The following is a 144111-nucleotide window of genomic DNA, read 5'->3' as shown; positions in this document are numbered from 1 at the left end:
AAAGTCTACACACCCTTTATATTTATCACTGGGGGGCGATATTGGGCATCAGGGACAGCAGTGATGTCTCAGCCCCACCATGAGGATATTTCATGTCGTGTCTCCCTCTGCCATTATATCTCATAGCTCCCTGTCCGTCCTCTGCTCCCTCTGCCATTATATCCCATAGTTACCTGTCTGTCCTCTGCTCCCTCTGCCATTATATCCCATAGCTCCCTGTCCGTCCTCTGCTCCCTCTTCCATTATATCCCATAGTTCCCTGTCTGTCCTCTGCTCCCTCTGCCATTATATCCCATAGCTCCCTGTCTGTCCTCTGCTCCCTCTACCATTATATCCCATAGCTCCCAGTCCGTCCTCTGCTCCCTCTGCCATTATATCCCATAGCTCCCTGTCCGTCCTCTGCTCCCTCTGCCATTATATCCCATAGCTCCCTGTCTGTCCTCTGCTCCCTCTGCCATTATATCCCATAGCTCCCTGTCCGTCCTCTGCTCCCTCTGCCATTATATCCCATAGCTCCCTGTCCGTCCTCTGCTCCCTCTTCCATTATATCCCATAGTTACCTGTCCGTCCTCTGCTCCCTCTGCCATTATATCCCATAGCTCCCTGTCTGTCCTCCGCTCCCTCTGCCATTATATCCCATAGCTCCCTGTCCGTCCTCTGCTCCCTCTGCCATTATATCCCATAGCTCCCTGTCCGTCCTCCGCTCCCTCTGCCATTATATCCCATAGCTCCCTGTCCGTCCTCTGCTCCCTCTGCCATTATATCCCATAGCTCCCTGTCCGTCCTCTGCTCCCTCTGCCATTATATCCCATAGTTTCCTGTCTGTCCTCTGCTCCCTCTGCCATTATATCCCATAGTTCCCTGTCCGTCCTCTGCTCCCTCTGCCATTATATCCCAAAGCTCCCTGTCCGTCCTCTGCTCCCTCTGCCATTATATCCCATAGCTCCCTGTCCGTCCTCTGCTCCCTCTGCCATTATATCCCATAGTTACCTGTCTGTCCTCTGCTCCCTCTTCCATTATATCCCATAGTTCCCTGTCCGTCCTCTGCTCCCTCTGCCATTATATCCCATAGCTCCCTGTCCGTCCTCTGCTCCCTCTGCCATTATATCCCATAGCTCCCTGTCCGTCCTCTGCTCCCTCTGCCATTATATCCCATAGCTCCCTGTCCGTCCTCTGCTCCCTCTGCCATTATATCCCATAGCTCCCTGTCCGTCCTCTGCTCCCTCTGCCATTATATCCCATAATTACCTGTCCGTCCTCTGCTCCCTCTTCCATTATATCCCATAGTTCCCTGTCCGTCCTCTGCTCCCTCTGCCATTATATCCCATAGCTCCCTGTCCGTCCTCTGCTCCCTCTGCCATTATATCCCATAGCTCCCTGTCCGTCCTCTGCTCCCTCTGCCATTATATCCCATAGTTACCTGTCTGTCCTCTGCTCCCTCTGCCATTATATCCCATAGTTCCCTGTCCGTCCTCTGCTCCCTCTGCCATTATATCCCATAGTTCCCTGTCCGTCCTCTGCTCCCTCTGCCATTATATCCCATAGTTCCCTGTCCGTCCTCTGCTCCCTCTGCCATTATATCCCATAGTTCCCTGTCTGTCCTCTGCTCCCTCTGCCATTATATCCCATAGCTCCCTGTCCGTCCTCTGCTCCCTCTGCCGTTATATCCCATAGCTCCCTGTCCGTCCTCTGCTCCCTCTGCCGTTATATCCCATAGCTCCCAGTCCGTCCTCTGCTCCCTCTGCCATTATATCCCATAGTTACCTGTCCGTCCTCTGCTCCCTCTGCCATTATATCCCATAGCTCCCTGTCTGTCCTCTGCTCCCTCTGCCGTTATATCCCATAGCTCCCAGTCCGTCCTCTGCTCCCTCTGCCATTATATCCCATAGTTACCTGTCCGTCCTCTGCTCCCTCTGCCATTATATCCCATAGCTCCCTGTCCGTCCTCTGCTCCCTCTGCCATTATATCCCATAGCTCCCTGTCCGTCCTCTGCTCCCTCTGCCATTATATCCCATAGCTCCCTGTCCGTCCTCTGCTCCCTCTGCCATTATATCCCATAGTTACCTGTCTGTCCTCTGCTCCCTCTTCCATTATATCCCATAGTTCCCTGTCCGTCCTCTGCTCCCTCTGCCATTATATCCCATAGCTCCCTGTCCGTCCTCTGCTCCCTCTGCCATTATATCCCATAGCTCCCTGTCCGTCCTCTGCTCCCTCTGCCATTATATCCCATAGCTCCCTGTCCGTCCTCTGCTCCCTCTGCCATTATATCCCATAGCTCCCTGTCCGTCCTCTGCTCCCTCTGCCATTATATCCCATAATTACCTGTCCGTCCTCTGCTCCCTCTTCCATTATATCCCATAGTTCCCTGTCCGTCCTCTGCTCCCTCTGCCATTATATCCCATAGCTCCCTGTCCGTCCTCTGCTCCCTCTGCCATTATATCCCATAGCTCCCTGTCCGTCCTCTGCTCCCTCTGCCATTATATCCCATAGTTACCTGTCTGTCCTCTGCTCCCTCTGCCATTATATCCCATAGTTCCCTGTCCGTCCTCTGCTCCCTCTGCCATTATATCCCATAGTTCCCTGTCCGTCCTCTGCTCCCTCTGCCATTATATCCCATAGTTCCCTGTCCGTCCTCTGCTCCCTCTGCCATTATATCCCATAGTTCCCTGTCTGTCCTCTGCTCCCTCTGCCGTTATATCCCATAGCTCCCTGTCCGTCCTCTGCTCCCTCTGCCGTTATATCCCATAGCTCCCTGTCCGTCCTCTGCTCCCTCTGCCGTTATATCCCATAGCTCCCAGTCCGTCCTCTGCTCCCTCTGCCATTATATCCCATAGTTACCTGTCCGTCCTCTGCTCCCTCTGCCATTATATCCCATAGCTCCCTGTCCGTCCTCTGCTCCCTCTGCCATTATATCCCATAGCTCCCTGTCCGTCCTCCGCTCCCTCTGCCATTATATCCCATAGCTCCCTGTCCATCCTCTGCTCCCTCTGCCATTATATCCCATAGCTCCCAGTCCGTCCTCTGCTCCCTCTGCCATTATATCCCATAGTTCCCTGTCCGTCCTCTGCTCCCTCTGCCATTATATCCCATAGCTCCCTGTCCGTCCTCTGCCATTATATCCCATAGCTCCCTGTCCGTCCTCTGCTCCCTCTGCCATTATATCCCATAGCTCCCAGTCTGTCCTCTGCTCCCTCTGCCATTATATCCCATAGCTCCCTGTCCGTCCTCTGCTCCCTCTGCCATTATATCCCATAGCTCCCAGTCTGTCCTCTGCTCCCTCTGCCATTATATCCCATAGCTCCCTGTCTGTCCTCCGCTCCCTCTGCCATTATATCCCATAGCTCCCTGTCTGTCCTCTGCTCCCTCTGCCATTATATCCCATAGCTCCCAGTCCGTCCTCTGCTCCCTCTACCATTATATCCCATAGTTACCTGTCCGTCCTCTGCTCCCTCTGCCATTATATCCCATAGCTCCCTGTCCGTCCTCTGCTCCCTCTGCCATTATATCCCATAGTTACCTGTCCGTCCTCTGCTCCCTCTTCCATTATATCCCATAGTTACCTGTCCGTCCTCTGCTCCCTTTGCCATTATATCCCATAGCTCCCTGTCTGTCCTCTGCTCCCTCTGCCATTTTATCCCATAGTTCCCTGTCTGTCCTCTGCTCCCTCTGCCATTATATCCCATAGCTCCCTGTCCGTCCTCTGCTCCCTCTGCCATTATATCCCATAGCTCCCTGTCTGTCCTCTGCTCCCTCTGCCATTATATCCCATAGCTCCCTGTCCGTCCTCTGCTCCCTCTGCCATTATATCCCATAGCTACCTGTCCGTCCTCTGCTCCCTCTGCCATTATATCCCATAGCTCCCTGTCCGTCCTCTGCTCCCTCTGCCATTATATCCCATAGCTCCCTGTCTGTCCTCTGCTCCCTCTGCCATTATATCCCATAGTTCCCTGTCCGTCCTCTGCTCCCTCTGCCATTATATCCCATAGCTCCCTGTCCGTCCTCCGCTCCCTCTACCATTATATCCCATAGCTCCCTGTCCGTCCTCTGCTCCCTCTGCCATTATATCCCATAGTTACCTGTCCGTCCTCTGCTCCCTCTTCCATTATATCCCATAGCTCCCTGTCCGTCCTCTGCTCCCTCTGCCATTATATCCCATAGTTACCTGTCCGTCCTCTGCTCCCTCTGCCATTATATCCCATAGCTCCCTGTCTGTCCTCTGCTCCCTCTGCCATTATATCCCATAGCTCCCTGTCCGTCCTCTGCTCCCTCTTCCATTATATCCCATAGTTACCTGTCCGTCCTCTGCTCCCTCTGCCATTATATCCCATAGCTCCCAGTCCGTCCTCTGCTCCCTCTGCCATTATATCCCAAAGCTCCCTGTCCGTCCTTTGCTCCCTCTGCCATTATATCCCGTAGCTCCCTGTCCGTCCTCTGCTCCCTCTGCCATTATATCCCATAGTTCCCTGTCCGTCCTCTGCTCCCTCTGCCATTATATCCCATAGCTCCATGTACGTCCTCTGCTCCCTCTTCCATTATATCCCATAGCTCCCTGTCCGTCCTCTGCTCCCTCTGCCATTATATCCCATAGTTACCTGTCCGTCCTCTGCTCCCTCTTCCATTATATCCCATAGTTACCTGTCCGTCCTCTGCTCCCTCTTCCATTATATCCCATAGTTCCCTGTCCGTCCTCTGCTCCCTCTGCCATTATATCCCATAGTTCCCTGTCTGTCCTCTGCTCCCTCTGCCATTATATCCCATAGCTCCCTGTCCGTCCTCTGCTCCCTCTGCCATTATATCCCATAGCTCCCTGTCTGTCCTCTGCTCCCTCTGCCATTATATCCCATAGTTCCCTGTCTGTCCTCTGCTCCCTCTTCCATTATATCCCATAGTTACCTGTCCATCCTCTGCTCCCTCTGCCATTATATCCCATAGCTCCCTGTCCGTCCTCTGCTCCCTCTGCCATTATATCCCATAGCTCCCTGTCCGTCCTCTGCTCCCTCTGCCATTATATCCCATAGTTCCCTGTCTGTCCTCTGCTCCCTCTGCCATTATATCCCATAGCTCCCTGTCCGTCCTCTGCTCCCTCTGCCATTATATCCCATAGCTCCCTGTCTGTCCTCTGCTCCCTCTGCCATTATATCCCATAGCTCCCTGTCCGTCCTCTGCTCCCTCTGCCATTATATCCCACAGCTCCCTGTCTGTCCTCTGCTCCCTCTGCCATTATATCCCATAGCTCCCAGATCACTGCCATGCAGGGTGATGTAGACTCAGCTCGTATCCAGTCTGCACTTTGCTTTATAGATTATTAATATTTTCCCAAGATTCAGGGTTTATGTGATTTGCTATTTGGTTTTGGCTTCCTGACAAGGCATTGGCTGACATGACGCTTCTTGGAATAAAACATCCTATACTGACCTGTCTCGGAGTGTCCTCAATGATCCGAATGCACTTGGCACAACAAGAACCTAGAGAGTTACACAGACTCCAGACTGATACATTGTAACAAACAGGACAGGGAGAGGTCTGTGCGGCCGATGTGATAAGAGGGATCGTCTAGACTGGATACAAGTGTAGCAAATCTAGGAAAAGTATCAAGTCTGTAAGGCGCGTACCGACCCCGGAACAGAATACCGAATGCATTGACAAGTGGTGAGCAATGAAAACACCGGATAGTCTATGGGGTCCGGGCGCTCTCACTGCTCACCGCGGACTCCCCGAATGGAATAACGAACACCAGTGTGAACCAGGAGTAAGGTTCTCAGCCTCTGGATGTAAAGAAAGGTGCACAGCTCAGTATACAGTAACACACAGGATAGGATTAGATACACAGCTCAGTATACAGTATCACACAGGATAGGATTAGATACACAGCTCAGTATACAGTATCACACAGGATAGGATTAGATACACAGCTCAGTATACAGTATCACACAGGATAGGATTAGATACACAGCTCAGTATACAGTATCACACAGGATAGGATTAGATACACCGCTCAGTATACAGTATCACACAGGATAGGATTAGATACACAGCTCAGTATACAGTATCACACAGGATAGGATTAGATACACCGCTCAGTATACAGTATCACACAGGATAGGATTAGATACACAGCTCAGTATACAGTATCACACAGGATAGGATTAGATACACAGCTCAGTATACAGTATCACACAGGACAGGATTAGATACACAGCTCAGTATACAGTATCACACAGGATAGGATTAGATACACAGCTCAGTATACAGTATCACACAGGATAGGATTAGATACACAGCTCAGTATACAGTATCACACAGGATAGGATTAGATACACAGCTCAGTATACAGTATCACACAGGATAGGATTAGATACACCGCTCAGTATACAGTAACACCCAGGATAGGATTAGAGACACAGCTCAGTATACAGTATCACACAGGATAGGATTAGATACACCGCTCAGTATACAGTAACACCCAGGATAGGATTAGAGACACAGCTCAGTATACAGTATCACACAGGATAGGATTAGATACACCGCTCAGTATACAGTATCACACAGGATAGGATTAGATACACAGCTCAGTATACAGTATCACACAGGATAGGATTAGATACACAGCTCAGTATACAGTATCACACAGGATAGGATTAGATACACAGCTCAGTATACAGTATCACACAGGATAGGATTAGATACACCGCTCAGTATACAGTATCACACAGGATAGGATTAGATACACAGCTCAGTATACAGTATCACACAGGATAGGATTAGATACACAGCTCAGTATACAGTATCACACAGGATAGGATTAGATACACAGCTCAGTATACAGTATCACACAGGATAGGATTAGATACACAGCTCAGTATACAGTATCACACAGGATAGGATTAGATACACCGCTCAGTATACAGTAACACCCAGGATAGGATTAGAGACACAGCTCAGTATACAGTATCACACAGGATAGGATTAGATACACCGCTCAGTATACAGTAACACCCAGGATAGGATTAGATACACAGCTCAGTATACAGTATCACACAGGATAGGATTAGATACACCGCTCAGTATACAGTAACACCCAGGATAGGATTAGAGACACAGCTCAGTATACAGTATCACACAGGATAGGATTAGATACACCGCTCAGTATACAGTAACACACAGGATAGGATTAGATACACAGCTCAGTATACAGTATCACACAGGATAGGATTAGATACACAGCTCAGTATACAGTATCACACAGGATAGGATTAGATACACAGCTCAGTATACAGTATCACACAGGATAGGATTAGATACACAGCTCAGTATACAGTATCACACAGGATAGGATTAGATACACCGCTCAGTATACAGTAACACCCAGGATAGGATTAGAGACACAGCTCAGTATACAGTATCACACAGGATAGGATTAGATACACCGCTCAGTATACAGTAACACCCAGGATAGGATTAGAGACACAGCTCAGTATACAGTATCACACAGGATAGGATTAGATACACCGCTCAGTATACAGTATCACACAGGATAGGATTAGATACACAGCTCAGTATACAGTATCACACAGGATAGGATTAGATACACAGCTCAGTATACAGTATCACACAGGATAGGATTAGATACACAGCTCAGTATACAGTATCACACAGGATAGGATTAGATACACCGCTCAGTATACAGTATCACACAGGATAGGATTAGATACACAGCTCAGTATACAGTATCACACAGGATAGGATTAGATACACAGCTCAGTATACAGTATCACACAGGATAGGATTAGATACACCGCTCAGTATACAGTAACACCCAGGATAGGATTAGATACACAGCTCAGTATACAGTATCACACAGGATAGGATTAGATACACAGCTCAGTATACAGTATCACACAGGATAGGATTAGATACACCGCTCAGTATACAGTATCACACAGGATAGGATTAGATACACAGCTCAGTATACAGTAACACACAGGATAGGATTAGATACAGCTCAGTATACAGTATCACACAGGATAGGATTAGATACACAGCTCAGTATACTGTATCACACAGGATAGGATTAGATACACAGCTCAGTATACAGTATCACACAGGATAGGATTAGATACACAGCTCAGTATACAGTAACACACAGGATAGGATTAGATACAGCTCAGTATACAGTATCACACAGGATAGGATTAGATACACAGCTCAGTATACAGTATCACACAGGACAGGATTAGATACACAGCTCAGTATACAGTATCACACAGGATAGGATTAGATACACAGCTCAGTATACAGTATCACACAGGATAGGATTAGATACACAGCTCAGTATACAGTATCACACAGGATAGGATTAGATACACAGCTCAGTATACAGTATCACACAGGATAGGATTAGATACAGCTCAGTATACAGTATCACACAGGATAGGATTAGATACACAGCTCAGTATACAGTATCACACAGGATAGGATTAGATACAGCTCAGTATACAGTATCACACAGGATAGGATTAGATACAGCTCAGTATACAGTATCACACAGGATAGGATTAGATACACAGCTCAGTATACTGTATCACACAGGATAGGATTAGATACACAGCTCAGTATACAGTATCACACAGGATAGGATTAGATACACAACTCAGTATACAGTATCACACAGGATAGGATTAGATACACAGCTCAGTATACAGTATCACACAGGATAGGATTAGATACACAGCTCAGTATACAGTATCACACGGGATAGGATTAGATACACATCTCAGTATACAGTATCACACGGGATAGGATTAGATACACGGCTCAGTATACAGTATCACACGGGATAGGATTAGATACACAGCTCAGTATACAGTATCACACAGGATAGGATTAGATACACAGCTCAGTATACAGTATCACACGGGATAGGATTAGATACACGGCTCAGTATACAGTATCACACGGGATAGGATGAGATACACAGCTCAGTATACAGTATCACACAGGATAGGATTAGATACACAGCTCACTATACAGTATCACACAGGATAGGATTAGATACACAGCTCAGTATACAGTATCACACAGGATAGGATTAGATACAGCTCAGTATATAGTATCACACAGGAGAGGATTAGATACACAGCTCAGTATACAGTATCACACAGGATAGGATTAGATACACAGCTCAGTATGCAGTATCACACAGGATAGGATTAGATACACAGCTCACTATACAGTATCACACAGGATAGGATTAGATACACAGCTCAGTATACAGTATCACACAGGATAGGATTAGATACACAGCTCAGTATACAGTATCACACAGGATGGGATTAGATACACAGCTCAGTATACAGTATCACACAGGATAGGATTAGATACAGCTCAGTATATAGTATCACACAGGATAGGATTAGATACACAGCTCAGTATACAGTATCACACAGGATAGGATTAGATACACAGCTCACTATACAGTATCACACAGGATGGGATTAGATACAACAACCTCCTGGATATTATTATAGTGTGGCCAGTTATGACAGATCTGTCACCAGTTAACCCCGTATTTGCTGTGTTCTCTGATGTTCCTGTGATCTCGCTCGCTCGCAGTCTCGCACCGCTTTCAGCCCCATCCTCCGGAGAATACATGTTTGCACACAATGAAACCAGATCAATTAATTTCTGCTACTAAGTAGGACAACAACTTCCCAGAATTTAAGGCTGGTGCTTATACCCAGTCCGTGGGCGAGCGGATGAAATGTAAAAACTGCAATCCGCCATGTTTATTTATTGCGCAATTCTATAACAGGTTCAATTACTGACTATTTCCTGCAGGATTTGTGAGCTGAGGCTCGGGTGGAACATTAAACACTTGTAGCCGGGTGTAAACCGGGAGAATAAATAAGACTCTTATTACATCCCGCCATACAGTGCGCTATACCTCCAGATACGGATAAAACCGCGCAGTCTCATAAACAATGCGAATGACTGCACAGACACACCATGAATCTCAGCTGGAGCTGGAGTGTTGTACTGCTCAACCCAAAACCTATGTTATGTATGATTCACCATTGTATGCAGTTTATTTTTCTCTGATATCGCCCATTGGGTGTGTAACATCAGACAGGGTCATTGTCTAACCGGGTGCCTTATTGTCTGACACATAGATCCAAACCCTCAACATATGAACCAAGATTTGAGGGGTACTATAATCCCTGCCCGATCCAGTGAATCCCCCCATTTGCACATTTACCCAGAATGAACCCCTTTGCGAGAGGTCACTCCACTAATAAACAGATAGCAGCAGCGATTTGGTCAAGTCTATGCTACCTAATACAAGGATGGAGTACAAGTAGCCGACTACAGTGGGCAGTGGTGACTGTATAATCTGTATGTAGTGAGCTCCCCCTAGTGGTGACTGTATAATCTGTATGTAGTGAGCTCCCCCTAGTGGTGACTGTATAATCTGTATGTAGTGAGCTCCTCCTAGTGGTGACTGTATAATCTGTATGTAGTGAGCTCCTCCTAGTGGTGACTGTATAATCTGTATGTAGTGAGCTCCCCCTAGTGGTGACTGAATAATCTGTATGTAGTGAGCTCCCCCTAGTGGTGGCTGTATAATCTGTATGTAGTGAGCTCCTCCTAGTGGTGACTGTATAATCTGTATATAGGGAGCTCCCCCTAGTGGTGACTGTATAATCTGTATGTAGTGAGCTCCTCCTAGTGGTGACTGTATAATCTGTATGTAGTGAGCTCCCCCTAGTGGTGACTGTATAATCTGTATGTAGTGAGCTCCCCCTAGTGGTGACTGTATAATCTGTATGTAGTGAGCTCCCCCTAGTGGTGGCTGTATAATTTGTATGTAGTGAGATCCTCCTAGTGGTGACTGTATAATCTGTATGTAGTGAGCTCCCCCTAGTGGTGACTGTATATTCTGTATGTAGTGAGCTCCCCCTAGTGGTGACTGTATAATCTGTATGTAGTGAGCTCCCCCTAGTGGTGACTGTATAATCTGTATGTAGTGAGCTCCTCCTAGTGGTGACTGTATAATTTGTATGTAGTGAGCTCCTCCTAGTGGTGACAGTATAATCTGTATGTAGTGAGCTCCCCCTAGTGGTGACTGTATAATCTGTATGTAGTGAGCTCCCCCTAGTGGTGACTGTATAATTTGTATGTAGTGAGCTCCCCCTAGTGGTGACTGTATAATTTGTATGTAGTGAGCTCCCCCTAGTAGTGACTGTATAATCTGTATGTAGTGAGCTCCTCCTAGTGGTGACTGTATAATCTGTATGTAGTGAGCTCCTCCTAGTGGTGACTGTATAATCTGTATGTAGTGAGCTCCCCCTAGTGGTGACTGTATAATCTGTATGTAGTGATCTCCCTCTAGTGGTGACTGTATAATCTGTATGTAGTGATCTCCCCCTAGTGGTGACTGTATAATCTGTATGTAGTGATCTCCCCCTAGTGGTGACTGTATAATCTGTATGTAGTGATCTCCCTCTAGTGGTGACTGTATAATTTGTATGTAGTGAGCTCCTCCTAGTGATGACAGTATAATCTGTATGTAGTGAGCTCCCCCTAGTGGTGACTGTATATTCTGTATGTAGTGATCTCCCCCTAGTGATGACAGTATAATCTGTATGTAGTGAGCTCCCCCTAGTGGTGACTGTATATTCTGTATGTAGTGAGTTCCCCCTAGTGGTGACTGTATAATCTGTATGTAGTGATCTCCCCCTAGTGGTGACTGTATAATCTGTATGTAGTGATCTCCCCCTAGTGGTGACTGTATAATCTGTGTCTGGGAGCAGAGAATTTATCAGACGATGTTATTTGATCTCCGAGCACTATGAAGATATATTACCCAGGATTTTTGGATATGACACTGATGTGATGTTTATAGTTGGAGAATCACTTTACATCAATCTGATGACTGACTGATCGGCTCTTCTGGTCTCACTACAAACAGATGGATTTTCTCCAGTCTTATTATCAAGCCGCCAAATCTTCTGACAATTCCTTCCATTTGTTTGTCTGTTTCTCATTTACTTGACAGAAAACTCGAAAGTGAGAAGGAAAACACAACACAGCTCGAAACGCAGCCAAGACCTGACCAATCAAACCAATCAAGACCAGACATGGAGACGCGAGCTGCTGAGTATAATAACACATGTGCTGGAGGAAAGCGATGTCTGCCCGGGGCTGCGGCTCATAGGACGGGGCTCCCGGGTAACAGAACCATCCCGTGCCCTCAGCGTCACCCTCATGTCCTCCATATAACTGTGACGCACCGCGGGGGATTTGTCAGCTTTCTAATAATTTTCTACATATGTTTTTTAATGGCATTAACATATTGTCTTGTCACTTCTAAAAGAGAATATAAAAAACTTGTGTAAAAACAACCCTAGAAAGACGCCATGCAACGTCTGACATGTGATCCTGATACTAAGGGAACGTGTCCTCTACTACATAACATGGACAACAGAAGTCTTCTGATTGTCACCGGAACATCTTCATAGTCAGAATGTTATTATATTCACATCAACAAAGATGTATGAGGCTTGATAATAAGTTACCATTCAGATTATATTACATTCTCATGTGGATCAGACCAATAGATAGAAAAAATGTATGCAGTATCTTGACAAGAAAAAAAAACGCAATTCACAACAGAGCAGCATAAATGACTTACATGTAATACCAAAACACCTATAGACAGCAGGGCAGCCTGTGACTATAGCGAAAACCGTCTTGCACATAGGAGCAGTATTATAGTAGTTATATTATTGTACATAGGAGCAGTATTATAGTAGTTATATTATTGTACATAGGAGCAGTATTATAGTAGTTATATTCTTGTACATAGGAGTAGTATTATAGTAGTTATATTCTTGTACATAGGAGTAGTATTATAGTAGTTATATTCTTGTACATAGGAGTAGTATTATAGTAGTTATATTCTTGTACATAGGAGCAGTATTATAGTAGTTATATTCTTGTACATAGGAGCAGTATTATAGTAGTTATATTCCTGTACATAGCAGTAGTATTATAGTAGTTATATTCTTGTACATAGGGGTAGTATTATAGTAGTTATATTCTTGTACATAGGGGTAGTATTATAGTAGTTATATTCTTGTACATAGGAGTAGTATTATAGTAGTTATATTATTGTACATAGGAGCAGTATTATAGTAGTTATATTCTTGTACATAGGAGCAGTATTATAGTAGTTATATTATTGTACATAGGAGCAGTATTATAGTAGTTATATTCTTGTACATAGGAGCAGTATTATAGTAGTTATATTATTGTACATAGGAGCAGTATTATAGTAGTTATATTCTTGTACATAGGGGTAGTATTATAGTAGTTATATTCTTGTACATAGGAGCAGTATTATAGTAGTTATATTATTGTACATAGGAGCAGTATTATAGTAGTTATATTCTTGTACATAGGAGTAGTATTATAGTAGTTATATTCTTGTATATAGGAGTAGTATTATAGTAGTTATATTCTTCTACATAGGAGCAGTATTATAGTAGTTATATTCTTGTACACAGGAGTAGTATTATAGTAGTTATATTCTTGTATATAGGAGTAGTATTATAGTAGTTATATTCTTGTACATAGAGGGTAGTATTATAGTAGTTATATTCTTGTACATAGAGGGTAGTATTATAGTAGTTATATTCTTGTACATAGGAGTAGTATTATAGTAGTTATATTCTTGTACATAGGAGTAGTATTATAGTAGTTATATTATTGTACATAGGAGCAGTATTATAGTAGTTATATTCTTGTACATAGGAGTAGTATTATAGTAGTTATATTCTTGTACATAGGAGTAGTATTATAGTAGTTATATTCTTGTACATAGGAGTAGTATTATAGTAGTTATATTCTTGTACATAGAGGGTAGTATTATAGTAGTTATATTCTTGTACATAGGAGTAGTATTATAGTAGTTATATTCTTGTACATAGGAGTAGTATTATAGTAGTTATATTCTTGTACATAGGAGTAGTATTATAGTAGTTATATTCTTGTACATAGGAGGTAGTATTATAGTAGTTATATTCTTGTACATAGGGCAGTATTATAGTAGTTATATTCTTGTACATAGGAGTAGTATTATAGTAGTTATATTATTGTACATAGGAGTAGTATTATAGTAGTTATATTCTTGTACATAGGAGGTAGTATTATAGTTGTTATATTCTTGTACATAGGAGTAGTATTATAGTAGTTATATTCTTGTATATAGGAGTAGTATTATAGTAGTTATATTCTTGTACATAGGAGTAGTATTATAGTAGTTATATTATTGTACATAGGAGTAGTATTATAGTAGTTATATTCTTGTACATAGGAGTAGTATTATAGTAGTTATATTCTTGTACATAGGAGTAGTATTATAGTAGTTATATTCTTGTACATAGGATGTAGTATTATAGTAGTTATATTCTTGTACATAGGAGGTAGTATTATAGTAGTTATATTCTTGTACATAGGATGTAGTATTATAGTAGTTATATTCTTGTACATAGGGGGCAGTATTATAGTAGTTATATTCTTGTACATAGGAGGTAGTATTATAGTAGTTATATTCTTGTACATAGGAGTAGTATTATAGTAGTTATATTCTTGTACATAGGATGTAGTATTATAGTAGTTATATTCTTGTACATAGGAGGTAGTATTATAGTAGTTATATTCTTGTACATAGGATGTAGTATTATAGTAGTTATATTCTTGTACATAGGGGGCAGTATTATAGTAGTTATATTCTTGTACATAGGAGGTAGTATTATAGTAGTTATATTCTTGTACATAGGAGTAGTATTATAGTAGTTATATTCTTTACATAGGAGTAGTATTATAGTAGTTATATTTTTGTACATAGGAGCAGTATTATAGTAGTTATATTCTTGTACATAGGAGTAGTATTATAGTAGTTATATTCTTGTACATAGGAGGTAGTATTATAGTAGTTATATTCTTGTACATAGGAGTAGTATTATAGTAGTTATATTCTTGTACATAGGAGGTAGTATTATAGTAGTTATATTCTTGTACATAGGAGTAGTATTATAGTAGTTATATTCTTGTACATAGGAGGTAGTATTATAGTAGTTATATTATTGTACATAGGAGCAGTATTATAGTAGTTATATTCTTGTACATAGGAGTAGTATTATAGTATATTCTTGTACATAGGAGGTAGTATTATAGTAGTTATATTCTTGTACATAGGAGTAGTATTATAGTAGTTATATTCTTGTACATAGGAGTAGTATTATAGTAGTTATATTCTTGTACATAGGAGTAGTATTATAGTAGTTATATTCTTGTACATAGGAGTAGTATTATAGTAGTTATATTCTTGTACATAGGGCAGTATTATAGTAGTTATATTCTTGTACATAGGAGTAGTATTATAGTAGTTATATTCTTGTACATAGGAGTAGTATTATAGTAGTTATATTCTTGTACATAGGAGTAGTATTATAGTAGTTATATTCTTGTACATAGGAGTAGTATTATAGTAGTTATATTCTTGTACATAGGAGGTAGTATTATAGTAGTTATATTCTTGTACATAGGAGTAGTAATATAGTAGTTATATTCTTGTACATAGGAGTAGTATTATAGTAGTTATATTCTTGTACATAGGAGTAGTATTATAGTAGTTATATTCTTGTACATAGGAGCAGTATTATAGTAGTTATATTCTTGTACATAGGAGTAGTATTATAGTAGTTATATTCTTGTACATAGGAGTAGTATTATAGTAGTTATATTCTTGTACATAGGAGCAGTATTATAGTAGTTATATTCTTGTACATAGGAGTAGTATTATAGTAGTTATATTTTTGTACATATGAGTAGTATTATAGTAGTTATATTCTTGTATATAGGAGCAGTATTATAGTAGTTATATTCTTGTACATAGGAGTAGTATTATAGTAGTTATATTCTTGTACATAGGAGTAGTATTATAGTAGTTATATTCTTGTACATAGGAGTAGTATTATAGTAGTTATATTCTTGTACATAGGAGTAGTATTATAGTAGTTATATTCTTGTACATAGGAGGTAGTATTATAGTAGTTATACTCTTGTACATAGGAGGTAGTATTATAGTAGTTATATTCTTGTACATAGGAGTAGTATTATAGTAGATATATTCTTGTACATAGGAGCAGTATTATAGTAGTTATATTCTTGTACATAGGAGTAGTATTATAGTAGTTATATTCTTGTACATAGGAGTAGTATTATAGTAGTTATATTCTTGTACATAGGGGTAGTATTATAGTAGTTATATTCTTGTACATAGGAGTAGTATTATAGTAGTTATATTCTTGTACATAGGAGCAGTATTATAGTAGTTATATTCTTGTACATAGGAGCAGTATTATAGTAGTTATATTCCTGTACATAGCAGTAGTATTATAGTAGTTATATTCTTGTACATAGGGGTAGTATTATAGTAGTTATATTCTTGTACATAGGGGTAGTATTATAGTAGTTATATTCTTGTACATAGGAGTAGTATTATAGTAGTTATATTATTGTACATAGGAGCAGTATTATAGTAGTTATATTCTTGTACATAGGAGCAGTATTATAGTAGTTATATTATTGTACATAGGAGCAGTATTATAGTAGTTATATTCTTGTACATAGGAGCAGTATTATAGTAGTTATATTATTGTACATAGGAGCAGTATTATAGTAGTTATATTCTTGTACATAGGGGTAGTATTATAGTAGTTATATTATTGTACATAGGAGTAGTATTATAGTAGTTATATTCTTGTACATAGGAGCAGTATTATAGTAGTTATATTATTGTACATAGGAGCAGTATTATAGTAGTTATATTCTTGTACATAGGAGTAGTATTATAGTAGTTATATTCTTGTATATAGGAGTAGTATTATAGTAGTTATATTCTTCTACATAGGAGCAGTATTATAGTAGTTATATTCTTGTACACAGGAGTAGTATTATAGTAGTTATATTCTTGTATATAGGAGTAGTATTATAGTAGTTATATTCTTGTACATAGAGGGTAGTATTATAGTAGTTATATTCTTGTACATAGAGGGTAGTATTATAGTAGTTATATTCTTGTACATAGGAGTAGTATTATAGTAGTTATATTCTTGTACATAGGAGTAGTATTATAGTAGTTATATTATTGTACATAGGAGCAGTATTATAGTAGTTATATTCTTGTACATAGGAGCAGTATTATAGTAGTTATATTCTTGTACATAGGAGTAGTATTATAGTAGTTATATTCTTGTACATAGAGGGTAGTATTATAGTAGTTATATTCTTGTACATAGGAGTAGTATTATAGTAGTTATATTCTTGTACATAGGAGTAGTATTATAGTAGTTATATTCTTGTACATAGGAGTAGTATTATAGTAGTTATATTCTTGTACATAGAGGGTAGTATTATAGTAGTTATAGTCTTGTACATAGGAGTAGTATTATAGTAGTTATATTCTTGTACATAGGAGTAGTATTATAGTAGTTATATTCTTGTACATAGGAGGTAGTATTATAGTAGTTATATTCTTGTACATAGGGCAGTATTATAGTAGTTATATTCTTGTACATAGGAGTAGTATTATAGTAGTTATATTATTGTACATAGGAGTAGTATTATAGTAGTTATATTCTTGTACATAGGAGGTAGTATTATAGTTGTTATATTCTTGTACATAGGAGTAGTATTATAGTAGTTATATTCTTGTATATAGGAGTAGTATTATAGTAGTTATATTCTTGTACATAGGAGTAGTATTATAGTAGTTATATTATTGTACATAGGAGTAGTATTATAGTAGTTATATTCTTGTACATAGGAGTAGTATTATAGTAGTTATATTCTTGTACATAGGAGTAGTATTATAGTAGTTATATTCTTGTACATAGGATGTAGTATTATAGTAGTTATATTCTTGTACATAGGAGGTAGTATTATAGTAGTTATATTCTTGTACATAGGATGTAGTATTATAGTAGTTATATTCTTGTACATAGGGGGCAGTATTATAGTAGTTATATTCTTGTACATAGGAGGTAGTATTATAGTAGTTATATTCTTGTACATAGGAGTAGTATTATAGTAGTTATATTCTTGTACATAGGATGTAGTATTATAGTAGTTATATTCTTGTACATAGGAGGTAGTATTATAGTAGTTATATTCTTGTACATAGGATGTAGTATTATAGTAGTTATATTCTTGTACATAGGGGGCAGTATTATAGTAGTTATATTCTTGTACATAGGAGGTAGTATTATAGTAGTTATATTCTTGTACATAGGAGTAGTATTATAGTAGTTATATTCTTTACATAGGAGTAGTATTATAGTAGTTATATTTTTGTACATAGGAGCAGTATTATAGTAGTTATATTCTTGTACATAGGAGTAGTATTATAGTAGTTATATTCTTGTACATAGGAGGTAGTATTATAGTAGTTATATTCTTGTACATAGGAGTAGTATTATAGTAGTTATATTCTTGTACATAGGAGGTAGTATTATAGTAGTTATATTCTTGTACATAGGAGTAGTATTATAGTAGTTATATTCTTGTACATAGGAGGTAGTATTATAGTAGTTATATTATTGTACATAGGAGCAGTATTATAGTAGTTATATTCTTGTACATAGGAGTAGTATTATAGTATATTCTTGTACATAGGAGGTAGTATTATAGTAGTTATATTCTTGTACATAGGAGTAGTATTATAGTAGTTATATTCTTGTACATAGGAGTAGTATTATAGTAGTTATATTCTTGTACATAGGAGTAGTATTATAGTAGTTATATTCTTGTACATAGGAGCAGTATTATAGTAGTTATATTCTTGTACATAGGAGCAGTATTATAGTAGTTATATTCTTGTACATAGGAGCAGTAATATAGTAGTTATATTCTTGTATATAGGAGTAGTATTATAGTAGTTATATTCTTGTACATAGAGGGTAGTATTATAGTAGTTATATTCTTGTACATAGGAGCAGTATTATAGTAGTTATATTCTTGTACATAGGAGTAGTATTATAGTAGTTATATTCTTGTACATAGGAGTAGTATTATAGTAGTTATATTCTTGTACATAGGAGTAGTATTATAGTAGTTATATTCTTGTACATAGGAGTAGTATTATAGTAGTTATATTCTTGTACATAGGAGGTAGTATTATAGTAGTTATATTCTTGTACATAGGAGTAGTATTATAGTAGTTATATTCTTGTACATAGGAGGTAGTATTATAGTAGTTATATTCTTGTACATAGGAGCAGTATTATAGTAGTTATATTCTTGTACATAGGAGTAGTATTATAGTAGTTATATTTTTGTACATATGAGTAGTATTATAGTAGTTATATTCTTGTATATAGGAGCAGTATTATAGTAGTTATATTCTTGTACATAGGAGTAGTATTATAGTAGTTATATTCTTGTACATAGGAGTAGTATTATAGTAGTTATATTCTTGTACATAGGAGTAGTATTATAGTAGTTATATTCTTGTACATAGGAGTAGTATTATAGTAGTTATATTCTTGTACATAGGAGTAGTATTATAGTAGTTATATTCTTGTACATAGGAGGTAGTATTATAGTAGTTATACTCTTGTACATAGGAGGTAGTATTATAGTAGTTATATTCTTGTACATAGGAGTAGTATTATAGTAGATATATTCTTGTACATAGGAGCAGTATTATAGTAGTTATATTCTTGTACATAGGAGTAGTATTATAGTAGTTATATTCTTGTACATAGGAGTAGTATTATAGTAGTTATATTCTTGTACATAGGAGTAGTATTATAGTAGTTATATTCTTGTATATAGGAGCAGTATTATAGTAGTTATATTCTTGTACATTGGAGTAGTATTATAGTAGTTATATTCTTGTACATAGGAGTAGTATTATAGTAGTTATATTCTTGTACATAGGAGTAGTATTATAGTAGATATATTCTTGTACATAGGAGCAGTATTATAGTAGTTATATTCTTGTACATAGGAGTAGTATTATAGTAGTTATATTCTTGTACATAGGAGTAGTATTATAGTAGTTATATTCTTGTACATAGGAGCAGTATTATAGTATTTATATTCTTGTACATTGGAGTAGTATTATAGTAGTTATATTCTTGTACATAGGAGTAGTATTATAGTAGTTATATTCTTGTACATAGGGGTAGTATTATAGTAGTTATATTCTTGTACATAGGAGCAGTATTATAGTAGTTATATTCTTGTATATAGGAGTAGTATTATAGTAGTTATATTCTTGTACATAGGAGTAGTATTATAGTAGTTATATTCTTGTACATAGGAGTAGTATTATAGTAGTTATATTCTTGTATATAGGAGCAGTATTATAGTAGTTATATTCTTGTACATTGGAGTAGTATTATAGTAGTTATATTCTTGTACATAGGAGTAGTATTATAGTAGTTATATTCTTGTACATAGGAGTAGTATTATAGTAGATATATTCTTGTACATAGGAGCAGTATTATAGTAGTTATATTCTTGTACATAGGAGTAGTATTATAGTAGTTATATTCTTGTACATAGGAGTAGTATTATAGTAGTTATATTCTTGTACATAGGAGCAGTATTATAGTATTTATATTCTTGTACATAGGAGTAGTATTATAGTAGTTATATTCTTGTACATAGGAGTAGTATTATAGTAGTTATATACTTGTACATAGGAGCAGTATTATAGTAGTTATATTCTTGTACATAGGAGGTAGTATTATAGTAGTTATATTCTTGTACATAGGAGTAGTATTATAGTAGTTATATTCTTGTACATAGGAGTAGTATTATAGTAGTTATATTTTTGTACATAGGAGTAGTATTATAGTAGTTATATTCTTGTATATAGGAGTAGTATTATAGTAGTTATATTCTTGTACATAGGAGCAGTATTATAGTATTTATATTCTTGTACATAGGAGTAGTATTATAGTAGTTATATTCTTGTACATAGGAGTAGTATTATAGTAGTTATATTCTTGTACATAGGAGTAGTATTATAGTAGTTATATTCTTGTACATAGGAGTAGTATTATAGTAGTTATATTCTTGTACATAGGAGTAGTATTATAGTAGTTATATTCTTGTACATAGGGGCAGTATTATAGTAGTTATATTCTTGTACATAGGAGTAGTATTATAGTAGTTATATTCTTGTACATAGGAGTAGTATTATAGTAGTTATATTCTTGTACATAGGAGTAGTATTATAGTAGTTATATTCTTGTACATAGGAGTAGTATTATAGTAGTTATATTCTTGTACATAGGAGCAGTATTATAGTAGTTATATTCTTGTACATAGGAGTAGTATTATAGTAGTTATATTCTTGTACATAGGAGTAGTATTATAGTAGTTATATTCTTGTACATAGGAGTAGTATTATAGTAGTTATATTCTTGTATATAGGAGTAGTATTATAGTAGTTATATTCTTGTACATAGGAGCAGTATTATAGTAGTTATATTCTTGTACATAGGAGTAGTATTATAGTAGTTATATTCTTGTATATAGGAGTAGTATTATAGTAGTTATATTCTTGTACATAGGAGTAGTATTATAGTAGTTATATTCTTGTACATAGGAGCAGTATTATAGTAGTTATATTTTTGTACATGTTTTATTTGGATTTCTTCTTACACTTTTTACTTGAGAGTGTTGAACATTCTGGTGATATTTTGCGCTGCCCCTCTGCCCGCTAATTGCCGCCATTGTCGCGGCTATTTCCATAATGGACTCTTTTGTTCTCTTGGAGATACCAGGAAAATAAAATGAGATGAATAGAAATAATTTTGTAACAATTGAGAGTTTTCTTGGATTCCTCTGTATCAAAGCTAAGGCAGGGAGATCATTTTGGAAATGTCCCTGCTCTTTATTCTGGTCGCATCTTGTAATTTAATAGATCTGCAAATTCCACTTTCATCTGTTTTGAAAAATTCAATCAAATAAGTCCATATCCAAGTCTGCACAAAATCTACATTGAGGTCTCATGGGGTGCCCTGGCATAAAGTAGTGAGAATGGTTTAGCGGGTATTATAACAGGGATACAATTACCTGAGGAGCTCAATACACCGGAGTGTAAACTAAAGCAGAGGGGAGCCAAATATCAAGGTAATATCTAGTATCAACACTGGAGCAGGAGATCTATCTATTATCTATCTATCTCCTTATCATTTATCTATTCCACATTTCATCATCCTTAATAAAATTTTATGAAGCCATATTAGGAGACAAATTATATGATTATGTACAAAATCTCAAGAGACGTCCAGTTCTTGGATTAGCTATAAATGGAAAAGAATTGGGATATGACAGTATATTTACCAGTTTCTTAAGATGAAAGTAAAACATGGAATCATTTAAAACATTTTTTCGACAGATTTTTAAGAAAAATTCTTTTCATAAAATCTGTATCAATAAAAGGGATAAAACACACTAACCTCTGCCCACAACTTTGCTTGTTGTTGGCGTCGATGATCCGCCTATACTCAGCAAATTACTAAATTACTTCTGTAATACTGCTCCTATGTACAAGAATATAACTACTATAATACTACTCCTATGTACAAGAATATAACTACTATAATACTACTCCTATGTACAAGAATATAACTACTATAATACTACCTCCTATGTACAAGAATATAACTACTATAATACTACTCCTATGTACAAGAATATAACTACTATAATACTACCTCCTATGTACAAGAATATAACTACTATAATACTGCTCCTATGTACAAGAATATAACTACTATAATACTGCTCCTATGTACAAGAATATAACTACTATAATACTGCTCCTATGTACAAGAATATAACTACTATAATACTAGCTCCTATGTACAAGAATATAACTACTATAATACTACTCCTATGTACAAGAATATAACTACTATAATACTACTCCTATGTACAAGAATATAACTACTATAATACTACTCCTATGTACAAGAATATAACTACTATAATACTACCTCCTATGTACAAGAATATAACTACTATAATACTACCTCCTATGTACAAGAATATAACTACTATAATACTACTCCTATGTACAAGAATATAACTACTATAATACTACTCCTATGTACAAGAATATAACTACTATAATACTGCCCCTATGTACAAGAATATAACTACTATAATACTACCTCCTATGTACAAGAATATAACTACTATAATACTACTCCTATATACAAGAATATAGCTACTATAATACTACTCCTATGTGCAAGAATATAACTACTATAATACTACTCCTATGTACAAGAATATAACTACTATAATACTACTCCTATGTACAAGAATATAATTACTATAATACTACTCCTATGTACAAGAATATAACTACTATAATACTGCCCCCCTATGTACAAGAATATAACTACTATAATACTGCTCCTATGTACAAGAATATAACTACTATAATACTGCCCCCTATGTACAAGAATATAACTACTATAATACTACTCCTATGTACAAGAATATAACTACTATAATACTGCCCCTATGTACAAGAATATAACTACTATAATACTACTATGTACAAGAATATAACTGCTATAATACTACCTCCTATGTACAAGAATATAACTACTACAATACTACTCCTATGTACAAGAATATAACTACTATAATACTGCTCCTATGTACAAGAATATAACTACTATAATACTACTCCTATGTACAAGAATATAACTACTATAATACTACTCCTATGTACAAGAATATAACTACTATAATACTACTCCTATGTACAAGAATATAACTACTATAATACTGCTCCTATGTACAAGAATATAACTACTATAATACTGCCCTATGTACAAGAATATAACTACTATAATACTGCTCCTATGTACAAGGCCCTTGGAGTGAGTAAAGCCTTGCACCAGCAGAGTGTTAGCTCCGATGGTTCCAGAACCATCCCTCTCATTGTGTTGGATTGATGCAGTGGATTGGACTGAGGACCCGGACATTGACCTTGATTTGGATTGTGAAATTGATAACATTTTGGCATCAAGTCCTGGGGGTAACTATTATTTAGAGGACTGCAAAGGGGGAGACTTGGCTGCAACCACTACTAGCGGTAATGGTCCTCTAATATGGGACTCTACATTACCTCTACAGGGTTCAGGTGTTAATTGTCCAAACAACATGCTCCAGTACTTTATATGTAGATCAGAAACCACTTTCCCTTCCGACACCAGATTTAACCAAGCTTCACCATCATCATCATCATCATCATCATCATCATCATCCTGCTGAGATGGAGCCACTAAAGGAAACCTTGCCTTCCAAGGCCTGTCCTGGAGCTGCGACTGAGCCAAATCTAAACTGAACAAAATTCAAAGTGTCAAAAGACTTTAGAGACTGTAGAAAGTAATGGGATCCAGAATGAGGAGTTCATCACAAGGCTGACAGACCCAACTCCACATGCTGCAGCACAAGCAACAAGCAGTCAGACTAAGATGGTCTCTTCTTCAAGCAAGACACAAGATTCTTTGGAAGCAGAACAGGAGACCCCAGTGATTGCCATTGCAGCAGTGCCTCGGCCATCTGTCAGAGCAGATCATTCAGAGACTGAATTGGAGACAAATAAGAACTTTTCCTGTGATGGAGTCTTCATGCGCATTAGTGGGCATGGACAACCTAACGTACAAGAGCCTCATGCTGAGCTGCCTCATTACTGAACACGAACAACCAGGATATCAGGGCTGGACATAGCCATCACATCTTACCGAAAGGAATCACCCTCGGTTTGCAAAGAAGCCATGTAAACGTTGCACCTTTAATTGGGTTGAGCCTTGCACCAGCAGAATGTTAGGCCCTTGGGGTGAGTTGAGCCTTTAACCAGAAGAGTTTTAGTTTTTGACCCTTGGGGGAGCCCTAAAACATTAATGGGGTTTTTTAACTATTTATTTACGGTGAAGGTGGTGGTGTTGGAGGAGGAGGAGGAACTTGTGTGCTAGCAAAGACACATGGAGCTGTGTCTCATCAGTACTGTGGACGGGACATGCTGGTTGCGGGTCCACAAGGTTCCTGGTGCTCGGGCCTCATCAGCACTACACCCTGCACCCTGCTTGATGTTGTTGCACTGCTGGCTGCCCCTCTCCAGTACCTGGACTGTGGACTGGATCCCCATCTGGATTTCCACGTCCCCGTCCCTTGTTGCTACCCTGACGCATCTTTGGCAGGTTCCGTGTATGTTTATTACAATGTTTTCCCGCCTTGCAGAAGCTCCAATCTCTTTCTCACCCTCAGCAGACGTCTCTCCCTAACTAACTCCAAACCGCATCTGACACGAACATGGCGGCCACTATTCGTATAAATTGGAGGTCACCTGATTTTGCCAGCCAATGACTTTTTCCTAGTTTTTTTTCGATGCCTCTGTTGCCGTCGTTCCTGTCCCACCTCCCCTGCACAGTTATTGGTGCAAAAAAAAGGGAAGGAGGGAGGGGATACAAATTTTTACAGTGTTTACTGCGTGGTATTTAATTGGAATTAAATATATTGAATATCCTAATATTTGATCAATATCTACTCGATTGAACAGTATTGGCTCATCTCTAATAAACAACCCAGACACTTTGTGTATTCTGTGTGCTATTACATTAGGATTCCTTGCAGTGTGGTGCGCAAGATGGGAACAATGGTGATGTTCTATCCAGGGATCTTTGCAGCATTGTATTCACTATTGTCTATTTCTCTATTCTGTATTATTGTTGCGTTCTCACTGATGTATGGATTAAGATTTTAGGGCCCTGCTCACCCCTTGTCTTGTGTCCTGTGGCATCTTTGCGTCTGCACAGCTGCCAGTGTTTTATCCTCAGATGTAAATTTTTGTACAATAAAGGATTGTTGTATTGTGCCTTACTATTGTCACAGATATTCCTTGGGGGGTGTTTCTAAGTTTGCTGTTTGATGGTAACTTTCTGGTTATTTCCTTGGTTTGTTGCCATTTTCCACGTATGACCTTGTTATGGTGCTATTATAAAGGTTACTAGAATATCTTTTGCATGGATATATTGCTTTCTGGCAATACTGCAATGCTGTTGTGTTCTCTGTGACTCCGCCCCATTATTTTAAGCTCCGCAGGGGCGTATCCCAAAGCTGCACAGAAACTCCCCTGTTCATGCAGATCTGCACATGTCCCACCTCTACGCTGCCTCTGTTGGGCTCTATGTTGGGGCCATTTTCTGTAGCACTAGGGGCCCCCGGGCCCTTGCACATACCAGTCCGGGCTTATTCCATACTAAGTACCCTAGCCCCACACTTCCAGGTCAGGGCCCCTCTCCCCTTACACAGGGAATGGGGTTAACGTGAGTGTGTGTCTGCAGGCGTGAGGAGGGTGAGGGCGTTTTTTGAGGCCGGGACGCTTGGCACACGTTCAGCTGCTTTTAGGGTGATGTCATTAACATTTGGTTAAGTAAAAACAACAACAACGAGTGGCTGCGAGCCTTGTATGGAGATTTCTCTATCATTGACTTCATCCAAAAATGAGTCTTTTCTGCAGATTGATGATTGATGATTCCCCAGGACCAGATACACGAGCTGGGGCTGGCACCGGCCGCGCGGCCCTCGGCCATTCATGTCCTCACCTAGTGGGAGGAGCCACAGGCGGCCGACTCTGTTACATTGTATTCAGAGGTTTCTTACAGAGATCTGCTTCTGGGAAAGCTGGGTGATGATATTTAGATAATACATTGTGATTAGATGTTTCATGAATGTATCTGGTTCTGAGAAAGCTGGGTGACGACCAATATGGCTGCCGTCACCAAAGCTTTCTCAGACTATTAGGGTAAATCTATTATCTATACAGAGCATGCACACATGTATACATGTGCCTATCAGGCATCTAGAAAAGCTGGGTGATGATTCTTGTATTCTTACATTGCACGCTCTACTACAGGGAACAGAAACCTTTGTCAGTTCCGCTGTTACAACACTACAACTCCCAGCATGCCTGCAACTCCCAAACTGGAGCCTGCTGGGAGTTGTAGTTTTACAATAGAATGGTCTACTGTACTATCAGGCTTAATTCATGAATGGAATGCTAGAGCTACAGTAAAGACTGACACTTCATCAGGCAGATAAAGGATAAAGAGAGAAGCGGTGCAGATTTTTGTGCCATTCAGGATCTGTGTAGAGTTGGGTGACCCCATATTTGGTCCAGTGTCTCCCCAGTGTCCCATCAGCTGGCAGACATCTTGTATTCTTGTCTTCTGTGCCAAATAGAATCCGCCCTGGAATAAATATTTATTGGTAGTCAGAGCGGCGTACACACAGGGCTGAGTGATGGCGGGGGATGGGAGGGCGGAGTGCGTCTCGTCTATCAGCGGAGTCTGTATCACAGCGTACACGATGAAAACCAAATGTGTCATTAATAATAATGGCGAGGCTGCGGGCAATGACAGCCGTGACCTAAGCCAGGGCGACTGAGGTAACATCCGAGCCGCGTCCTCAGGCCTCGCACCTCACACCAGTAACAACGACCGTGGTGAGAATATAGCGCTGACATACACCCTAGCATCGCTCCACACCTGTTATATCTCACATTGCAATTTAGCTGCAGTACCATACCCAGCCTGTGCACAAGGGTGGCGCTCTTACTAGAAGACGGCAAACAGGATTTTCTAACCCCTTCAACTGTAACTCTTAAAAGTAAAATTCATCCTTTTGTAATAAATCGGTTTCTTCTAGGAATCTGTTATTGGTACACAGAAACCATCAACAAGTTGCCGCTGATGGATCAGTATATACTGATAGTGTATACTGGGATAGTCGGTCACTGGTGTGTACTGGGATCAGTGGTCACTGGTGTATACTGGGATAGTCGGTCACTGGTATAGACTGGGATAGTCGGTCGCTGGTGTTCACTGGGATAGTCGGTCACTGGTGTGTACTGGGATATTCGGTCAATGGTGTGTACTGGGATGGTCCCCAGGGAGGGGAATGATGCAGCCCCAGAAAAGACTGGAACAAACAACAGCAGAGATCCAAAACCTAATGAAAGCGGAGTCACCAGGGTCAGCTGACCTTCTGTCACCTCTTAAAGGGCAAGGACAGCCTTAAGGATGGAATCACACTTTGATAAAGTTTTTTGTGCCCAAGCCGGTAATACATCCAAATGGAAGGGAGATTAACAAAAAGTATTATAGACCGATCTGTGAAAACTGCAAGTGTGATTCCTGCCTTAAAGGGACTGCAAGGTCAATGTCCAGGCCAGCAGCACTGGTATAGAGGTCATGTCACCTGGAGGCCGTAGTCTATGATATGTGGCCAGCGTCACTTTATATGCTCCAGGCCTGTGGTTTAGGTAGAACATCCAAAGAAACAGTGAAAAAAAAAAACCGTCTGGCGCCTATTGAGAATCTGTCTGACAATCCCCGTCAGCCGCGTGACCTCAGAGCTGAACTCTATGTATGCGAAAGCCATATGAGCTCCCGCCATAGACAAGTAAACCAAAAGAACTGTGAATGCAGCTCTGGATGTGAATGGAGCATAAGGCAGGATGTAGCTCAAGATGTCTAAAGGATAAGTAAAGTATTTGCTAAGATCCTCAGATTAGTGAAATATTCGGTAATTGTGAAGTTTTCCCACAAAGTTCTCGTAAGGAGCCGCATTACCCTCTACAGGGGTCAAAAGTTTCCAGAAGTGTCCGCTGTATACAATGTGATACAATATAATATATCCCACTGGACAGGCGGAGGCATCAGACAGTTACATGAAATGTCAATATTTATGTTACATTGTTGTAAGAATTCTACAATAATGACACAATGTATCAGTTATCACTTCCTGTCTGACATCATAGAACAGGCCCTGATGATATCAGCAGCTTGTCCAGGTCGTTGAAGGATTTACATGGATGATGATGATGAAGATGATGATGATGATGATGATGATGATGATGATGTAAGGCGGGTTGCAGGTGACAACTGAAATTTTGGAATCATCTTTATTGTGGATCCTGACCTCACTCTCAGTTTAAAGTCATATCTATCTCTTAAAGGGGAACTCCACAGTCATGATCTGTACGAGGTGGGGGCCTCATTCAGTAGTAACAGTAATCATCTTCTTTTGTCTATTTTACACCTTGGCTTGCATTCAAAAATTGCATCTGAAAACAACTTATAGGGGGGAAGCGAAAATGCAAAATGCTGCAAAAAATCAGAAAAATTCATGATTTGCTGCATTTTTTTAGGAGCTTTTTTTTGGCTGTCTTGGCCTTGGAGCGAGTTCACAAGGTTGGATTCTTACAGAGGAACCCGACACAATAAAATTTGCCTCCCATTCATTTGTACGGAAGGTAAACCATTCTTATCCAACTAACCAAAAATAATCATAAGAAGAAGTGCTCCGCCCGATCTCCGGACATGTTCCCATTACAGGAGCAGGAAGACTTTCTGTGGAGGACTGGAATATTTTTAACAGGAGATTTTGTCTGATGGTTCCTGTGTCTGTACTTACCCTCGAAATCTGTCCTGACCACATTCACCATCCACTGATGATCAGGAGATTAGGATAACAGAGCCGGATACATTGTGACAAGCCCCACAGCTGTGACAGGCGGACAGGACTGCAGTGTTAGGGTGCATTCACACTACGTTTACGGCAGCTTATTCTGAACGTAAAACACGTTCAGAATAAGCGGCGTATAAAGCAGCTCCATTCATTTCTATGGGAGCCGGCATACGAACGCTCCCCATAGAAATGAATGGAGCTGCTTTATACGCCGCTGATTCTGAACGTGTTTTACGTTCAGAATAAGCTGCCGTAAACGTAGTGTGAATGCACCCTTACAGAGGATAGTTCCTACTCACTGACAGCAGCAGAGATCTTGGAGAAGGTGAAGAAAAGAAACACAAAGTCTATTAGAAAGCTGCAGAACTTTTCATGATGTGACAGGACCAGATCAGGCATTTAAAGGGCAAATGCACCCAAATAATCATAAGGACATAGGTCGGCACCGCTCCTGGGGCAGCAGGTGAGCACCCAGGACCAGGAGCCTCATAGTCCAGGACCATTAAATAGTCAGCGACTGACCATGCACTAGAAGCTGATGACATCAGCGAGGTACGAGACACCTCAAGCCTCAAAGTCGTTGCTGGTTTTGGCAGATGAAAGCTTTTTATAGTAGGGGAGAGGAATGTAAATTTTTGCAAGAAAAAAAAAAGTGACTTCCATGTTCTCCGCACTGATTGGAGGTGAGGAGGAGGGTCACGGCTGCGCCCGTCTAATGGATCCCAGCCTGGAAACCTCCAACCACAATCTTCAAAGGAAGGAATTTTGTTTTGCTTTGTCTCCTCCTTGAGAATTGACTTTTCTTCATTCCTATGTCTCCGGCTCCTCCAAGCTGCGGCATGAAGGGGAATGTGCTGAACTGGAATTACAGATGCTCCAGGAATATGGGGGTGACCTCCTGAGCCCTGACCTGGGGCCCCTACAAGTGCAAAATATGGTGTGTGATGTCATAAGGAGGAGGAATGCCGAGAATCCACCAAATACTGGAAGCTCAGAACTAGGAATCTGTCTATATAAGGGGGGAATGTGATGGGGACCAAGGGCCCGACCGGTCAGGGGCCACAGATATCCAGTCTAGACAATGCTCTGTGAGCTAAACAGCACAGACTCCTGCCCAGTACATTACCTGGAGCGATACATTGTAGTATCAGGACAGAGAATCTATTCCCAGCTGATGGACTGGATACAATTACAGAAGACTCGGCTTTGACAAGTATTAGATTTTTTTTTCTGCCACCCTCTCACTGGTGTAGACGCGGTGCCCACCGAGGAGCCGCTGCCATGGAGGGAACTTTACACTTGAGAGCTTTGATTTCCGTGAGACAAGATCTGCAATTCCGGATGAGAACAATTTACATTCTTCTAGGGCTCAGGAAGCAAAGTTATGTAACAGCAAAAACATATCAGAGCGAGGAGAATGTCTATAGAAGTAGGCTGGAAGAAATTCAGCAACAGTGTCTGTATACAGTATATACTATACTGTGCCCATACAGAGAGAATCACCATAAACATCAAAGTCACATAATATTACTGATCCTGAGTTACATCCTGTATTATACTGCAGAGCTGCGCTCACTATTCTGCTGGTGCAGTCACTGTGTACATACATTACTTATCCTGTATTATACTCCAGAGCTGCGCTCACTATTCTGCTGGTGCAGTCACTGTGTACATACATTACATTACTGATCCTGTATTATACTCCAGAGCTGCGCTCACTATTCTGCTGGTGCAGTCACTGTGTACATACATTACATTACTTATCATGTATTATACTCCAGAGCTGCGCTCACTATTCTGCTGGTGCAGTCACTGTGTACATACATTACATTACTTATCCTGTATTATACTCCAGAGCTGCGCTCACTATTCTGCTGGTGCAGTCACTGTGTACATACATTACATTACTTATCCTGTATTATACTCCAGAGCTGCGCTCACTATTCTGCTGGTACAGTCACTGTGTACATACATTACATTACTTATCCTGTATTATACTCCAGAGCTGCGCTCACTATTCTGCTGGTGCAGTCACTGTGTGCATACATTACATTACTTATCCTGTATTATACTCCAGAGCTGCGCTCACTATTCTGCTGGTGCAGTCACTGTGTACATACATTACATTACTTATCCTGTATTATACTCAGAGCTGCGCTCACTATTCTGCTGGTGCAGTCACTGTGTACATACATTACATTACTTATCCTGTATTATACTCCAGAGCTGCGCTCACTATTCTGCTGGTGCAGTCACTGTGTACATACATTACATTACTTATCCTGTATTACACTCCAGAGCTGCGCTCACTATTCTGCTGGTACAGTCACCGTGTACATACATTACATTACTTATCCTGTATTATACTCCAGAGCTGCGCTCACTATTCTGCTGGTGCAGTCACCGTGTACATACATTACATTACTTATCCTGTATTATACTCCAGAGCTGCGCTCACTATTCTGCTGGTAGTCACTGTGTACATATATTACTTATCCTGTATTATACTCCAGAGCTGCGCTCACTATTCTGCTGGTACAGTCACTGTGTACATACATTACATTACTTATCCTGTATTATACTCCAGAGCTGCGCTCACTATTCTGCTGGTGCAGTCACTGTGTACATACATTACATTACTTATCCTGTATTATACTCCAGAGCTGCGCTCACTATTCTGCTGGTGCAGTCACTGTATACATACATTACATTACTTATCCTGTATTATACTCCAGAGCTGCGCTCACTATTCTGCTGGTACAGTCACTGTGTACATACATTACATTACTTATCCTGTATTATACCCCAGAGCTGCGCTCACTATTCTGCTGGTACAGTCACTGTGTACATACATAACATTACTATACCGGTATTATACTCCAGAGCTGCGCTCACTATTCTGCTGGTACAGTCACTGTGTACATACATTACATTACTTATCCTGTATTATACTCCAGAGCTGCGCTCACTATTCTGCTGGTGCAGTCACTGTGTACATACATTACATTACTTATCCTGTATTATACTCCAGAGCTGCGCCCACTATTCCGCTGGTGCAGTCGCTGTGTACATACATTACATTACTTATCCTGTATTATACTCCAGAGCTGCGCCCACTATTCCGCTGGTGCAGTCGCTGTGTACATACATTACATTACTTATCCTGTATTATACTCCAGAGCTGCGCTCACTATTCCGCTGGTGCAGTCGCTGTGTACATACATTACATTACTTACCCTGTATTATACCCCAGAGCTGCGCTCACTATTCCGCTGGTGCAGTCGCTGTGTACATACATTACATTACTTACCCTGTATTATACCCCAGAGCTGCGCTCACTATTCCGCTGGTACAGTCGCTGTGTACATACATTACATTACTTACCCTGTATTATACCCCAGAGCTGCGCTCACTATTCCGCTGGTGCAGTCGCTGTGTACATACATTACATTACTTATCCTGTATTATACCCCAGAGCTGCGCTCACTATTCCGCTGGTGCAGTCGCTGTGTACATACATTACATTACTTATCCTGTATTATACCCCAGAGCTGCGCTCACTATTCCGCTGGTGCAGTCGCTGTGTACATACATTACATTACTTACCCTGTATTATACCCCAGAGCTGCGCTCACTATTCCGCTGGTGCAGTCGCTGTGTACATACATTACATTACTTACCCTGTATTATACCCCAGAGCTGCGCTCACTATTCCGCTGGTGCAGTCACTGTGTACATACATTACATTACTTATCCTGTATTATACTCCAGAGCTGCGCTCACTATTCTGCTGGTGCAGTCACTGTGTACATACATTACTTATCCTGTATTATACTCCAGAGCTGCGCTCACTATTCTGCTGGTGCAGTCACTGTGTACATACATTACTTATCCTGTATTATACTCCAGAGCTGCGCTCACTATTCTGCTGGTGCAGTCACTGTGTACATACATTACATTACTTATCCTGTATTATACTCCAGAGCTGCGCTCACTATTCTGCTGGTACAGTCACTGTGTACATACATTACATTACTTATCCTGTATTATACTCCAGAGCTGCGCTCACTATTCTGCTGGTGCAGTCACTGTGTACATACATTACTTATCCTGTATTATACTCCAGAGCTGCGCTCACTATTCTGCTGGTGCAGTCACTGTGTACATATATTACATTACTTATCCTGTATTATACTCCAGAGCTGCACTCACTATTCTGCTGGTGCAGTCACTGTGTACATACATTACATTACTTATCCTGTATTATACTCCAGAGCTGCGCTCACTATTCTGCTGGTACAGTCACTGTGTACATACATTACTTATCCTGTATTATACTCCAGAGCTGCGCTCACTATTCTGCTGGTGCAGTCACTGTGTACATATATTACATAACTTATCCTGTATTATACTCCAGAGCTGCGCTCACTATTCTGCTGGTGCAGTCACTGTGTATATACATTACATTACTTATCCTGTATTATACCCCAGAGCTGCGCTCACTATTCTGCTGGTGCAGTCACTGTTTACATACATTACATTACTTATCCTGTATTATACCCCAGAGCTGCGCTCACTATTCTGCTGGTACAGTCACTGTGTACATACATTACATTACTTATCCTGTATTATACCCCAGAGCTGCGCTCACTATTCTGCTGGTGCAGTCACTGTGTACATACATTACATTACTTATCCTGTATTATACTCCAGAGCTGCGCTCACTATTCTGCTGGTGCAGTCACTGTGTACATACATTACATTACTTATCCTGTATTATACTCCAGAGCTGCGCTCACTATTCTGCTGGTGCAGTCACTGTGTATATACATTACATTACTTATCCTGTATTATACCCCAGAGCTGCGCTCACTATTCTGCTGGTGCAGTCACTGTGTACATACATTACATTACTTATCCTGTATTATACTCCAGAGCTGCGCTCACTATTCTGCTGGTACAGTCACTGTGTACATACATTACATTACTTATCCTGTATTATACCCCAGAGCTGCGCTCACTATTCTGCTGGTACAGTCACTGTGTACATACATTACTTATCCTGTATTATACTGCAGAGCTGCACTCACTATTCTGCTGGTACAGTCACTGTGTACATACATTACATTACTTATCCTGTATTATACTCCAGAGCTGCGCTCACTATTCTGCTGGTGCAGTCACTGTGTATATACATTACATTACTTATCCTGTATTATACCCCAGAGCTGCGCTCACTATTCTGCTGGTGCAGTCACTGTGTACATACATTACATTACTTATCCTGTATTATACTCCAGAGCTGCGCTCTCTATTCTGCTGGTACAGTCACTGTGTATATACATTACATTACTTATCCTGTATTATACCCCAGAGCTGCGCTCACTATTCTGCTGGTACAGTCACTGTGTACATACATTACATTACTTATCCTGTATTATACTCCAGAGCTGCGCTCACTATTCTGCTGGTGCAGTCACTGTGTACATACATTACATTACTTATCCTGTATTATACTGCAGAGCTGCACTCACTATTCTGCTGGTACAGTCACTGTGTACATACATTACATTACTTATCCTGTATTATACCCCAGAGCTGCGCTCACTATTCTGCTGGTGCAGTCACTGTGTACATACATTACATTACTTACCCTGTATTATTCTCCAGAGCTGCGCTCACTATTCTGCTGGTACAGTCACTGTGTACATACATTACATTACTATACCGGTATTATACTCCAGAGCTGCGCTCACTATTCTGCTGGTACAGTCACTGTGTACATACATTACATTACTTATCCTGTATTATACTGCAGAGCTGCGCTCACTATTCTGCTGGTGCAGTCACTGTGTACATACATTACATTACTTACCCTGTATTATTCTCCAGAGCTGCGCTCACTATTCTGCTGGTACAGTCACTGTGTACATACATTACATTACTTATCCTGTATTATACTGCAGAGCTGCGCTCACTATTCTGCTGGTGCAGTCACTGTGTACATACATTACATTACTTACCCTGTATTATTCTCCAGAGCTGCGCTCACTATTCTGCTGGTGCAGTCACTGTGTACATACATTACATTACTTATCCTGTATTATACCCCAGAGCTGCGCTCACTATTCTGCCGGTGCAGTCACTGTGTACATACATTACATTACTGATCCTGTATTATACTCCAGAGCTGCGCTCACTATTCTGCTGGTGCAGTTGCTGTGTACATACATTACATTACTTGTCCTGTATTATACTCCAGAGCCGCACTCACTATTCTGCTGGTACAGTCACTGTGTACATACATTACATTACTTATCCTGTATTATACTGCAGAGCTGCGCTCACTATTCTGCTGGTACAGTCACTGTGTACATACATTACATTACTTATCCTGTATTATACTCCAGAGCTGCGCTCACTATTCTGCTGGTGCAGTCACTGTGTACATACATTACATTACTTATCCTGTATTATACCCCAGAGCTGCGCTCACTATTCTGCTGGTGCAGTCACTGTGTACATACATTACATTACTTATCCTGTATTATACTCCAGAGCTGCGCTCACTATTCTGCTGGTGCAGTCACTGTGTACATACATTACATTACTTATCCTGTATTATACCCCAGAGCTGCGCTCACTATTCTGCTGATTGGAGAACCTGTGTATAGCTGTCGATGGTATATGAGGTGTGTAACTATTTGGGTTCTGGTACCTGAGGGGGGACACACAGACACCAGTATTACACATGGTACATGATATGTTGGGTCCTCGGGATCTTTTGGTTTTCTCTCTGGCTTTGGATTCTCTACAGTTCCGGTTCCGTTCTCTGACATCACTTTATATAACTACACGGGATCGAATGTGCAGCTGTATTATGGAGACGCTAATACTTCATGTGAACGTGGTCTTATATCTCAGACATTAGGAATGAGGAGACGATTCAGATCTGAGATGATGTTTTATTTACGTCAGTAACATCTCAAATTGTATATATCATAAAGACTGAAGCGATGACATCACAGAGAATGTAACAATGACATCACAATGGCTAAATCAATAGACGCCCCCGACTACTATAGTAATAATATCACTGAAGACAATAACAATGTTACCACAATGGCTACAACAAGGATGTTACAATTGCAATGATGAAGCGATGACATCACTGATCTCGTAGAATATTCATTGGCTACTTTTTTTTTAACCCTTATTTACCAGCTTTCCTATTATCCCGTCCTGGTACAAGACTCGGACTCCTGACTTCTCTCTCCGCCATCTGCACCATTTCCTCAGAAATTTTCTTGGATTCTGTGAATTCCTTCCTTGGAAATTCCCGGAGTTTGCAGAACTTTGTGCACAGACTGCTCATTACCTGCAGTGACGCCCCCTGCTGCTCATAGGGGATAATGGCTGGTTGAATGTTTTTGGATGTGATAGGGGGGGACAGACTAGATTATATCCGAGTGTCTCCGGCCCTTTAAGAGCTGCAGCCGGTTGTGACTGTTCTGGCGCCACCTTGTGGACACATTTCATTGAGTAATATTCCATATGAATGTGGCGCTTTATCCCCTATAGTAACACCAATGTCTCCCCCCGCCCCTATAGACCCGGCGCCTCGTCCTCCGCTGTCTGTGTCTCCGTATCCCTCCGATAATCCCGCGGCAGTAATGTTATTGCTGGATTTCTTGCTTACTTAGTGCCCTATGGTCCATTTTATTCTTAAAGCTGATGCTTGTTGAGGAGCGTTCACACTTTACTGCAATTTGCCGGCAGGTAAAACTGTAAAACATGAAAGCTTTGTCTGCAAGCGAGCGCAACCGCGCAAAGCAATTTATTGGCTACATTGAAGGCAATGGCTTCCGGACGTCTCACAGCACCGAGCAGCTGAAGGAGAGATTACGGAGACGCCGCTTGGCGAAGACTCTGCGCTCCCGGCCATAGACGTGACAGGACAGGCTCCTCCCCCGGTAGCCATACTGGACGTGCGCTATAGGGATCATCTCCACCGTCTGCCGCTGAGCGAACACAAGACAAAGACAAAGAGAAGATTGGTTATTTTTAGTGGGAAAATCAGCGTTTTACATAATAGGAAATAATCGGCGATAATAGAAATATTAGGAGATAATAGGATTAGGATTTAACGGTATCGGCTCTGCTGACGGATCCGGCGCAGTCAGGGGGAAAGACAGGGAGATGCCGCCATCTTGTGGCTCGTCCTAGGTAAAGCAGTTCATGGAAATATTCAGGCCCTTGGACATTTGTAGTCGGGTTCATCTCCCCGAGGCCGCCACATTGTAAAGATTACACCAACCCCGGGGGAGGTCAGGCTGCGGCTACCGGGATCAGTGTCAGGGCCACTGAATGTCCTAGAGGAGAGTTAGGAGCCCCCGGGCCCAGCAGAGCCCCTCCGGGAACAACGGGGGCAAATTACCGCTCATCCAAATATAGGAAGGCGCCTCTACTGCCATCTACTGGAGAGAAGACTGTAAATCAATGAACGGGCCAAATACTGGACTGGCTTAGATACAGCAGACACTATCATAGCCGGCGTATCATACAGGATAGGATTAGATACAGCAGCTCAGAAAACTGTACCACACAATAGGATTAGATACAGCAGACACTGTCATAGCCAGCTTAGCAGACGGTATAATACATGATAGGCTTAGATATAGCAGCTCAGAAAACTGTACCACACAAAAGGATTAAATACAGCAGCTCTGCAGACAGTATGACACATAGGCTTAGATACAGCAGCTCTGCAGACAGTATCACACATAGTCTGTTGTATCTAAGCCTATCATACATAGCCCACGTCAGCAGTCTGCAATGGTATCACACATAGGCTTAGATACACTGGCCCCGGCACATAGAGCTCCGTTTCCTGAAAGCAGCTTCGGGTTTGATGAAGAAATGTAATTTGTGTTTTGTTCTGGGATAAATAATGAGAACGCAGATAAGATTGATCCAATCATCCAATTTCTGTGATTAACCAATTCAATTTGTGAGCTAATCAGCGGCTTGTGGCGGAGAGAAGACAACGAGGACGAGGAGGGCGAGGATGGAGGAGAGGGAAGGAGAATGGAGACTTGGTACAAACTTCTGCAGCTGTTTCCTTCAGAACCCGAGGGCTGATCTCCTGAACCCTGCACAATGTGCTGCAGCCTAGTGGTGGGAGGAGCCTAGCTGTGGGAGGAGCCTAGCTGTGGGTGGAGCCTAGCTGGGGGGGAGAGGATCCTGCTACAGGACTAATATTATATACACAGCATAAGGAGCTTAGTATCAAAATCTTTGAATCCTGGTGTTCCCTTCAGCCCTATTGCCCCCATGTATACAATCCAGCCCCTCACCCTGCAGTGCCCCCCATGTATACAATCCAGCCCCTCACCCTGCAGTGCCCCCCCATGTATACAATCCAGCCCCTCACCCTGCAGTGCCCCCCATGTATACAATCCAGCCCCTCACCCTGCAGTGCCCCCCCATGTATACAATCCAGCCCCTCACCCTGCAGTGCCCCCCCATGTATACAATCCAGCCCCTCACCCTGCAGTGCCCCCCATGTATACAATCCAGCCCCTCACCCTGCAGTGCCCCCCCATGTATACAATCCAGCCCCTCCCCCTGCAGTGCCCCCCCATGTATACAATCCAGCCCCTCACCCTGCAGTGCCCCCCATGTATACAATCCAGCCCCTCACCCTGCAGTGCCCCCCATGTATACAATCCAGCCCCTCACCCTGCAGTGCCCCCCATGTATACAATCCAGCCCCTCCCCCTGCAGTGCCCCCCATGTATACAATCCAGCCCCTCACCCTGCAGTGCCCCCCCATGTATACAATCCAGCCCCTCACCCTGCAGTGCCCCCCATGTATACAATCCAGCCCCTCACCCTGCAGTGCCCCCCATGTATACAATCCAGCCGCTCCCCCTGCAGTGCCCCCCATGTATACAATCCAGCCCCTCCCCCTGCAGTGCCCCCCCATGTATACAATCCAGCCCCTCCCCCTTTTCTGTTCCAGCATGACTGGGTCCATAAGGAGATGGTTGGTGGAGTTTGGTAATTGGCCAGGGGATGATGTATTTCGGAGCCGGTGACCCAGGCCTTTCTATGTGCCCATCCCCCAGACCCCTTCCCAGCCATGACTCTCCGCACGGTGTGTACCTGCCGCAGGATGTGACAGGAGGGGCCGCACACGTTCCGGTGATCTTGGATCAGTCTCTCGGAGGTGCCAGAAATCTCCGGGGGGTCAGTAAATCCGGCTATAGGGTGAACCTGTAATACAGAGGAGGCCGTAACCTATAGAGACTGATAACACATCTGACATTCAGCTTTCCCAGACTCCTGACCAGAAGACTGCAGCAAAACAAGCAAAGAACCCAACTTTCCCAGGAACAGAAGAGTCATCTTTACATTTGGGAGGGGGGTCTGCCCTGTCTGTGTAATGAGCTGTATCCGAGCCGCCTCCACATCATAAACCTCAGCAGATCAGATATTATACGAGCGCCCGATCAATAACCCCCCCCCCCCCCGGGCCCGGCGGCCGGATCCGCACTTACTCAGTTATTGACAATCTCCTTTGTTTAGAAGACGCCAAATCTCCGATGATATAATGTGAACGGCGGCCAATTAAACTTCATGGAGCGAAAAGTCATAAAATAACATAAAACGCAGAAAAATGACAGGACAAGAACCAGTTACATGATTAGATACATCCAGAGTGCGTATCTAAGCCACAGGTGTCTGACATTCATAAACATGTATCTAACCCAATGCTACATGTCACTAATATGTATCTAACCCAATGCTACAGGTCACTAATATGTATCTAATCCATACGTAGATACCTCAGTGTACAGGTTACTCTTTCCCACTTACAGTCACATCATCGTCCATCAGCATCGTCTCCCCCGTCACCTTCTGCAGGAGGATAAGCGGCAAACTGAGCCCCTGCTCAGATACATTAGATACAACCTCAGAGCGCAGCGTCTTCCTGCAACGACAGAAGGAATTACAGCTCCGAGGTAAAATCTCCAAGAACTGCTGCGGCCTCTGCAAATATACAGCAGATCCTGCACAGACAGCGGCCGCCAACCGGGCACCGAACTACAAGCAGCAGCTGGCAGGGCATGATGGGAGTTGTAGTTCTGTAACAGATCCAGAGCCAGAAGTTACTAGAACTAATCCAGGGAGGAAATAATGTGATCGATACAAGAGAATGACCCGAACTATAAGGAGCCCAAGGGAGCCTGAGCAGACAGCATGGAGTGTGTGAGTGTGAGTGTGAGTGTGTGTGTGTGTGTGTGTGTGTGTGTGTGTGTGTGTGTGTGTGTGTGTGTGTGTGTGTGTGTGTGTGCCAACCCTACATTATATAGCTATATACTCAGCAATGTCTCGCACTCACCACTTCACCACCAGCTGCTGAGAATATAAGAGTCGGCCTTCTCCTTTACATGAAATGCAAATTCTTCTGCCTCGTCCAGAACATTTACTGCATCTAAAGGGTTAAAAAAAAATCTCAGAAAAGTGAATAAAAAGTCCTATAAAGGGAATGTGATGTGATGTCATCATAAGTTACTTAGCCCAGATATCCAAATCATCAGGTTATTTCATATGTATATACAGGTATACACACACACGCACTGTATATACAGGTATACACACACACGCACTGTATATACAGGTATACACACACACACACACTGTATATACAGGTATACACACACACACACACTGTATATACAGGTATACACACACACACACTGTATATACAGGTATACACACACACACACTGTATATACAGGTACACACACACACTGTATATACAGGTACACACACACACACACACTGTATATACAGGTACACACACACACACACTGTATATACAGGTACACACACTGTATATACAGGTACACACACACACACTGTATATACAGGTACACACACACACACTATATACAGGTATACACACACACACACACTGTATATACAGGTATACACACACACACACACACTGTATATACAGGTATACACACACACACACTGTATATACAGGTATACACACACACACACTGTATATACAGGTACACACACACACACACACTGTATATACAGGTACACACACACACACACTGTATATACAGGTATACACACACACACACACTGTATATACAGGTATACACACACACACACACTGTATATACAGGTATACACACACACACACACTGTATATACAGGTATACACACACACACACTGTATATACAGGTATACACACACACACACTGTATATACAGGTATACACACACACACACTGTATATACAGGTATACACACACACACACTGTATATACAGGTATACACACACACACTGTATATACAGGTATACACACACACGCACTGTATATACAGGTATACACACACACACACTGTATATACAGGTATACACACACACACACTGTATATACAGGTATACACACACACACTGTATATACAGGTATACACACACACACACTGTATATACAGGTATACACACACACACTGTATATACAGGTATACACACACACACACTGTATATACAGGTATACACACACACACACTGTATATACAGGTATACACACACACACACTGTATATACAGGTATACACACACACACTGTATATACAGGTATACACACACACACTGTATATACAGGTATACACACACACTGTATATACAGGTATACACACACTGTATATACAGGTATACACACACACTGTATATACAGGTATACACACACACACAAACTGTATATACAGGTATACACACACACACAAACTGTATATACAGGTATACACACACACACACACACACTGTATATACAGGTATACACACACACACACACACACACTGTATATACAGGTATACACACACACACACACTGTATATACAGGTATACACACACACACACTGTATATAGTGCCCGCCAGATAACAATAAGGACATCATAGCTGAGAATAACATGTCCGGCACTCTGTGAGTATGCTTCCAAAGGGAATTTTATTCTGACAAATAATAAACGTTTCGGTCTAAGACCTTCCTCAGTGTGTCGGTAGGTAGAAGGAATAGGAAGCCAAACACAATGGATAGGGAGTTCTATTCTTGTACATAGGGGCAGTATTATAGTAGTTATATTCTTGTACATAGGAGTAGTATTATAGTAGTTATATTATTGTACATAGGAGGTAGTATTATAGTAGTTATATTCTTGTACATAGGAGTAGTATTATAGTAGTTATATTCTTGTACATAGGAGGTAGTATTATAGTAGTTATATTCTTGTACATAGGAGTAGTATTATAGTAGTTATATTCTTGTATATAGGAGTAGTATTATAGTAGTTATATTCTTGTACATAGGAGCAGTATTATAGTAGTTATATTCTTGTATATAGGAGTAGTATTATAGTAGTTATATTCTTGTACATAGGAGTAGTATTATAGTAGTTATATTCTTGTACATAGGAGGTAGTATTATAGTAGTTATATTCTTGTACATAGGAGTAGTATTATAGTAGTTATATTCTTGTATATAGGAGTAGTATTATAGTAGTTATATTCTTGTACATAGGAGCAGTATTATAGTAGTTATATTCTTGTACATAGTAGTATTATAGTAGTTATATTCTTGTACATAGTAGTATTATAGTAGTTATATTCTTGTACATAGGAGTAGTATTATAGTAGTTATATTCTTGTACATAGGAGGTAGCATTATAGTAGTTATATTCTTGTACATAGGAGCAGTATTATAGTAGTTATATTCTTGTACATAGGAGTAGTATTATAGTAGTTATATTCTTGTACATAGGGGGCAGTATTATAGTAGTTATATTCTTGTACATATTTGACTCTTCACCTCTTTCTGTGGCTCCCTGAACATGATGGACATCTCTTGTTTCTGGATTTCTGGCGGCTGACGCTGGAGCATCGGCATCTGAACTATAGAGAATTGGAGACCATTTAGATCAGTAACTAGACATAGGAAACAGAGTGACGGTTTCGTTCTTACCTGTCCTGATCCTCCACATCCTGAACATTTACTTCTTCCGCGGCCTCCACATTTCGGACACATCTACAACAATGTATCGCAGCATCACAGATTTATCAGATTAACCACATGGAAAATAACTTGGTAAATCTTTATGGAGATTATTTGTCAGGATCCAGCGGTTACATTGTTACTCTTTTCTGATGATTTATGTATATGTACTGTATATGTATATGAGTGAGGGATCCTAGAGTACCCTAGAAATAGGCCATTAATTACCCCATAAATATTCCCCAAGTCCCCAATTTAGGCAGCTACAAAATAATCCTCATGTAACCTCACCGGACATTGTATTACTACAGGGACCGCTGACCTGAAGAGCTTACAATCTATTAACCATATGAGTGTATAGAGATACTAAGCACCCGCAGACATTGTATATGGACTTTATATTCACCTTCACTTCTCCAGATCCAGGAAGTGGAAATTTCTTTGACTCTTCATGAAACATCTTTGGGGTGTAGACGTCGATATCCCAGATCTCTGCTTGGGGATTTCCATCTGGAGCGTCGATTCTCTGACCTACAGACATCAGGACACCGAACTGTGGACAATTTCCTTTCTATCCTTCTGAGTTACATTAAATATACCAAGGATCTCTTTTCTCCTTGTACAAAGCCAATCTGTTTATCTGAATACATTTAACCCTTTAGGGGTTGCAGGAGGCAACGCTGCAAGAAATCCCCCAAACTGTGATACAACCTTCCACCTCTAGGTGGCGTGGAAGAGTCATCACATACAATAGATACAGTCTGTGATCATATACAGTATATACCTGTAGTCACAGGAGCGCCTGCTGTGCCTGCACTATATATACACTCACCAGTATACGGCTTGCAGATTTTCTCCACGTGTCTTGTTTCAGTAAAAGTTTCCAGTCTGTACTGTAATAAAGGCAGTGAATGGAAATACAGAAAGCACAGGGTTAATAATGTAATGATCTACCAGGGGGCCAGAACAGGAGGGGCTTTGTAAGAGATAGACCCAGCGATCATTATTACACCTTTCCTGTTATAGGGATTGGGGATTTTTCTCCTTTCCATTTGTCTCAGGGCTCCGTGCACATCCAGAGCTGCACTCAGAATTCTGCTGTTGTGTCAAGTCTAATAATCCAGTCACATGCAGAGCCATATTAAAAATACATTGTTGCAAACTGGATGAATGCAGCTCTGGCTGTGACTGGAGTATAACGGCATGTCAGTCCAGATCAGCACAAAATAAAGTGCAAAACGTTCCCTAGATGACTTACTCTGTATATTGGCATTTGTGTTACCCTCTCGATAACCGGCTCCTCTGCTCTGGGGCGACAGCAGCAGTTTGAGGAGGACACGTATCTCCGCACAGCGTCCCTGGCAGCGTCCAATGTGAGGACAATGAGGTTTCTAGAAATAATGGGAGGGAAAATTACTGATGGGGTCCCCAAGGAGCAAATAGGTCACAAACAGATACAGAATGTTACTAGCCATAGTCACCTGTAATCCCGGGGGTCTCTGTTAGAGGTGTAACATGGGGTGCAGGGGTCACTGCCCATAGAGGCTCCTATAAAGGGGACAATTAAGAAGATATAGAAAACGGGAATCAATATAGCAAACTGACAGAAGAGACAATGATAGATCAATTACTTCTGTCTGCCTTCAACCACCACTAGGGGGTGCTCACTACATACAGATTATACAGTCACCACTAGGAGGAGCTCACTACATACAGATTATACAGTCACCACTAGGAGGAGCTCACTACATACAGATTATACAGTCACCACTAGGAGGAGCTCACTACATACAGATTGTACAGTCACCACTAGGGGGAGCTCACTACATATAGATTATACAGTCACCACTAGGAGGAGCTCACTACATACAGATTATACAGTCACCACTAGGAGGAGCTCACTACATACAGATTATACAGTCACCACTAGGAGGAGCTCACTACATACAGATTATACAGTCACCACTAGGAGGAGCTCACTACATACAGATTATACAGTCACCACTAGGAGGAGCTCACTACATACAGATTATACAGTCACCACTAGGAGGAGCTCACTACATACAGATTATACAGTCACCACTAGGAGGAGCTCACTACATACAGATTATACAGTCACCACTAGGAGGAGCTCACTACATACAGATTGTACAGTCACCACTAGGGGGAGCTCACTACATACAGATTATACAGTCACCACTAGGAGGAGCTCACTACATACAGATTATACAGTCACCACTAGGAGGAGCTCACTACATACAGATTATACAGTCACCACTAGGAGGAGCTCACTACATACAGATTATACAGTCACCACTAGGAGGAGCTCACTACATACAGATTGTACAGTCACCACTAGGGGGAGCTCACTACATATAGATTATACAGTCACCACTAGGAGGAGCTCACTACATACAGATTATACAGTCACCACTAGGAGGAGCTCACTACATACAGATTATACAGTCACCACTAGGAGGAGCTCACTACATACAGATTATGCAGTCACCACTAGGGGGAGCTCACTACATACAGATTATACAGTCACCACTTGATGGAGCTCACTACATACAGATTATACAGTCACCACTAGGGGGAGCTCACTACATATAGATTATACAGTCACCACTAGGAGGAGCTCACTACATATAGATTATACAGTCACCACTAGGGGGAGCTCACTACATATAGATTATACAGTCACCACTAGGGGGAGCTCACTACATACAGATTATACAGTCACCACTAGGAGGAGCTCACTACATACAGATTATACAGTCACCACTAGGAGGAGCTCACTACATACAGATTATACAGTCATCACTAGAAGGAGCTCACTACATACAGATTATACAGTCACCACTAGGAGGAGCTCACTACATACAGATTATACAGTCACCACTAGGAGGAGCTCACTACATACAGATTATACAGTCACCACTAGGAGGAGCTCACTACATACAGATTATACAGTCATCACTAGAAGGCGTTAGCTACATACTCTATATACAGTCACCACTAGGGGGAGCTCACTAATTATTGATTAGCTAATATTGAATTCAAGAACGAGCTCGCCCAGTGGTGGTTAAAGCTAGGCTCTATGACAATGCACAGACAGCAGCTCAGTATTGGGCCCCCCTTCCATGGGCCCTATAGCAGTCCAGTTATCTTTCAGGAGTAAAGCAATGCCCAGATGACCAAAAATTATTTACCTTGCTCCATCCAGATGCTTCTAATGTCACATGCAGGTGGTCAGTAATGGGTGGACGGTCCCGGAGGCAACGCCATATCTGGAATAAATCCCAAAGAGAGACCCAGATCCCCCCGACATTGTGCAATGAGACCACATAAGCCTCTGTACAGGTAGAGACAATCCTCAGAGCGCAGAGGATCAGGTCATGCCCAGAGCCCAGACACAGTGCGGACTGGCATCTCTATGGGGCGAGCCCTGGGGGATGGGTGTGAGTAATAATACCCCTGGGAGGGGGCGGACAATGGTATGCTGGTGCGGTCAACATTACAGTAAATCTGGTCAGATGATGATAAGAGACGCTCGGAGTCGCCCCATTTAGAGGGATTGTTCTATGCTAAATATAGAGACCGTCCATTGTTAGCAGAGGCCACAAACACTACAGAAAGAGATAAGATCAGGAAAACACCGACACAGTCCACTCTGCTGCTTCTTCTGTTACTGGGAAAGCTGGGTATCTGATGTAGGTAAAGCTGGGTGACAACCCTTATACAGAGGCAGTCATATCGGTTGTCGGAGCTCTTAACGCCTCGAGTTGATTTTTAGATGCAACTGAAATATTTTACTAGCTGGTTGCAGAAGTATGTGCTCCCCGCAGAGCATTACACAGTCACTTGGGGCTCTCCTGGGGTTGGGGAACTACAAGGCCCAGACTGCACTGACTGGCTCTACAATAACTCAAAGGTCTCAAAAGTCCCCAGGGCATTGAAACACAATGAACCAGCGGGTGGCGCCACATCATGGAGCTGCACTAGGCGGCGGGGTGTGGCGTCTGCATTGTGTGGGTGAAGTTATTCTATCTACAGCATCAAAAGTTCTGACGTCCGCAGGGAAAACAATGTCCAGGATCTGAACCCCTGCACACACTGCAAACCAGCTCACCAGGAGTCACTGACCGGGGCTCGCTGCCTCGCTGTACCATCAGGGCGTCACTTCTGCAAATTATAGGACACCTGGGTGATACACGAATGTGAACATTGCTGCAATTATTGTATGAAGTGTGAACAGAACCTAAAGGAGCTCTAAGGCAGCACTGCCATCTTGTGGTCATATTGCAAACTGCACAAAGAATAGCCCAAAACCAAAGAGAATTCTAATATAATACAGACTTTAATAAAGGTTCAATTTCTCATCACAGAAAACAATCTAAAAAGACAAAGAATATTCTAGAATAATACAAAGTTGCAGTGTGGATTATCTGTATCTATATTCAGAGTATACGTCCTCTCTGGCAACGATGGGCGACCGGTGCGGGTAAGTCACATGACCAGGCAGCAGCACTTCTGGGGGTAATTCTGCACATGCACCTTGTTCTCCTTCCCATAGACAAAGTAGTTTAATTGTTTTCCTTTCCAGGTATATCGCACTTTGGTCAGAGGAAGTAATTCAACGCTCTGCCTCTAGGGGGAGGGAGAGAACCTGATAGAGTGACCCAATACATACCCAGAAACCAGAGACCTGCTGCCACCACTAGGGGGAGATCTGCAAGCAGTTACAGCTGTATAGCAGTCGACCTCTAGTGGTGGAAAAGAAATTTTAAAAAGTCGGGTGGGGGGAGGAGGGGTGGAAACAGCAAAACATGTAATAGTAGGTAACAGACTGAATGTAGGCTGGGACTTGTAGTTATTCTCTATATACAAGACTCTATACATTTATACAGAAGATAATGATATTATAAATAAAGACCCCTGCCCCTCCCCCGCCACCTCCAGCATGAACCACATACAACACCAGGACATCTACCTGTCTGATAACACGACATGAGGAGAACTGGGTGCCGTGCTGATCCAAAGCATTCTGGGAAGCCAAAATAATGGAGGAGTCTGGGAAGTGCGTGAGCGGAGAGACCTGGAAGAAACTCATCATAAGGAATCACAGGAAACAAGAAGGACTGATATAGTCTAAGATCAGCACACTCCTCTCCTAAAATACTCTGTACTGCTGGGGACCCTGCGCCTCCACTATGTAACATCCCCTATAAGATCAGCACACTCCTCTCCTAAAATACTCTGTGCTGCTGGGGACCCTGCGCCTCCACTATGTAACATCCCCTATAAGATCAGCACACTCCTCTCCTAAAATACTCTGTGCTGCTGGGGACCCTGCACCTCCACTATGTAACCCTCAGTCTGTGACATTCCCTATAAGATCAGCACACTCCTCTCCTGAAATCCTCTGTACTGCTGGGGACCCTGCGCCTCCACTATGTAACATCCTCTATAAGATCAGCACTCCTCTCCTAAAATACTCTGTGCTGCTGGGGACCCTGTGCCTCCACTATGTAACCCTCAGTCTGTGACCTCCACTATAAGATCAGCACACTCCTCTCCTGAAATACTCTGTGCTGCTGGGGACCCTGCTCCTTCCACCATGTAACCCTCAATCTGTGACCTCCCCTATAAGATCAGCACACTCCTCTCCTGAAATACTCTGTGCTGCTGGGGACCCTGCTCCTTCCACCATGTAACCCTCAATCTGTGACCTCCCCTATAAGATCAGCACACTCCTCACCTAAAATCCTCTGTGCTGTTGCTCCTATGTGACTATAACTATGTGCCCATATATAATACATCTGTGATACTGACCGATGGTTGCTCGTCTGTATAGATTCTCTCCCCGTGGACCGTCTTGAAGAGATTAGAGGAGAATTCGGAGTTCTGATCCGATACAAAGTCATATTTATTATTCTTCCTGCAGACACAAGGGAATAAGTTGCATTGATCTCACCGAGACACAGAATCCCACATAGAAGATTTCTGCTGTTTGCTACAATGTATCAATCTGAAGTCCGGACAGTTTAGATCACAACTGGATACAACTGGAGCAAACCCGCAGCTGTGAGAGCTCAGGCCTGCCCAGGATTCTCAGCATCTGGATACAAAGTCTGCGGATTCTCTGTTGTTCTCTGTTATCAGCCTCTCACCAGGTGACGGTCAGCAGCAGGTAGTTCAGGACTTGTCCCTTCCCGGCACAGGCGACGCAGTTCTGGATCCTGCGGTTTGTGCACAACCTGCAGCTGTGAGACATGAGGAGACGTAGTGTGAACAGGGACAGAGATCTACATCTGCCAATTCTCCAGTTATTGTGAAATGACAACTCCTAGCGCGTCCGGACAGCCTCCTGCTGGGAGTTGTAGTGCCTCAGTATTACTCACATATCATTCCCTCTGCCGTAACACTGCGAACACATCTCCATCTGCATATGACGCCCAGACCCATTACACCACATGCACTGAATCTGCAGCAAAAACAGGAATATGCACAACCCTGAGAGTACACAAATATAACTGTCCTCTATATCATAGCTGCTAATGCTCAATCACATCTAAAGCTGCATTCACAACCCTGCTGGGGTGACGGCTCCTGCTGATTCAGTGTCTGTACATTACTATGGACTGTAGGTGATGTTCACACCAGACACTGGACAGTAACCTGAACCTGCATTGTAGGATGGGAGAGTCAGCAAAGGGTTAACAGATTCCACATGACAGCAAATAGAAATTGTTCATGCAGCTTTAGATGTGATTGGAGTAAATGATAACACAAAGTAGTAGCTGTGTCTACATATGGGGACAGGTCAGCATATACATATATATCATGTTATATACTATATACAGTGGCGTGTTAGGACTCACCCGGCCGGTCCCGTGACACTTCAGACACATGTTCATCCCCATGCCGTTACAGTGTGAACAAGCCTGAAATAAAAGTCAAGAGAAGGGAAAGGTAAATGGAATAATAAACTCAGGACACAGCAAAAGCAGCAAGAACTGGAGCTTCATCTAGTCACAGAGTCACCCGTGGACATGCACAGTCCCTGCTCACCGCTCCTATAGCGCCCCCTACCCTCAGCTCTATACCTTCAGTGTTACCGTGTTAGGAACAACCATCTTCTGTGTGGCATCCCTGAACATGTCGGGTACAGAAACCGGAACATCCCAGGGCTGGGGGGCAAATCCAACATTGCTGACATCCACATACTGACCTAGAGGAGTAACAGAGGGACAAGTCATCTTACCAGGAGGAGCAGCCCAAACTGTCATCTCAAGGTGTATTAGTCTAAGAACTGGGGTCTACAAGCTCCACCCACTGACCCCCAAAATAAAGGTGCCCCGTCAAATGGAATGATCTGGTAAGGTGAATATTAGATTATTTAGATTCTTATGTTATTACATTATGTTAAATGGTTCTATTATATTCTATTATATTACATTACATTAGATTATTTATATTCTGTTACACATTAGGTTACATTATATTCCTATATATTTATATTCTGTTACATTGTATTCCTAAATTATATATATATATATATATATATATATATATATATATATATATATATATTCTATTACATTACATTATTTATATTCTGTTACACATTAGGTTACATTATATTCCTATATATTTATATTCTGTTACATTGTATTCCTAAATTATATATATATATATATATATATATATATATATATATATATATATATATATTACATTACATTATTTATATTCTGTTACACATTAGGTTACATTATATTCCTATATATTTATATTATATTATGTTACATTACATTAGATTATTTAGATTCTGTTACACATTATATTACATTATATTCCTCTATATTTATATTCTGTTACATTCTTATATATTTATATTATATTACACATTGTTACATTCTATTCTTATATATTTATATTCTGTTACATTCTATTAAGTTCTATAAATATTTAAGAATGTATTAAGTTACATTTCGATATCTTACATTGCTATATTATACATTATATTATGTTATATTACAGAAGTAATTGGTGCATATAATTAAGCTGCTCCCAACCCCCTCAGGTAGTCATGACCACACCCACTACCATATGCCCCTCCCCTTTCAGAAATCTATAGGAAGAGACTGTTGGATTGTCATTACAGACATTTCAGGACCCTCGCACTTCCACTAATGATATTTCCACCATACTAACCTCTATTTTTCTCCGTTACCCACTCACAGGACCGCGATTCGGTGAAAGTTTCCAAACAATACTGCAGATAGGAATACAAAGAGCTCGACCTTATAAACAACAAGCAGAGCCGCAGTGTAAAGCATGGAGAAGGGACAGAACTAAAGCCTGGAGAGGGGGGGGGGGGGAACAGATCACCCCAGACTCTAATACACAACACACCTCAGCTGGAGTCATTGCTCGTATTGATGGTCTAATGGAGCAAAGCTTCAGTGAAAAGCATGGAGAACAGCGAAGCAGCTGAACAGAAATGACAGCCATATATGACCAAAAGATGAACTTCACACTGTATGATGCTGAACCTATTGATGACATTTTTTGTATCTCATAGATTGTAAGCTCTTGCGAGCAGGGCCCTCAGTCCCATTGTGTGAAATGACGTTCTTTGTTATGTATCAGTCTGTATTTGAACCCTACAAACTGTACAGCGCTGCGGAATATGTTGGCGTTATATAAATAAAATGTATTATTATTATTTGTATCTGGAAAGGGTCAGTTGCCTCTCTAGCAGAATTTGCCACATATCTTACTAACATTTGGCCCGAGCTGGACTTTACCCTCCAATACAGTGAACAAAGTAGCAGTTTCCTGGACACCTTATAACAAAACCACAAGAGGGCAGATTACATTCTGACATCTACAGGAATGACACAGACAGAAATAGTCTTTTACATTATGCGAACTGCCATCCACAATCTACAAGGAGATCATTACCGAAATTTCAATTTCTGAGAGTGAAAAGGATAGTCCAGGACACAGAGAACTAAGATATAGGGAGATGGAGGCCAAATTTACAGCAAGGGGCTACCCTAGCAGGGTCCTCGAAAGTGCTTTACAAGAGACAAAACAGGACTTAACCCTGAGTACACCATCAAACAGTAAGGACGATAAGAGAATCACATGTGTCCACTCGTTTCATATAAAGTTCATGGTATAATTAGGAGACATTGGCCCCTCTTAACCCGAGCCTAGCCGCAGATCCCTGAATTTAAGAACAGCTTTCGCCCTTGTTATAAACGCCCATGTAACTTAAGAGACAGATTGGTAAGGGCGGATTTGGGCTCCAACACTAAGGTACCACGTCAGTCCTTCTTGAGCACCCCACGAGTAGGCACTTGTCCCTGTTTGAACTGCCAACAGTGCACTAATGTTCTAAAGGGGGACAAAATGTATCACCCCCAAACAGGACAGACCTTGACACTAAAGGATTACTCTACATGTAATTCAAATTTCGTGGTTTACCTGATCAAATGTCCGTGCGGTCTCGCAAACGTTGGGGAGACCACATAAGACAACACAAATCTAACATCCGTTGTAAACATCTGATGCTTCCCATTCCGGCACATTTCATCAAATCCGGGCACAATATCTCCCAACTAAAGTTCCAGGTCTTGGATCGCGTGCCCATGCCACGTAGGGGTGACAATAGAATTGCCATGGGGAAGAAAAGGGAGGCTTTTTGGATACATAGACTCCAAACCACGGAACCGCGGGTTCTTAACCGAGAATATGAGATCCAAGCGTTTATCTAGCTGGGCCCTCCAACTGTTCTGTTTAATATTATCATCTAAGATCCATGTTTGCTCCTTGACTTTACACCACCACATGTATTCCTGAGAGTTACATGTTGCTGATTCCCTACCGCTCTGTACATGGCTTTATGTATATATGTGTAACTATGTATACATCCCTGTCACCTGTATATAATTCTATGGGATTTATTATTTACACCCTGGTTTTTCTGTATCTCATGTAGAGTCTGATGAAGGTCAATGGATCGAAAACGTTCACTGGCACTTTACCAATAAAATCTATGGTGATTGATCAGCGTCATACAGGGTGAAGGGACCCTAACTTCAGTAACTGGGACTACGTCTGTATCCCTGTATATATCAGCCATATATGACCCTCACCCTATAAGCGTTGAGCGGCTGCAGCTCCTCGGTGGTCATCTCTTTGGCCGGAGCGCTCCCATAACAACATCTGCTGTTACTGTATTCCTCAAATGCTTGTTTTGCTGCAGCTTCAGTGATCAGCAGCGCCCTGCAGAGAAGACGGCCCCTTATCATCATCATCCTAGAGCTCTGTCCCTTTAAAAGGATTTAACCCTTTGATTCCCTCAGGACAGATAATAGCAGACATCTTACCTGTGAGCTGCATCACTGGGGCAGAACATTGAAGTGTAGACTGGAGTCTGTCCACAAGGAGGCACTAGATCTGAACCACCTGTGGAAAGAGTGAACAGATAGCCTGTCATTGAGGGGTGTCATTAGGGGCCACACAGAGGTTGTCACTCAGCTTTTCTAGACTCCTGACAAACAGATCTGCAGCCTTGGGCAACACAATGTAAGATGGCACAATGAAGGTTTCTCCATTCAGCAATGCTGAAGAGCTGAGTGACGACATGCAATGGCAGGAAAAGCTGGGTGACAACTATTATGGCTACGGATTCCTCTCTCACAACGAACTTCAATTTAGTCCCATTATTACATACAGAGGAACACATCAGCAAATGGCAGACTCCCTACTCTGGAATTTGGGAAAGCTGGGTGGATGTAAGTAATAGATATAAAACAGCCATAAGAATATGAAGTGACTGATGAGAACAACGTCTGTTTATTCAGAACCTGAGGAGTAAAGGGTTAACGCACAATTCATGAAGCATCATACATACATACATAAAGGAGCGGCATTACCGAATTACGAGTCTCCAGCTACTGGGGAACTACAACACCCAGCATGACCCCGCACTGGAGTTATAGGTCACCACTATCTGGAGCCCTAGAAACTGCTACAGTGTTACAATGGACGGCTACAATGTATCAGTCCAGTCTGCTCATCTCACAGAGGATTGTCTAGACTGGATACAATGTAACAAATCCTCAGCAGATGTAGAACACTACAGGAAAGAATGAGAGACTGGAGTGTGTCTGTCCCATAACACCCCGAGACATGGAGTGGACAGAATACATCCTGTAGGGGGCGCTGCCTTGGCTTCAGTGTCTCCACATAGTAGAGGGGGATTAACCTACTATAACTAGGTGGAGGGGGTCTTATCTGTACAATCTGGAGGGGTCACAGCAGCGCCACCTACTGGGAGACCCTACTATTAACTACTCACCATCCGTTCTGCTGCACTTCTGGATTACCCCTACTTGCACGTCCACCGGAGGGCGACATTGAGACATCACACTTGTATCTGAGCGGGTCTGAACTGGTGGGTTGGCTGTCGGCGCCATCTTGCTTGAGTTTCCATGGATCATGGTTGGGTTGGTAGGACGGAGCTGATGTATGCCAGCTTCAGTGCTCCGCGATAGGAGGGGCAGGGCGGGCACAGCGAAGACCTGGGGGGAATTTTGAGGTGACAAATCAAGAGCTCCGATCACGGATGGAGGAACCAACGCCACCTTGGAGGATGTAGGAGTGCTCAAGTCAATGTCTACGAAATCAGTCGTGCTGCGAGATGGAGTCACGGCCATTCTTAACGCATCTGGGGAGTAAAGGGTTAATCCATTAGTCTTACAAGTCCATTACATAATAGCCAGTATGTGTATTCATAGTAAGACACTACAACTCCCAGCATGCCCAGGCAACGGTGATCAGGAATGCTGGAGATCATCATCTGTGGAGAGGTACAAGTACACCCAGGGGCCGTGTACATCGGGGGATCCTCGCACCCCTCTATGGTCCCGGATCTGCCCACCAAACGTGCACTAACCTGGGGAGCCGGAAGTTACAGGAAGGTTTGTCTGATCCATCAATCTATGGACAAGCAAGAAGAAGAAATATCTAGATCATCTCTACCCCAATGCAAAGAATATACAGCAAACAGCCATTCATTCTCACAGCTGAGGGTTTGTTACAATTGTATCCCCAGGAAGACAACATAAGAGCAATGCAAATCTCTCCTGTCCTGTGTTACAATGTATCAGTGCAGGTTAGGCCTGGTTCACATGGGTTTATGTTCTTCAGACTGCTTGGGGACCCAAAAAGCGGAAACCCAACCTGCAGATCACGTAGAATATAACGGGGTGACGGGGTCTAACCTGATTCCACCCGAAAAATGCAGAGAGAAAAGTCCTGTCCCTACATCTGTAAAGCGGAATGAGGAACGGAATCCCCGAGCACAGAAGTGAACTCAAGTGTTGCCCGTATCAGTCTGGAGTCCGGGGTGTTTAGACTGGATAGATCTGACCCTACCGACACACAGCTGAGGTTTGTTACAATGTATCAGTGCTGGTAAAATTGTATCAGTCTGCAGCCCAGGATGTCTAGACTGGATACAACTGGCTCTACCAACCCACAATATAAGTTTGTTACAATGTATCAGTGCAGGTAACATACATCAGTATATATATATATATATATATATATATATATATATATATATATATATATATAATCTGACCCTACAGCTGAGGTTTGTTACAATGTATCAGTGCCAAGAACATACATCAATATGGATATATCTGGCTCTCCCTTCACACAATATAGGTTTGTTACAATGCATCAGTACTGAAGGAGATGGTCCTGGAGTCCAGGGACTGGTCTACTTAATTTTAGTTCAGTTTTCACCTACACTGGAGATTTGGTGCACAAGGAGAGTCCAGAGCCAGCGTCCAGGAGAGGTGTGGAGGTGAGGAGCTCCCATCACATGATTTAGGGAGGGAGGTGCTGACACCTGAGGCTGGAAGTGGAGAGAGCTGTAACCCTTCAGCTGCTGGAACAAGTCTTAAAGGGGTTTTGTCACCCCATAGAATAGGGGATAAGTGTCAGATCACCGAAAGTCCTTCATGCACTTCTATGGGGTTTTCCAGAGATTGAAGCCCCAGCAGCCCATAGAAGTGTATGGAGCGCCGGTCATGTAGCACAATTGTGTTCATTCATATGGAGGATTTTTGGGGTCCCAGTGGGGTAACCCCCATCAATCCAGTAAAAAGTCCTATCATGGTGTCTATCATACACTACTACCATAGACATATCATTAGGACAAGACCCGTATAAGCAGGCCGACCTTTTCCATCTCTAATATTGAATTTAGGTTTTCTGGATACCGGTGAAGAACTGCACCTGAACCCTGCACATATCCGGCCGCGGCGACTTCTATGTCCATGTATGTTCTGATAACGGAGATAGATGAACCCCCCTCCGTGCGGTGCTCTTATATTACTGGGTGTAACTATGGGGGGTGCAGGGGCGGCCGTCACACCAGGGCCTTGTGAGGGGGAGCCCAGGGACCAGCTATTACATTGTTTCATCTATCTGATGATGTGTGAACAGGACACGATCAGGTCTAGTTTTCCACCAATGTAAGGGAGCCTGCACACGGAGATTACGCTCGCTCATTCAGAACGTAAAACTCGTTCACAGCACACACGCTCCCCATTTATATCAATGGAAGGCTTTTTTACCTATTGCTTTCAATGTGATACACGTGTTGTAGTCTGAAACTATATGAACGGAATATATAAGATTAGTAATGGAGACTCTTTACAAAGATGTTTCATTTTCTATTTTACATTCACTGGTACAGAAAAACTTTGTATTTGGTGCAAACAATCCTAAAATCTGATACAAATGTTTCTATAACTGGCGCTGGACGGATTATATAACGTTCAGATCCTTTATTGTGTGCACGTCCCTTTAAGCCCCAATATAGTGAAAGCATTGTCTTCATTGTCACCGGGGATCACATGACCATGGAATTGTGTCATTATTAACAACCACCGACAATGAGTGACGTGTAATTAATTACGTGCGGTCACAATTAAGATAAAACGGACACAAGTGACTTTATTTATGCACAAGAAGTATCGGAAAGGCAAAGCCATCCTATAACCGGGAGTGAAGAGTATGATGTATAATATGTTGTATAATAGGCCATGGGCTCCCATAATCCTCTGCAGCTCTGTCACTTTATGCTGGTCATGTGATCTGCTGGGACATCACTGGCTCCGCCCATGAGGAGCACAAAGGAAATAGACAAAGGGTGTTGTGTTCTGTGCGGGGTCCACGTCACATGACCGTGCAGCAGCACGTCTGAGGATAGTTGTCCGTATATACTTCATTCTCTTTTCCGTATACAAAGTAGTCGTAGCGCTTCCCCCTCCACATATACTCCACCTTGGTGAGCGGCAGCCACTCGATGCTGTGTCTCTACAGAAACAGGGAAATAGTCAGTGCACCGACATACCGGGAGGGGAATGAAGGCGAGGGCCCCCAGCCAGCCCCGGGCCCCCTAGGTCATGTGTGGTCTACCGGTCTAATAGAGACAGCCGGGAATAGCAAAGTGTCGCAGCGAAGGGCCACAATACTGATGTCTGAGCAATAGCTTGGTAATAAATGTGCGCGCTCTCATCATGGGGGGCTGAGGGGGGATTCAGGGGTTTTTCATTTTCACAAAATATGGATAAAGTGAAAGTGTCTGAAGACGTTGCGGATACAATGTCGCTGTTCTCAGTGTTACTATATCTGTGACGTCACTCACCTGTCTAAGCACCCGGCTTGTAGAGAAAAACTGGGTGCGATGCTGCTGCAAGGCATTCTGGGAAGCCTGGTTTATGGACTGCGCCGGGAAATTCACCAAAGGAGACAACTAGAATGAAAAGAAAGATCCGATCACATGTAATACAGCGAGATATATATATATATATATATATATATATACACACATAGTGTCTATGGATCTGCACCAGCTACTTCTGTGTACAGTATCTATAGTCTATCTAACAGCAGTATCTATCTATAGTGTCTATCTTCAGTATACCCGTGATGGATCTATCCATCCCCAGTATCTATGTGTAGTGTATATATATATATATATATATATATATATATATATATATATATATATATATATATAGCTATCATATCTAAGTCAAGCAAAAAGGAAGCGAAAGAGAAGAGGGAACCGGCGGTGAGAAGTGAGCGCAACATAGACGTAAATGTAACTTATTCTTGTTACAAGATAATAAATGTAGGCGTATAATGTAGGGGAGACCTGTCATATATATCAGGGTATAGGGGAATATATGTGACTAGACCTGAGGATGTACAGTATATAGCTGTCTATATGATCTATGGATAGAATAATAATGATACACAGAGGAGAAATGTATCTCTAGAACTCCTTGGTTTATCATCATTCTATCCATAGATCATATAGACAGCTATATACTGTACATCCTCAGGTCTAGTCACATATATTCCCCTATACCCTGATATATATGACAGGTCACCCCTACATTATACGTCTTCATTAACTATCACTTAACAGGAATAATAAAAGTTATACTTACGTCTATGTTGCGCTCACTTCTCACCGCCGGCTCCTTCTTCTCTTTTTCACTTCCCTTTTGCTTTACAGATTTACAGTCTGGCGTCGACACCGCAGAAGATCCTCTACAGATTGTGTCTGACTATATCTTATTGTGGAGAAGCCTCTGTATTACCCAGCGGACTGACACATATACCTATGTATAGTATCTATAGTATATCTATCATATCTCTCTACTGTATCTATAGTATATCTCCTGCAGTATCTCTATATGTACAGGATCTATATATCACTACTACTCTATCTCCTATCTATCTATTATATCTCCTACAGTATCTCTCTATATACAGTATCTATATCTCCTATAGTACCTCTATATATACAGTTTCTATATCTCCTATAGTATCTCTATATACAGTATCTATATCTCCTATAGTACCTCTATATATACAGTTTCTATATCTCCTATAGTATCTCTATATACAGTATCTATATCTCCTATAGTACCTCTATATATGCAGTATCTATATCTCCTATAGTACCTCTATATATACAGTTTCTATATCTCCTATAGTATCTCTATATACAGTATCTATATCTCCTATAGTACCTCTATATATGCAGTATCTATATCTCCTATAGTATGTGGCTCTTCTCACCAGCATTTGCTCATCTGTGAAGATTTTCTCTCCATTGACCTTCTTGAACAGATCTGTAGGAAACTCTGAATTGTGATCAGCGACAAACTCATAAATGTTATTCTTCCTGAATGAGAAGAGACAATATAATAGTCAGAAATGGGAATGTGATTTATTCTCGGCCTCCATGGTGATCTTGGCCACAACACCCATCACTATTCTACAGCACAATGATAGTGACACATGATAATGGATTCCAGCAATGACTGCCCCTAGGTCCTCCTCTGCAGACTATCACCCCCATCCTCACCATGTGACGTTCAGCTGGATGTAGTTCAGGATCTGTCCTCGCCCAGAGCAGCCCGTGCACTTCTCATATCCACTGACGTTACAAGTCGTGCAGCTGTGAACAAAAAGACGATGGGAAGATGGTGAAGGGGATGATGAGAGTTCCCCTCCTGGATAACAAGGTCGGAGGTCCGGATGTCATGAGCTGCTAAGACCATGTTAAAGGGAATGTAGACTTCTGTAACAGGTGAAGTGACGATAGAAACGGAAGCAACTTTGCAATGAAATATTTCCAGTCGTTCTGTGTATACAGCTACTATGCAGACCCATGTGCCTGGCCAGCTACAAGATCTTCTGTTATCTAATCCAGCAGTGGTGATACCGGTATGCCATGTATTATATTTCATGTAGCAGAGCCATACAGTAAATGATGCAAAGCTTCACATACCCTAGAACTGGTCTCCTTTAATCCTTGGTCATAAAAGTAAGAAGATTGGTCAAGGGGTCTCTCTACTGACGTCTATGGGGGTTACAGAAACCGCAGAGAGAGCGCTGACTGCTGACTATTGCTGACTGATCCCTTATTATCTGTAGGACTCGCTGACGGTCTCACATTATGGGGTTCTGCCTCGCTGCCTCATTACATTCATTCTCTGCCCACCTTTCTGTTGTTTGTCCCCTGCAGTGGTGACATGTGTCATCGAAACGGCGCCCGGTCCCATTGCAAACCCAGCACCTCACCTGCAAGAGAGCAAAGAGGAACCATGAAAGACATTACCAGGGCAGGAACGGCAGAGGATCAGCGAGCTGGAGATCAATACTCTTATTATTTCAGATTCTAAACGATTTGTAGACATTTTTAGTGGCTGATCGGACTGTAAGTCTAGTAAATGACTGGTTAAATATCTGAGGGGTAAGCAATGTTACTAAAAGGTTCTAGGGTTGTGTTCACTAGAGATGAGCGAACAGCGTTCCATCGAGTACATGTTCGATCGGATATCAGGCTGTTCGAGGTGTTCGATTCCAGTCGAACACCAGGTGGCAAACTCACTAAAAATTCGTATCCCCTCCCACCTTCCCTGGAGCGTTTTTTTGCACCAATAACTGTGCAGGGGAGGTGGGACAGGAACTACGACAACAGAGGCAGTGAAAAAAAATCGGAAAAAGTAATTCGCTACCGAAATCAGGTGACCTCCAATTTATACGAATAGTGGATTTAATATCTGGTTCATATGTGATTGTGAGACAGGGACAGATGTACAGGCAGGGTTAGCTAGGGATTACCTTTATTTAGGGGGGAATGTCACTCACCCAGCTCTTTGGGGCTCTATCTGGTCAGGATCCCTGTCAGCTTGCAATATGCGGGAGCTGACTTTTTCCCATAGGAATGCATTGACCAGCGTTGATTGGCCAAATGCCATACAATGTACAGCATTCGGGTTCAGTGCATCTCTGATGCAGCAGAGCTGAGTGTGCAGCAGGGTTCACATCTCCGGTGTTGCCAAGCTGAGCGCACGGCCAGCACTGCTACATCTCGGCATAGGAATGCATTGACCAACGTTGATTGGCCGAATGCCATACAGAATACAGCATTCGGCCAATCAACGCTGGTTCTGCCTCCTCACAGATGCACCTCCGGCAGAACCAGCGTTGATTGGCTGTACTCTGTATGGCATTCGGCCAGTCAACGCTGGTCAATGCATTCCTATGGGAAAAAGTCATCTCCCGCATATCACAAGCTGACAGGGATCCCGACGTAATACAGTGACTTGGGCTTGTTTTTCCAGGGTTCTGGAATACCATTGTAGAAAGTGCAATATATGAGCGTAATCTCATGAATCTATAGGTCCTCTGTATTACACATATATCATATTTATCGCACTCACCCGGCTTGTTCCGTGACATTTCTTGCAGACTGTTCTGCAGATTCCCAGGCATTGAGGACAAGCCTGAAATAACAGATGATGCGGATATAGTCAGTATAGTCAGTACTCTGCAGGGTGGAAGAAAAGAAGAACAAAGCTATGGCATATAGACGCCAACCATGGGGCAGTGGTCACGGAGGTGCAGACTGTTACAATGTATCACTGCAGTATAATGTATCAGTCTGGAGTCAGAGGATCGCATAGGCTGGATACAATTGTAACAAATCTTCCACCCCTCTGCTATGGGGCTTGTGAGAAGGTGAAGGCTCCAGTTCCACGAGGAGATAAAGGGACCCAAAAACTATTGGGTGCTCTTATCCTGGGATATGAGGGGGAGGCACGAACTGGCACCTCGATAGTTAATCCTTTTACCTTCAGGGTAGATGTATGGGGGACAGGCATGTTCATTTTCTCATCTTTGAACATCGTTGGGACCTGGATGGGAATATCCCAGGGCTGAGGAGGAATCCCAAATACTGGCGAGTCCACAGCCTGACCTGATGGCAATGACAAGGGGAGGATCGCGAGTCAGAAGTGTTTTATATGTCTGGTATACAGTTACATTACTAATACATTTGTAAATACTCTGTATGAAGCAAGTAGCAGTGTCTGTTTCAGCCACTAGGGGGCAATCACTACAATACTATAATATCACCTGGAGATACAGGGTTAATGTAATATGGTTGGGAATCAGGAGCAAATCAATGAGTGAGGGCAAAGGAGGAAAGTATCCAAAATACAAGGAAACAAACATGCCGATTCTATGTACTGTGTATGTAGCGCTGCTTATACTACAACCCAGACCCCCAGGACAGAAGTGCTGAGCACCAAGCAGCATTGGTAACCCCCATTACATACTGACCATGGTACGGTCTGGTCACCCATTTACATGTCCGGGACTCTGTGAATGTCTCCAGTCGAAACTAAAAATGAAGGACAAAGTGACGTATTACAGATGTGATCATGTGACTAACGTCATCGAAACACCAAAACTATGAAGTCTGGCAGTCTGTAATGGCAAAGCGGCCCCATTAAGGGAGGAGGTGAGGACATGTGCACAAGTCTACACACCCTGTAAGTATTAAAGGGGCGGAGCTCATGGAAGTCCATCTCCTGGGCCGCGGCGGAGCGGTAGCAGCATTTACTCTTGACGTAGTCCATCAGTGCTTTTCTAGCTTCGTTTTCTGAGATCGATGGAATTCTGCAAATATGGCGGCAGCAAAGCAAAATCAGTGATATGGATACAGCCATTAAATACATATTATATACACACACAGTATTAGTACAGTAGCATCATGTTGTCTTGTACAGTATTACTACAGCATCATCTCATCTCCATCAATGGATATACAGTATTACTACAGTAGCATCTCATCTCCATCAATGGATATACAGTATTACTACAGTAGCATCATGTTGTCCATCAATGGATATACAGTATTACTACAGTAGCATCATGTTGTCCATCAATGGATATACAGTATTACTACAGTAGCATCATGTTGTCCATCAATGGATATACAGTATTACTACAGTAGCATCATGTTGTCCATCAATGGATATACAGTATTACTACAGTAGCATCATGTTGTCCATCAGTGTATACACAGTATTATTATAGCCTCCTATCATCATGTCCGTCAGTGCATATACAGTATTACTACAGCATCATATCCAGTGTATATACAGTATTACTACAGCATCATATCCAGTGTATATACAGTATTACTACAGCATCATATCCAGTGTATATACAGCATTACTACAGCATCATATCTGTCAGTGTATATACAGTATTACTACAGCATCATATCCCTCATTGTATATACAGTATTACTACAGCATCATATCCCTCATTGTATATGCAGTATTACTACATTATCTCATCTCCACAGTATTATTATACCCTCCTATCATCATGTCTGTTAGTGCATATACAGTATTACTACAGCATCATATCCAGTGTATATACAGTATTATTACAGCATCATATCCGATGTATATCCAGCATTACTACAGCATCATATCCAGTGTATATACAGTATTACTACAGCATCATATCCAGTGTATATACAGTATTACTACAGCATCATATCCAGTGTATATACAGTATTATTACAGCATCATATCCCTCATTGTATATACAGTATTACTACAGCATCATATCCAGTGTATATACAGTATTACTACAGCATCATATCCCTCATTGTATATGCAGTATTACATTATCTCATCTCCACTGTTTATACAGTATTATTATAGCCTAATTTCATCACATCTGTCAGTGTATATACAGTATTACTACAGCATCGTATATGTCAGTGTATATACAGTATTACTACAGCATCATATCCAGTGTATATACAGTATTACTACAGCATCATATCCCTCATTGTATATGCAGTATTACTACATTATCTCATCTCCACAGTATTATTATAGCCTCCTATCATCATGTCTGTCAGTGTATATACAGTATTACTACAGCATCATGTCTGTCAGTGTATATACAGTATTACTACAGCATCATATCCCTCATTGTATATACAGTATTACTACAGCAGCATCATGTTGGCCACAATCAGGTCAATACCCCTGGGTGTTACAGTATGAACTAGGCTGTCAGGACATGCTGATAGTTGTAGTTGTGGTCTTGCAGCTGAATAGCCACAGGTCAGAGGTCACACCATCATGGGGTTGATCTTGTGAATATTAGTCTCCCCCTAATCTATTCTGCCCCAGGGTATCTGCTGGTACTTGTGCCCCTTGCTTCTGCCATGTACATGACACTAGGGTTCTCTTACGTCCAGCTGTTGTCAGGTGTCGGTGCGGGGTCAGGGGTCGGTCCTGGATATGGTGGAGGCGGGAAATTACCTGTAAAGGGCAGAAAGTCCTGTATTAGACAAATGATATCTCACAGGTCAGGGTCAGTAACAGGTGCAGAGCCGCACTCAACATCCCTGAGCCAGAGGTTAAACACTTGGTTAGACCCCACACTGCTCACAGCTGAGGGTTTGTTACACTTCTATCCTGTCTACACAATCCTGTAAAGGAAACATCAGCAAACTGTTCAGCTCACAGGAGTTTGTGTAGACGAGACAATTGTCACAAACCCTCAGCTGTGAGAAGGTCCGTAAGGGATTACATAAATCCCCTATGACCTGCCCAATATATCCCCTGTAATGTACAAGCCATGATGATGCCGCTTAGCAGGGGCGCCGCTCATCTTTATTGGGGTACACCCTATAGGGCCCATCATGCTATTATATATTGAATCAGACTCTGCTTATATTTGCACCGCTTATCTCCATTCCAATACATGAGATATTCAGTAATGGCGCCGCTTTCACCAAATGCAGCACATGATGTAATACCGCCTACTAACTGACTGACAACTGGCGCTGTGTGTACAAGCATGACCGTCAATCATTCCCCAGGACCGCCCACTGGACTCTTCAGCCTGAGTGACCAAGAATGTAAATTACATCATTTATATATTTGCAGGAGGAAGAACACAATGCACAGTAATGAGATACCTCCGGTCTCTACATTGTGAGATATACTAGTGACTGGATATTGCAGCTTTATCCAGGGCGCCTGGACTTTACACCAAGCCATAAACATCCCCTCCCCCTAATCTCTGATAATAGGAGTCACCCCGCCCCCCATCCCCACCCTTGTATTCCTAGCTTGGGTGGGGCATCTTGGGCTTGTTTGATACCATCTGCCATATGTACAGCCGCTCCAGCGGTAAGTGACCCCGCGTTCACCAGATCTGTGCGCAGTATTCACCTTTAACCCCCTGAGTGTCATCTACATTCCGTATACAAGGTGATCAGATTATATAGACACGTGGACAAAATTGCTGTTCCCCTCGTTTAATGAAAGAAAACCCCACAATGGTCCCGGAAATAACCGGAATCTGACAAAAGTAATAATAACCAAATAACCAAAGACCCCTTCACACCCGAGACAACTGGAGCAGAAGAGCGGCCCAAAATCCCTGCGGAGAGGGGCAGAAGTCTCACTGACAGTTACAGGAATCGTCTCATCGCAGCGATTGCCCCAAAAGGTGCAACAAAATATTAAGTAACGGGAATTGTCATGTCTGTCCAGGCCGTGTCAGGAGCGAAAAGCAAAGTCTGACCTTCATTTATTCATTTCATTTCTTATTACTATTGTCAGATTCCAGTTATTTCTGTGACCATTGTGGGGTTTTCCTTCATTAAACGAGGGGGGGACCAAAAATGTTGTCCACGTGTGTATCAGAGTGGAAAACCAAGCGCCAAACAGGTACCATAGAGCAGTGCCATATAGAGGCGCCATACACTAACACTATAATATAGAGGCCGTGTGTGGAAACAACCTGGCGCATAAACCCTGCACAGGAGGAGGAAGGAGAGGATTTCACAGTATCGAAGGACTGAATCCGCGTCTCCCTAATCTGTAGCATAAAACTTCTCATAAAACTTCATAAAAGGCGACATTCATCCAGAATAATTCGAGAACACGAGTAAGAGGTCATGTGAGCGTCATTCACCATCACTTCTGCTATACTAGGAAAGCTGGGTGATTGTGACAAGACTCATTGTATCCGCTGCAGTCTTATCCTGTATTGTAGAAGAATTATAGTGAAATCCTTCTCTGTCCAGACAATTACAACTCCTGATATGAGTTTTTGTTTTGCCTGCAGCGCCCCTACAGGAACCTAATGGTATGACAGCCATAACCAAACAATAATATATAGATCGCTATTATGTACAAGAAAAAGGGGCTAAACCTAAATAAAAGGGGGGGGGGGAGCAAATACAGAAGATCCTTAAACTACATTAACCAAACACATAAATAAAAGTAAGTGCCCACAGCCCACTTACCGCCATCATCGCCACCCATCGCTTCATACCCTGGAATAGTCTCCCACTCAGAGGGGGGCGCTGTTGCACCATCAGTAAGGACTGCGGGATTAGTAAGAGGAGCCCCAGCTGGATTCATCCCCGCTGGTCCCATCGCCGGATTCATCCCTGCTGGTCCCATCACTGGATTCATCCCTGCTGGTCCCATTGCCGGATTCATCCCTGCTGGTCCCATCGCCGGATTCATCCCTGCTGGTCCCATCGCCGGATTCATCCCTGCTGGTCCCATCGCTGGATTCATCCCTGCTGGAGCCATGGCTTTATCTGTGGAGCAGAACACAAACAGAGATAGAGTTTATACAGGAAGAGAAGAACCCATTCTTGTTCCCACCCCAAGTTTACCTACAAGAATGCGCAGGTAATAATCAAACAATGCTGCGGAGTGATGCACTGCCTGTACTGCATCGTGTGTCTACGCCCCAAGCAGAAACCTGTGGTCCATAAGACTAAGACTACATTTACATTGGCCGGGAAAACCCACTATAATGAATATATGGTAGCATAATCCTCAGACTGGCCTTGTGCTTATAGATGTCAGCTGACTGCTCATTAGACCAACAGCTCTCCTTTCTGACCCCCGTGTACACGCAGGTTGGGTTCTGCCAAGAGTGCATGTGTTCTGAAAGGGGAGAGGGAATAACCTGCTGTTGAACCCCTCTGTCCCCCTACATACCCCTCTATCCCTTCTGAAGACTCTGGATTAGTAATTTACCCAGAATGGCCTGGGCCCTCTGCTATCCTCATCTCTGTATTAATATCCAACAGCCGGATACGCTCAGATCATGAAGTGAATGGGACCACACACAGTGCAATAAACTCTGCTAAACCTGCTTCTTTTACTGGTTTCAATAAAGTTTGTTACAATGTATCAGTGTGGACAATCCTCAGAGATGAAGAGATCAGGTGCAGAAATGTCTCTCCTGTCCTGAGCTCCAGACTGATACATTTTACCTGCACTGATACATTGTAACAGAGTATCAAAACAAGCGAGGCAGGAAACCAGAAGACAGGACCCCGACCAGTTTTCCACCATTGGATGTAAATAAGAATGTTCTCATTCACTGACAGCAAGCAGAGATCTTGAGGATGGAGAGGAATTGAAATAAAATCAATGGATGAACTTCCAGCCGGCCGGAGGATTCTGTCGCCGATCATACCTGTAGCCATCAGGTAACTGGGATCAAACGGCTGCCCCATCGTGCCATAGTTTGGTGCCCTGGTTGACAAAAATAACATAAATTAGAAGTTAATTAAAAAAAATTAAATAAAAATAAAATCCATTATTTCATAGTAATATCTGTTTTCTGTTTCTATGACACCAGTACTGTCTCTAGTATGACTTTCACCCAGCTTTCCCAGACCCCAGAATGACTGTTCTGCTTCATTCCAAGTTTCCCAACATGCTGCATGACTTTCTGCTCTAGGAAATCTGGGTGACATCCCATGGGGGAGGGGAGGTGAATGGCCAACGCTCAGACTTGTGTAATGGGATCCTGCTGCAACTTCCTGAGCGTGAATCATAATAAAGGTGGTGAGAACAGAATTTACCATTTTAATGACATTAGTGCAGATTAATATCATGTGACAGAAGATTCACTCCCCCCCTATAATAGATTATCATGTGACTCTAATAGAGTTGTCATAAGGAAGTCTCCAACTCCTTGTGAGACTTACCCAACACTGAAAGACTGCCGAAAGGGAAATCTCCCTGTTATACAGCTCTGGATATCAACTAATGATGAGGCGCGGCTGATAACAGATAGTAATAGATTGTATTCCCCTGTCCTATAGTCGGCCTCTCCTGACATGGCTGATAACAGATAGTAATAGATTGTATTCCTCTGTCCTACAGTCGGCCTCTCCTGACATGGCTGATAACAGATAGTAATAGATTGTATTCCCCTGTCCTACAGTCGGCCTCTCCTGACATGGCTGATAACAGATAGTAATAGATTGTATTCCCCTGTCCTACAGTCGGCCTCTCCTCTCCTGACATGGCTGATAACAGATAGTAATAGATTGTATTCCCCTGTCCTACAGTCCGCCTCTCCTCTCCTGACATGGCTGATAACAGATAGTAATAGATTGTATTCCCCTGTCCTATAGTCGGCCTCTCCTGACATGGCTGATAACAGATAGTAATAGATTGTATTCCCCTGTCCTACAGTCGGCCTCTCCTGACATGGCTGATAACAGATAGTAATAGATTGTATTCCCCTGTCCTACAGTCGGCCTCTCCCCTCCTGACATGGCTGATAACAGATAGTAATAGATTGTATTCCCCTGTCCTACAGTCGGCCTCTCCTCTCCTGACATGGCTGATAACAGATAGTAATAGATTGTATTCCCCTGTCCTACAGTCGGCCTCTCCTCTCCTGACATGGCTGATAACAGATAGTAATAGATTGTATTCCCCTGTCCTACAGTCGGCCTCTCCCCTCCTGACATGGCTGATAACAGATAGTAATAGATTGTATTCCCCTGTCCTACAGTCGGCCTCTCCTGACATGGCTGATAACAGATAGTAATAGATTGTATTCCCCTGTCCTACAGTCGGCCTCTCCTCTCCTGACATGGCTGATAACAGATAGTAATAGATTGTATTCCCCTATCCTACAGTCGGCCTCTCCTCTCCTGACATGGCTGATAACAGATAGTAATAGATTGTATTCCCCTGTCCTACAGTCGGCCTCTCCCCTCCTGACATGGCTGATAACAGATAGTAATAGATTGTATTCCCCTATCCTACAGTCGGCCTCTCCTCTCCTGACATGGCTGATAACAGATAGTAATAGATTGTATTCCCCTGTCCTACAGTCGGCCTCTCCCCTCCTGACATGGCTGATAACAGATAGTAATAGATTGTATTCCCCTATCCTACAGTCGGCCTCTCCTCTCCTGACATGGCTGATAACAGATAGTAATAGATTGTATTCCCCTGTCCTACAGTCGGCCTCTCCCCTCCTGACATGGCTGATAACAGATAGTAATAGATTGTATTCCCCTGTCCTACAGTCGGCCTCTCCTCTCCTGACATGGCTGATAACAGATAGTAATAGATTGTATTCCCCTGTCCTACAGTCGGCCTCTCCTGACATGGCTGATAACAGATAGTAATAGATTGTATTCTCCTGTCCTACAGTCGGCCTCTCCTCTCCTGACATGGCTGATAACAGATAGTAATAGATTGTATTCTCCTGTCCTACAGTCGGCCTCTCCTCTCCTGACATGGCTGATAACAGATAGTAATAGATTGTATTCCCCTGTCCTACAGTCGGCCTCTCCTCTCCTGACATGGCTGATAACAGATAGTAATAGATTGTATTCCCCTGTCCTACAGTCGGCCTCTCCTCTCCTGACATGGCTGATAACAGATAGTAATAGATTGTATTCCCCTGTCCTACAGTCGGCCTCTCCTCTCCTGACATGGCTGATAACAGATAGTAATAGATTGTATTCTCCTGTCCTACAGTCGGCCTCTCCTCTCCTGACATGGCTGATAACAGATAGTAATAGATTGTATTCCCCTGTCCTACAGTCGGCCTCTCCTCTCCTGACATGGCTGATAACAGATAGTAATAGATTGTATTCTCCTGTCCTACAGTCGGCCTCTCCCCTCCTGGCTGATAACAGATAGTAATAGATTGTATTCCCCTGTCCTACAGTCGGCCTCTCCTCTCCTGACATGGCTGATAACAGATAGTAATAGATTGTATTCCCCTGTCCTACAGTCGGCCTCTCCCCTCCTGGCTGATAACAGATAGTAATAGATTGTATTCTCCTGTCCTACAGTCGGCCTCTCCTCTCCTGACATGGCTGATAACAGATAGTAATAGATTGTATTCCCCTGTCCTACAGTCGGCCTCTCCTGACATGGCTGATAACAGATAGTAATAGATTGTATTCCCCTGTCCTACAATCGGCCTCTCCTCTCCTGACATGGCTGATAACAGATAGTAATAGATTGTATTCTATAGATATAAAATAGACAATACATTTAGTTTATAGTTGGACATGTGATGTCATGCTGGTATTTGTAGTACTACAATATCATTCACCAGTCTTGCCTGTGCTAAAATAAAATAAACAGTTTCCTTAGTAAAACTGATACACAGTAAGGGTTGGTTCACATCTGCCTTGATTTTCTGTCCGGGGAATTCGCATGGGGACGACCCTGATGGAATACCAAACGCAATTGCAAGCACTGTGCAGTAAAAACACACAAATCCCCATAGACTACAATGGAGTCCGTGTGTTTGCCGCCAGATCTCCACACAGATATGGACAGGAAAGTAGTTCACAATAACAATTCATGATTACTCTATGGGATCCGTGTGCTTTTACTGCACAGCGCTTGCAATTGCATTTGGTATTCCGTCAGGGTCGTCCCCATGCGAATTCCCTCGGACGGAATATCAACACAGATGTGAACGAGGGGTAACAACATAACCTCCTTGTGTCACTTACCTGAGCCCCTTGTGCGCCTCCATAGTTATCAAAAGTGACTGAAGCAAAGAATCCGAATCCCCTCCTCACTTCCTCTTCCTTGTGAATCATTACATAGTGGTGATTCTCCGCCCGCCGGGGTCATGATGTGCAGGCTACACAATACTTTCAGTTCCTGTTTGCAGATTTCTGCCCAATACCCGAGTACTGAGCCCCTGCGCTTTATTAGAGGAGGTGGGACTCTAATATCTGCAGTGAATTATAAGACAACAAGTTCCCAGAGCCTAAAAACACACATATAAGAATCCTCACAGCTGAGGGTTTGCTACATTGTATCCAGTCTAAACAATTCTCAGAAATATCTGCTGTCCTGATAGTTTGTTACATTGTATCAATATAAGGGAAATGTAACAACTGAAAAGTAAATAAAATGTATCAGTTTGGAGTAAACAGAAGATTCTACAGACACAAGATGATGGAGCCGACTCCTGAGCTTCATATACAGTGTCCTATAGTCTGGTGATGACTCCTGAGCTTCATATACAGTGTCCTATAGTCTGGTGATGACTCCTGAGCTTCATATACAGTGTCCTATAGTCTGGTGATGACTCCTGAGCTTCATATACAGTGTCCTATAGTCTGGTGTTGACTCCTGAGCTTCATATACAGTGTCCTATAGTCTGGTGATGACTCCTCGGCTTCATATACAGTGTCCTATAGTCTGGTGATGACTCCTCAGCTTCATATACAGTGTCCTATAGTCTGGTGATGACTCCTCAGCTTCATATACAGTGTCCTATAGTCTGGTGATGACTCCTGAGCTTCATATACAGTGCCCTATAGTCTGGTGATGACTCCTCGGCTTCATATACAGTGTCCTATAGTCTGGTGATGACTCCTCAGCTTCATATACAGTGTCCTATAGTCTGGTGATGACTCCTCAGCTTCATATACAGTGTCCTATAGTCTGGTGATGACTCCTCAGCTTCATATACAGTGTCCTATAGTCTGGTGATGACTCCTGAGCTTCATATACAGTATCCTATAGTCTGGTGATGACTCCTGAGCTTCATATACAGTATCCTATAGTCTGGTGATGACTCCTGAGCTTCATATACAGTGTCCTATAGTCTGGTGATGACTCCTGAGCTTCATATACAGTATCCTATAGTCTGGTGATGACTCCTCAGCTTCATATACAGTGTCCTATAGACTGGTGATGACTCCTGAGCTTCATATACAGTGTCCTATAGTCTGGTGATGACTCCTCAGCTTCATATACAGTGTCCTATAGACTGGTGATGACTCCTGAGCTTCATATACAGTGTCCTATAGTCTGGTGATGACTCCTGAGCTTCATATACAGTGCCCTATAGTCTGGTGATGACTCCTGAGCTTCATATACAGTATCCTATAGTCTGGTGATGACTCCTCAGCTTCATATACAGTGTCCTATAGTCTGGTGATGACTCCTCAGCTTCATATACAGTATCCTATAGTCTGGTGATGACTCCTGAGCTTCATATACAGTGTCCTATAGTCTGGTGATGACTCCTCAGCTTCATATACAGTGTCCTATAGTCTGGTGATGACTCCTCAGCTTCATATACAGTGCCCTATAGTCTGGTGATGACTCCTGAGCTTCATATACAGTGTCCTATAGTCTGGTGATGACTCCTGAGCTTCATATACAGTGTCCTATAGTCTGGTGATGACTCCTCAGCTTCATATACAGTGCCCTATAGTCTGGTGATGACTCCTGAGCTTCATATACAGTGTCCTATAGTCTGGTGATGACTCCTGAGCTTGATATACAGTATCCTATAGTCTGGTGATGACTCCTGAGCTTCATATACAGTGTCCTATAGTCTAGGGAAGACTCCTCAGCTTCATATACAGTGTCCTATAGTCTGGTGTTGACTCCTCAGCTTCATATACAGTGTCCTATAGTCTGGTGATGACTCCTCAGCTTCATATACAGTGTCCTATAGACTGGTGATGACTCCTGAGCTTCATATACAGTGTCCTATAGTCTGGTGATGACTCCTCAGCTTCATATACAGTGTCCTATAGACTGGTGATGACTCCTGAGCTTCATATACAGTGTCCTATAGTCTGGTGATGACTCCTGAGCTTCATATACAGTGTCCTATAGTCTGGTGATGACTCCTCAGCTTCATATACAGTGCCCTATAGTCTGGTGATGACTCCTGAGCTTCATATACAGTATCCTATAGTCTGGTGATGACTCCTCAGCTTCATATACAGTGTCCTATAGTCTGGTGATGACTCCTGAGCTTCATATACAGTGTCCTATAGTCTGGTGATGACTCCTGAGCTTCATATACAGTGCCCTATAGTCTGGTGATGACTCCTGAGCTTCATATACAGTGTCCTATAGTCTGGTGATGACTCCTGAGCTTCATATACAGTGTCCTATAGTCTGGTGATGACTCCTGAGCTTGATATACAGTATCCTATAGTCTGGTGATGACTCCTGAGCTTCATATACAGTGTCCTATAGTCTGGTGATGACTCCTGAGCTTGATATACAGTGTCCTATAGTCTGGTGATGACTCCTGAGCTTCATATACAGTGTCGTATAGTCTGGTGATGACTCCTGAGCTTCATATACAGTGTCCTATAGTCTGGTGATGACTCCTGAGCTTGATATACAGTGTCCTATAGTCTGGTGATGACTCCTCAGCTTCATATACAGTGTCCTATAGACTGGTGATGACTCCTCAGCTTCATATACAGTGTCCTATAGTCTGGTGATGACTCCTGAGCTTCATATACAGTGTCCTATAGTCTGGTGATGACTCCTGAGCTTCATATACAGTGTCCTATAGTCTAGCGAAGACTCCTGAGCTTCATATACAGTGTCCTATAGTCTGGTGATGACTCCTGAGCTTCATATACAGTGTCCTATAGTCTGGTGATGACTCCTGAGCTTCATATACAGTGTCCTATAGTCTGGTGATGACTCCTCAGCTTCATATACAGTGTCCTATAGTCTGGTGATGACTCCTGAGCTTCATATACAGTGTCCTATAGTCTGGTGATGACTCCTGAGCTTCATATACAGTGTCCTATAGTCTGGTGATGACTCCTCAGCTTCATATACAGTGTCCTATAGTCTGGTGATGACTCCTGAGCTTCATATACAGTGTCCTATAGTCTGGTGATGACTCCTCGGCTTCATATACAGTGTCCTATAGACTGGTGATGACTCCTGAGCTTCATATACAGTGTCCTATAGTCTGGTGATGACTCCTCGGCTTCATATACAGTGTCCTATAGTCTGGTGATGACTCCTCGGCTTCATATACAGTGTCCTATAGACTGGTGATGACTCCTGAGCTTCATATACAGTGTCCTATAGTCTGGTGATGACTCCTGAGCTTCATATACAGTGTCCTATAGTCTGGTGATGACTCCTGAGCTTCATATACAGTGTCCTATAGTCTGGTGATGACTCCTGAGCTTCATATACAGTGTCCTATAGTCTGGTGATGACTCCTGAGCTTGATATACAGTGTCCTATAGTCTAGGGAAGACTCCTGAGCTTGATATACAGTGTCCTATAGTCTGGTGATGACTCCTGAGCTTCATATACAGTGTCCTATAGTCTGGTGATGACTCCTCAGCTTCATATACAGTGTCCTATAGTCTGGTGATGACTCCTGAGCTTCATATACAGTGTCCTATAGTCTGGTGATGACTCCTGAGCTTCATATACAGTGTCCTATAGTCTGGTGATGACTCCTGAGCTTCATATACAGTGTCCTATAGTCTGGTGATGACTCCTCAGCTTCATATACAGTATCCTATAGTCTGGTGATGACTCCTCAGCTTCATATACAGTGCCCTATAGTCTGGTGATGACTCCTCAGCTTCATATACAGTATCCTATAGTCTGGTGATGACTCCTCAGCTTCATATACAGTGTCCTATAGTCTGGTGATGACTCCTCAGCTTCATATACAGTGTCCTATAGTCTGGTGATGACTCCTGAGCTTCATATACAGTATCCTATAGTCTGGTGATGACTCCTCAGCTTCATATACAGTGTCCTATAGTCTGGTGATGACTCCTGAGCTTCATATACAGTGTCCTATAGTCTGGTGATGACTCCTGAGCTTCATATACAGTGTCCTATAGTCTGGTGATGACTCCTGAGCTTCATATACAGTGTCCTATAGTCTAGGGAAGACTCCTCAGCTTCATATACAGTGTCCTATAGTCTGGTGATGACTCCTCAGCTTCATATACAGTGTCCTATAGTCTGGTGATGACTCCTGAGCTTCATATACAGTGTCCTATAGTCTGGTGATGACTCCTGAGCTTCATATACAGTGTCCTATAGTCTGGTGATGACTCCTGAGCTTGATATACAGTGTCCTATATTCTAGGGAAGACTCCTGAGCTTGATATACAGTGTCCTATAGTCTGGTGATGACTCCTGAGCTTCATATACAGTGTCCTATAGTCTGGTGATGACTCCTGAGCTTCATATACAGTGTCCTATAGTCTGGTGATGACTCCTGAGCTTCATATACAGTGTCCTATAGTCTGGTGATGACTCCTGAGCTTCATATACAGTGTCCTATAGTCTGGTGATGACTCCTGAGCTTCATATACAGTGTCCTATAGTCTGGTGATGACTCCTGAGCTTCATATACAGTGTCCTATAGTCTGGTGATGACTCCTCAGCTTCATATACAGTGTCGTATAGTCTGGTGATGACTCCTGAGCTTCATATACAGTGTCCTATAGTCTGGTGATGACTCCTGAGCTTCATATACAGTGTCCTATAGACTGGTGATGACTCCTGAGCTTCATATACAGTGTCCTATAGTCTGGTGATGACTCCTCAGCTTCATATACAGTGTCCTATAGTCTGGTGATGACTCCTGAGCTTCATATACAGTATCCTATAGTCTGGTGATGACTCCTCAGCTTCATATACAGTGTCCTATAGTCTGGTGATGACTCCTGAGCTTCATATACAGTGTCCTATAGTCTGGTGATGACTCCTCAGCTTCATATACAGTGTCCTATAGTCTGGTGATGACTCCTGAGCTTCATATACAGTGTCCTATAGTCTGGTGATGACTCCTGAGCTTCATATACAGTGTCCTATAGTCTGGTGATGACTCCTCAGCTTCATATACAGTGTCCTATAGACTGGTGATGACTCCTGAGCTTCATATACAGTGTCCTATAGTCTGGTGATGACTCCTCAGCTTCATATACAGTGTCCTATAGTCTGGTGATGACTCCTCGGCTTCATATACAGTGTCCTATAGTCTGGTGATGACTCCTCGGCTTCATATACAGTGTCCTATAGTCTGGTGTTGACTCCTGAGCTTCATATACAGTGTCCTATAGTCTGGTGATGACTCCTCAGCTTCATATACAGTGTCCTATAGTCTGGTGATGACTCCTGAGCTTCATATACAGTGTCCTATAGTCTGGTGATGACTCCTGAGCTTCATATACAGTGTCCTATAGTCTGGTGTTGACTCCTGAGCTTCATATACAGTGTCCTATAGTCTGGTGATGACTCCTGAGCTTCATATACAGTGTCCTATAGTCTGGTGATGACTCCTGAGCTTCATATACAGTGTCCTATAGTCTGGTGATGACTCCTGAGCTTCATATACAGTGTCCTATAGACTGGTGATGACTCCTGAGCTTCATATACAGTGTCCTATAGTCTGGTGATGACTCCTCAGCTTCATATACAGTGTCGTATAGTCTGGTGATGACTCCTGAGCTTCATATACAGTGTCCTATAGTCTGGTGATGACTCCTGAGCTTCATATACAGTGTCCTATAGACTGGTGATGACTCCTGAGCTTCATATACAGTGTCCTATAGTCTGGTGATGACTCCTCAGCTTCATATACAGTGTCCTATAGTCTGGTGATGACTCCTCAGCTTCATATACAGTGTCCTATAGTCTGGTGATGACTCCTGAGCTTCATATACAGTGTCCTATAGTCTGGTGATGACTCCTGAGCTTCATATACAGTGTCCTATAGTCTGGTGATGACTCCTGAGCTTCATATACAGTGTCCTATAGTCTGGTGATGACTCCTGAGCTTCATATACAGTGTCCTATAGTCTGGTGATGACTCCTGAGCTTCATATACAGTGTCCTATAGTCTGTTGATGACTCCTGAGCTTCATATACAGTGCCCTATAGTCTGGTGATGACTCCTCAGCTTCATATACAGTGCCCTATAGTCTGGTGATGACTCCTCTGGGAATCCTGACCTAAGGCAACCATAGCACTGACTATGAAAATATACGCAAGCTACAGGAAAGTCTGGGCTCCACCCCCTTGTCCACATCAGACCAGGCTGGTTTGGGATTGGGTTACATTTGGCAGAGGCGGATTTAGTTACTGTGGTTTGGACCACACTGCAACAACAATTACCAAGACAGCGGGTGTGTTAGGTGTGACCCTGCCAAACCGCACAGCTAACACACCCAAGGCAGCGCCACCTACTGGACCCACACCAGGGAGAGCCTATATCCAGTGGTGTAACTAGGTCTTGTGGGTCCTGATGCAATCCTTTGTCCAGGGCCCCTACTTCATCCCTACAGCTAATTCTTGATAGTGATGGTTATGGGTGATAAGGAGGGGGCACCTGTTACGCCCCTGCTAGATCTGACCCCCCAAGTCTAGAATCCACAGCAGGTGATGGCGCTCAGAGCCCAGTCCAAACATGAGACGATTGCACCCCTAAGAGGTCAGTGTTTCTTCTCTGATCAGGATCCCCTGAGGATGTGCATGCAGAGAGCGCCCCCTATTGGTGAAACAGGAAGTTATGTAGCTGAGGTTGTGTGATGGAAGTCAGGGGGTTTGCTAATCCTTAATCCACTCCTTCTATATATAGAGGGGCATATACAGGGGGAGATTATGGGGTTAAACCTCCCCCTCTTGTGCCTCTTCCTCCTGGCTCATCTCCTTGGGTTGTTGTAGTGAGACAGTCCATATGTAATGGTGTCTGCCATCTGCTGGTGAAAGGAGAGCATTACATGAGATCTACTCACCTTTTACCAACAGATGGCATTGTATTTAATACAGTTTTGCAGCAAAAGATAGATGTGAAGAGTTTTCCATAGCTGCCTCCATCATCATCATCATCATCATCATCATCTGCTACAGTCCAGTCCTGCCCCAGCTCAGAAAAATCCCATAATGAGTGGATGTGTCAGTGTAGATATAGAAGTGTCAGACTTTAGTCGCCACGACTAAACAAATATACAGTATGTATATATGTATATCATAGACCTGTAGTGGACACAAAGTAACAGACACAGGATCTTATGGTAAAAATGAACATTTAATGTAACAGATCTCTTTATGAAACAGGAAGGATATAAAACAAGGATCTGCATTGCGTCACATACGGCAGCAGTGTCTGCACTGTCACAGGTGGAGGTGACGCCATCAAATAGCTAAAAAAAAAACCTGTACAATATGTTCTATCCTATATATATACACCTACTATATCTAAGCAGGTATAGTCCTGTAATAAGCGATATAATACATTCCCTGTATATATGTATCCAGTAGATAGGTCAGGACTGAGCTGCAATACCAAGTACAGCCACTATACAAAGTAGGGCGCTGAAGATGGGTTGGTGGTCCCAGGTGTCAGAACCCACCAACCGAATACAGACGACTTATCGTAAGGAGAGCCCTACAATATAATAATCCTGAGCGTCACATTTTAGTTCCAATACTAAGTGACCATTAACATGCAGCTCTCATATACCACTACCTAACTGGGCAGATTAGCCATTCACGACTCTAGGAAAGCTGTGTGACAACCAATGTATTAGATAGAGGGGCAGTCATAACAGTGGTCACCCAACGTTCCCATTACTAAAAAGCAGATAACAAAAAATGTAACAAATTCAGAGACAATGATCAGAACTGTGACAAAGGAGCAAAAAACAGAATAAAAACATAAAACCGTCCTGACAAGTGTCATAATACACAAGACATAGAAGACACAACGAGAGGACCCGAAACACTGTAACCCCCGGACAGTATACAGTATACAGCGCCACACTCAGGAGACAACAGGGAGAGATGAGAGGTCAACAGTCCAGAAGTCTTCAGGTAACACTCCCCGATCACAGGATGACGCAGCAGCAAGTAGACGGATAATCCTTAGTCTCCACTTTATTCTCCCGACCGTACACAAAATAACTGCAGCTCTTACCCCTCCAGCTGTACTCAACCTTAGTGAGGGGCAACAACTCAATGGTCTGTTTCTGGGGGAGGGGGAGACAATGCAGAACGTTATACAGGAGATAGAAAGGTTATACATAGGAGTAGTATTATAGTAGTTATATTCTTGTATATAGGAGTAGTATTATAGTAGTTATATTCTTGTACATAGGAGTAGTATTATAGTAGTTATATTCTTGTACATAGGAGCAGTATTATAGTAGTTATATTCTTGTATATAGGAGTAGTATTATAGTAGTTATATTCTTGTACATAGGAGGTAGTATTATAGTAGTTATATTCTTGTACATAGGAGTAGTATTATAGTAGTTATATTCTTGTACATAGGAGTAGTATTATAGTAGTTATATTCTTGTACATAGGAGTAGTATTATAGTAGTTATATTCTTGTACATAGGAGCAGTATTATAGTAGTTATATTCTTGTACATAGGAGCAGTATTATAGTAGTTATATTCTTGTACATAGGAGTAGTATTATAGTAGTTATATTCTTGTACATAGGAGTAGTATTATAGTAGTTATATTCTTGTACATAGGAGTAGTATTATAGTAGTTATATTCTTGTACATAGGAGTAGTATTATAGTAGTTATATTCTTGTACATAGGAGTAGTATTATAGTAGTTATATTCTTGTACATAGGAGTAGTATTATAGTAGTTATATTCTTGTATATAGGAGGAGTATTATAGTAATTATATTCTTATACATAGGAGCAGTATTATAGTAGTTATATTCTTGTACATAGGAGCAGTATTATAGTAGTTATATTCTTGTACATAGGAGCAGTATTATAGTAGTTATATTCTTGTACATAGGAGTAGTATTATAGTAGTTATATTCTTGTACATAGGAGTAGTATTATAGTAGTTATATTCTTGTACATAGGAGGTAGTATTATAGTAGTTATATTCTTGTACATAGGAGTAGTATTATAGTAGTTATATTCTTGTATATAGGAGGAGTATTATAGTAATTATATTCTTATACATAGGAGGTAGTATTATAGTAGTTATATTCTTGTATATAGGGGTAGTATTATAGTAGTTATATTCTTGTACATAGGAGTAGTATTATAGTAGTTATATTCTTGTACATAGGGGCAGTATTATAGTGGCTGGTGATATATATCATACACATATTCTGATATTTATATAGGTGTAGATGTAGATTTATATACTTATAGAAGGATTGATCTCATATATTATTCTCGCCCCCCAATACTTACCTGCTTCAGGATTCGCGCTGAGGAGATGAACTTGGAGTAATGCTGCTGCACTGCGGTTTGTGAGTTCTGGTTAATGGACGGTTCAGGGAAGTTTATGATAGGAGGCACCTATAGATATAGATATATATATATATATATATATAATACATAGACCTACAGATTAATGCTGGGTCTTGTTCTACAACACAATGTCACTGGGGTCGGACTATAGACACCCCGCTCACCCCAATAAAGCACGCTCAGGGTCTCACCAGTAATTGCTCGTCTCCGTATATCTTCTCTCCAGTCACTTTCTTGAAGTGTTCGGTTGGGAAATCTGAGTGATGATCGGGAATGAATTCATAGACATTATTCTTCCTGCAAATACAAAGAAAATCCTTTGTGACTCCAGCGCTCCTGCGACACTGCACCGATCTGCTGTTCTAGTGAATTAAAGCTATTGTACTCTGATATCAGCCATGGTAGTCTGGGGAGAAGCTTACCATATAGATTAAGGTCAGCCGCCTGCGCCAAACTTCTAATGGGTATAAGGTGACCCCAACTCTCACCCGATTTCAGTCTGTTCATTCTGATCCACCCCTAGAAGCTTAATCCCCTCTCCCTATTTAGAATACATGCATACTCGGCCAAAGTAATAGTGCACGTGTATAAGAGGGCTGGGTCAGGGGAGCAGCCCAAGTGTATGGCCAGCCTTAGTGTAAAGCTATTGTCCCCTGTTATCAGCTCTGATCTATGATCAGCCTCTCCTCACCAGGTCACTGTCAGCTCGATGAAAGTCATCACTTGGCCCTTTCCTTTGCAGCCCGGACACATCTGGACATTGGTCTGGTTACAGGTTTGGCATCTGTAATAAATGTGAAGATATGTTTCATGTTTTTGTGACATTAAATACATAAATATTGTGCAAAAATTAGTGACCGGCGTAGACAACGCACCCCATAGAGCCAGTGCCATTGCAGTGCATACACTCCTCATTGGCGCGCTTCCCCGATCCATTACAGTCGTCACATTTCACCTAAAAGTAGAGGAACTATGTGATACATAGTGGAATGTGTAACAGAAATTAGATATAGGTGGATACATAATATATAAAGTCTAGCCTACTATATCATATACTGTATAATCTCTTACTAAATATTGTATATTAAAGGTGCACAATACGAGATATAGTCCATACATTATATACATGATATATACTAAGAAAGTCAATACACAATATATAGTAAGGTATGATATATAGTACAATGTATACTATACAATATCCACAATGTAATACCGTAATGAGATATTCTGTTTCCTTTATACAATGTATCTCTTATAGGATGACATTTCTGTCTCTCCCACATCACTGCTCCCCCTGCTGGCGCCTCCTGCCATTACACCCCTCCACACTCACCCGGCTGTTCCCGTTGCATTTCTGACAGATGATCTTTCCTTTTCCGTTACATTCTTGGCAGGACTGGAAGACAATACATAAGATGAGACTCTGCACTCTTTACTGGAATATATTACTGGGTGGATCGAGAAATCACCTTTTTGGAAGTCGTGTGAGGAACGGGCAGTTTTAGAGTTTCATCGTGGAAGAGAGTTGGATTTTTCACTTGGATTTCCCAGGGCTGAGGGGCAGGACCTTTGTCTGGGGAGTCCAGGGCGCCCTCTGCAGTGAAAAAGTAGAATATTAGGAAATGGAATGAGAACCAATAAGGACACCATTATAGATCCCATTCAGGAGTCTGGTAAAGCTGGGTGGCAAAGTGTCACAGTATAACATCCTTTATGGTGACAATCTGCATAGACAAGTGTAATATCACTCACCGGTCAGAGGTCTGGTCACCGATTCACATGACCGCGACTCTGTGAACGTTTCCAGGCGATACTACAGGAGGGCGATAGAAGGTTAAGACTGGGAGAAATTATGTAATAACTCTACCAAAGCGGAAACATAGGGGGCAGCACTGACCCGATACGTGTTGAATGGCCTGAGCTGAGTAATTTCCATCTCTTCTGCCGGGGATGACCCGTAACAACACTGACCATTGGCGTAGTCCAGCAGCGCCTGCTTTGCGGTCTCATTATTGATGGAGGGAATCCTGCGGAGATAAAGTGGTCAGAGGGTGCAGAGTAATGGCGGCTGCGGACAGGGATCCCATAAGGTTACTGAGGTCATACCTGTCTGGGCACCATAGTGGGGGCAGGAGTTCCCTCTATCACACCCATAGGGGCAGGAGGGCTCTGACACCTACCTGCTCAGCCCAATCCTACGGCCCAGGACCAGTGCACTCCATAGACAACCCTGGGGGATACAATCTATCTAAGGAAGTGATACAATGTAACAAAGCTGCCACTTACTGCCAGTCCCTGTTTGTAGGAGCGGGTACATTGTCAGGTCCTGTCCCAAAAGGTGGAGGGGGAGGCAGAAATTTACCATCTGTAATAAGACAATAAGATCATGTCAGGACTGAACATCTCAGACAACAGACGCCGCCATATAGCGCAAAACCGCTCCTTAGCGGACACATCCGAGCTGTAGAGGTCAGGGAAGAAGCTGCAATATTAAAGGGGATTCTGACTTTTATTCCAACCATTCTTGGTTACATATAAAGGCTAAGGGTTGTCACAGCTGAGGTTTTGTTCCAATTGTATCCAGATCCACAGTGAAGTGGACGCCCTGGACTCCAGATTGATACAATGTATCAGTGCAGGTCACATGTATCGGTCCGGAGTGGCAGCTGATTGGCTCACAGAGTGTTGTCTACACTGGATATAACCGTAACAAGGGTTAGGGTCCCCCTACAATGATGAGGCCATGGCCGACTCTAGATGGACAATTCCTTTAAGGGTCCGACTTGTGCAATGCAAAAAGTCTAAAATGTAACATAAGTGAATTTACTCACCGTTGCCGTCACCACCAGCAAGTCCTTCATAGCCAGGAATGCCATTAAACTGGGGGTAGGGGGCCACCTGGGGGGCGAGGGCATTTGTGTTTACAGAGGGGTAATAGCCGGGAGCCACTGCGGGGTTCATAGCTGGTGGGTAGGGGGGCCCGGGAGGCAGAGCTGGAAAATCAGAAAAATCATTGCCCATGGGAACAGAAGATACTTAACCCTTTAGAGGCCAGTTATATCGTTTGCATGATCCCATCTTAATTCCATGTTCCCCAGAAACCCTGAGCACTCCGGCGTTACCTGGGTTCATGGGGTACCCCGGCTGGAACGGGGGGGCAGGTTGTCCATAATCTGGCATTTCCATGACTCCTGACGACCTAGAACAAAAATAAATTTGCAGAAAATAAGAAAATATTCTCCTCTTATAGGAAATTACAAGAAATGTAAAAAGAAACAAAATTAAATAATAATTGTCATTTACAACAACAACCAGCAGGGAGCGCACCGTCACATTAGAGGAGCAGCGGCAAAGAGGGGCGAGATTGTGGCAGCCATGACACCACCACTACAAGAAGCAGACAAACCTTTTATAGGACAAGGAAAACATGGCTGCTTTCTTCCTGAACAGCGCCCCACCTGTCTGCAGGTTGTGAGTAGTACTGCAAGCCCATTCACTTCAATACAGCTGAGCTGCAATACCAGACAAAACCACTGGACAAACATGATACTATTTCTAGAAGGAGGCAGCCATGCAGACACATTACGTTCACTTCCCCTCATTATTTGTTAGATCGATCCATGAGGCGAGCGCTGGTTTAAGGAGAGAACTCAGCCATGACAATAATGCACTGGAGGAACCGGTATCTTAGGTTTGCAAATAGCACATTGTGTGTTAACCCTGCGCCCACACCCCATATCCAATCCCCTAGAAAGCAGAATTTGGCAGTCCCTGAACAGCGGAGGGGAAGATTACACAACACATCTTTCCTGTACTTAATAGGACTCCATTAAGGTTTCCTGGAGATGACTTATTATATCTATGCAATGAGATTAACAAACACTGTATTAATCCATACACAGCGAGCGCCCCCTAGTGGTGACTGTATAATCTGTATGTAGTGAGCTCCCCCTAGTGGTGACTGTATAATCTGTATGTAGTGAGATCCCCCTAGTGGTGACTGTATAATCTGTATGTAGTGAGCTCCCTCTAGTGATGACTGCATAATCTGTATGTAGTGAGCTCCCCCTAGTGGAGACTGTATAATCTGTATGTAGTGAGCTCCCCCTAGTGGTGATTGTATAATCTGTATGTAGTGAGCTCCCCCTAGTAGTGACTGTATAATCTGTATGTAGTGAGCTCCCCCTAGTGGTGACTGTATAATCTGTATGTAGTGAGCTCCTCCTAGTGGTGACTGTATAATCTGTATGTAGTGAGCTCCTCCTAGTGGTGACTGTATAATCTGTATGTAGTGATCTCCCTCTAGTGGTGACTGTATAATCTGTATGTAGTGAGCTCCTCCTAGTGGTGACTGTATAATCTGTATGTAGTGAGCTCCCTCTAGTGATGACTGTATAATCTGTATGTAGTGAGCTCCCTCTAGTGATGACTGTATAATCTGTATGTAGTGATCTCCCTCTAGTGGTGACTGTATAATCTGTATGTAGTGAGCTCCCCCTAGTGGTGACTGTATAATCTGTATGTAGTGAGCTCCTCCTAGTGGTGACTGTATAATCTGTCTGTAGTGAGCTCCTCCTAGTGGTGACTGTATAATCTGTATGTAGTGAGCTCCCCCTAGTGGTGACTGTATAATCTGTATGTAGTGAGCTCCTCCTAGTGGTGACTGTATAATCTGTATGTAGTGAGCTCCTCCTAGTGGTGACTGTATAACCTGTATGTAGTGAGCTCCCCGTAGTGGTGACTGTATAATCTATATGTAGTGAGCTCCTCCTAGTGGTGACTGTATAATCTGTATGTAGTGAGCTCCCCCTAGTGGTGACTGTATAATCTGTATGTAGTGAGCTCCTCCTAGTGGTGACTGTATAATCTGTCTGTAGTGAGCTCCTCCTAGTGGTGACTGTATAATCTGTATGTAGTGAGCTCCCCCTAGTGGTGACTGTATAATCTGTATGTAGTGAGCTCCTCCTAGTGGTGACTGTATAATCTGTATGTAGTGAGCTCCCTCTAGTGGTGGCTGTATAATCTGTATGTAGTGAGCTCCCCCTAGTGGTGACTGTATAATCTGTATGTAGTGAGCTCCCCCTAGTGGTACCTGTACTCAGAGAGTTATCACTGTGTTATCTGTGGTGTTACATGGGACTGCCGGTATTTGCTATGTACATTTGCTGCAGTGTGGTGACAACTATTCGGCTCTGCTACATCTGTATATAGCTATTCACAATGCAGAAACGTGTCCTGACATTTTTGGGGTGTCCATAATGATAACCAGTTTGCCCTGTTTGAGCTGAGACATTGCTGGGACACTTCAGACCTTCGGCCGCCTCCAGTATATAGTATACAGATTCTGTGGTCATGTCCTGGAGCCCTGGCTATAAATACATAACCTTTTCATGAGGGCCGATCAGATTACTCCCGTCCTAATGGCGCGGCCTCCGTCCCTGTCACATTGCAGACTGATCTACTACATGACACCCCAATCTAAGGAAACGTCCTCCAGACACCTCCAGAGCTGCAAGCACACAGAGCATTATCATACTAGCCTGTTCCCACAATGCATTGTTATCAGGATGCAAGCAGACTTCTTGATGCAGCTTTAGATGTGTATAGAGAAGAAACAGATACAAAATCCACAACAGTAGAAGGTAACAAAGTATTTACGATCCTTCACAAGATCAGATGGAGATCAGGGAACAGAAGAAAGTCGGGTTTATTAGTTTATGGAACAAATTCTTACAGGAAACATTGTATTACTTTGTATCCCTGGTGTGAAGGAGGTGACGAGGGGTGGAATTATTATTATTATTATTATTCCAGGCATCCCTCCTCCGTCAGGTCAGTCGGCCATTGTTCCCTGTTTCCTCCATCCAGAGGAACAACCTGAAGCTCCTGGGCCCCAGAGCAAAATATACAAACCCCCCCCCCCCCCAATTTAAATCTCTTATATCATGGAGAGACCATTGGGCCCCCTGAGGCTCCAGGGCCCGCTGGCAGCTGCTGCCTCTGCACCCCCTATAGATAACCCCAAGTAGAAATGGATGAAGGGGCCTAAATGGAGGCTTGTGGGCCCCAGCCCCAAACCCTCCCCATGTGCAGTTATAACACTGGTGTAACACAGGGGCCCGGGGCCCATTAACACAGCAGGGTCCAGGCTGCATCTGCCGTCTCTGGTTTCAGCAGATCTTGCTCACTGCAGGGTGAGTGACCCCTTATAAACAGCATCTCTCCGTGCCCCATAGACTATAGCAGGGCAGCAGCTGCGGCCCACCCACCATAATATTCCATCTACAATAAGGGACGGCCTGCAGAACATTGCAGCTGGGCAGAACAATCTGCAGTGACCAAGAACTGACCCTACAAGTGCAAGGCTCAAAATACAAGATCCCAGTGCAGGACCCACAAGTAAAGAACTACAAGTCTCAGCAAACACCTCAGTCCCTGCAGAGGCCCCAAAATCAGAAGAAACAACTCAAGGAAAGGAACAGAAAGCAAAGAGAACTTTGTGATAATGTTACAAAACTAAGGATGTAGCAGAGCTGAAGGGAACACCAGAACACTGAATACAGATAATACAGCTGCAGACGCCACCTGCAGTCCCATGTAAATCCATAGATAATACAGCCTGCCGTCCTCCTGAGTGCACCGAATGACAAACTGAGCTCTGCTGCATCTTTATATACAGTACCTGGAACGTGGCGAGCAGCCCAAAACCTGGTGTAATGGGAGAGACTTGTGTGAGATCCCTCTGCTGTGGGGAGAGGAGTCCTGTGGCGGCTCTTTACTGGAATGTGAGGTGGGTCCCGGGCTGGGGGAGGGGGGTGGGAGTAATTGGGTTATCTGGGTGGGATTACAATACTAGTAATATGTCAGAGCCTCGGCCCTATACAAACAGTGGAGAAGTGACTACATGTACACATATGTGCAGAGATACATCCATGTGCAGAGAAATATCCATGTACAGAGATACATCCGTGTGCAGAGATATATCCGTGTGCAGAGATATATCCGTGTGCAGAGATAGATACATCCATGTGCTGAGATATATCCGTGTGCAGAGACACATCCGTGTGCAGAGATATGTCAGTGTGCAGAGATACATCCGTGCACAGAGATACATCCGTGTGCAGAGATACATCCGTGTGCAGAGATATATCCGTGTGCAGAGACACACCCGTGTGTGGAGATACATATACACATGTATACAGGACACAGCCTTGCAGTCCTTGCACAATCCCTCTGCAGTATAAGGAGGTTTCCTTTGCATTGGACTCTGTGCACACTTGTAGATTGCGGCCACACCCAAGGCTTATGTTACATTGCAGAAAACCCCGAGCTCATGTAATACAGAAGAGCAATGACACCGCACATACCAGGTATCCTTATAATAACACCTATACAGAACAGCAAAGTAAGGGCGTGTTCACATTACTATTGGAGACCGTCAGGAGTGTCCGTAGTCAGTGTCTGTTACAAGATATCAGGAGAGAACACTGCGGAACCGTCAGAAATCCATTAAAAATTTCATTCATTTCAATGGGATTCTATCTTGTGTCCATTACACATCCAGTCAGTCCGGAGTCCGTTTATTTCCCAGCAGACAAAAAAAATCCTAAAATGCAGAAATGGTGGCCATGTGAAAAAAATGAATTCTTGACGGACGGAGAGTGACTGTTATTTGTTTTAACATTGAAGTCTATGGGTAACAGACAGAAACTGACTGATATCCATCACAGTACAGGATAATACACACAGTGATGTCACAGTACAGAGATAATACACACAGTGATGTCACAGTACAGAGATAATACACACAGTGATGTCACAGTACAGAGATAATACACACAGTGATGTCACAGTACAGGATAATATACACAGTGATGTCACAGTACAGGATATTACACACAGTGATGTCACAGTACAGGATAATACACACAGTGATGTCACAGTACAGGATAATACACACAGTGATGTCACAGTACAGGATAATACACACAGTGATGTCACAGTACAGGGATAATACACACAGTGATGTCACAGTACAGAGATAATACACACAGTGATGTCACAGTACAGGATAATACACACAGTGATGTCACAGTACAGGATAATACACACAGTGATGTCACAGTACAGGATAATACACACAGTGATGTCACAGTACAGAGATAATACACACAGTGATGTCACAGTACAGAGATAATACACACAGTGATGTCACAGTACAGGGATAATACACACAGTGATGTCACAGTACAGGATAATACACACAGTGATGTCACAGTACAGAGATAATACACACAGTGATGTCACAGTACAGGGATGATATACACAGTGATGTCACAGTACAGGATAATACACACAGTGATGTCACAGTACAGGGATAATACACACAGTGATGTCACAGTACAGGGATAATACACACAGTGATGTCACAGTACAGGATAATACATACAGTGATGTCACAGTACAGGATAATACACACAGTGATGTCACAGTACAGGATAATACACACAGTGATGTCACAGTACAGAGATAATACACACAGTGATGTCACAGTACAGGGATAATACACACAGTGATGTCACAGTACAGAGATAATACACACAGTGATGTCACAGTACAGGGATAATACACACAGTGATGTCACAGTACAGGATAATACACACAGTGATGTCACAGTACAGGATAATACACACAGTGATGTCACAGTACAGGGATAATACACACAGTGATGTCACAGTACAGAGATAATACACACAGTGATGTCACAGTACAGAGATAATACACACAGTGATGTCACAGTACAGAGATAATACACACAGTGATGTCACAGTACAGGGATAATACACACAGTGATGTCACAGTACAGAGATAATACACACAGTGATGTCACAGTACAGGGATAATACACACAGTGATGTCACAGTACAGGGATAATACACACAGTGATGTCACAGTACAGGATAATACACACAGTGATGTCACAGTACAGGATAATACACACAGTGATGTCACAGTACAGGATAATACACACAGTGATGTCACAGTACAGAGATAATACACACAGTGATGTCACAGTACAGAGATAATACACACAGTGATGTCACAGTACAGGATAATATACACAGTGATGTCACAGTACAGGATAATACACACAGTGATGTCACAGTACAGGATAATACACACAGTGATGTCACAGTACAGGATAATACACACAGTGATGTCACAGTACAGGATAATACACACAGTGATGTCACAGTACAGGATAATACACACAGTGATGTCACAGTACAGGATAATACACACAGTGATGTCACAGTACAGAGATAATACACACAGTGATGTCACAGTACAGGATAATATACACAGTGATGTCACAGTACAGGATAATACACACAGTGATGTCACAGTACAGGATAATACACACAGTGATGTCACAGTACAGGATAATACACACAGTGATGTCACAGTACAGGATAATACACACAGTGATGTCACAGTCAGGGCCGCCATGAGGAATTTTGGGGCCCCATACAGCCTAAGTGTCTGCCCCCCCACCACCACCATTTTAAGACTACTTCATTTTGCGACAATAAACCAGTGATTTTCAACCTTTTTTGAGCCGCGGCACACTTTTTACACTTCAAAAATCCCGGGGCACACCACCAACCAAAATGGCACAAAATGACACTAAAACAGTACATATTATACATATAGTTAATAATATAGATTCTAAATGGTTGAATCTTTGGTTGAAATAAACTGCAGCAAAATCTGCAACAAAAACGCTGCGTTTATGCAACGTGGGGCCTCAGCCTTACGCCTCCTGCATACAAGTGGCACGCATGTGGTTTTCACTGATATAAACATTAAAAATTAATTGACAGGGCCACAAATGCAGACAGATATAGGGTACGTATGGGACAGATATAGGGTATATATATAGGACAGATACAGGGTACGTATAGGACAGATATAGGTGATGTATAGGACAGATATAGGGAATGTATAGGACAGATATAGGACCTGCTCTATAATTTTCAGCTCTTCAATTTGGCCCAGATACACAGCCACAAAAAGAATGGCTGTATATATGGGTCCTTAGAAATGTATAGGTCTGTACTTTTATCCACAGTTGTGTATAAAAAGTCTGGTCATGTATATTACAGGTTACAACTCCATGTGCCTCATATTAATAGCAGTTAACCCCATCATGTCCCTCACATTAACCCCCTGTGTGCTTTACATAAGGGACACTGATATGTGAGACATATGGAGGTAATAATTAAGTAAATATCTTCATTATATATTACCCCCATATGTCACACATGTTATTAACTCTTATGTGAGCCACACAGGAGTTAATATGAGGGACATGATGGGGTTAATTGCTATTAATGTGAGGTACATGGAGTTACTAACACTAAAGTAATAACCCCAAATGCCTGACATTAATGAGAATAGTTACTAACCTGGTGTTTTCTTTTACTTTCACTTTGTTCAGCTTCCTCTCCTCCTCCTCAGGGCTGCAGACGGCAGGAGCTCCTCACGTGTAGCAGCAGGTCCAGGGAGCCCTTATCCTGTGCAGTGAGAGGCTCACCTCTGATTGGTGGGCAGGGAGAGAAGGGGGCGTGTCCTACACCTGAGCTCTAGCAGAGCAGTGTAAGGACGCTCCGTCTACATTTACAAGCAGGGACTGGCTGCTGTGCCTGCAATGTACGGTAGGTCTCTCGTGCCAATCTTGGCATGCGTCTGGGGAACTTTCCCCGCGGCACACCCGGCACACTGGCTTAAACAACCTCCTCTGACCTGGGGCCTGGGCAGTGGGCACTGCAGGGGGCCCGATCGAAATGTCAGGGCCCCGATCGGTCCCCGTCCCCCAATCCAGCCCTTGGACTGCTGGCGCCAGGGGCCGGGCCCCCCCAATTTTTCAATTTGGCCGGGCCCCTGACGCCAGTAGCGGTAGTACTGCCCTATCGGCGGCCCTGGTCACAGTACAGGATAATACACACAGTGATGTCACAGTACAGAGATAATACACACAGTGATGTCACAGTACAGAGATAATACACACAGTGATGTCACAGTACAGGATAATACACACAGTGATGTCACAGTACAGGATAATACACACAGTGATGTCACAGTACAGAGATAATACACACAGTGATGTCACAGTACAGGGATAATACACACAGTGATGTCACAGTACAGAGATAATACACACAGTGATGTCACAGTACAGGGATAATACACACAGTGATGTCACAGTACAGGATAATACACACAGTGATGTCACAGTACAGGATAATACACACAGTGATGTCACAGTACAGGGATAATACACACAGTGATGTCACAGTACAGAGATAATACACACAGTGATGTCACAGTACAGAGATAATACACACAGTGATGTCACAGTACAGAGATAATACACACAGTGATGTCACAGTACAGAGATAATACACACAGTGATGTCACAGTACAGAGATAATACACACAGTGATGTCACAGTACAGGGATAATACACACAGTGATGTCACAGTACAGGATAATACACACCGTGATGTCACAGTACAGGATAATACACACCGTGATGTCACAGTACAGAGATAATACACACAGTGATGTCACAGTACAGAGATAATACACAGTGATGTCACAGTACAGAGATAATACACACAGTGATGTCACAGTACAGGAAAATACACACAGTGATGTCACAGTACAGAGATAATACACACAGTGATGTCACAGTACAGAGATAATACACACAGTGATGTCACAGTACAGGATAATACACACAGTGATGTCACAGTACAGGATAATACACACAGTGATGTCACAGTACAGAGATAATACACACAGTGATGTCACAGTACAGGATAATACACACAGTGATGTCACAGTACAGGATAATACACACAGTGATGTCACAGTACAGGATAATACACACAGTGATGTCACAGTACAGAGATAATACACACAGTGATGTCACAGTACAGAGATAATACACACAGTGATGTCACAGTACAGGATAATACACACAGTGATGTCACAGTACAGGATAATACACACAGTGATGTCACAGTACAGGATAATACACACAGTGATGTCACAGTACAGGATAATACACACAGTGATGTCACAGTACAGAGATAATACACACAGTGATGTCACAGTACAGGGATAATACACACAGTGATGTCACAGTACAGGATAATACACACAGTGATGTCACAGTACAGAGATAATACACACAGTGATGTCACAGTACAGGATAATACACACAGTGATGTCACAGTACAGGGATAATACACACAGTGATGTCACAGTACAGGATAATACACACAGTGATGTCACAGTACAGAGATAATACACACAGTGATGTCACAGTACAGGATAATACACACAGTGATGTCACAGTACAGAGATAATACACACAGTGATGTCACAGTACAGGATAATACACACAGTGATGTCACAGTACAGGATAATACACACAGTGATGTTACAGTACAGGATAATACACACAGTGATGTCACAGTACAGGATAATACACACAGTGATGTCACAGTACAGAGATAATACACACAGTGATGTCACAGTACAGGATAATACACACAGTGATGTCACAGTACAGGGATAATACACACAGTGATGTCACAGTACAGGATAATACACACAGTGATGTCACAGTACAGGATAATATACACAGTTGGGGGGTGATTTAATGATTCCGGGGCCCCAAGGATCCTCGGTCTGACTCTGTCTGTCTATATTGACATTAAATGAAAAACATTTTGGAGAGAAGTCCTCAGTAGTTGGTACCTTTATTTAATGGCTAACTTAAAAAAATATTGATGACATATATCGAACTTTTGGGAACTACTATAGGTCCCTTCATCAGGATGTATAACACAGTTCCTGAAGGTAGGTATACATATGGAGATATATAAATATATGGATATAGGCATGTACCTACCTTCAGAAACTGTGTTATACATCCTGATGAAGGGACCTTTAGTAGTTCCCAGTAGTGTAACAGACCCCCTTCTCGTCAAACTAAAAAGTGACAGGTGCCCCGCCCCTTTTTTGATGTAACCACGCCCCTTTTATTATATGACCACGCCCCCTTTTTTACGTCACTACGGCCATTTTATAATTACCCCCCCCCACACACACACACACACACCCCTCCCACCCCCCACCCCCAACCCCCTTTATAAATATGTGTGTAGTAGTGTAACAGCCCCACTTCTCGTCAAACTAAAAAGTGACAGGTGCCCCGCCCCTTTTATGACGTGGCCACGCCCCTTTTATTATATGACCACGCCCCTTTTTTATATGATTATTTTGACGTCACTACGCCCCATTTATAATTAACTCACCCCCCCCCCCCCCCCTATACCTTTTATTATGATGTTCCGCCCCTTTTTATATACGCTCTCCTTTTGCGCTGGCATAAATGATATTTCTTTGATAGAAAGGAATATCATTCATTTCAGCGCAAAAGTGCCCGCCCCCTTTTTATATATATGCTTTCTCCTTTTGCACTGGCATGAATGATATTTCTTTAATATTAAAGGAATATCACTCATTCCATCGCAAAAAGTGTCTATAGTTTTATTTAAGATAAATAATATACCTATTTATTGTTGATGTAACCAGCTATGTACTTCAGCACCGCTGCGTGGCGCCATGAGTCAAGCTCATACACATCCACCCCAGAAGACGGCAAGACATATTGTGACATGGCCGTACAAAGTTCCCCTAATACAACTACGGGCAGTGCTTCTGCGCAGGCGTTTAGTGCAAAAACATGTCTTGACATGTAGAGGACCTGGGCGCAATGAGCGATTGGCATGACCGCACATGGCTTTTCAGCAGGACTTACGGTACATTCTGCGTACGAGTAAAAAACCACAAACACACAGCATTTATTTTTTTAAAAAAAATATATAATAATTTTATTCAGAAAACCAAAAACACAATACATATTATTACAATGTTAACCACGCCTGCTGTAATAGTGGAAAAGTTCTCACTTTAGGTAATAAAGTCGCATGGGGCAGCCCCGAGGCTGTGGGTGATGTGGGGAAAATGGGGTTTCTGGACCGAGGTAGTTCTGAAGTTGAGGGGTGAGTCAAATTCATTTTTAAACGATCCAGATTTCCCCTTCTGGTCGGATTACCCACCACACTGGAGGGGACATTTAATTCGGCCATCGAACTGAAAAATACGTCCCAGCCGGGAGGCGTATTCTTTTTCACCAAGCTGTGACTCTGCGTGGCGTGTTTAATGAGGTCCAACATATTAGATCCGGGGATCGGGTCCCCTCTGTAAATAAATTCACCTTTGTCATTCCAGGCTGTGACCGTCAGTTTGAGGCGACCATCGGCTAAACACTCGGCGTTACTCTGTAAAGCATTCGCTACAGCGTTTAAAAACTCCTCTGCATTGAAACTCTCACGGGACTGCTTTGTTGAGTAAACAGGATCTAGACTGCCCTCCCCTGAAAGTCTTAACTGCACAAAATCACCAGGCTCTATGTCACTAAGCAGATTGTCTAGTAAATTCTGAACGGCTGTATGGATCGCATCGATTGCCTCTACAAAAGAGTGTATACGGTCCAGATTGACAAAACGAAAATGCTCGCTGTACACAATACCGTTAAAACCCGCAAGCACTCTCTGGTGATGAAAAATGTGTTGTAAAAACACAGAGGGTCGGTTTGAACCCACCCCATCACTTTCACCAGTAGGTGGCGGTGGTGTATCAGATTGTACCTCATGACTTACACCAGTAGATGACTGAGGTGTGTCAGATATCTCGTCACCATGATTGTCCTGGACCTCATGAATTGAATTCGTTTGTAGAGGTAACTGATGCATCTCTGATTCTATACACCCCTCTATGGCATGCGTACGGCTCTGTCTGCGCCTCCTGGCCGCCAATGACCTCCTAGAACGTATCAACATGTTTATAGCTCGCTTAACATGCTTACGATTAGCAGCACCCGTTGTGTGTGGTTTGGGCAGACACTTCATTCCATTACCAACCATGTCTAGTCATAAGCATGATCCTATCTGTGAATTCAGAACACTAATAGTTTCAGCGGTCACAGCATACATCTTGTTCAGTTTCTTTAGTTCTGCTAGATTGTGTGAGCTGAATGTGCGTGGATTTTTGGGATCTGAATGTATTTGGCTATACCGGGACAACATCATGGTGATGAGTTGACGTGCACGGTAAAGCTGCACATTATGCTTATACACGAGAGCTAGTTCATTCAAAACTTGCAGCTCTTCAGTGTGTTCCAATTTTGGTTTTTTCGCTTTAGTAAATACAGATTGTGATACCTTGGATTTACAGGCAGCGAAAATGGATTGTGGCGTCCTCGCTTCAGCTGAGCGACGGCGTCCACCCGTGGTTTTACTGGTAGGAGTAGATGTGTTTAGGGCTACATTGCTCACTACAGCAGATCCGGACGGCAGTACCGTGGCTGTACCTGCAGGATGCATTGTAACGTATGTGCTTGTGTTTTCAGTGTCTGTGTTGTGACAAACCCGTATAATATTATCTGGTTTTATACAGATTGACTCACCATTGTGTGCTTTCTTGAGGGGTGCTGTAACAACTTCGCAAATTGGTGAGAGTGGTATGTGTCTTACGGCCGGATTACGCACAGCTGGGACCTCTACTGATGCTTGATGATGCTTTGTTGCGTGTTTTCTCTTGCTCCCTTCTTCATGTTTTTTTCCAGAATCCTTGACATTAATATCCAAAGGTAAGCGGTTGGGCCGAAAAGTCATAGCATTCGGTAGGCCCTGGTTACCCTGCTCCGTGTTGTCTGCTCCTGACACAACTCCTGACTGCACGGTCTCTGACACGACAGCTGCCGATGTGGTGTTCTGGTCACGATTCTCACTCAATAATGTGTTGAATAGTCTATGTGGTCGACGTCTTCTTGCTGTGAAAAGAACGTAAATGTGTATCATTACAATGCCTATTAACGTTTTGCCGAGTAAATAGGAATCACACAGTTCAGTCATTATTCTACTTACAGACTCCGTATACAATGCTGGACATGGCGTCGATTTCATCCTGCGTCATTACAGATGCTATACGTGGTGTTGATACGTCAGGTTCAGTCACTTTAGTAAGCTGAACATTTTCTTTATTTTCCTTGTTTTTGGGCTTTTTAAATGTGTAGACTGAAAAAATCAAAAATTAAGTGTTGTTATTCATACTATATGTACAATAAACAGCATACATGTAGAGCACGTATTGTTAGTCTTCTTTTTGTTATTTTGTTTTTATTACGTATTAACCAAGATTAAATAAAATCATACCTTTCTTTCTGCTTAGGTCAACACGGCCGTTGACACTCAATGGCTTCTGTAATACGTTCTCCGACAGCAATTCATTGGTTACAGCTAATTAGACACAAAAGAAAATGTGTTTTAGCATTTTTTATACGTTGAAATAGAAAAAAATCTAAACCGAGATTAAATAAATAACATACCATCGCTTGCTTTCTTTAAATTCCGGTTTAGGCTATCATTGTATGTCATGTCCCCTTCTAATACACCCTCCGGTAGCGCTTCAGAGATGTGAGCTAATTAGGTACAAAAGAAATAAATGTATTTTAGCAATTTTTTATACACTTAAATAGAACAAAGTTACTAGTCATACATGATATATTTACCTAATTGGGGGTCAGTAAAATTTTGATTTAAACTATCGCGGTATATCTCGGGGTCTTCTAATACATACTCCGGCAGCGATTCACAGATGTGAGCTAATTAGGGGCGATTGTTAAAAAATCTATATTTTTAGTATTTTTACACACTTAAATAGAGCAAAATTACTTAAATAGAGCAAAATTATTAGCCGTACACGGTATATTTACCTAATTGGGAATCAGTAACAAGATCGCTGTATTCGCTGACCTCACTACCATTATTTCTGTTCTCCATCTGATAACAAAAACAACGTGTTAATAAACTGATATGCTAGAATCAAACTTAATTTATCTAGTAGAAAATATCTCATACGTTATTAATGAATGCACAGTCTTTTTTAAAAAAAGCTAAATAAAAAGCGCAAGTCTTACCTTTTTTTTCTATAGGCTTGAATGCTGAGGACTAGAGCGAGGCTCTCTGTCAGTGCAGACGAATGTACACAACACTGACCAGTGCTTCTAATAAATACCCTCACAGCTTTATGGTAGGGGGTGTGTGTCTCCGCCCCGTGAATGGTAGGAGGGTTGGAATACCCAGCCCCCTCAGGAAAATTTGTAATCTAACTACGTATCACTGAATTAAAATATGTTGCTGTTCCTAAGTAGTGTACTGAAAAAAATGGCGTTATCGGATCGTTATTATAACCCCAGACTTCCTGGATCCTATGGAGGTATTGACGCTTTATATAGGAATTCAGCAAGCGCCTCTCGCAAAGAAGTTATTAAATACCTCAAGAATGAAGATAATTATACATTATTTAAACCAGTACGCAAATCTTTTCCCCGTAATAAAATCTTCGTGGCGAACGTTGACCATCAATGGCAGATGGACCTGGCATGTATGAATAATCTCTCATCACACAATGACGGCATTAATTATTTATTGATCTCGATAGACATTCTCTCCCGTTACGTATGGTGTGTAGCTCTGCATAATAAGTCGGGCAGCACGGTAGCAAAAGCGCTGAAATTGATTTTTGAAACTGACGGCCGTGTACCACGAAAAATACAGACGGATAGAGGCCGTGAGTTTATGATTGCACCCCTGAAGAAGCTATGCAAGATTTACGCGATAGAACAGATCTTTACTACAAATTCTGTAAAAGCGGCCATAGTTGAGAGATTTAATCGCACCCTTAAAACGCGAATGTGGAAATATCTTAGTCATCATAATACTTATAGATATATTAACATATTACCTGATTTGATATATAGTTACAACCACAGTTATCACAGAACGATAGGTTGTAGTCCTGCCGAAGTATCAAAGCATAACTCATTAACAATATGGAGAAGAATTTACGGACAGGAATCTAAGGCTAAAAAGGAAAAACCTACTTTAAAGGTAGGTGACCATGTAAGGATTTCACAGTATAAGCACGTGTTCGCCAAAGGTTATGAGCAGACATACACCGAGGAAATATTTATCATTACTGGAATCAACACAAGATTCAGAAGACCGCTGTACATGATCGCCGATTTGAGCGGTGAGCCTATAGAAGGATCATTTTATAAGGAAGAAATACAGAAAATAACATTCAATGAGAACCAAGTCTACAAGATTGAGAAAATAATAAGAAGGAAACGTAGTGGTGGACAAATTTTATGTTTTGTCAAGTGGCGCGGTTACCCTGATAAATTTAATACGTGGATACCTGCAAATCGAGTTAGTAAAACCGCATGTAAAAACGGCTGTGAGAAACATCGCTAAAGACGCTGTTACATCTGTATCAGCGGCCATGATGAACAAAATCAACAACACGGCTGATGAGCAGAAGGGATCGGGTCTTGTATATACTGTAAACACATCCCGTAAAAGAAAAAGGCGTGCCCGATCACCACTACCCCCGCTACTCATGAATAAGAAACCTCAGCGTAAAAGAGGTCGGAGTCATAAACCTGTAAGGCGAACACGAGACGACATCTTCTAATCATCCGTCATGGCTTTCGTTCACGAGGCATCTGAGGAATGTACGAAATCTGAACTCGATATTTTCGATATACCACCTACTCAAACAAGTATTGAAAATTCTTTCTTTGTGGAAGCGCAGCCGATCGCTGCTCTGACGGACAAGGCGCCTCTGGAGTTCTTCATCTCCGGCACATCGGATTTTTATTATGATCTTAACAACACTTTTTTATACATAAACTGTAGAATTGTGAAACAGGATAACACGGCCATCGCTGACGGCGCCCGTGTGGGCTTTATTAACTATCCTATAGCAACTCTTTTTAATCAGGTGGATGTTACCCTGGGTGATAGACTTATATCCCAATCTGATAATCTATATTCCTACCGCGCATATCTTGAGACCTTGCTGAGCTACTCCAATCAATCCCTCGAATCGCAATTTACAGCAGGCCTGTTCTATAAAGATACTGCGGGGCACCATAACACACGTACTTTGGATGGTGAAAATTTGGGGTTTATCAAAAGAGCTCGGGCAACCGCACGCTCGAGACCTGTGGAATTGCTGGGGCCGATTTTCGCGGACATATTTAATCAGCCCAAGCTGTTACTTAATGGTCTGGATCTGAAGATAAAACTCTCGAGGAATAAAGACACTTTCTGTCTCATGTCATCTGATGCTGAACCGTACAAGGTGCAAATTCTCCTTGCAGCGCTCTATGTTAAACGTGTTCAGGTCTCTCCTGCGGTCAGAATAGGCCACAGTCAAGCCCTTCTAACAAATCCCGCCAAGTACAGTATTGATAAGGCTTCTCTGAAAGTCTACAGTATACCTCAAGGCACCCGGGTTGCAAATCATGAGAACCTATTCCTAGGACAAATACCCAAAACTGTAATATTGGGGTTTGTTGACAATGAAGCGTTTTCTGGATCCGTTGCGAAGAACCCTTTATGCTTTGAGCATTTCAATATATCACTAGCATCACTTTATTATGATGGCCACCAAGTACCTTCGCGACCGTTTCAACCCGATTTCGCCTCTGAGCAGGCTGTAAGAGAGTATATGGCACTTGTGCACATCGCTGGCAAACAGAAATCGGACAGCGGATTATCCATAGATCGTGAAGAATTCCTGAACGGGTATACATTATTTGCTTTTGATCTAACACCTGACCAAGAACCCGGAGGCCATTTCTCCCTAGTTAAAACGGGGAACCTGCGTGCTGAAATAAGGTTCGCAGTTCCAACGCCTCATACGCTAAACATGATTGTATACGCTGTGAACTCTGACATTCTTCAAATCTCCCATGAACGTGAAGTGATATTTTCATGATATTAGATTATTAAGAATAAATAAATCTGAAAAAACTGAAATCTGGATTTTGCAAGAAAATTTGTTCCGTCTATCAGAAGAAATTGTACAACAGCTACCGATGATGAATACTTTACAGATTACAAATATTCTGAATTCAGACCCCTACACACAGACAATATTTTACGGCGTATTTCCGTGCGACTTCTTACCACAATACAGAATACAAGACCACCCCGCTGCCTTTGTTGTCAATACCGATGATTCTACTCGTCCGGGGACCCACTGGATCTTAATTGTACTATGTGACGGGAAAAAGGCGATATTCTTTGACAGTTATGGGATTGCTCCATCGAACGCTGTATTTCCTAAAGAATTTATTTCTTTCTTACATCAGAATTCTGCCAGCTACGTTTATCAGGATCGGCAACTACAAAGTGTGGACTCAGCTTACTGCGCTCATTATTGCATATACATACTGTATTGGCTTAGCAGGGGCGTCCCATTTAGAGACATTTTAAATCATTTTAATTCAGATTTAAAAAGAAATGATTCTTTAGTCAGCAACTTCGTATCTGAATCATTGCGTTGTGTGCATGGGAAAAATTTGTTCGTATATAATCAAGTCTGTAGAGCCTGTTCATTTGACTAAGTTTATTGTGCTGTGACATTCTGAATAAACCTTTTTAAATAATTATTGTGTGTTTGTTAGTTTTCTCACATAATGTATGTATTTAAGAGTTCATGACACTCAGGTCATTCAATTGTTTTCATTGTCACATAAGGTTACATTAGATACTAGGTCTCTCAAGCCATTCAACTGTTTACCAGGCCCTCAAACACCATTCAAATGTTTTCATTGACACATAAAGTCACATTAGATACCAGGCTCTCAAACCATTCAATTGTTTACCAGGCTCTAAAACCACTCAATTGTTTTTCAAACACCATTCAAATGTTTTCATTGTCACATAAGGTCACATTAGATAACAGAGCCTCCCGGCTGGAACATGTTTTTTCAGCTCAATGGCCGAATTAAATATACCCTCCAGTGTAGTGGGTAATCCGAATGATAAATGCTGTGTGTTTGTGGTTTTTGCTCGTACGCAGAATGTACCATAAGTTCTGCTGAAAAGCCATGCGCGGTCATGCCAATCGCTCATTGCGCCCAGGTCCTCTACATGTCAAGACATGTTTTTGCGCTACACGCTTGCGCAGAAGCACGGTCCATAGTTGTATTAGGGGAACTTTGTACGGCCATGTCACAATATGTCTTGCCGTCTTCTGGGGTGGATGTGTAGGAGCTTGACTCATGACGCCACGCAGCGGTGCTGAAGTACATAGCTGGTTACATCAACAATAAATAGGTATATTATTTATCTTAAATAAAACTATAGACACTTTTGCGATGGACTGAGTGATATTCCTTAAAGAAATATCATTCATGCTAGTGCAAAAGGAGAAGCATATATAAAAAGGGGGCGGACACTTTTGCGCTGAAATGAACGATATTCCTTTCTATCAAAGAAATATCATTTATGCCAGCGCAAAAGGAGAGAAGCATATATATAAAAAGGGGGGCGGGCACTTTTTGCGCTGAAATGAATGATATTCCTTTCTATCAAAGAAATATCATTTATGCCAGCGCAAAAGGAGAGCTTATATAAAAAGGGGCGTAGCATCATATTTATAAAGGGGGTTGGGGGGGGGTGTGGGAGGGGTGTGTGTGTGTGTGTGTGTGTGTGGGGGGGGTAATTATAAAATGGCCGTAGTGACGTCAAAAATAATCATATAAAAGGGGGCGTGGTCATATAATAAAAGGGGCGTGTTACATCAAAAAAGGGGCGGGGCACCTGTCACTTTTTAGTTTGACGAGAAGGGGGTCTGTTACACTACTGTTCCCAAAAGTTCGATATATGTCATCAATATTTTTTTAAGTTAGCCATTAAAAAAAGGTACCAACTACTGAGGACTTCTATGAAAAATGTTTTCATTTCATATCCACTGGCTCACATGGTACAAAGACTCTTTCTTATATACTGACATTACTAATGTAAAAGGTTTTGTACTTTGCTCCAATTATGTGCTGACTGATTTTACAATGTATTAGTATACTGGAGCAGTCACCACCAGGGGCGCTATATAGATACGCACAGGTAGTGATGAGCTCAGTGCAGGCCTGTGTATGTCTGTAAGTATTGGGCTCCCCCTAGTGGATTGCACTTGGTACATACATTGCCCAGCGCCCCCTGCCATGAGCCCCATAGCACTCATGCTCATCCTGTCACCCTCCAAGTGTACCAATGTTGCAGATAGCAGCTATGGTGGAACTACATGTCCCAGCAATCCCCGCGGCAGTGGTCAGTATTATAACACACTATGTTGTCACCTGTGTCTCAGCCTCCTGTTACATTGTAATGTTCTCGTTTCTCCTTGTGAAACCCTGTACACACTGTGCTGATATCCTGCCTTACACAAGATCTTCCTGGAGATGACAGCGCAAGAAATGGTGCAAGAAATCCAAACACTTACATCATGAGCATCGATACAGTGGATAACATGCAGCAATGTGTATATATATATATATATATGCCATGTGTTACACTATTACACTTCCTCCCCAATATTACTGCACATGGATGAAGCAACTGGCTCTGCAGGCAGTGACCGCAGCGTTACATTGTGTCAGGATTATACTACACTGACTGGTCACAGCTCCAGTCCGAGATACAAATTACAAGTCCCAGCATAGCCCCGAGCAGAGGTCAGCAACCTGTGGCCCTAAAGACATGGAGGAAGCAGGTAGGAGATTATTATTATTATTATTATTATTATTATTATTATTATTATTATTATTATTTTGTTACATTCCTTCTTCTATTTCTTTCGTTTTGTCTTCCCTGATAACTCATTTGCTTTTCTCTTCAGGGGCTGAGCTTAACCCTTCGGGGTCTTCTTCTCCATTCAGTGTAATATCCCTCAAGGATGATGAATCTGATAGGAGTGATTGTTCCCAATATAAAGAGTTAACTCAGGGTAAATGTGATCGATGACTGCAGGGTGAAACAGAGAAAAGGATTTGTCCAAGATTAGAAAAAAGGATTCGCTATTAGGACAGCGCTGCTCATGTACATGTGGAAGGGTGTGGTATTGCAGCTCGTACCCATTCATGTAAAAGCTAGAAAATCCATGTCCAGGAGAGATTTATTTATAATCCTGGACAACTTTATCCAGAAAACATCTCTGCTTGCTGTCAGCAAATGAATTGTCCTTATATAAGATATAGAGCCATCACCCCCCATTGTGAACCCATGTACCCTAAAAGATGACATTGACGAAGCTTTCTGATTGGACAACCCCATTAGGTTAGCCATAGATATAATAGATGGATCTCCCCTCCCCCGTTAAGTGTATTCCATAGGCTGTGGGGGGGTCAGAGGGGTCTGACTAAGAAGAGTCTGCGACTAACCCACGACAAAACTATTAATCACAATCCATTCACTTTAGGTCCTGAGATTCAGTCTGCAGAGTCCTCAGATCTGGATCTGGTCAGTGAAAGGACCCTCAAGAAGGAGGAATCACCAGAAACTGAATGTCCCAAATATCAAGAATTCATACAAGGTAAGGATGCCGGATAAGATAATGTACAGTCCTGCTGCGGTACAACCGCCATAGATTATATTATACCCCAGAGCTGTGCTCACTATTCTGCTGCTGCAGTCACTGTGTACATACATTACATTACTTATCCTGTATTATACTCCAGAGCTGCGCTCACTATTCTGCTGGTGCAGTCACTGTGTACATACATTACATTACTTATCCTGTATTATACCCCAGAGCTGTGCTCACTATTCTGCTGCTGCAGTCACTGTGTACATACATTACATTACTTATCCTGTATTATACTCCAGAGCTGCGCTCACTATTCTGCTGGTGCAGTCACTGTGTACATACATTACATTACTTATCCTGTATTATACCCCAGAGCTGCGCTCACTATTCTGCTGGTGCAGTCACTGTGTACATACATTACATTACTTATCCTGTATTATACTCCAGAGCTGCGCTCACTATTCTGCTACTGCAGTCACTGTGTACATACATTACATTACTTATCCTGTATTATACCCCAGAGCTGCGCTCACTATTCTGCTGGTGCAGTCACTGTGTACATACATTACATTACTTATCCTGTATTATACTGCAGAGCTGCGCTCACTATTCTGCTGGTGCAGTCACTGTGTACATACATTACATTACTTATCCTGTATTATACCCCAGAGCTGCGCTCTCTATTCTGCCGGTGCAGTCACTGTGTACATACATTGCATTACTTATCCTGTATTATACCCCAGAGCTGCGCTCACTATTCTGCTGGTGCAGTCACTGTGTACATACATTACATTACTTATCCTGTATTATACTCCAGAGCTGCGCTCACTATTCTGCCGGTGCAGTCACTGTGTACATACATTACATTACTTATCCTGTATTATACTGCAGAGCTGCGCTCACTATTCTGCTGGTACAGTCACTGTGTACATACATTACATTACTTATCCTGTATTATACTCCAGAGCTGTGCTCACTATTCTGCTGGTCACTGTGTACATTACATTACTTATCCTGTATTATACACCAGAGCTGCAATCACTATTCTGCTGGTACAGTCACTGTGTACATACATTACATTACTTATCCTGTATTATACTCCAGAGCTGCGCTCACTATTCTGCTGGTACAGTCACTGTGTACATACATTACATTACTTATCCTGTATTATACCCCAGAGCTGCGCTCTCTATTCTGCCGGTGCAGTCACTGTGTACATACATTGCATTACTTATCCTGTATTATACCCCAGAGCTGCGCTCACTATTCTGCTGGTACGGTCACTGTGTACATACATTACTTATCCTGTATTATACTCCAGAGCTGCGCTCACTATTCTGCTGGTGCAGTCACTGTGTACATACATTACATTACTTATCCTGTATTATACTCCAGAGCTGCGCTCACTATTCTGCTGGTGCAGTCACTGTGTACATACATTACATTACTTATCCTGTATTATACTGCAGAGCTGCGCTCACTATTCTGCTGGTACAGTCACTGTGTACATACATTACATTACTTATCCTGTATTATACTCCAGAGCTGTGCTCACTATTCTGCTGGTACAGTCACTGTGTACATACATTACATTACTTATCCTGTATTATACTCCAGAGCTGCGCTCACTATTCTGCTGGTGCAGTCACTGTGTACATACATTACATTACTTATCCTGTATTATACTGCAGAGCTGCGCTCACTATTCTGCTGGTGCAGTCACTGTGTACATACATTACATTACTTATCCTGTATTATACTCCAGAGCTGCGCTCACTATTCTGCTGGTGCAGTCACTGTGTACATACATTACATTACTTATCCTGTATTATACTGCAGAGCTGCGCTCACTATTCTGCTGGTACAGTCACTGTGTACATACATTACATTACTTATCCTGTATTATACTCCAGAGCTGCGCTCACTATTCTGCTGGTGCAGTCACTGTGTACATACATTACATTACTTATCCTGTATTATACACCAGAGCTGCGTTCACTATTCTGCTGGTACAGTCACTGTGTACATACATTACATTACTTATCCTGTATTATACTCCAGAGCTGCGCTCACTATTCTGCCGGTGCAGTCACTGTGTACATACATTACATTACTTATCCTGTATTATACTGCAGAGCTGCGCTCACTATTCTGCTGGTACAGTCACTGTGTACATACATTACATTACTTATCCTGTATTATACTCCAGAGCTGCGCTCACTATTCTGCTGGTACAGTCACTGTGTACATACATTACATTACTTATCCTGTATTATACTCCAGAGCTGCGCTCACTATTCTGCTGGTGCAGTCACTGTGTACATACATTACAATACTTATCCTGTATTATACCCCAGAGCTGCGCTCACTATTCTGCTGGTGCAGTCACTGTGTACATACATTACATTACTTATCCTGTATTATACTCCAGAGCTGCGCTCACTATTCTGCTGGTACAGTCACTGTGTACATACATTACATTACTTATCCTGTATTATACTCCAGAGCTGCGCTCACTATTCGGCTGGTGCAGTCACTGTGTACATACATTACATTACTTACCCTGTATTATACTCCAGAGCTGCGCTCACTATTCTGCTGGTGCAGTCACTGTGTACATACATTACATTACTTATCCTGTATTATACTCCAGAGCTGCGCTCACTATTCTGCTGTCTGTATTCCTTACTGTGTACATACATTACATTACTTATCCTGTATTATACACCAGAGCTGCGCTCACTATTCTGCTGGTGCAGTCACTGTGTACATACATTACATTACTTATCCTGTATTATACTCCAGAGCTGCGCTCACTATTCTGCTGGTGCAGTCACTGTGTACATACATTACATTACTTACCCTGTATTATACTCCAGAGCTGCGCTCACTATTCTGCTGGTACAGTCACTGTGTACATACATTACATTACTTATCCTGTATTATACTCCAGAGCTGCGCTCACTATTCTGCCGGTGCAGTCACTGTGTACATACATTACATTACTTATCCTGTATTATACTCCAGAGCTGCGCTCACTATTCTGCTGTCTGTATTCCTTACTGTGTACATACATTACATTACTTATCCTGTATTATACACCAGAGCTGCGCTCACTATTCTGCTGGTGCAGTCACTGTGTACATACATTACATTACTTATCCTGTATTATACTCCAGAGCTGCGCTCACTATTCTGCTGGTGCAGTCACTGTGTACATACATTACATTACTTACCCTGTATTATACTCCAGAGCTGCGCTCACTATTCTGCTGGTACAGTCACTGTGTACATACATTACATTACTTATCCTGTATTATACTCCAGAGCTGCGCTCACTATTCTGCCGGTGCAGTCACTGTGTACATACATTACATTACTTACCCTGTATTATACTCCAGAGCTGCGCTCACTATTCTGCTGGTGCAGTCACTGTGTACATACATTACAATACTTATCCTGTATTATACCCCAGAGCTGCGCTCACTATTCTGCTGGTGCAGTCACTGTGTACATACATTACATTACTTATCCTGTATTATACTCCAGAGCTGCGCTCACTATTCTGCTGGTGCAGTCACTGTGTACATACATTACATTACTTACCCTGTATTATACTCCAGAGCTGCGCTCACTATTCTGCTGGTGCAGTCACTGTGTACATACATTACATTACTTATCCTGTATTATACTCCAGAGCTGCGCTCACTATTCTGCTGGTGCAGTCACTGTGTACATACATTACATTACTTACCCTGTATTATACTCCAGAGCTGCGCTCACTATTCTGCTGGTACAGTCACTGTGTACATACATTACATTACTTATCCTGTATTATACTCCAGAGCTGCGCTCACTATTCTGCTGGTGCAGTCACTGTGTACATACATTACATTACTTACCCTGTATTATACTCCAGAGCTGCGCTCACTATTCTGCTGGTGCAGTCACTGTGTACATACATTACATTACTTATCCTGTATTATACTCCAGAGCTGCGCTCACTATTCTGCTGGTGCAGTCACTGTGTACATACATTACATTACTTATCCTGTATTATACTCCAGAGCTGCGCTCACTATTCTGCTGGTGCAGTCACTGTGTACATACATTACATTACTTATCCTGTATTATACTCCAGAGCTGCGCTCACTATTCTGCTGTCTGTATTCCTTACTGTGTACATACATTAAACCCCCTTGTGTTATGTAGTACAGACTAGCTCTCCTCTGCATTATAGTCGCTCGCTTGTGCTATCCTGTGACTGATAACCGGCATGCTGACTGTTTCCTATCAGTATCTTGGTTCGGTTCTGTCTGTAGTTGGTATTTCTCTGGTTTTCTCAATGTTCCCAGTAGTTTTGCCTTGGTGTTTCTTGTGCTTGATGTGATATGTGACATGACTTCCTCTGTAGGTTCTCCGCTCCCCCCTGTCGGCTCCTCCGATCCAGACGTTCCACTTAAAGATGATGATTCTCAGTGTAATGAGTCTCCTGAATGCAACGAAACCCCACAGGGCAAGTAATACAAAGAGGGAAGTGAGACCATTGTAACCTGAGAAGACTGCGGCGTTCTAGTCTACGTTATGGGGTATATTCACATGGTGCGGTTGGGCCTTGTGCCACATGTTATGGTCATGTTGTATTTTTTCCAAAACTGCGACACTTTTCCATGACCTTGGAAATTTTGCAATGAACAAGCGCCATGCGGTGTATCTATGGCGGTGTATGTGGGAATTAGCGAATATCGACGGGAATCGTCTTTGTTGCTTTTCTGTAATTGCAGCAAATGCGCCCAATGAGCCGCAGAGCTGTACAGTCTATTGTGTCCCTGTGGACTGCAAATGTACAAGTGATCCCCTATCCACAGGTGGGGGGCCAAATATGAGACCAGGGATCCCCTCAACTGTGTTATTGGGGGGTCCGATCACTCATGCACTGCTCCATTCATCACTATGGGACTCCGACTGCCCAAGGTCACCAAGCAATCCCACAACATGAATGGAGCAGCAGAGTTCCTACATGTAGATCTTAGCGGGGACCCCTTATCTTCTGATTGTTGGGGGTCCCTGCACTCACACCCCCACCAATCACTGAACTTTAGCTGTACAATTATCTGCATTAAATGGGAATAACCCGTAAGAATAAAGGATTATTTGCTAGTATTGTATTTTGTGCTTAAAATCTCACTTTCCACACTTGCAGATGAGAAGTCGGAGCCCCCTCCCCCGTACCTGCCGCCAGATTCCCCTGCAGACCCTGCTGAAGTCTCTTTCACCATCCCGTAAGATACCTTGGTGTTATATCTGCCATAATCCAGGGGTCTCCATGTTCAGTGGTTGTCGCCGCAGGCCTATGTGACACTATATAGAATACGCTATATACTGTATATACGTGTGTAACCAGTATATAGAATACCATGGCCCTTGTATATAGCCTTACACATTGTATCACTTGTCTCAGCTCATATCTCATCTCTGAAGACGACGCCAGACAAGCTCTACTATTATACATCCAGAAGAAACGCTTCACCAGCTCGCGGCCCGCACAGGGCATGACCCTCCGGAGCCTCCAGCCTTTTAACACTTTCAGGGTGCGCGTCCTGTTACAGGGGTGACCGTGAGGGGTTTGCTGAGACCCAGGTTAGAATTGTCATTTAACCCTTTCTTATTCCTGTCTGCTATTTAGTATCGGCTGGAATCGTTCACAGAGACGAGGATCTGTAAGTGGGCGTATGACCCGTATTCTGGTGAGTGATGCTCAGGCTCTTCTTACACATTAGTACCCCTAAAATGCAAAAAAAATCAGGGGGGCTTATTCACCCGTGCACGTATTCCTCCAAGTGCATAAAAAGTGCAGTGGGTAACATTAGACCCCATCCATGTGCAGGGCCCCACAAGCCTTCCATGAGTCTGGAGCCTGCAGGGTCGGGATCTTATAGCTCTCGGCTTCCACCCCAGGGACCACCAAGGAGCTAAAGTTTATATTGTGCCCCTCCTGACCCCAGACATCAGGGAAGAGATTCTATAAGGCGCTGCACCCTGAAAAGTCCTTTTGCCAAATAATAGGATAGAAAAACTGAGTAAATAATCTGCTGAGATCAGAAGTGAGTGCGCAAAAGTCTGGAAGTGAAGGATGTGCGAAAGTGCAGAGCCCAGGTGAATCCTGGCACACGAGGGGTCAGCACTCCTGGGGCACTTCTGCACCTCTGCCCATTATCTGATGTCCTCTGGTCACCTGCAGGGGGCGCATTGAAGCCCGATGTGTACACCAAGTTCTGTCAGCTATACAAAGGCCTCCGATTGGACACTAAGAAGAACCGACAGGACCCTGGATCTTAGCCAAAAAGGCCTAAGCTGAACATCAGATGAATCAGCATCCATCAATAACAGCTTGCTGATGGTTTCCATCTAGTTTAATGCTGATGCTGGATGTCATAGTGATTTCCCTGTTTGTGTCTTATATTGTGCTGTGTAGTGATACAATGGTGCGGTGCATTGTGCACATTGTGTATATACATCAGTCCAGCGCACAATAAGCTTTAACCATCTCTGTTTCCACGGACAGGAGGACAGGTGGACGGTCCTGACAATGGCCCATCTCCTGACCCTTGGACTCTCCAAGCAAAGCCCACATTTCTCTTTGTTGATGCAGAGCACTGTATGCCGCTACCCCACACATCCTCTGTAGAGGTAACCAAAAGGTCTTCACTGTCTCAAAAAAGTTCTTTAATACATTCTGTCTTATTTCTAGGTCACATAGGTCGGTATTCTAGTAGCTTGTTCCCTTCACCATGCTGGGTCTCTTCTTTGCAGAGCTCAATAATAATCTAGTACTCAGTACGCTCCTGAGCTCCCCCTAGTGGTGACGGCAGGCTTAATACATTCTGTCTTATTTCTAGGTCACATAGGTCAGTATTCTAGTAGCTTGTTCCCTTCACCATGTTGGGTCTCTTCTTTGCAAAGCTCAATAATAACTGAGTACTCAGTACGGTCCTGAGCTCCCCCTAGTGGTGACGGCAGACATCCAGCTTTCTATAAGGAAGAAAAGAGGAACGCATGGGGCACAGGCATAGGACACAAATGCTTTGGGGGGTCTTTGCCACACAAAGTGAACAGTTTCTTCTTTAAAATGTGAACTAGGGATAGCACAGGTAACATAAGAGGGGACAATGAGACCTAAAGACCCCCAGGCCCTGTCAATCCCACCCACGCACTGATGAGATATGGATCGGGCGCTGATTCTTCTCATATATTTTGTAAAGACAGAAATCAGCCAATTGATCATAATCACAAAATGTATCACAAAGTACAATCTGTATACACAAGAAGACACAATGTCTGGGCTCACATCATTTATTTTGTCACACAGAATGTTATTTTGTGACATATTGAGGGGAAGTCATTAATCCTCTCTGACACACAAAAACCAAACGCGTGCAACAAAGTAACAACATGGACGACACTCCGAGACACAAAATAACAACATGGACGAGACTCCGAGATACAAAATAACAACATGGACGAGACTCCGAGATACAAAATAACAACATGGACAACACTCCGAGACACAAAATAACAACATGGACAACACTCCGAGACACAAAATAACAACATGGACGAGACTCTGAGACACAAAATAACAACATGGACAACACTCCGAGACACAAAATAACAACATGGACGAGACTCTGAGACACAAAATAACAACATGGACGAGACTCCGAGACACAAAATAACAACATGGACGAGACTCTGAGACACAAAATAACAACATGGACGAGACTCTGAGACACAAAATAACAACATGGACGAGACTCTGAGACACAAAATAACAACATGGACGAGACTCTGAGACACAAAATAACAACATGGACGACACTCCGAGACACAAAATAACAACATGGACGAGACTCCGAGACACAAAATAACAACATGGACGAGACTCCGAGACACAAAATAACAACATGGACGAGACTCTGAGACACAAAATAACAACATGGACGAGACTCTGAGACACAAAATAACAACATGGACGAGACTCCGAGACACAAAATAACAACATGGACGAGACTCTGAGACACAAAATAACAACATGGACGAGACTCCGAGACACAAAATAACAACATGGACGAGACTCTGAGACACAAAATAACAACATGGACGACACTCCGAGACACAAAATAACAACATGGACGAGACTCCGAGACACAAAATAACAACATGGACGAGACTCCGAGACACAAAATAACAACATGGACGAGACTCTGAGACACAAAATAACAACATGGACGAGACTCCGAGACACAAAATAACAACATGGACGAGACTCCGAGACACAAAATAACAACATGGACGAGACTCTGAGACACAAAATAACAACATGGACGACACTCCGAGACACAAAATAACAACATGGACGAGACTCCGAGACACAAAATAACAACATGGACGAGACTCCGAGACACAAAATAACAACATGGACGAGACTCCGAGACACAAAATAACAACATGGATGACACTCCGAGACACAAACTAACAACATGGACGACAATCCAAGACACAAAATAACAACATGGACGACACTCCGAGACACAAAATAACAACATGGACGACACTCCGAGACACAAAATAACAACATGGACGACACTCCGAGACACAAACTAACAACATGGACGACAATCCGAGACACAAAATATCAACATGGACGAGACTCCGAGACACAAAATAACAACATGGACGACACTCCAAGACACAAAATAACAACATGGACGACACTCCGAGACACAAAATAACAACATGGACGACACTCCGAGACACAAAATAACAACATGGACGACACTCCGAGACACAAAATAACAACATGGACGACACTCCGAGACACAAACTAACAACATGGACGACAATCCGAGACACAAAATATCAACATGGACGAGACTCCGAGACACAAAATAACAACATGGACGACACTCCGAGACACAAAATAACAACATGGACGAGACTCCGAGACACAAAATAACAACATGGACGACACTCCGAGACACAAAATAACAACATGGACGACACTCCGAGACACAAAATAACAACATGGACGAGACTCCGAGACACAAAATAACAAAACATTTCATCAAACAGAAAAATTCACAAAAACAGTTTTGTGCAGAAAATTACTGTCATTGCAAAATGATTTTGTTCATTCTAAAAAATTTTTTTTAAAAAAGTTGCTTTTGGGCGGCCAAAAATGATTTTTCAGAAAATGATGTGACCAGAAGATATTAATAAACATAATATCAAATGTATTTTGTGTGATCCCCCCCCCAATGTAACTTCTGCAGTGTTGTATTTCCCCAGAGGTGTCCAGATTGTAGAGGTGTCGGCAAGGTGTCGTGTACAGTGTGTTCTGGAACGGGAAGGGTGAGTGGAGATGAGGAAGGAACAATGGTCTCCGCAGAGGAGATTCCCGACCCCCAACCTTCATGTTATATGATCTTACCTTGTACTCTGCACAGAAAACCTGCATGGCATGTGGTGGACTCGGTCGGGGGATGAATAGAGATTCTTGCGGCTACTGTCATGGAAGGGGAAGTAAAAGGTAAGTGGAAATCTTCTGGAGGACATATACCATCCATGTATACATCACTGAGGCCATATACCATGTATACATCACTGAGGGCCATATACCATGTATACATCACCGAGGACCATATACCATCTATGTATACATCACTGAGGCCATATACCATGTATACATCACTGAGGCCATATACCATGTATACATCACTGAGGGCCATATACCATGTATACATCACTGAGGGCCATATACCATGTATACATCACTGAGGACATATACCATGTATACATCACTGAGGCCATATACCATGTATACATCACTGAGGGCCATATACCATGTATACATCACTGAGGGCCATATACCATGTATACATCACTGAGGACATATACCATGTATACATCACTGAGGCCATATACCATGTATACATCACTGAGGGCCATATACCATGTATACATCACTGAGGACCATATACCATCTATGTATACATCACTGAGGACCATATACCATGTATACATCACTGAGGCCATATACCATCCATGTATACATCACTGAGGCCATATACCATGTATACATCACTGAGGACATATACTATGTATACATCACTGAGGACATATACCATGTATACATCACTGAGGCCATATACCATGTATACATCACTGAGGACATATACCATGTATACATCACTGAGGCCATATACCATGTATACATCACTGAGGCCATATACCATGTATACATCACTGAGGACCATATACCATCTATGTATACAACACCCATGTAATTGGCCAAACTAGCTGCAGTGGTGGATACAGTTATACTTGGTAGGTCCATGGACATAGCAATTGCACCATTTAGATGCAAATCATCCCCATTACTCATCTCCCCTTTCCATGCTGATTCTGACAGATCACTGTATGGCGGTATTATTTATGATGATATAACCCTACTCACTGCTCTCTTCCTGCAGGTGCTCCCGCTGTCACAGATCACTGTATGGCGGTATTATTTATGATGATATAACCCTGCTCGCCACTCTCTTCCTGCAGGTGCTCCCGCTGTCACAGATCACTGTATGGCTGTATTATTTATGATGATATAACCCTGCTCACCGCTCTCTTGCTGCAGGTGCTTCCACTGTCACAGATCACTGTATGGTGGTATTATTTATGATGATATAACCCTGCTCGCCGCTCTCTTCCTGCAGGTGCTCCCGCTGTCACAGATCACTGTATGGCTGTATTATTTATGATGATATAACCCTACTCGCCGCTCTCTTCCTGCAGGTGCTCCCGCTGTCACAGATCACTGTATGGCGGTATTATTTATGATGATATAACCCTACTCGCCGCTCTCTTCCTGCAGGTGCTCCCGCTGTCACAGATCACTGTATGGCGGTATTATTTATGATGATATAACCCTACTCGCCGCTCTCTTCCTGCAGGTGCTCCCGCTGTCACAGATCACTGTATGGCGGTATTATTTATGATGATATAACCCTGCTCACCGTTCTCTTGCTGCAGGTGCTTCCACTGTGACAGATCACTGTATGGCGGTATTATTTATGATGATATAACCCTGCTCACCGCTCTCTTCCTGCAGGTGCGCTCGCTGTCACAGATCACTGTATGGCGGTATTATTTATGATGATATAACCCTGCTCACCGTTCTCTTGCTGCAGGTGCTTCCACTGTGACAGATCACTGTATGGCGGTATTATTTATGATGATATAACCCTGCTCACCGCTCTCTTGCTGCAGGTGCTCCCGCTGTCACAGATCACTGTATGGCGGTATTATTTATGATGATATAACCCTGCTCGCCGCTCTCTTGCTGCAGGTGCTCCCACTGTCACAGATCACTGTATGGTGGTATTATTTATGATGATATAACCCTGCTCGCCACTCTCTTCCTGCAGGTGCGCTCGCTGTCACAGATCACTGTATGGCGGTATTATTTATGATGATATAACCCTGCTCACCGCTCTCTTCCTGCAGGTGCTCTCACTGTCACAGATCACTGTATGGCGGTATTATTTATGATGATATAACCCTGCTCACTGCTCTCTTGCTGCAGGTGCTCCCGCTGTCACAGATCACTGTATGGCTGTATTATTTATGATGATATAACCCTACTCGCCGCTCTCTTCCTGCAGGTGCTCCCGCTGTCACAGATCACTGTATGGCTGTATTATTTATGATGATATAACCCTACTCGCCGCTCTCTTCCTGCAGGTGCTCCCGCTGTCACAGATCACTGTATGGTGGTATTATTTATGATGATATAACCCTACTCGCCGCTCTCTTCCTGCAGGTGCTCCCGCTGTCACAGATCACTGTATGGCTGTATTATTTATGATGATATAACCCTACTCGCCGCTCTCTTCCTGCAGGTGCTCCCGCTGTCACAGATCACTGTATGGCGGTATTATTTATGATGATATAACCCTACTCGCCGCTCTCTTGCTGCAGGTGCGCTCGCTGTCACAGAACACTGTATGGTGGTATTATTTATGATGATATAACCCTGCTCACCGCTCTCTTGCTGCAGGTGCGCTCGCTGTCACAGATCACTGTATGGTGGTATTATTTATGATGATATAACCCTGCTCACCGCTCTCTTGCTGCAGGTGCTTCCACTGTGACAGATCACTGTATGGCGGTATTATTTATGATGATATAACCCTGCTCACTGCTCTCTTGCTGCAGGTGCTCCCGCTGTCACAGATCACTGTATGGCGGTATTATTTATGATGATATAACCCTGCTCACCGCTCTCTTCCTGCAGGTGCTCTCACTGTCACAGATCACTGTATGGCGGTATTATTTATGATGATATAACCCTGCTCACCGCTCTCTTCCTGCAGGTGCTCCCGCTGTCACAGATCACTGTATGGCGGTATTATTTATGATGATATAACCCTGCTCGCCGCTCTCTTCCTGCAGGTGCTCCCGCTGTCACAGATCACTGTATGGCGGTATTATTTATGATGATATAACCCTGCTCGCCGCTCTCTTGCTGCAGGTGCTCCCACTGTCACAGATCACTGTATGGTGGTATTATTTATGATGATATAACCCTGCTCACCGCTCTCTTCCTGCAGGTGCGCTCGCTGTCACAGATCACTGTATGGCGGTATTATTTATGATGATATAACCCTACTCGCCGCTCTCTTCCTGCAGGTGCTCTCACTGTCACAGATCACTGTATGGCGGTATTATTTATGATGATATAACCCTACTCGCCGCTCTCTTCCTGCAGGTGCTCCCGCTGTCACAGATCACTGTATGGCTGTATTATTTATGATGATATAACCCTACTCGCCGCTCTCTTCCTGCAGGTGCTCCCGCTGTCACAGATCACTGTATGGCGGTATTATTTATGATGATATAACCCTACTCGCCGCTCTCTTCCTGCAGGTGCTCCCGCTGTCACAGATCACTGTATGGCGGTATTATTTATGATGATATAACCCTACTCGCCGCTCTCTTCCTGCAGGTGCTCCCGCTGTCACAGATCACTGTATGGCGGTATTATTTATGATGATATAACCCTGCTCACCGTTCTCTTGCTGCAGGTGCTTCCACTGTGACAGATCACTGTATGGCGGTATTATTTATGATGATATAACCCTGCTCACCGCTCTCTTCCTGCAGGTGCGCTCGCTGTCACAGATCACTGTATGGCGGTATTATTTATGATGATATAACCCTGCTCACCGTTCTCTTGCTGCAGGTGCTTCCACTGTGACAGATCACTGTATGGCGGTATTATTTATGATGATATAACCCTGCTCACCGCTCTCTTGCTGCAGGTGCTCCCGCTGTCACAGATCACTGTATGGCGGTATTATTTATGATGATATAACCCTGCTCGCCGCTCTCTTGCTGCAGGTGCTCCCACTGTCACAGATCACTGTATGGTGGTATTATTTATGATGATATAACCCTGCTCGCCACTCTCTTCCTGCAGGTGCGCTCGCTGTCACAGATCACTGTATGGCGGTATTATTTATGATGATATAACCCTGCTCACCGCTCTCTTCCTGCAGGTGCTCTCACTGTCACAGATCACTGTATGGCGGTATTATTTATGATGATATAACCCTGCTCACTGCTCTCTTGCTGCAGGTGCTCCCGCTGTCACAGATCACTGTATGGCTGTATTATTTATGATGATATAACCCTACTCGCCGCTCTCTTCCTGCAGGTGCTCCCGCTGTCACAGATCACTGTATGGCTGTATTATTTATGATGATATAACCCTACTCGCCGCTCTCTTCCTGCAGGTGCTCCCGCTGTCACAGATCACTGTATGGTGGTATTATTTATGATGATATAACCCTACTCGCCGCTCTCTTCCTGCAGGTGCTCCCGCTGTCACAGATCACTGTATGGCTGTATTATTTATGATGATATAACCCTACTCGCCGCTCTCTTCCTGCAGGTGCTCCCGCTGTCACAGATCACTGTATGGCGGTATTATTTATGATGATATAACCCTACTCGCCGCTCTCTTGCTGCAGGTGCGCTCGCTGTCACAGAACACTGTATGGTGGTATTATTTATGATGATATAACCCTGCTCACCGCTCTCTTGCTGCAGGTGCGCTCGCTGTCACAGATCACTGTATGGTGGTATTATTTATGATGATATAACCCTGCTCACCGCTCTCTTGCTGCAGGTGCTTCCACTGTGACAGATCACTGTATGGCGGTATTATTTATGATGATATAACCCTGCTCACTGCTCTCTTGCTGCAGGTGCTCCCGCTGTCACAGATCACTGTATGGCGGTATTATTTATGATGATATAACCCTGCTCACCGCTCTCTTCCTGCAGGTGCTCTCACTGTCACAGATCACTGTATGGCGGTATTATTTATGATGATATAACCCTGCTCACCGCTCTCTTCCTGCAGGTGCTCCCGCTGTCACAGATCACTGTATGGCGGTATTATTTATGATGATATAACCCTGCTCGCCGCTCTCTTCCTGCAGGTGCTCCCGCTGTCACAGATCACTGTATGGCGGTATTATTTATGATGATATAACCCTGCTCGCCGCTCTCTTGCTGCAGGTGCTCCCACTGTCACAGATCACTGTATGGTGGTATTATTTATGATGATATAACCCTGCTCACCGCTCTCTTCCTGCAGGTGCGCTCGCTGTCACAGATCACTGTATGGCGGTATTATTTATGATGATATAACCCTACTCGCCGCTCTCTTCCTGCAGGTGCTCTCACTGTCACAGATCACTGTATGGCGGTATTATTTATGATGATATAACCCTACTCGCCGCTCTCTTCCTGCAGGTGCTCCCGCTGTCACAGATCACTGTATGGTGGTATTATTTATGATGATATAACCCTACTCGCCGCTCTCTTCCTGCAGGTGCTCCCGCTGTCACAGATCACTGTATGGCTGTATTATTTATGATGATATAACCCTACTCACCGCTCTCTTGCTGCAGGTGCTCTCGCTGTCACAGATCACTGTATGGCGGTATTATTTATGATGATATAACCCTACTCACTGCTCTCTTGCTGCAGGTGCTCTCGCTGTCACAGATCACTGTATGGCGGTATTATTTATGATGATATAACCCTACTCGCCGCTCTCTTCCTGCAGGTGCTCCCGCTGTCACAGATCACTGTATGGCTGTATTATTTATGATGATATAACCCTACTCGCCGCTCTCTTCCTGCAGGTGCTCCCGCTGTCACAGATCACTGTATGGCTGTATTATTTATGATGATATAACCCTACTCACCGCTCTCTTGCTGCAGGTGCGCTCGCTGTCACAGATCACTGTATGGCTGTATTATTTATGATGATATAACCCTACTCACTGCTCTCTTGCTGCAGGTGCTCTCGCTGTCACAGATCACTGTATGGCGGTATTATTTATGATGATATAACCCTACTCACCGCTCTCTTCCTGCAGGTGCTCTCGCTGTCACAGATCACTGTATGGCGGTATTATTTATGATGATATAACCCTACTCGCTGCTCTCTTCCTGCAGGTGCTTCCACTGTGACTATGGTAAAATAAAGTGTTCAACATGTTCTGGAAAACGACAAGTTATCAAGTACATACAAGTCAAAGTAAAATGGTATGGAGTGTGAGAATGTTACCGCATAAACAATATTTTATAATACTGCAGATATCACCCCCACCCCTCTCCGATACCCCAGTAATACAGAATATCTGCTGACTGCTCGCACTAGGAGAGGCTCGGATTGTTCACATTGCATTAAAGGAGACCTCTCACCAGCTCCACTTTGAATGCTTTCATACCTGCCACTGATTTGGGTACAGTTGGAGTTTCTCCTCTAGCCCCCACCATTCCTGAGTTATCAGTGCAGGCTCTGTACTGTCAGGAGGGCGGTCCTTGGCTGGAGAAGATAGTCTAGGACTGCCCACCTGACAGTAGTGATCCGAATTAGCATATTGAAAGCTCATAGTACTGATTGCTCAGGAATGGTGAGGGCTGGGGAAAAAATCACAACTGCATCCAAATCAGTGAAGTGGCCTATTGAGGGGTTGGTGGAGGTGGTGAAAGGTCCCCTTAAATAATGAGAGATGTATATAGCTGTATACAGGGGCTCCTCCTAGTGCCAGTGTGGAGATACCAGGCATCGGTCTGATCCTGAGCCTATTGTTCAATAACAGGACCCTGGACTAACCCTTTAACCTCTGGCTGACCATCCACAGCCACTTTATATGTCCATGTGGTCGGCAATAACTGCAGCAAGGAGCAGGGAAAGCGGGGAGAGAAGGCAGGGACGGTGCAGCACCCTGATCGCTGTATACACTGCCCTCAATCAGCACTATGTATACAGCGGCCATTATACAGTCACATGATCCGCACGAGCTGCTGCATCATAGGAGACCCAGATCAGCTCTGCACTGAAGACTAAAAGCGGAAAATCTGCAAAAAAAACATAAATATCACTTTAACATAACTTGCTAGAAATTGGATAGATGGTTCCTATGGGGCCCAATAGATTAATGGCACTGACCGTGTCTATAGGGTCCTACTAATCTGCAGATACCCTTACACCCAATAGATTAATGGTCCTGACCGTGTCTATAGGGTCCTACTAATCTGCAGATACCCCTACACCCAATAGATTAATGGTCCTGACCGTGTCTATAGGGTCCTACTAATCTGCAGATACCCATACACCCAATAGATTAATGGCACTGACCGTGTCTATAGGGTCCTACTAATCTGCAGATACCCCTACACCCAATAGATTAATGGCACTGACCGTGTCTATAGGGTCCTACTAATCTGCAGATACCCCTACACCCAATAGATTAATGGTCCTGACCGTGTCTATAGGGTCCTACTAATCTGCAGATACCCCTACACCTAATAGATTAATGGCACTGACCGTGTCTATAGGGTCCTACTAATCTGCAGATACCCCTACACCCAATAGATTAATGGCACTGACCGTGTCTATAGGGTCCTACTAATCTGCAGATACCCCTACACCCAATAGATTAATGGCACTGACCGTGTCTATAGGGTCCTACTAATCTGCAGATACCCCTACACCTAATAGATTAATGGCACTGACCGTGTCTATAGGGTCCTACTAATCTGCAGATACCCCTACACCCAATAGATTAATGGTCCTGACCGTGTCTATAGGGTCCTACTAATCTGCAGATACCCCTACACCCAATAGATTAATGGTCCTGACCGTGTCTATAGGGTCCTACTAATCTGCAGATACCCCTACACCCAATAGATTAATGGTCCTGACCGTGTCTATAGGGTCCTACTAATCTGCAGATACCCCTACACCCAATAGATTAATGGTCCTGACCGTGTCTATAGGGTCCTACTAATCTGCAGATACCCCTACACCCAATAGATTAATGGTCCTGACCGTGTCTATAGGGTCCTACTAATCTGCAGATACCCCTACACCCAATAGATTAATGGCACTGACCGTGTCTATAGGGTCCTACTAATCTGCAGATACCCCTACACCTAATAGATTAATGGTCCTGACCGTGTCTATAGGGTCCTACTAATCTGCAGATACCCCTACACCTAATAGATTAATGGCACTGACCGTGTCTATAGGGTCCTACTAATCTGCAGATACCCTTACACCCAATAGATTAATGGCACTGACCGTGTCTATAGGGTCCTACTAATCTGCAGATACCCCACACCCAATAGATTAATGGCACTGACCGTGTCTATAGGGTCCTACTAATCTGCAGATACCCCTACCCCCAATAGATTAATGGCACTGACCGTGTCTATAGGGTCCTACTAATCTGCAGATACCCCACACCCAATAGATTAATGGCACTGACCGTGTCTATAGGGTCCTACTAATCTGCAGATACCCCACACCCAATAGATTAATGGCACTGACCGTGTCTATAGGGTCCTACTAATCTGCAGATACCCCTACACCCAATAGATTAATGGCACTGACCGTGTCTATAGGGTCCTACTAATCTGCAGATACCCCTACACCCAATAGATTAATGGCACTGACCGTGTCTATAGGGTCCTACTAATCTGCAGATACCCCACACCCAATAGATTAATGGCACTGACCGTGTCTATAGGGTCCTACTAATCTGCAGATACCCCTACACCCAATAGATTAATGGCACTGACCGTGTCTATAGGGTCCTACTAATCTGCAGATACCCCCACACGCCCCTCTATCACAGAACTATGATGTGCCAATAAGATCCTGCAACACTGCTTTGTCTTTTTTTTCCAGGGAAAATCACAAATCTGAGTTTATTGCCGACCACAAATCAGATTTCACAACCGAACTCTTCGCAGATGCGTCCGGAGAAATCGCCTTCTCCCATGGGCAGCAAACGGTGAGATATAAAGGGGGGCTCTAACCCTATTCACAGATCATAAAGGAGAACCAGGCTCCATAAGGGCACAATATTCACTGAAGAAAGAGACATTGATACAAAATAGAAAACTTCACTTTCATTGAAAAAGTATATAAAATATAGAAGAAAAAAGTCAGTGAGACCTCTGCATATAGTGTGACGTGTGCAAGGTGGTAGGGACACCGTATCCCCGCCTGTCCTGAGGCCACAGGTCTAATGTCACATTAACAGCACCGGGAAAGGAAACAAGGCCCAGTACACGGGTAGAAGAGACTTCAGCGCTGCAATTGTCGTATATAACTGACTAAACTGCCAAACTGGATAGCCCAAGGGTGCAACCAAGGGGGTGTAACAAAGGGGGTGCAACCAAGGGGGTGCAACCAAGGGGGTGCAACCAAGGGGATATAACCAAGAGGGTGTAACCAAGGGGGTATGACCAAGGGGGGTGTAATAAAGGGGATGCAACCAAGGGGGTGCAACCAAGGGGGTGTAACAAAGTGGATGCAACCAAGGGGATATAACCAAGGGGGTGTAACCAAGGGGGTGCAACCAAGGGGGTGTAACCAAGGGGGTGTAAGCAAGAGTATATAACTGAGAGGATATAACCAAGGGGGTGCAACTGAGAAGGTGTACAATAAAGATGGAACGTCACACTTCTTAATGTGCAAGAGTAGTATTTATTCGTATAAACATTTTTTGGTATATTGCATACCTTCATCAGACTCTACATGTGGTTACAAAAAGAACAGAAAACATACAGAAAAAAACAAAAATCAATATTATGCACTTCCATATAATATTTACAGAATATGCAGATTAGGAGCCATTCACGGTAATGCAGGTATGAGCACGATTCCGGTCCAGAAAGAATTTAGATATGTTATCTGGTCGAGGTCAAGTGACAAGACTGGAAAGGCATAGGTGGGTGGAATACAAAGGTAGTTATATAGCAAAGATTAAGGAAGAAATAAATTGTGAGGGTAATAGGATGCAGAGCTACATATAGTCAAGTGACATAGCATACTGTTGTGAAAATATGCATATAAACACCTATACCTTCATATGTTAGGCAGAGGTATAACTAGGATTTCCTGGATTTTAACTCAGGTAGAAAATGATCTCTGTAAAGCACAGAGAAGGTGAGTCAGCAAGGACACAAGCCACAAATGAAGCAATTATAAGCAGTAAAACTTCAGTAATAATCATCTAGCATAAATTTCTAGTCGCAGTCTATGTACATATTAACAGCTTAGTTTGACACCTGCATAACCTTCAATGAAGATACATGTATGCTGTGTTAGATAAAAGGCTGCACTGGCCTATGCAAATACAGAGACAAGTATCCGGAAATACAGAAATACATAATGAGAGCTCGTTGTCAGGCTGATAACTTACCTCCGCACGGGGAGCCTGCAGGGTCCGCTCATAGATACAAAGTACAGGTATTAGGTAGTGTGTATTGGCGCCAAAAAGTAAAGCCATACGGCTGGTAGGAAGGCACACGGTCTCAGATGTCTGGGGTAGGACCTTTAAACAGCCGTAGACCAATGGGCGCTGGTACAGCACGCATGCCCAGATGGGCTGCATACAAAAAGCTGGGGAAGGGCATCGTATAAATATGCGCATGCCTAATGGGTCCCGGTTTGTCGGCTGAGCATCGCAGAAGTTTGCGCATGCTCAGTATGACTGGAAAGATCCCGGCGTGTCGGCTGTGTCTAAAGTATCGCATTAATTCGCGCATGCTCAGTATGGCAAGCCATAATGTACCAGTGCATAGAGATAGAGACGCAGCTGCTAGAACATAGCAGACGTGCGTGCAAAGTAGGATGAGAGACAACAGCCCATAGGTACTGACTAACTACCCGGAGATACACCTTTATAACTTGTGGATAGTGAAGAATAAACAAAAGAATGTAGAAGTAAGTAGAAAAAAGTGGACAAAAAAAAAGAGAAATAGAATAATGAAGATAGAGAAAATAAAATAAAAATAGAGACAAAATTTTTGACAAAAATTAAACGTGATGAAGCAAAAGTAAAAATTGGTCTAGGCATGCGTGCTGTACCAGCGCCCATTGGTCTACAGCTTTTTAAAGGTCCTACCCCAGACATCTGAGACCGTGTGCCTTCCTACCAGCCGTATGGCTTTACTTTTTGGCGCCAATACACACTACCTAATACCTGTACTTTGTATCTATGAGCGGACCCTGCAGGCTCCCCGTGCGGAGGTAAGTTATCAGCCTGACAACGAGCTCTCATTATGTATTTCTGTATTTCCGGATACTTGTCTCTGTATTTGCATAGGCCAGTGCAGCCTTTTATATAACACAGCATACATGTATCTTCATTGAAGGTTATGCAGGTGTCAAACTAAGCTGTTAATATGTACATAGACTGCGACTAGAAATTTATGCTAGATGATTATTACTGAAGTTTTACTGCTTATAATTGCTTCATTTGTGGCTTGTGTCCTTGCTGACTCACCTTCTCTGTGCTTTACAGAGATCATTTTCTACCTGAGTTAAAATCCAGGAAATCCTAGTTATACCTCTGCCTAACATATGAAGGTATAGGTGTTTATATGCATATTTTCACAACAGTATGCTATGTCACTTGACTATATGTAGCTCTGCATCCTATTACCCTCACAATTTATTTCTTCCTTAATCTTTGATATATAACTACCTTTGTATTCCACCCACCTATGCCTTTCCAGTCTTGTCACTTGACCTCGACCAGATAACATATCTAAATTCTTTCTGGACCGGAATCGTGCTCATACCTGCATTACCGTGAATGGCTCCTAATCTGCATATTCTGTAAATATTATATGGAAGTGCATAATATTGATTTTTGTTTTTTTCTGTATGTTTTCTGTTCTTTTTGTAACCACATGTAGAGTCTGATGAAGGTATGCAATATACCAAAAAATGTTTATATGAATAAATACTACTCTTGCACATTAAGAAGTGTGACGTTCCATCTTTATTATATCTGGGGTTGGGACCCTACGTACACACCCACCCACTACTTTGGGCCTTGCACCCCTCTACTACGTGAGAAGGTGTACACTTCTAGTAAAGGAGACCCCAGCAGTTGTAACAATGTTTCATCCTCCAGGAATTATCCATGTCTTGTAGAATTTCCCTTTAATCCATATTCTAATAGTTTGATGTGAATCCTCCATGTCCCATAGAACTTTCCATCTCCTGTATCTGCAGGCGTCACCCGTCACCAGTTTTCCTGACACATCTATCAACGAAGCATCTGAAAATCTGATACGTGAGCACCAGGCCAAGTTCACATACTGTAAAATAATGAGACAGGTGTGTGATGTCATCATTAGAATTCATGTACAGCAGTTCCTTGTTCTACTAATGGCTGATACAATGTATCTTCTCCCCACAGAGACAGACCATTGAATGGCTGCCGCTCACTAAAGTGAATTATATCTGGAATGGTGAAGAATACAATTACTATGTGTATGGAACTCAGAACAAAGTGTTTACCAAAAAGTATCCCAAAAGCTGCTGCTGCTGCGTAGTCATGTAACCACAAGCGGATGGATAGATAGATAGATAGATAGATAGATAGATAGATAGATAGATAGACAGACATTAGCTAAGCCTCTATTTGTCCCCGGCATGTATATTATATACTCTTCTACTCACCTCTTACCACTCTGATATAATGTGCAGAAGTTAATAAAAATCACACATAAAATTCCTCTCTGCGTGTTGTATTAATCTATTATAATATTTCTGTATATGGAGTTATTATTCTCCTCCATACATTCCGGCTGACTCCTTCTTACTTCCTTTTCTTGCATTTGTTCCCATGTTGTCAGAGTTGCCGGTTACGGCTCATCCTCTCTATAATATCCTGAAATTTTCCCTACTCTTTGTCTTTCTGGAAATCCCAGGTGACAGCTGACAACTCCTGCGACAGCTAGAATGGTGTCTATATTAGTTGTCACCCATCTTTACCAAAGTTCCCAAAGGTAATGTTGGAGTGCATGAATGTTGGGGCCTGGGGAGAGGAGGTCTCAGCTATGCCCTGTTCTCTGACCAAACTCTAAGCTTCCAAATTATGAAGATGTGACCAGCACCACTAGGGGGCGCCATTACAATGTGTGTTATGGGCAGGTTGGATTTTGCTGGGAGTCCTTTGAAGTTTCTTGTGATACTTTCTCTTTCGGAATAGAAACCAGTAAGAGGAAGCTTCAGATAATAATCCAGGAGTGCAAATATAAAGGTGCGAACCACTGACACCTCACTGCACTCCTGATAACCACTGCTCTGACAACACCCTGCACTGAGGACATCCACTGTCCTGACAGCAGCAGGTGAGTAGCTCTGAGCTGTTCCTATCTAGATCAGATTCTGTGCATCACTTTGTTGCTTTCTCACATCTGCACCGCGCTCATTGTGCCCCATTCACATATTATGTACTTGTATTTACTTCACTTTTTCATCTGACCACCCATCTAACCCCAAAATGCAGTTGTCTGACAACCAACGGATATCTGTGACTACGTCCCACATGGGCCAGCTGACCAACCATGAAGGTACCTGCAGTCACTATCCGCTCCTTCCACAATAGTCATCTGTACAGGACACTTCTATATAGAGATATTAGTTACTTATAGAACTCTCTATTATATAAGTGATATTTCTAGATATAATTCATAGACATTTATATTAATTTCCTGTATTTACATTGATAAGCTATGGGATATTTATATTAGGTGGCGGCCAATATAACCCCGAATTTATGGAACCTGAGGGAGATAAAGCAGAGATTCCTAGTAGGAAATAAATCTATCTATCTCCTATCTATCTATCTATCTATCTATCTATCTATCTATCTATCTATCTCCTATCTATCTATCTATCTATCTATCTATGTATCTCCTATCTATCTATCTATCTATCTATCTATCTATCTATCTATCTATCTATGTATCTCCTATCTATCTATCTCCTATCTATCTATCTATCTATCTATCTATCTATCTCCTATCTATCTATCTATCTATCTCCTATCTATCTATCTCCTATCTATCTATCTCCTATCTATCTATCTATCTATCTATCTATCTATCTATCTCCTATCTATCTATCTATCTATCTATCTATCTATGTATCTCCTATCTATCTATCTATCTATCTATCTATCTATCTATCTATGTATCTCCTATCTATCTATCTCCTATCTATCTATCTATTATCTATCTATCTATCTATCTATCTCCTATCTATCTATCTATCTATCTATCTGTGTATCTCCTATCTATCTATCTATCTATCTATCTATCTATCTATCTATCTGTGTATCTCCTATCTATCTATCTCCTATCTATCTATCTATCTCCTATCTATCTATCTCCTATCTATCTATCTCCTATCTATCTATCTATCTATCTATCTATCTATCTCCTATCTATCTATCTATCTATCTCCTATCTATCTATCTATCTATCTATCTATCTATCTATCTATCTATGTATCTCCTATCTATCTATCTATCTATCTATCTATCTATCTCCTATCTATCTATCTCCTATCTATCTATCTCCTATCTATCTATCTCCTATCTATCTATCTCCTATCTATCTATCTATCTATCTATCTATCTATCTATCTATCTCCTATCTATCTATCTATCTATCTATCTATCTATCATCTATCTATCTACCTATCTCCTATCTATCTATCTATCTATCTATCTCCTATCTATCTATCTCCTATCTATCTATCTATCTATCTATCTATCTATCTATCTATCTATCTATCTCCTATCTATCTATCTATCTATCTATCTATCTATCTCCTATCTATCTATATCCTATCTATCTATCTATCTTCTATCTATCTATCTCCTATCTATCTATCTATCTATCTATCTATCTATCTATCTATCTATCTCCTATCTATCTATCTATCTATCTATCTATCTATCTATCTATCTCCTATCTATCTATCTATCTATCTATCTATCTATCTCCTATCTATCTATATCCTATCTATCTATCTATCTATCTATCTATCTTCTATCTATCTATCTCCTATCTATCTATCTATCTATCTATCTATCTATCTATCTCCTATCTATCTATCTATCTATCTATCTATCTATCTATCTCCTATCTATCTATCTATCTATCTATCTATCTATCTATCTATCTATCTCCTATCTATCTCCTATCTATCTCCTATCTATCTATCTATCTATCTATCTATCTATCTATCTATCTATCTATCTATCTCCTATCTATCTATATCCTATCTATCTATCTATCTATCTTCTATCTATCTATCTATCTCCTATCTATCTATCTATCTATCTATCTATCTATATATCTATCTATTTATCTATTCATACACATTTATATTTATTTCCTGTATTTTCATTGATAAGCTATGGGATATTTATTTTAGGTGGCGGCCAATATAACCCCGAATTTATGGAACCTGAGGGAGATAAAGTAGAGATTCCTAGTAGGAAATAAATCTATCTATCTATCTATCTATCTATCTATCTATCTATCTATCTACCTATCTATCTCCTATCTATCTATCTATCTATCTCCGATCTATCTATCTATCTATCTATCTATCTATCTATCTATCTATCTATCTCCTATCTATCTATCTCCTATCTATCTATCTCCTATCTATCTATCTCCTATCTATCTATCTATCTATCTATCTATCTATCTATCTATCTATCTATCTCCTATCTATCTATCTATCTCCTATCTATCTATCTATCTATCTATCTATCTATCTATCTATTTATCTATTCATACACATTTATATTTATTTCCTGTATTTTCATTGATAAGCTATGGGATATTTATTTTAGGTGGCGGCCAATATAACCCCGAATTTATGGAACCTGAGGGAGATGAAGCAGAGATTCCTAGTAGGAAATAAATTTATCTATCTATCTATCTATCTATCTATCTATCTATCTATCTATCTCCTATCTATCTATCTATCTCCTATCTATCTATCTGTCTATCTATCTATCTATCTATGTATCTATCTATCTATCTATCTATCTATCTATCTATCTCCTATCTATCTATCTATCTCCTATCTATCTATCTATCTATCTTTCTATCTATCTCCTATCTATCTATCTATCTATCTATCTATCTATCTATCTTTCTATCTATCTCCTATCTATCTATCTATCTTTCTATCTATCTCCTATCTATCTATCTATCTATCTATCTATCTATCTATCTCCTACCTATATATCTTTCTATCTATCTATCTATCTATCTATCTATCTATCTATCTCCTATCTATCTATCTATCTATCTATCTATCTATCTATCTATCCATCCATCAGCTTCCTTGGTTTTGCTTTTTCTACAGATGAAACCTTCCCTTCTCCTGCTGAGGCCATAGATACAGAGTAAGTTCCTGCAGAATATTCTCTCCTCCTAGGTGTGAACATTTACCTGTTCGGCCAATGGTTACATTGTAATAGGTTTATAGCTGGTTTATGTGCCCGGCCCATCCCATGTTAGTGATTTCACTATTATAATATCCGGATAATTCTTGGACTTTGCACTTTATTCATGGACCTGTTTTTTTTTTTTTTTTTTAAATTAGAAACAGAGAAGGTTTCTGAGCCCGGGGACCCCCGTCTGCCCCTACATTATTGTACCATCAGATACACGTTATCCAACCACCCCTGTGCCAGCAATTACGTCTGCCATGGTGGATTCAGCTTATATCCATCTCTATATTCTTATTATAAAGATGCACACCAGTATCACACAGGATAGGATTAGATACACGGCTCAGTATACAGTATCACACAGGATAGGATTAGATACACAACTCAGTATACAGTATCACACAGGATAGGATTAGATACACAGCTCAGTATACAGTATCACACAGGATAGGATTAGATACACAGCTCAGTATACAGTATCACACAGGATAGGATTAGATACACAGCTCAGTATACAGTATCACAGGATAGGATTAGATACACAGCTCAGTATACAGTATCACACAGGATAGGATTAGATACAGCTCAGTATACAGTATCACACAGGATAGGATTAGATACACAGCTCAGTATACAGGATCACACAGGATAGGATTAGATACACAGCTCAGTATACAGTATCACAGGATAGGATTAGATACACAGCTCAGTATACAGTATCACACAGGATAGGATTAGATACAGCTCAGTATACAGTATCACACAGGATAGGATTAGATACACAGCTCAGTATACAGTATCACACAGGATAGGATTAGATACACAGCTCAGTATACAGTATCACACAGGATAGGATTAGATACACGGCTCAGTATACAGTATCACACAGGATAGGATTAGATACACGGCTCAGTATACAGTATCACACAGGACAGGCTTAGATACACAGATCAGTATACAGTATCACACAGGATAGGATTAGATACACAGCTCAGTATACAGTATCACACAGGATAGGATTAGATACACAGCTCAGTATACAGTATCACACAGGATAAGATTAGATACAGCAGACAGTATCACACAGGATAGGATTAGATACACAGCTCAGTATACAGTATCACACAGGATAAGATTAGATACAGCAGACAGTATCACACAGGATAGGATTAGATACACAGCTCAGTATACAGTATCACACAGGATAAGATTAGATACAGCAGACAGTATCACACAGGATACTGGTGATCTGTGCATCACGCTATGTATTTTGTCCTTATTGTATTTTGTGCAGACCTCCCTACATTTCAGAGGATGACGCCAGAGAAGCCTTCCTGGGATTGGCAGAGAAACATTGTTGTTATAGTTCTGCCCCTGCAAAAAATATGACCATCGAGAAAATCGAAACTTTTATCACACACAAGGTAAGACATCTCCTCCTCTGTATCTTACCTTTCCCTTTGCCCCCTGTAGTACATGCCTGTGCTGTACCTACAAAGAGTTCAATCCCCAGATGTGGGACATTCGTCATCTCACCTAGAAATGTCCATTTCACATAAGTCTCAGCAGTTAGAGAAACATTTCCCGGGAAAATCCCGCAATACATTTTATGGTGAGGAAGTACACAGGTGAGGGTGAGCCGCCCGAATCCAGCGCCCTGCACAGAGTCTGAGGAGTGGAGGGAGAGGAGGGAGTGGAGGGAGAGGAAGGAGAGGAGGGGAGAAGAGGAGAGGGAGAGGAGAGGAGGGAGAAGAGGAGAGGGAGAGGAGGGGAGGGAGAAGAGGAGAGGGAGAGGAGGGGAGGGAGAAGAGGAGAGGGAGAGGAGGGGAGGGAGAAGAGGAGAGGGAGAGGAGGGGAGGGATAAGAGGAGAGGGAGAGGAGGGGAGGGAGAGGAGGAGAGGGAGAGGAGGGGAGGGAGAAGAGGAGAGGGAGAGGAGGGGAGGGAGAAGAGGAGAGGGAGAGGAGGGGAGGGAGAAGAGGAGAGGGAGAGGAGGGGAGGGAGAAGAGGAGAGGGAGAGGAGGGGAGGGAGAGGAGGAGAGGGAGAGGAGGGGAGGGAGAAGAGGAGAGGGAGAGGAGGGGAGGGAGAAGAGGAGAGGAGGGGAGGGAGAGGAGGAGAGGGAGAGGAGGGGAGGGAGAAGAGGAGAGGGAGAGGAGGGGAGGGAGAGGAGGAGAGGGAGGGGAGGGAGAAGAGGAGGGTTGGGAGAGAAGGAGAAGGAGAGGAGGGGAGGGACAAGAGGGGAGGGAGAGGAGAGAGAGGAAGGAGGGGAGAAGAGGAGAGGGAGAGGAGGCAGAGGAGGAGGGGGAGAAGAGGAGAGGGAGAGGATAGGAGGCGGAGGAGGAGGGGGAGAGGAGGGGAGGGAGAGGAGGAGAGGGAGAGGAAGGGAGGGAGAGGAGGAGAGGGAGGAGAGGGAGAGGAGGGTTGGGAGAGAAGGAGAGGAGGGGAGGGAGAAGAGGAGAGGGAGGGGAGGGAGAGTTGAGGAGGGGGAGGGAGAGGAGGGGAGAGGAGAGGGAGAGGAGGGGAGAAGAGGAGAGGGAGAGGAGGGGAGGGAGAAAAGGAGAGGGAGAGGAGGGGAGGGGGAGACGAGGGGAGGGAGAGGAGGAGGGGGAGAGGAGGGGAGGGGGAGACGAGTGGAGGGAGAGGAGGAGGGGAGAGGAGGGGAGGGAGAAGAGGAGAGGGAGAAGAGGAGAGGGAGAGGAGGAGAGGGAGAGGAAGGGAGGGAGAAGAGGAGAGGGAGAGGAGAGAAGGTGGAGGAGGAGGAGAGGGAGAGGAGGGGAGGGAGAAGAGGAGAGGGAGAGGAGGGAAGGGAGAGGAGGGGAGGGAGAAGAGGAGAGGGAGAGGAGGGAAGGGAGAGGAGGGGAGGGAGAGGAGGAGAGGGAGGGGAGGGAGAGGAGGATAGTGAGAGGAGGGGAGGAGGGGAGGGAGAAGAGCGAAGCGGACATGCTAATAGTGGAAAAAAGAACGCTAGTGGTCTCCATAGACCACCATTGTATGGAGGCAGATTTTGAGGTGAAATCCGCTGTCAAAATCCGCCTCCTTGCCCCCTTGTGAACTAACCCTAAGACTCCCATCGTGTTTTATACAATCCTCTTGGCTATCTCTTACATAAGTTTGACTGCTATCTATTGTTACTGTTTTGCTCCTGGTGGTGGAAGAATCTTTTTTCTTCTCGTCTACTATAAAGCTGTAGTTCCGAGCTGTAGTGGATGATGAGATTCGGAGCCTGAAAGTCACAAGGCTGGGACATTGTTCCCCTTTTTGTTCTCCACCAATTCCAGATCTTTTCCTCATGTAATAGTCTCTGCTCTGCTTATTCTGGCACAGTTGATATTTTTTCTGTAGCACCGCTGTTCCTGAGCAATCAGTGCAGGCTTCTGCCTGATGTGATAATTAGACTCCCGCATGTCAAGTGGGTGGTGTCAGGTAGGAGCATGCAAGAGGGTGTGACTCAGAGCTCCAGTCATAGGCAGACAATGTCAGAGCTCTGAGTCACGCCCCCATTGCCTGCTCCTGTCTGACACCACCCACTTGGCATTAGGGAGTCTAGTTATCATATCAGGCAGGAGCCTGCACTGATTGCTCAGGAACGGCGGGGCTATAGAAATACCAGCTGTGCCAGAGTTAGTGGGGTGGAGTAAAGAATGAATAGAGGTGACGGTTGTGACAGGTCCCAGCCTAAATTCTGCAGGAGGAGTCTCCGAACTTCTTTAGAAACAGCCCTGGAAAACGTAAATCACCAAAACTGTTAGTGCAGCTTTAGATGTGACTGGAGGATATAACACAACAATTCTCTGCATAACAGATATAAAGACATTTCCAATATTAGAACTTTCTGCCGATATTGTATTAATGAGGGAAATATTTCTTATATTACAGTACGCCTTAGAGACTTTCACTGAAGAGAGGAAAACTGCCTGGAAAACCGCACCGTATTTCGGTAGGGCTCAGAAAGTGGTGGAGGAGATTAGTATTACACTGACTTCCACCCATGTATACTCGAGGAGATTAGTATTACACTGACTTCCACCCTTGTATATTCAGGGAATTTATTCAGTTGTGATTTGATGATTTCTTATCTATTTAATGACTGTATTTGTTCCATGACCCTCACCCTGGGTTACTGGAGGAGTTTAGAGACTGTGATTGACATTTACCCTTTAGCTTTGTTGGTGGTCAATATGACGTTATATGAAAATACGGAGCCTCCATATGAGCTTAGAAGCTGTAGACGGCCGTCCTCATCCTTTAACTGTTCTGCGTCATTTATTACTAGGTGGAGAGGTAGATGGTCCATCCAATGGTCCTGCTCCTGAGCCATGGGAGGTCCCGGTAATCTGTCCAGACTGGTTTGTAGCAAGAAAAGACAAAATTAAAGTTCCCCATACATCCGAGGTGCAGGTAAAAAAACTATAGACGTGGCTGGATGATCACTATAGACATGATTGGATGATCTCTATAGACATGATTGGATGATCTCTAGACATGATTGGATGATCTCTATAGACATGATTGGATGATCTCTATAGACATGATTGGATGGTCTCTATAGACATGATTGGATGATCTCTATAGACACGACTGGATAATATCTATAGACATGATTGGATGATCTCTATAGACACGACTGGATAATATCTATAGACATGATTGGATGATCTCTATAGACATGACTGGATAATATCTATAGACAGAGATCATCCAGCCATGTCTATAGAGATCATCTGGTCATAACTGGTTCGCTTATCTCTAATGATGACGATGATGAATGAAGACTTATTAGAGCCCATTTCCCATCTACTCCATCCACACACTGACACAGATAGACATAACTGCTGCTGCCTTTCATTTCCGCAGATGTGTGTACAATGTCTTGGTCATGGCAATATCAATTGCATGAAATGCCTTTCAACTGGACAGGTAAGTAGACATGAAGAAGTATCTGCCACTAGAAGAGAAACGACATCACCCAATGGTATCTGTAAACTGTGATTTATTCTGGTCATTACACAGAGCACCTGCATCGCCTGTTGTGGGAGCGGTTGGAGTTCAGACCATGCATGCTACTCCTGTGGTGGAAGTGGACGTGGAATGTGAGTGGAAGTCTACCATATCCCAATATATACCCATACATCACCTAGGACCATATCCCAATATATATCCATACATCACCTAGGACCATATGCCTATATATACCCATACATCACCTAGGACCATATCCCAATATATACCCATACATCACCTAGGACCATATCCCAATATATATCCATACATCACCTAGGACCATATGCCTATATATACCCATACATCATATAGGACCATATCCCAATATATACCCATACATCACCCAGGACCATATCCCAATATATACTCACACAACACGGGGTCCTCAGCAAGAGCCAAGTAGGGTTCATGCCAAACCACAGACCATATCTACACCCTGCACAGCCTCATCAAGACGCACGTCCACAACACCAGAAGAGGCAAGATATTCGCCTGCTTCGTAGACTTTAAGAAGGCGTTCGACTCAGTATGGCACCCAGGCCTACTTCTAAAACTCCTAGAGAGTGGAATAGGAGGAAGAACGTACGACGTCATCAAGAGCTCCTACACCGGAAACCAGTGCAGTGTGAAGGTGAATGGGAAAAGGACCGCATACTTCCAACAGGCCCGAGGGGTCAGACAAGGCTGTAGCCTGAGCCCAACGCTCTTCAACATCTATATCAATGAACTGGCTACAGCCCTGGAGGCCTCACCAACCCCAGGCCTCACCCTGAACAATCGAGAGGTGAAGTTCCTGCTATACGCCGATGACCTCCTACTCCTGGCCCCCACCGAGAAAGACCTCCAAGAAAGCCTGTCAGTGCTGGAAAAATTCAGCACCACATGGGCCCTACCCATCAACCAGAAGAAGACCAAAATCATGGTATTCCAGAAGAAGGGCCACAATAAAGCCTCCACCACCCCACAATTCACACTGAACGGCTCCACACTGGAGAAAACCAACAACTACACCTACCTGGGGCTGGAGCTCAGCCAATCAGGAAGCTTCAAAGCTGCAATAGAAACCCTGAAAGCAAAAGCCTGCAGAACCTTCTACGCCATCAGAAGACAACTGGACCACCTCAAACCACCGGTGAGGGTCTGGATGAAGATATTTGACGCAGTCATCTCCCCGATCCTTCTCTATGGCAGTGAGGTCTGGGGCCCAGCCACCTACCCAGACCAGTTAAAGTGGGATTCCAGCCCAACAGAGAACTTCCATCTGGAGTTCTGCAAATACCTGCTCCATGTCCATCGCAACACCACCAACATAGCCTGCAGGGCAGAGCTAGGCAGACTCCCCCTATGGCTCACCATACAGAAGAGGGCGCTAGCTTTCCAGGCACACATCCAGGGGAGCGACTCCTACCACCACCAAGCATGGCTAAGCCACCTGAGCAAACCAGACATTCAACAACCAAACAGCAGCCAACCACCAAACCAAAAACACCAACAGATAATAACCAAGGCCGAAATAAAGGCGACCACAGAGGCAAACAGAGAGCGGTACATTGAAGAATGGAGAAATGAAATAAATAACTCCAAGAAACTCACCAATGTGTACCAATCCCTACAAAGGGACTACACCATGGCCACCTACCTGGAGAGAATACGCCACCCCAAGCACAGACAGACCCTGAGCCGGTACAGACTGAGCACCCACAACCTAGAGATAGAGACGGGGCGATACAGGCAGACGTACAAGCCACGGGAGAAGAGACTGTGCCAGCACTGTGACCAGGGGGCCCTAGAAGACCAGACCCACTGCCTGCTACACTGCACCAAATACTCAGCTGTGAGGGCCGTCTACTACCAAAGACTCTCTGCCCACATCCCAGACTGGGAGAAGAGGAAACTCTACATCCTACTGGGAGAAGAAGAGGCCACTGTGGAGATCGCTGCCCAATACGTGTCCAGCTGTCACCAAACAAGAGGAAGATGAGACTCCATGGACTGTTATATTTATCCCAATACACTCGCCCCACCCCCACCTCCCCATATAGCGGTCACCAACGAAGAGGAAGATGAGACTACACGGACTGTCATAACCCACCCCACCCCCCCATACCCACCACTCACCCAACCGAATCCAATTCCCCCCACACACACACACACTTTACTAGCTTTGGCAATGCCAAATATCTATTCGGACATGCCAATAAAGCTTTTTTGATTTGATATATACCCATACATCACCTAGGACCATGTCCCAATATATACCCATACATCACCTAGGTCCATATCCCAATATCTCTCTTTCCTTTCCATGTTGATTCTTACAGATAAGTATATGGCAGTATTATTTATGTGCCCATTGTGTGTCCTGCAGATGATATAACTCTACTTGCCGCTCTCTTCCTACAGCTGCATGTCGTGCGGTGGTTCTGGTTCCAGGGAGTGTATAACATGCCTCGGTACAGGGAAGCTTCTTATCTACTTGCAACTGACGGTAAAATGGTAAGAGTACAGGAACGATACCGCTATATGTTGTGTCAAAGCCAAAAATTTATGTTCTGAAATGATTTCTAACATTTGTACAGATACTGCACCCAGGGACATATGCAAAGCTGAAGTGATAAGGTCAACCCCTGCCCCATCTATTATACCCCAGTAGTTGTTTGTTTCTGATATCACCTGTCTTACAGGGGCAGGCTGTAGGATTTTGCTTGTGTCTAGTATTTCAGCTCAGCTACATTCACTTCACTCATCTCCTCTGATTGGCGACATTCCCTCATCTTCTCCATCTCGCCCAGATCACCATGATGACTTCTCCTCTTTGGTTCTTCACTTCTGCTTAGACACCCAAATGAATAGAGACCCCAGACTAGACCCAAAATAAATGAATAAAAAATACATTTCAACCAAATCCCAGAAAAAAACCTCAGAACAGACCCCCTAAAAATTCAGATCCAGACCAGATTATATAGAGACCCCAATCCAGGCCCATAAATAGATTCAGACCACAGACCAAATGTCAGACTAAGCCAGGTCAAACCGCCCCAACATTGAGACCCCGAAACACATACAAGATCCAATCCTCTAAACATATCCAGACCCCAGACAGCCATGGTGTTGTGTATAGGAGCGCTCTCCCAGTCATGTAATGTGTGCTGTATAGTAACATCATATATACCGTATGGTACGGTCACTTATACGTTATATACTGCTATTAGCTATGTATACAACAGCGCAGGATTATCTCAGTACATGGAACGCTTTGTTTTGTTTCAGGAAAAATCACTATTTTGAGTTTATTGCCGACCACAAATCAGATTTCAAAACTGAACGTTTCAAGAAAGTGACTGGAGAAGTCGTCTTCTTCGAGGAGCAGCAAATGGTGAGACCTAAGAGCTTAAAGGGGATCTCTAACCAAGAGGGGTGTAAAGAGACCCCAGCAGTTGTAACAATGTTTCATCCTCCAGGAATTATCCCCGTCTTGTAGAATTTCCCTTTAATCCATATTCTAATATTTTCATGTGAATCCTCCATGTCCTGCCCCATAGAACTTTCCACCTCCTGTATCTGCAGGTCCCGCCCGTCACCAGTTTTCCTGAAACGTCAATTATGGAAGCGTCTGAAAATGTGATATCTCAGCATCGCAACGAATTCGCAAACTGTGAAATACTGAGACAGGTGTGTGATGTCATCATTAGGGTTCATGTACAGTAAAATACTGAGACAGGTGTGTGATGTTATGAAAGCTGTAGCAATGCCGTCCTATACTCCTTTCTGAAACAATATGTCATCTCTTCTTCACAGAGACACAGCATTGAATGGCTTCCGCTCTGCAAAGTGAATTATACCTGGAAGGACAAAGAATATGATTATTATGTGTATGGAAGAGAGAAAAGAGCTTATACCAGAGAGTATCCCCGAAAATGCTGCTGTATAATCATGTGACGATAGATAGATAGATAGATAGATAGATAGATAGATAGATAGATAGATAGATCTGAACTTATCCTTAGCTATTCTCTCCTGATCTTGAGCTTTCTAACATTGCACAAGTCAATAAATAATATCGCCAAGAATCTTATATGTGTTACTGTAATACATTAGACCAGGTTGTCATTGAATAATTTGGGTGGCCCCCATTTTGGTAGATATATAGGCGGTCGTATTGATTGTCTCATCTGCCCTTAGAGTCTTATCTTTGGGACATTACCAGGGGTGCAAACCCTATAGGGTCCGGAGAGTTGTCAGACTCTGGCTACAAAGTATCAGCGTTCCACAAGATCAGGAAGGTGCCAGGGTACAAACAATGACCACAGGCTACACTGTTGTCTATGGCAGGCATATGAAGCAAATATCACAGCACTAGAAAGTCACATTAAGGCAAGTAAATAGGAAGTCACCAAGATATGACTGGGGCTAGATGTAATCTGATGGTGCAACAAATGGATGATGGCGATAGTAGTCAGACGCTGGAACAAACAAATGGTGAACAGATGTAGTAGTGATAATACTAGGAGTAGTAGTGATACTAGGAGTAGTAGTAATAATACTAGGAGTAGTAGTAGTGATAATACTAGGAGTAGTAGTGGTAATACTAGGAGGAGGAGTAGTGATACTAGGAGTAGTTGTGATACTAGGAGGAGTAGTGATAATACTAGGAGTAGTAGTGATAATACAAGGAGTAGTAGTGATAATACAAGGAGTAGTAGTGATCTAGGAGTAGTAGTGATAATACAAGGAGTAGTAGTGATAATACTAGGAGTAGTAGTGGTAATACTAGGAGTAGTTGTAGTGATACTAGTAGTAGTTGTAGTGATACTAGGAGTAGTTGTAGTGATACAAGGAGTAGTAGTGATAATACTAGGAGTAGTAGTGATAATACAAGGAGTAGTAGTGATAATACTAGGAGTAGTAGTGGTAATACTAGGAGTAGTTGTAGTGATACTAGTAGTAGTTGTAGTGATACTAGGAGTAGTTGTGATAATACTAGGAGTAGTAGTGATAATACTAGGAGTAGTAGTGATAATACAAGGAGTAGTAGTGGTAATGCTAGGAGTAGTAGTGATAATACTAGAAGTAGTAGTGATAATACTAGGAGTAGTAGTGATAATACAAGGAGTAGTAGTGATCTAGGAGTAGTAGTGATAATACAAGGAGTAGTAGTGATAATACTAGGAGTAGTAGTGGTAATACTAGGAGTAGTAGTGATAATACTAGGAGTAGTTGTAGTGATACTAGTAGTAGTTGTAGTGATACTAGGAGTAGTTGTAGTGATACAAGGAGTAGTAGTGATCTAGGAGTAGTAGTGGTAATATTAGGAGTAGTAGTGATAATACAAGGAGTAGTAGTGATAATACTAGGAGTAGTAGTGGTAATACTAGGAGTAGTTGTAGTGATACTAGTAGTAGTTGTAGTGATACTAGGAGTAGTAGTGGTAATACTAGGAGTAGTAGTGATAATACTAGGAGAAGTAGTGATAATACTAGGAGTAGTAGTGATAATACAAGGAGTAGTAGTGATCTAGGAGTAGTAGTGATAGTGATAATACAAGGAGTAGTAGTGATAATACTAGGAGTAGTAGTGGTAATACTAGGAGTAGTAGTGATAATACTAGGAGAAGTAGTGATAATACTAGGAGTAGTAGTAGTGATACTAAGAGTAGTAGTAGTGATACTAGGAGGAGGAGTAGTGATACTAGGAGTTGTAGTGATACTAGGAGTGGTAGTAATGATACTAGGAGTAGTAGTAGTAGTGATACTAAGAGTAGTAGTAGTAGTGATACTAGGAGGAGTAGTAGTGATACTAGGAGTAGTAGTAGTAGTGATCTAGGAGTTGTAGTGATCTAGGAGTAGTAGTGATAATACTAGGAGTTGTAGTGATCTAGGAGTAGTAGTAGTGATACTAGGAATAGTTGTAGTGATCTAGAAGTAGTAGTAGTGATACTAGGAGTAGTAGTAGTGATACTAGGAGTTGTAGTAGTGATCTAGGAGTAGTAGTAGTAGTGATACTAGGAGTAGTAGTAGTGATACTAGGAGTTGTAGTAGTGATACTAGGAGTTGTAGTAGTGATCTAGGAGTAGTAGTAGTGATCTAGGAGTAGTAGTAGTGATACTAGGAGTAGTAGTAGTAGTGATCTAGGAGTAGTAGTAGTGATCTAGGAGTAGTAGTAGTGATACTAGGAGGAGTAGTAGTGATCTAGGAGTAGTAGTAGTGATCTAGGAGTAGTAGTAGTGATACTAGGAGTTGTAGTAGTGATCTAGGAGTAGTAGTAGTAGTGATCTAGGAGTAGTAGTAGTGATACTAGGAGTTATAGTAGTAGTGATCTAGGAGTAGTAGTAGTGATACTAGGAGTTGTAGTAGTGATCTAGGAGTAGTAGTAGTGATACTAGGAGTTGTAGTAGTGATCTAGGAGTAGTAGTAGTGATCTAGGAGTTGTAGTAGTGATACTAGGAGTAGTAGTAGTGATACTAGGAGTAGTATTAGTGATCTAGGAGTAGTAGTAGTAATACTAGGAGGAGTAGTAGTGATCAAGGATAAGGAGTAGTGATACTAGTAGTAGTAGTAGTGATCTAGGAGTAGTAGTAGTGATAATTCTAGGAGTAGTAGTAGTGATACTAGGAGTAGTAGTAGTGATAATTCTAGGAGTAGTAGTGATCATACTAGGAGTAGTAGTAGTGATAATTCTAGGAGTAGTAGTGATCATACTAGGAGTAGTAGTAGTGATACTAGGAGTAGTAGTAGTGATACTAGGAGTGGTAGTAATAATACTAGGAGTTGTAGTGATCTAGGAGTAGTAGTGATAATACAAGGAGTAGTAGTGGTAATACTAGGAGTAGTAGTAGTGATAATACTAAGAGTAGTAGTGATAATACTAGGAGTAGTAGTGGTAATACTAGGAGTAGTAGTAGTGATAATACTAAGAGTAGTAGTAGTAGTGATAATACTAGGAGGAGTAGTGGTAATACTAGGAGTAGTAGTGATACTAGGAGTAGTAGTAGTGATACTAGGAGTTGTAGTGATCTAGGAGTAGTAGTGATAATACTAGGAGTAGTAGTAGTGATACTAGGAGTAGTAGTAGTGATACTAGGAGGAGGAGGAGTGATACTAGGAGTAGTAGTAGTGATACTAGGAGTAGTAGTAATGATACTAGGAGGAGGAGGAGTGATACTAGGAGTTGTAGTGATCTAGGAGCAGTAGTGATAATACAAGGAGTAGTAGTAATAATACTAGGAGTTGTAGTGATCTAGGAGTAGTAGTGATCTAGGAGCAGTAGTGCAGTATCACTCTCCTGCTATGTGTGTTCTCCCTGGAGAGGGGGAGGGTGTATATATGCTCTGCACGTGTTAATGTATACTGTATACTAAGTTTAGCAGAATATATACTGTGTGTCAGTAAGAGGAGGGGTCCTGGCACTGAGCGGCTCCAGATGTGTGATATACAGGAGACTCCAGCGCTGGACGGCGGCCAAAGCAGCACAATCAGAAAACCCTGAGACTCTACTGACCTGCGCCTGCCCTCCCAGAGCTGTACGTAGCGCCCAGACCGCCGAGCTCTATGGACGGGGTGAATGGCGGTGGCACAGCTGAGATTTTATCAGAAGATTTCCGGTAATTTCAGGTTATTGTTCACAATTCACAATTTGTACATTTTATGGTCGTTTTTTGCAGAAAGCAAATAAATAAATGGAAACCCCAAGAAGAAGATTTACATGGATCACACCTGGGGGTAGATGTAGCCCCCCCCCCCCCCCCCGGCCTGGTATAGATCACACCTGGGGGTAGATGTAGCCCCCCCTGGCCTGGTATAGATCACACCTGGGGGTAAATACTAGAATGGAGGGGTAGATGTAGGATCCAGTAGGTGGCGCTGCCTTGGCTCTGGTGTCCTCACCCCCTCCTGTTAGTATTAGGCACCACCCCTGTGACCCCATTATTGGGGTATCCGCGTTCCTCACTGCCCATACATACATTATGTCACTATATGTGGGGCCCACCAGCCGCTTTCTTGTACATTCGGGGGGGGGGGGGGCGTTTAATGTCCTTTCTGTCGTGTTCATTACCCTGATATGTCGGCGCAGCGATTGGTCACATGACTCGGTGCTGATTTATTACAAACACAATCCAATTCCCCCTCTAAGTGCAAATGTATAAAAGACAAGGCAAATTGATTAAAAGTGTCTGCCGGAAAGTTCTGCCCCTCCCCCCACCATCTACCTAATGGAAATGGCGCAGAGCATTCGCTCCCAGTCTGTAATTAACCTTATCGAGGATTCGCAGGAAGCGAAGGCGACGGCTCTGAAATATCATAATCATCATCAATAGTCACGTACAGCAAGGGTCTGCAACCGGTGACTGGGAGACTACAACTCCCAGCAAGCTCAGGCTCTGTAACATCATAATCATCATCCATAGTCATATACTGCGAGGGTCTGCAACCGGTGACTGGGAGACTACAACTCCCAGCAAACCCAAGCTCCATAACATCATGATTATCATCCATAGTCACATACTGCGAGGGTCTGCAACCGGTGACTGGGAGACTACAACTCCCAGCAAACCCAGGCTCTGTAACATCATG

At 42.6% G+C, this 144111-nt stretch overlaps 6 protein-coding genes across 6 annotated transcripts; 2 read left to right on the top strand and 4 right to left on the bottom strand.

Moving 5' to 3' along the window:
* Window positions 1-36711: 36711 nt before the first annotated feature.
* On the bottom strand, window positions 36712-47119 carry LOC142217929 (protein SSUH2 homolog). The gene is made up of 11 exons (XM_075286260.1): window positions 46927-47119; window positions 45196-45262; window positions 44973-45105; window positions 44547-44607; window positions 44121-44245; window positions 43685-43747; window positions 43532-43614; window positions 41043-41135; window positions 40517-40631; window positions 39803-39913; window positions 36712-37656 (listed from the first exon to the last, which is right to left on the bottom strand). The coding sequence occupies exons 1-11, from the start codon at window positions 46934-46936 to the stop codon at window positions 37510-37512; spliced, it is 1008 nt and encodes a 335-aa protein (XP_075142361.1). The 5' UTR covers window positions 46937-47119; the 3' UTR covers window positions 36712-37509.
* A 1089-nt stretch (window positions 47120-48208) lies between these two features.
* Window positions 48209-55731, bottom strand: LOC142217879 (protein SSUH2 homolog). The gene is made up of 12 exons (XM_075286201.1): window positions 55692-55731; window positions 55095-55463; window positions 54121-54199; window positions 53887-54016; window positions 51935-51995; window positions 50824-50948; window positions 50599-50661; window positions 50119-50201; window positions 49888-49980; window positions 49550-49655; window positions 48708-48812; window positions 48209-48364 (listed from the first exon to the last, which is right to left on the bottom strand). Exons 1-12 carry the CDS (start codon window positions 55729-55731, stop codon window positions 48224-48226), a joined length of 1395 nt encoding a protein of 464 aa, XP_075142302.1. The 3' UTR covers window positions 48209-48223.
* A 1860-nt stretch (window positions 55732-57591) lies between these two features.
* On the bottom strand, window positions 57592-71603 carry LOC142218564 (protein SSUH2 homolog). Its single transcript, XM_075287362.1, has 13 exons — window positions 71481-71603; window positions 68171-68229; window positions 66975-67277; window positions 64905-64974; window positions 63172-63301; window positions 62963-63023; window positions 62473-62597; window positions 62062-62124; window positions 60837-60916; window positions 60198-60290; window positions 59909-60014; window positions 58461-58568; window positions 57592-58129 (listed from the first exon to the last, which is right to left on the bottom strand). The coding sequence occupies exons 1-13, from the start codon at window positions 71501-71503 to the stop codon at window positions 57989-57991; spliced, it is 1362 nt and encodes a 453-aa protein (XP_075143463.1). The 5' UTR covers window positions 71504-71603; the 3' UTR covers window positions 57592-57988.
* Window positions 71604-78839: 7236 nt separating this feature from the next.
* On the bottom strand, window positions 78840-87800 carry LOC142218586 (protein SSUH2 homolog). The gene is made up of 13 exons (XM_075287390.1): window positions 87710-87800; window positions 84150-84226; window positions 83859-84020; window positions 83314-83392; window positions 82925-83054; window positions 82780-82840; window positions 82497-82621; window positions 82361-82423; window positions 81900-81979; window positions 81716-81808; window positions 81216-81321; window positions 80965-81072; window positions 78840-79760 (listed from the first exon to the last, which is right to left on the bottom strand). Exons 2-13 carry the CDS (start codon window positions 84211-84213, stop codon window positions 79620-79622), a joined length of 1212 nt encoding a protein of 403 aa, XP_075143491.1. The 5' UTR covers window positions 84214-84226; window positions 87710-87800; the 3' UTR covers window positions 78840-79619.
* An 11914-nt stretch (window positions 87801-99714) lies between these two features.
* LOC142217878 (uncharacterized protein F54H12.2-like) lies at window positions 99715-101016 on the top strand. Its single transcript, XM_075286200.1, has one exon. The coding sequence runs from the start codon at window positions 99715-99717 to the stop codon at window positions 101014-101016; it is 1302 nt and encodes a 433-aa protein (XP_075142301.1).
* Window positions 101017-103732: 2716 nt separating this feature from the next.
* On the top strand, window positions 103733-139480 carry LOC142217876 (uncharacterized). Its single transcript, XM_075286199.1, has 24 exons — window positions 103733-103797; window positions 103924-104031; window positions 104503-104616; window positions 109025-109126; window positions 109395-109478; window positions 109814-109892; window positions 110072-110201; window positions 110297-110357; window positions 111176-111300; window positions 114117-114199; window positions 120199-120288; window positions 122942-123047; window positions 126287-126391; window positions 126474-126580; window positions 131836-131965; window positions 132015-132153; window positions 134343-134477; window positions 134814-134938; window positions 135395-135457; window positions 135551-135630; window positions 137945-138037; window positions 138812-138917; window positions 139109-139213; window positions 139340-139480. The coding sequence occupies exons 1-24, from the start codon at window positions 103785-103787 to the stop codon at window positions 139478-139480; spliced, it is 2424 nt and encodes an 807-aa protein (XP_075142300.1). The 5' UTR covers window positions 103733-103784.
* The last annotated feature ends 4631 nt before the right edge of the window (window positions 139481-144111 follow it).

The sequence above is a fragment of the Leptodactylus fuscus genome, chromosome 9, assembly GCF_031893055.1.
Source record: "Leptodactylus fuscus isolate aLepFus1 chromosome 9, aLepFus1.hap2, whole genome shotgun sequence".
In the NCBI taxonomy this organism is placed as follows: domain Eukaryota; kingdom Metazoa; phylum Chordata; class Amphibia; order Anura; family Leptodactylidae; genus Leptodactylus; species Leptodactylus fuscus.
The sequence above is the reverse complement of the archived record's forward strand: the minus strand, read 5'-3'. Positions and strand labels throughout refer to the sequence as shown.

What these genes read in the sequence shown, in the direction of transcription:
- LOC142217878 (XM_075286200.1), top strand. Translation starts at nt 99,715, where the DNA reads ATGGCTTTCGTTCACGAGGCATCTGAGGAATGTACGAAATCTGAACTC.
- LOC142217929 (XM_075286260.1), bottom strand. An exon ending in CACAAATGCCAATATACAGA is followed by an intron (nt 44,608 to 44,972) that starts GTAAGTCATCTA and finishes CCTTTATTACAG; the next exon opens with TACAGACTGGAAACTTTTAC. An exon ending in TCAGGGAGCCACAGAAAGAG is followed by an intron (nt 41,136 to 43,531) that starts GTGAAGAGTCAA and finishes TTAACCCTTTAG; the next exon opens with ATGCAGTAAATGTTCTGGAC.
- LOC142218586 (XM_075287390.1), bottom strand. Translation starts at nt 84,213, where the DNA reads ATGGAAATGCCAGATTATGGACAACCTGCCCCCCCGTTCCAGCCGGGG. An exon ending in CCTACAAACAGGGACTGGCA is followed by an intron (nt 83,055 to 83,313) that starts GTAAGTGGCAGC and finishes TTATCTCCGCAG; the next exon opens with GATTCCCTCCATCAATAATG. An exon ending in AATGGCACTGGCTCTATGGG is followed by an intron (nt 81,809 to 81,899) that starts GTGCGTTGTCTA and finishes CATTTATTACAG; the next exon opens with ATGCCAAACCTGTAACCAGA.
- LOC142217876 (XM_075286199.1), top strand. An exon ending in AGCCTTTTAACACTTTCAGG is followed by an intron (nt 110,202 to 110,296) that starts GTGCGCGTCCTG and finishes TCTGCTATTTAG; the next exon opens with TATCGGCTGGAATCGTTCAC. An exon ending in GAAAACCGCACCGTATTTCG is followed by an intron (nt 134,478 to 134,813) that starts GTAGGGCTCAGA and finishes ATTTATTACTAG; the next exon opens with GTGGAGAGGTAGATGGTCCA.
- LOC142218564 (XM_075287362.1), bottom strand. Translation starts at nt 71,503, where the DNA reads ATGGAGGCGCACAAGGGGCTCAG. An exon ending in ACACCTGACAACAGCTGGAC is followed by an intron (nt 63,302 to 64,904) that starts GTAAGAGAACCC and finishes CCATATTTGCAG; the next exon opens with AATTCCATCGATCTCAGAAA. An exon ending in GCCCCTTTAATACTTACAGG is followed by an intron (nt 63,024 to 63,171) that starts GTGTGTAGACTT and finishes CTTCATTTTTAG; the next exon opens with TTTCGACTGGAGACATTCAC.
- LOC142217879 (XM_075286201.1), bottom strand. Translation starts at nt 55,731, where the DNA reads ATGGATCAGACAAACCTTCCTGTAACTTCCGGCTCCCCAG. An exon ending in GGTAACGGAGAAAAATAGAG is followed by an intron (nt 50,949 to 51,934) that starts GTTAGTATGGTG and finishes TTACTCCTCTAG; the next exon opens with GTCAGTATGTGGATGTCAGC. An exon ending in AGTGTCACGGGACCGGCCGG is followed by an intron (nt 50,202 to 50,598) that starts GTGAGTCCTAAC and finishes TTTTTGCTGCAG; the next exon opens with ATTCAGTGCATGTGGTGTAA.